Source organism: Microcebus murinus, chromosome 6, assembly GCF_040939455.1.
Source record: "Microcebus murinus isolate Inina chromosome 6, M.murinus_Inina_mat1.0, whole genome shotgun sequence".
In the NCBI taxonomy this organism is placed as follows: Eukaryota; Metazoa; Chordata; class Mammalia; order Primates; family Cheirogaleidae; genus Microcebus; species Microcebus murinus.
Genome location: NC_134109.1, coordinates 50,597,564 through 50,741,742, shown reverse-complemented (window position 1 = coordinate 50,741,742; position 144,179 = coordinate 50,597,564).

The following is a 144,179-nucleotide window of genomic DNA, read 5'->3' as shown; positions in this document are numbered from 1 at the left end:
GGTTAAATTTATTCTGAAGCATTTTGTTTTTTGCAGCTATTGTGAATTAATTGCTTTTTTCATTGATTTTTTTCAGATACTTCATTGTTAATGTATAGGAAGGCTACTTTTATTTTTACTTATTTTGCAACATAACTGAATTTATTTATGAATTCTAATAGTTTTCAGTAGAGTCTTTAGGGTTTTCTAAATATAACATATGTCATTTGCAAACATGGACAATTTAACTGCTTCCTTTCCTATGTGAATACTTTTTATTTCTTTTTCTTGCCTAATTGCTCTAAGACTTTCAGTATGATTTTGAATGAAAGTGATGAGAGTGGGCATCCTTGTTTTGTTCTGGTCCTTAGAGGAAAAGCTGTCAATGTTCCTCCATTTAGTATGATGTTAGCTGTAGGCTTGTTATATATTTACTTTATTGTGTTGATGTATATTTCTTCTGAACCTGATTTGTTGAGGGTTTTTATCATGATAGAATCTTCAATTTTGTCATCTACTTTTTCTGCGTCTATTGAGATGATCATATGGTTTTTGCCTTTCATTGTGTTTATGTAGTATGTCTCCTTTATAGATTTGTATATGTTGAACCATCATGGTGTCGAAGGAAAAAAGGTGAATGATCCCTTAATGTGCTATTGAATTCAGTTTGCTAGTATTTCTTTTTAATTTTAGCGTATTATGGGGGTACAAGTGTTAAGGTTACGTATATTGCCCATGTCCACCCCTCCCCCCTCGAGTCAGAGCTTCAAGCGTGTCCATCCCCCAAACATTGCACAAGTTTGCTAGTATTTTTAATGATTATTTTTGCATTTGTTCATCAGGAATAATGATCTATAAATTTTTTTTATAGTCTACTGTCTAGCTTTGGCATGAGGGTAATTCTGACCTTGTAAGATGAGTTTTACATTGTTTATTACACATTAAATCTTTGGAATAGTTTGAGAAGAATTGGTTGGTATTAAGTCCTGTTTAAATGTTTGGTAGAATTCTTCAGTGAAGCTATTGAGTCTTGGTCTTTTTTTAATGAAAGTTTTGTGGTTTTTGACTGGTTCAATATCCTTACTCTTTATTAGTCTGTTCATGTTATTTATTTCTTCATGATTCAGTGTTGGTATGGTGTATGTGTGTAGAAATTTTTCCATTTCTTATAGGTTATCCAATTAACTGGTATATAATTACTCATAGCTACTTCCTGCAATCATTTGTATTTCTGTGGTATCAGTTGTCCTATCTCCTCTTTCATTTCTGATTTTATTTATTTGAGCCTTCTTCTTTTTTTCCTTAGTTTAGTTAAAGATTTGTCAATTTTGTTTATCTTTTTATATAACCAACTCTTAGTTTTATTGATATTTTGATTGCTTTTTCTAGTGTCTATTCCATTTATTTCTGCTCTGATCTTTTTTTTTTTTCATTTTGTTAACTTTGAGCTTAGTTTTTCTAGTTTCTTTTGGGGTAATGTTTTATTGTTTGTTTGAAATCTTTTTTGTTTTTTGATATGGGTGTTCATTGTTTTAAATTTTCCTATTTACCACGTCCTATAAAATTTATATGTTATTTTGCATTTTTATTTGTCTCAAGATATTTAAAAAATCTTTTTTAAATTATTTTCTTTGACTCGTTGGTTGTTAAGAAACATGTTGTTTAATTCTATGCATTTGTGAATTTTCCAAAATTCCTGCTGTTATTGATTTCTACTTTAATACCATTGTGTTTAGAAGAGACACTTAGTATGATTTCAATCTTCTTAAATTTGTTGACTTGTTTAACATATGATCTATCCTGAAGAATGTTTCATGTGTGCTTGAGAAGAATGTATATTTTGTTGCTAATGGATGGAATGTTCTATATCTATTAGGTCCATTTGGTCTAAAGCAGTTTTCCTCAACTTTTTTGGCCCTAGGGACCATTTTCATGGAAGATAATTTTTCCATGGACTAGAGAGGGGGGAGATGATTTGGGGATAACTCAAGCATATTACATTCATTGTGCACTTTATTTCTATTATTATTACATTTTAATATATAATGAAATTACTATAGAACTCACATAGGTTGGAGCCCCCTGCTGTAAAGTGTAGTATAAGTCTGATGTTTCCTCAGATGATTTACCCATGGTTGAAAGTGAGGTGTTGAAATCCCCTTTGATAATTATATTAAGTTTATTTCTTCATTCATTTCTAAAAATATTTGCTTTATATATTTACATGCATTGGGTGCATATATATTTATTGTTATATCCTCTTAATAAATTGACACCTTTATCATTAAATACTGTCCTTCTTTGTCTCATTTTACAATTTTCAATCTAAATTCTATTTTATCTGATATAAGTATAGCTACTTCTGTACATTTATGGTTTCCATTCACATGGAATATCTTTTTCTATCCCTTCACTTTTTGCCTATGAATCCTTACAGGTGAAGTAAGTATCTTACAGGCAGCATATAGTTGGGTCTTGTTTTCTTTTCTTATCCATTTTTAATACATATACTCTATATTTTTTGATATGAGAATTTATTACATTTAAGGTAATTATTGATAGGTAAGGACTTACTAGTGCCATTTTTTTAACTGTGTTCTGGTTGTTTTGTCAATCTTTTGTTTTTTACTTCCTCCCTTTCTGTCTTCCTTCTTAATTAGTGATTTTTTCTATTGATCCGGTTTGATCTTTGCTTTTTAATCTCTTTTGTATCTTCTATAGGTTTTTTCTTAGTGGTTAACAAGAGACTTCCAAAATATTATATAGTTATAATAGGCTGAAAGTTTTTTAATCTAACTCATGGCTGCTTTATATCTATTTACATGGGATTTAATTATGTTTTTAAAATTGTATTCAAATAATTTTTTAATAATTATTTTCAAAATTATAATTCAACAGCTGGAAGAAGGAAAATTACCACTAGCTAGGAGAATGGGATTCCTGGAATCTTCTCATTTGAAGGCCATAAAACAAAATGCATCCTCACATTTTGGGAAAAAAAGATATGTTAAGACAGTGCCAATAGGGAAAATATTATATGCCTTACTTGGAAGAACTGGGAAGTCTGGAGTCAGAAAGACTCAGACATTAGCTTTCTAGCAGCCCACATTTCTAAGCTGGTGACCCTCTGGGCAAGCTATTCTGCATATATTCTGTACATAATTATCAGTTATCCAAAACTATTAATTACCTGTATTTCTTAAGACAGTTTGGAGTTTAGTTTTCTGTTACTTGTAAAAAAATTTATTCTAACTCTTATGAAACCATGTTAAATCTTCAATATAACTTTGTAAACAGACATCTTCTGGACCATTACTATTATTTCTGGGCATAGATTATGTCATGTCAAGTAGGATTTTCATGAAAAGATCTTATTCAATTTCCCTATAGTTAATTAAATAATTTGTTTTATACAAAACTGACTTTTATTTTCTTGGCAATGGGTCTAAATAATGTGGCAAGTGAGAAAATAAACCCTATGGCTTCTATAAACATCTTCATTATCAATGTCTCTAAATTTATTAATGTAGGTGACCTATTCATTGAAATTACATTAAAAGTGGATAATATGGATATACTACAATGCATAAAATACTTTGAAGGAAATATAATATTGTGCTGAGAGAAAATGATGTGAGGATAAGAAAAATAGAAATGTGATCTTGTTCAAATACCCATAAATGTACAGCAAAAAAAAAAACTTCACTTGAATACTGGAGTAGTTTAAGATTCTCACTGAATAAATATAATGAGTTGGAGGAACATTTTTAAGTTGAAATTCTAATATTTAGGCTATTTGGTTGATAGTTTAAAAAATTTATTTTTTGATCTGAACTTATTCTAGACCTTTTGATAATTTTTGCTTTCTGTCTTTTAAGTCAGAGATTAGAAGAAAGACTAAAACCATATTAAAGGCAAAGGAAATTGGCATAGAGAAAAATATTTTTTTAAAGTAAAAGGTAGATTGAATATACAAAGGATAATTATTCCCAGGATTGAATTTTAAGTGCTTACTATCTTGGTCATACAAGAAGGAGTCTGTGATATTAAGGACCAAAGCTGTTTTCAGTGGATTATTAGCAAGATGACCTTGCTGGTATTATAACACAAAGAAGCATGACATACACAAGGTTTCATAAGCTTCAATTCCTGTGTTAAAAGGAAATTAAATGGTCTGTTCATGTTTTGCAATGGATTAGACTATTATGTCCTAACAGTGTTCCCTTGCTATTTTGAATGTTTACTTCTTATAAATGGGAACATACTTTAATTTTTAAAAATTCTATGACTTTATATTTCCACTTAGTTCAATAGAGTTGCTATTTTTCTCTTCTAAATGTTGACTTTTCTTATACTTTCAATTATAAACTCAATAAAAGAAATGTGTTTAGTAGTAAACTAAAATTAGCAAGAGAATATACGTAAAACAGAGAAGTAATAAAAATGCACATTCTGAATAATAAAAGTATAATTTAATTTTTTAACTCATAACATATACATTTTTTAAAACCAGAAACATAAAGTAAAAATACTAAATGGTCTCAATATTTAACTTAGTAGAACACTGTATATTTCAAGGAAAATGTCACAGTTTAAAAGATGCATAAACTAGCAAATTCTTATTTGTAGAGAAAATTGTAGAAAAAGTCAGGTCATTTTTAAAAGATGAAATACATGGATTACAGGATATCTCATTCTTTATTGGCTATACTAATGATTGGTGCAGACCACCAGTATGCTAGTGTACTGAAGAGTAATGAGTGAAAACAGTAGAAATCAGTACACTGCCTGGCTTCAATTTTTTAAACATGGCTTTGGTGACAATTTAAAATTTATCTTTTGACTGTAACTACATATTGTAAACAATGTGTACTTTAGAAGCAGAGAAAAATTAACTTTTAAAAAATTAATAGACACTACCATATGTTATAGCAATCCTACTTCTGGATTCAAAGGAACTGAAATCAGGATCTCAAAGAGAAATCTGGACCTCCATATTAATTGTAGCATTATTCCCAATAGTCAAGACAGATAAAAGAGTAAATAAAATGTGGTATGTACATGCAATGGAATATTATTCAGCCTTTAAAAAGAAGGAAACCCCGGCATTTGCAACAACATGGATGAACGTGGTGGGCACCATTGCTATGTGAAATAAGCCAGTCACAGAAAGACACTTATATGCGGAATCTAAAGTAGTCATGAAAGCAGAGACTATAGCGGTAGTTTCCAGGGACTGGAGGAGGGGCGAAAGGAGAAATACGATTTGAAGGGAGCAAAGTTTTAGTTATGTAAGATGAGTAAGTCCCAGGAATTAATGGCACAGCATAGTGCCTGTAGTTAACAATACTGTGCTGTAGACTTAAAAATTTGCAAAGAGAGTAGATCTTATGTTAAGTGTTCTTATCATGCACAAAAAAGTTAATGAATCGTTTAAAGCAAAAACAATAACAATATATGTATATGTATAACAATCATGGAATTAGAATATCTGATAACAATACCACAACCGGTAGGAGTGTGAATTGGAATCATAATATTTTAAGTTTCTTTAACTACACGTTAAATAGTATAATATTACATGAAGGTATACCATAATCTAAACATATATTTTTCATACATTCTATAAATGTTTTAAACCTTGGCATTATTAGTGTTTTGGGTTGGATAATTTTTTGGTGTGGGAGGGATTGTAATTTGTAGTATTTTTAGCAGCATCCCTCGACACACACGTACGTCATGTGCTACATAACCAAGTTTCATAAATATTTTTCACTAATATTAATTTTAAAATGTATATACTTAGGTGCTGCCCTTTAGAAACAAAATATTTTATATAATAAAGCCAGAATAAAATAAATTGCCTAAAAGTCTTTAATTTTAGAATTTTAAGGTTGGCTAGTATAAACTGCTTAAACTTCCTCCAGGTACTACTATCTGTACTTACCTTCACATCCTTTCCTACAATCTCTATGTTTGATCTGATCCCTTCCCCAAATCTGCTGGGTCTTAGCAGAGCAATTTTTTTTCTTTAGTTTCTATATTTCTATTATCCTGTTTTTTTTTCCTTGACTAAAATATGTTCAAATTTCTCCTATTACAATAAAAACAAATACAAAAATAAAAACAAAACTTTCCATCAACCGTCTACCTGTTTCTAGATAACTTTACATTCCTTCTCTTTAGAGACAAGATCTCAAAATATGTCTCCTATACTTATATTCATTTTATCATATTTAATTCATTCTCACTTCGGCACGGTCAGGTTTTCGGCTCCACCAAAAAGGCTCCAGCAAAGTTACCCATGACCAACTAACTGCTAAATTTGTATGTCTTTGGGGCTCTCATCTCACTCAACTCTCTTGTAACTTTGATACCATAAATCACTTCCTTCATTAAATTGTCTTCCTAACTTGCCAAATTATGGAAGGCTGTTTGTATTATCTACTAGAACAGTTCTTGGGCCTACAAATGATATCTTTTGTTCAATATATTTAAAAAATCACTATCTTTCCCTCTAACATGACCCTCCTTTCTCATTTCCTATCTGGATGATTGCAAATATCATTCAATCACTCAAGCTAAAAACTTGGGTGCCATGGTAGATATTTTCTTCTCCTAAGAATCCTACCCCATTCCCCCTTGGTGACTAAGCTGCATTTCCATTTCCTGGATATCTCTAATTTCTATCTTTTATTCCTCTCACAGCTTTTATTCATGTCTTTCTTCTCGATCATTTCATTAGAACCCTACTCTGATCCAGTCTTCCCTCTGCATTGCTGCCAGAAATAGCTGATTCTATCATTATTCTGCTTAAGATGCTTCAATGACTTGTGATTCTCCGCAGCAGGAGGTGAAACATCTTAGTATAACACACATGAGTTTTTACAATCAGTGTCCTTCCTGATTTTGTACAATCAGTGAAACAGCTCAATACTGTATTTAATGTCACCTCTCAGCTGCCACTTTGACTTCGTTCTCTAGTCCATAGAGTTATAATCTCCACTCCTGCTATGAGGATTTACCACACTCAGTGAGACTACTTCAGATTCTGATGTTCAAGCTACTCTGTATGATTATGATATAGCATCCTACTTTTTATCTGAATAGGTGAATACCTATTCTGCTTGCAAGTTTTAGTCTTTATTTGAAATCTCTCTATCTTTGTACTAGGTAGAATTACCCTTATCTTCTTTTTGCCACCACTATAGGTCATTGATATATCTAGTTAATCACTTGTAATACTCTTTTAAACCTATTGTGTATATGTTTGTGTTGATCTATTTCTATTTCACCACTGTGTCTTCTTACTTATATTTTTATCTCCAGTGCCTGGCTTTGTACCTGCTGCTTAAAACAAGATTGATACAAGTTTAGTGTTCTACAGAAAAAGCAAAATTTTTTGGTATAGTCTAACACAATTCACACTGGTACTTCACTTTTGGTCATACCAAGCAATCTCCAATTCTGAGTGGAGACCACCTGAGTGTCCTAAAATTTAACTCAATTATGATGCCATTCTGGAAATAGTGTCAGATTGGACAGGTTCATGACTCAGTCTCACAAGATGCTCCACCATTTCAGATGCCAATCACAAGTCCAGGTTATCACTGTGCTTCTGACTAACTGACTGTAAATCGAACCATCTCCTTGGATTTGATTACTTGCTAGGAAAGCCCACAGAACTCAGGGAAACACATTTAATGGTTTATTTTAAAGGAATTGTAAAGGACAAAGATGAACAGCCCAGTTAAAGAGGTACGTAGGATAAGGTATGTAGGATTGGTCCTGGTGTTTCCATACCTTCTTTAAGCACATCACCTTCCTAGTACCTCCATATATTCAGCAACCTGGAATCTCTTCAGACCCCATCTTGTTGGGTTTCTATGGAGGCTTCATTATGTAGGTATAAATGATAAAACCACTGGCCACTGGTGATCAACTCAACCTTCAGCCCCTCATCCCTTCAGGAGGAGGTCAGCAATTAGGGCTGATGGTTCTAACCCTTTAATCATGTGGTTGGTTTCCCTGGAAACCAGCCCTGATCTGGAGGCTATCCAGTAGCTCAGAGCCACTGATCTCATTAGCTTATGAAAATAAATTCTATCATTTGGAAATTACAAGAATTTCAGAAGCTGTGTGCTAGGAAATGGAGTGGGAGACATACCTAATATATATTTCTTAGTATGGCACAAATACATAAAAACAATGTAATCAAAGAAGAAATTTTCTTAACTTTAATACTTTTCTATTTGATAATATTAAAAAATATAACCTTAAAAGAAATTGAGATCATCAAATTATCTAAAAAGGAAGGCCATGTTAAAGTAGCTTATATAATTCAGAGAAAAATACTATCATGTAAGGAGCATACATACCACACAAATGTAACAAATATCTAAAGAATAGTCAGTAAATGAAATTAAGGGTACGAAATAAAAATAATAGTCTAAGTCTCCTTGACAGACTGAATGGACCAACCTCCTTCACCAATGAGACCCTAGGAAACTTTAAAAATTAAGTTTCCTAGCAATGACAAGATGGGAGGTTAGCTATGCCTCAATACACTTCCTTCCTTACAAATGGATACCAGATTTCTTTCCTAGGAGTTAAATAGAACCTAGCTGTGGAAAAACAAAGAATGGAAGACTCACTCCTCTGTTGACTTCAGTCAGCCACGTAACAACTATAACCAGACTGCCCTCCTGTTTTACAGTTTGGACTTGACAGCTGATGAGCTTCACAGTGCATTCCTTCCTGATAAATGACTACTGACCACAGACCGGTTCTGGCTGGTTTACTGAGGCTGTGCACAAAGCACTTTCATGTCCTCTGCTTCACTATTTGAGGTACAGAGACTAATTTTACTGCATTTCAATGTTAAGTCTCTACCCTTAAGTGAATATGGGATGTATACAGCATAAATGTTTGCTTACCACGCAGTCATATAACTTCCTTCATGAATATTCATCACTCTTCCTATAATCTGCTAAACAAGTATGTCTAGCCAACCCATTTGTCCCACCCTTCCTCCTTCCACATGTCTGCTTTCAGCCTTGGCTAGAGGCTCCACTTCCCTGCCTGCAGGTTGAAACCCTTCATAAGAAATAAATCTCTCCTTTCCAAATGTATTAATCTCATAATTTTTAAGTTGACAGGGATATAATAAGATGGTAGAAAATACCAACAGAGGAGCCATGTTGTAGAAATGAATGAACAAATAGTGCTGAATAAGAGGGAGATGTGTGTGGTTAATTCTATTATGTCGTGAAATTGACTACAAAAAGTCAAAATGCAGACTGTTTTGTCATCTGCATAAAATTTACTCTAGACTACATGCTGAGACCTTTTCTCTGTAGGTTGAGACAGATGGCATCAGTTATGTCCTGCCTCGTATCTGAGTCAGTGTCACAGTGTACAGATCAAATGTAGCAGTTCTACATTTTCAACATATCATGAGAAAATCTGATCTGTCACTTTTTGGACAAATCTTGCTTAATCACATATAATTTAAAATATTAAGTGACGAGTCAGGAGAATTGACTTTTGTCAACATCTGACAGTGTGCTATAAAATGGCTAAGGTCAGTGTAATTTTGATATCTTAAAAATATGATTTGAGATTAACCTTGTTCTCATTGTTTCTTTTATACTACTGAATTTATAAAATAAATACTTTTAAAAACTTATAGATTTCGATTAAGTTAGGAAGGGTAAAAGTTCATATTTAGGAGAAAGTCCACATTAGAATATTTTTAAATGTACTTTTGTTACATTTTTGCTATATCTAAATTAAGCTTATAGCCAGTAATATATTTAAGATAAATACCAGAACCTCTCTAATGATGATATTAAACCAACTATTTATCATCATTATGTTATTTTATTCATAAATATAAAATAGCCATATTATAAGCATTATAAAATTGCTATTAAAATTATTCTCTTGTTTCTATCTCTACCCTGCTGACTCCACAATCTGACATGCAATGGTGACTTCCTAAACCATGTTTTTAAAGGTAAATGTAAATGCTAGTCTATCTGTTTTCTAATTATTCCTGATAATGAAGCAAGTCCATGATTAATGAATATGTGTGTAACACAGAGGAAAGAGGAATCATTGGGTGAGAGGGTCACATAATGACATCATATGGCTTTAATTTTCAGTGATCTTTGTGCTAAGTAGTTATTAGTCATATGAACTAATATGATGAACCAAGATCAAGATATCTATTGATTGGTATAAAATATTTTTCTAAGATATGACTCATTGCTTTACCTCAAGGGTCTTAAAGGACATTCAAATCAGGCATTTATTTACAAAGTCTAATGCTGGCAGTACTAAATTTCATAATGAAAACTGTAAGACAAAGGTCACACATTATCTTTAGGACAGAAAAATGTTTTGTAGCCTAGGGCAATGGGAAAATATTGTTTCATTTGGAAACAATGGCTACCAACAATGTTAACTCCCTTTATATGAAGCTGTGGATGCCTTATCTAATAATAATATATACAACAGCATTTTTGTTAAGTGCCAACTAATGTTTTGTTGTAGCAAGTAAAAAGAAAATGAATTTTTAAGTTTCATGAACTCCCCTGTGATATTCTTTTGCACACTTAAATAAATCATGTTTCTGTAGTTATGTAAATGGTGTTAACTTCCTTCTGTTCTTCTTTCTAAGGCTAAGGTTACTAAAAATATGTAGTGATAGACCATGGAGAATTAGATCTGATAGCATATGCTGGTGGAGCCAGGAATTATTAAAACAGACACAGTACGTGGTGTGTTGAGAGACAAAAGCAGCTTAATTATTTAGTTATGCTGTTTCAACCTTCACAGTTGACTTTTCAGGACTAATGCATTAAAGAGGCCATGCCAAAGAATAGAATCATCCTTTTTGCCTATTGTGGTTTAAGTGGGATCCTGCTTGAAAGCAGAAATATGAATGAGATAACCAAAATGAATTAATTAAACTGGCTAGTGTTCTATCCTTGCCTTGACCAGTGATTCTCAAACTTGGCTGCATATCAAATTCACCTGAATGGCTTTAACTACCATTGAAGGATGGGTTCCATGCCCAGATATTCTGATTTTATTAGTCTGGAAGGTGTCCTTGGCTTCCTGATTCTAATGTGCAGCCAGGACCAAGAACCACACTGACCAAGTCAGAAAACATATCAGTATGGAACATGGATTTTGGAGAGTCAAAATAGATCTGGTTAGAACCTCAGCCATAGTATGACTTAGGAAAGTCAATGATATAGGAGCCTTTGAAACAGGGATGCTGAGGGAGCAAAATACTGTCCTTCATGTAAAAATTGGTGGCATGGTATTTGTTATGTAACAGGTATTAATAAATATTATTTTCCTATTCTGTCCCTCTGCCTTACCCCTCACTATCCTGACCCTTTAAGGAATAGGAGACTCAGTATGGAAACTGCAGTTTGCTGCCTGTGTGATGTTTCTACGTTGTTTATATTCTAGTCCTGGTTTGAAGAACACTGTTAGGTAATGTGGGAGATAAAGAAGTTAAATAACATATTCTTATACCTCCCCCGCATCCTGATTTCTAATTGTTTGCTTCCATTCCTCCATTCGAATGTTATGTTCTCCGGGAAGCCTTCCCTAACTGCTGCTCCTATCTCAACCTAGGCTGGAGTCCACTGCGTCTCGCCTCCATGATGTTTGTAGTGAATTTATGGAGTTTACTGCTGTATCCCTCATGGCACATTGTGCCCACTTCATAATTTAAAAGTGAGTGAATAAATGACAGAATTTAAAATAAAATAATATTATAAGTAGCACAAGGCAACACTCAGCTGAGTGTCAAATAGATGGTTGTAATATTAACATAATTTTTACGAGCATATAAACTGCTTTTACATGAGTAATTGTGTTTAATTGTTTATTATTTTATTTCCTTTTGTTTTCTCAAAACATATTTTTAACTGGCCACTGTTTTATGACAGGCATTGTTCTATAATAGATACTACAGATCTAGAAGCGAACAAGAGACTGGATATTGGATATACAAAAGTGAATAGTATGTTGGTTCTCTTTGAGCTTGCATTCTAGTCAGTGTAGCTAGGAAAAAATAAATGAGTAAATAAATGAGTAAAAAATAAATGAGTAAACAGCATACTATTATGTCAGTAGTAGTAAATGCTCCAAAATAAATGATATGAGAGAAAATGGTTGTGGTGGGTGTGTTAGGAATGTTGCTTGAGGAGGGCTGTTCTGAAAAAGTAACACTAGAGCTGATACCTAAAATACAAAAATGAGCCAGCCATGTGAATATCTTGTAACCACGGGACCAGCCCAAACTGGCCCACTCTATTGATAACAAAATGTTGAGTTACCTTGTAGGTATAACAGAGCCAAAACTTCAGGTTATTTAGCTTGGACATGCACAATAGAAAAATCTTTGACCTCTAACAACACCCAGAACCATGATTCCTCCTCTTGGAACCAAGAAGACCAGGGTAAGACCAGAGCCTGAATTCTAGAATTCTTTCCAGAAGCAAGGAGTTTGTTGGCCTGGAAGATCTGGGGTTACAATCAGCCTCAACATACCTTACCATAAATGGCTACATTTGAAGCCCTCCTATCAGACCTTGCCAAAGCAGCTTTCCTAAATCCTTTTCCTTGCCCTCCAATCCATTACCTTGCTCCAGACCCCAAAATGAGGAAACATACTGGAGCCCACCTCCTGTCTCCTTGCTAGTCATCCTTGCAATAAGCCTTTTCTTTCTCAAAAGCCAGCACCACATTGTATTGACTTCTGTATGCATTGAGCAGTGAACCCATTTGCTCAGTAACAATCTGAGGGTAGAAAATTATAGGTCCATGGGACTGAAGGTGCAAATCCCCCAAGGTGAGTCTGAATTGCCATAGTCTATGAACAGTAAAAGGCTCATGTAACAACAACATAGAGAACAAGGATAGAAGGGTGGAAAATAAAATTAGAGACTAGTCAGGGACCAGTTTATGTATGGCTTTATAGGCCATGGTAAGAGGTTCATTTTTTATTCTGAATATGTTGGGAAATCCTTGGGGTATTAAAGTTTCTAGAAGCTGGGAATTTTATATGTAAACCTATGAGATTTATATTTTTAAGAAACAACTTGGCTGACATGTGGAGAATGGATTTTGGGGGATGGCAGGGGAGAGAAATGGGGAATATGTGAGTGGAGTGCCAGAGTCGAAGCAAGGAAACTTGTAGCAGCTGTCCATGCAAGAGATGGTGGCAAATCATCCTAAGGGGCAGCAGCAAAGGTGAAAAAGAGGATGGAAAGAATACATTTTGGAGTCAGAGCAGGCAAGACTTGCTGATGGAGTGCATGCTGGTGGTGGTGGAGAAGGGGAGATTAGTTGAATGCATAAACAGGCCAGACCCACCTCTTTTGATGTGGGCTTGATGTTTGGGTGTATGTGTAGGTCTGGCTCTTCCATTCCTGAGGACTTCCAAAGCACAGGGTTCAGGCAGTGATTTTTAGTCACTGCTCCTGAGTACAGCCTTGGCTGTGGTTGTCAGGAAAAACTTTGCTGAGGATTAAAGATCTCAGCAGTTCTTTAAAGGATGATTAGAGTTTGAAAGGTTGTGTGACAAAACATGAAGATAGAGAAGAAAACAACTTGGAAAAGTTCGAGAGGCAGTAAGTAAATTAGTTTGTGTGGATCAAGGATTAAGGGAATAGTGAAAAATACACATGGAGAGGAACCCTGGGTTCATTTTGTGGAGAGCATTGAATGTCATGCTATAAATCCTATTTTATGGCTGGGTGCGGTGGCTCACGCCTGTAATCCTAGAACTCTGGGAGGCAGAGGTAGGAGGATCGCTCAAGGTCAGGAGTTCGGAACCAGCCTGAGCAAGAGTGAGACCCGTCTCTACTAAAAATAGAAAGAAATTAATTGGCCAACTAAAAATATATAGAAAAAATTGGCCGGACATGGTTGCACATGCCTGTAGTCCCAGCTACTTGGGAGGCTGAGGCAGAAGGATCACTTGAGCCCAGGAGTTTGAGGTTGCTGTGAGTTAGGCTGACACCACAGCACTCTAGCCTGGGCAACAGAGTGAGACTGTCTCAAAAAAAAAAAAAAATCATATTTTATGGCTCTATAGAACTACAGAAGTTTTTTTAAGAAAACCTAATGTGAAATTATATCAAGGGGATAGACCTAGCAGTGTTCATATAGTGGCTTGGAGGTAGGGAAAAGCCTGAAAGCCAGGATACTATGTAAATACTTTACAAGAGGGATTATTCATCCACTAATCTGTTCACTTATTCAGTTAAAAAGCACTCACTGAATATCTGCTCTATGCTAAAAACCCATGGTCACCAGGACTTTATTCTTATCTAAAAGCTATATATAGATAGATACCCCAAGAGGGGTTAAAATATACAAATCTCTTAAATCACAAAAGAAAATGTCTGAAAAAGCAGCTTGCTTTTACTATTCTAATTTGGGGACATTATGATTTGTAAGTCTAGGGTGTGTTTGTGCACATGTGGTTAATTGATCGTTTCCTAGAGGTAGATTTTTAAATGCCTTTAATGATGCCCTGTAAATTAATCGTATATTTTATATATTCACAAATAAGTGTTTTGCTGGCCACCTGAGTGATTGCCATTTTAAAAAGTCAGACAATATAATTTAAAGAAAACTATTATTTTATTTTATAATATTAGTATACTATATTCCTTGTGCATAATAGATGTATTTTACCTGTAGGCAAATTAGGTGTAAAACTAAAATATGTCCTTTACCATTAGATGATTGCACTGAACTAGTCCTTTTTAATTAATATATGGGGAAAACTATTAAAATGCAAATCTTTTCCTTATTACATGACATCTGGTGTGAATTTTTGTGAGATGGAACTTCTAACAGTAATGTATGAAGTCCCAGCTAATTGCGTCAACACTATAGTCCTTGACAAAAGGAGAAATATAAGAAACATAATAAATATTAAGAATATGTTCTAGGAATTTGAAAACAGGGTAAATATCTGATTTTCTGGCCTGAACAGAAGAATTGTGGCTAAATATTGAAGGAAAATTTATAAAATTCTTTTTAAAAAAGCATACCAATAAAGGGGAATAAAAGCTATAGTACTGTGGGTATGTGATAATGATCAGGATGTTGTGAGTCTGACTCTACCTTCCCATTTCCTTCTAAAATGTTTCAATTTTGTGATTAGGGAACTCTTTCTCTCAGCACATGCTTAATTTTATAAAAATGTCAATGCAAAAAAGAAGGTACTTGAAAATCATTTAGAAATCATATTTTCAGGAATTTTAGGTAGTGAATTTTACCTATATGCAAATGTAATTCTACTCTAGGCTAGAATGTCCTCCCATATTATAAGAAAGAAAATTTTAAATATTCCTGATAAAATTATATATCAATCTTCATATAGGCGGTGGAGAATTTGCCAGTTAACTCCTAATTGTTGATTATTTTGCTATGAATTTTACTCAGAGTCTCTGTCTGTGGTTATTTTTATACCTTTGCTTTGAATCTATTATAGCCACACAATAGTTACATTGTTCTTTATTCTATCCTAGAAAGCAAAGCATAACTCTGGGTTTTAATTATTCACATGAGATAAGTAAATTTTTCAAAGATGAAAACCATTTAATAAATTCATCATATGGACTTTAGCAGAATTACATCTATAATAAATGCTTGGAAGTTTACACTCAAACTTCTTCTTGCAGCGTTTTTGAAAACTACATTCTGTTTTCAAGGTCATACTCAGGAAATATGCTGATAACATCATATTTTCTTCTAGAGAACTTTGGAAATCTTCTAGAAAACATGAAAAATAATTGTAAGTAATTTAATAATATTTCAAGTCAATCATTGAATAAAACTTCAGATTGCAATAAAACGGATAAAATAGCCTTGTGTTTTATGCAAAATTCTTTATTTAGGAGCATATTGCTTAATGGGCAATGTTACAAAAGGGAAAGAAGAGAACGATTAATCAAGATGTACCATTGCTCTCAAGCTCATTTAGCAAGCAATTACTTCTGATTCACTGAAAACCAGCAGGCTGTGTCTTAAGTCAATTTTCAGGTTAGGCAAAGCCACTCATGTCTTGCTATGTGTTTTAAAACAGACTAAGTTAACCAAAATCAACACAATTCATGACTATAAAACTATAAGTTTTTAAGCTACTTAAATTACTTTTCAGTAAACTTAAAAAAAGATCTTGAGTCATACTCAATGGTCAATTAATAAAGCATAATTTATTCGTACTTCTTTAACAAGAAAGAATATTAGAATATAAATTTGTATTTTTTTACACGATTCTTAAGGTTTTCAGTTTCTCAACTGAGAATTTTGAGCAAATGTCTTCACCATATAGAATATCATAACACCTAAAATTGCCCATATGACAAAACTCTGTGTAAAAATGAATTAATAGACAACATTCTGTTTCTTGTGATCCTATTTCCTCTGTTTTTATAAAACAATGATGAATGATGGAGTAATAGTGTTAGTTCAGAGAGATTAGAGACCTTATGTAACAGGTGAGACTAATATCTTTTGGGCAGCAATTGAATAAATGAACCCACAGGTGAATAGCTGAAACTGTTTTTATAGTCTTTGACTCCTAATGGCATCTTACTTTTTTCCTTTGATTTTATTGGTTAATAAAAATTAATCAGTATACTTCTTGATTAATCAGTATACTTTCTGTAACTATTAAAAATAGCTTTATGATGTTGAAGGTAGATGATTTAATGACACAAGCAGACACTCAGAGAAAATAGCATCCACCTCTACCTGAAGGGATCAGGAGGCTTCACAAATGAAGTGATAGCTGAACAAGATCTTGACTTTCACACTTAAAATAGTAGGTGGGAAACACAAAATCTCATTGTTCTGAGCTTTTAAATTCTATCAACTATTTAAAGACAAATTAAAATTATTTTTAGTAAGTCTATCTTATTAGTTTTGCAGTTAAGCAAGTCAAATACGTAGTAAACTTTTTACAGAGAACATTTTTGTGAGAGCCATTAATCATGTTATGAAATGCTTCCTTTTTTTTAATCCCTCTCCCTTTTTTAATGCAATTCCCAAGCAACCTACCATGTACATAGCACTCTAGAAAGCACTGGGACTATATGATATGAATTAGATATGTTGATTCACTCTTTATTCATTCATTGAAAAAATACATATCAAGAACCTGCTATTTGCCTGAAAGTATGCTTGGGAAAATGATGGGAAGGAAAAAAAATAATTCCAGTAAATACAAAAATGCAATTGCAACAAGTGCTATAACGGAGAGATATATGGAGCTATGAGAGAATATAAAAGCCAGATCTGATCTCATTGAAGATGTTAAGAAGGTCTTTTCAGAGCATATGGCACAAAAGCAAAAATACAAAGGATACTCACTAATTGACTAGGTATGTAAGGAATGAGGAAGAGCATTCCAGGCAAGGGGAATATCATGTGCAAAGGTGAAGACTTTTAGGGCAGAGCAAGTAAGATGAGTGAAAGAAGGCCAGCATGCTTGGAAAGGAGTGAGTTAGACTTTTTTTAAATTATAGGATAAATAATGATGTTTTTATTTAATTTTTTATATAATCTTATTTATAATTGATGCATAATTGTATGGATTTATTTATAGAGTACACTGTGATATTTCAGTACATATACACATAGTCTAATGATCAAATTGGGCTAACTACCACATCCAACACTTTAAACATTTATCTTTTTTTTTTCCTGTGGTAAGAACTTTCAAAATCTTCTAGCTTTCTTGAAATATACATTATATAGCCATTTGCTATAGTTACCCTTCTATGTAATAAAACACCAAAACTTATTCTTCCCGTCTAGCTTTTGATCTTGACAAACCTCTCTTGGTCCCCTTTCTCTAGCCCTACGCCCTCTCCTCCCCAACCTCTGGTAACCACTATTCTACTCTCTACTTCTATGAACTCAACATTTTTAGATTCCACCTATGAGTAAGATCATGTGGTGTGGATGTTTTTGTACCCAGATTATTTCACTTAAGTGCTTTACAGATTCATCCATGTTGCCATAGATGAAAAGTTTTCATTCTGTTTTATGGCTGAATAGTAGTCTTCGGCAAATATATATACACACACACATTTTTTTTTTTTTTCCCATTCATCTATAGATGAGCATTTAGGTTAATTCCATATCTTGGCAATTGTGAATACCACTGCAGTAAACATGGATGTACGTGCATGATTTAATTTTTTTGAGAAATGGGAAAAGCTGTTTAAATGTTTTAAGCAAAGAGGTGAATTAATTAGATTTGTGCTTTGAAAAGCTAATCCTAACCACAAGATAATTCTGGAGAACTTATTAACAGGCAAGAGTAGATGTGGGCACAAAAGTTAAGTAATAAATCCCAAGGAAAGAAAATGTTTTTTTTTTTTCTTTTAGGAAGTAAAATCAAATAGAATTTGGTGATGGATACATATGAGGGTAAAATATGATCCCAAAGTGTGTGGTTTATTTAACTAGCAGAAACAAAATGCCATTAATTAAAATAGTAAACACTGGGAGAGGATTAGGTATAGGAAAGTTTTCTAAAATTTATTTATTTATTATTTCAAAATATTATGGGGTCCAAATGTTTTTGGTTAGATGGATTGCTCTTGTTATGCTTGAGTCAGGGTTGTGAGTGTGCCCATCATCCAGATAGTGTTCATTGTATCCATTAGGTAGGTTTTCACACATTCTTCCTCTCTCCTCTCCCTGCTTGATTTCCACTGAGTTTTACTTCCCTCTGTGCACATGTGTGCTCATCAGTTAGTTCCAGTTTAAAAGTGAGAACATGTAGTGCTTCTTTTCCCATTCCTTAGATATTTCACTTAGAATAATGGTCTCCAGTTCCATCCAAATTGTTTTAAAAGGCCTTAATTCATCCTTTTTCATAACTGAATAGTATTCTATAGTATGCATATACATTTGAGGATTGTTCGTGAATTCAGTTTTGGAGAAGTTAGGTTTAAGACATATCTCAGAGGAGATATAAAGTAGCATCCCAGAGGAGAGGTTTACTTCTTGGTTAGATATGTGGGTCTAGTATTTATAAGGAAGTCTAAGTTATAAATATAGAATTGTGAGTCATCTGCATATAGAAGATAATTGAAGCCATAAGCATAGAGGATCTTATCTCAGAAGAGAATAGAAAGAAAAGAAAGAGAACAGGATAGGGAACTGATTCTTAATTTACTCAAAATTTTAATGGCCTCAAACAGCTCATATTTTAGAAAGAGAGAAAAAAATACGGATACATACTCAGCATTAAACTATACTTTGTTTAATGACCATAAGTGTCTGATTTCCTTCTTCGTGGTCCAAGACCAGAAGGCTGGTGTTGCCAAGGAGTTCTGATCAGTGAAATGGAAGAATATACAAACATCCAAGAACAACTATACAAGGAAGGGTGAGATCATGGAAATATCATCTCTGTGGAAATATCATCTCATCTCAAATGAAGGGGAGTTTGAGGCTTCCTATGTTAGGGATAGAGCACAAGGCAAGGATAGACGGAAGGTAATCAGGGAAGGGTAGATGATACTAAATGCTTCGGGACACACGTACAGAGAGTGATCAGAGGATAGTGGAAATATGCGTGCACACGGTGGTTTGGGAATACAGAGGACATGGCTTCTAACTCCCTTTAATGGAATCACAGGGTCTTCATAGATTCTGTAGCACTTGTTAAATAGTAGTTTTCCATGTGAACAAGGGAGAGAAGATTGTGGTTTTTTTTTAATTAGAAAATATTTTTAATTTAAATTATTTTAGGAAAGAAATGCAAACTATTTGTCTCCTCACTAGTCATGAAATGAAATATGACAAGACTGAGAGAACAAATTGAACAAATTTCACTGGAAGAAAAAGTGCAGGACAGGGAATGACAGGTAAAGAGGGGACTACTACAAAATAAAGGATCGACTTTATAAAAAATTTGCTCTAAAACTTTCTGTGACATCAAAGGAAGGAAGGATGGGTTCTGATCAGAAATGAATTGTGGAGAACTGGGAGGGACTGAAGGGCACTTATGTCTCATTGTAAAGAAGTAGACTTTCCCCCACCCCAACATACACACACATACGCACACTCAAAACACAAATGAATACATTCACACAAGCATACACTTCCCTCTTAAAATCTTAACGGATAATGTATGCTTTTAATGAAGTTTTCAAGGATTAGTGCGGGAGAAGGTTATACTACCTTTTGCACTTTAGAGCTTCATAAAAATCCTCTTTAAATGACAGACTTTCAACCAAATTCCTTTTATACCACAGCTGCTATAGCTATTTTTCTGGTCTCTCTCTAATTTCTTTTTTTTTAAGACCTTGTCTCTAGCCTCTCCTTCTCTCCTTCCTTTCCTAGTTATAGTTATGACAGCTCATGTTTCTTACACAACCAAAACTTTTTGGATGGTTCTATTCTCCCTTGTTTTCCTATACTCTCTCATTGGCAGTTTATCTACCAAAAGGCCTAGTCAATAAAACTAAGTTTCCTCAAGATCTGCTGTGAGGTGGAGGAAATAATCTAATACTTGTTTTTCTGTCATTGAATTTTTGAGACACTATATGGTAACAATTAAACTTAATATATTTGAATGCTTATAACGTGTTTTATTCTAGAAACAACTAGAAATAATGTAGTTTTTCCCTAAATCCTAACACTGGATTGTATTTATAAATTATGCTCCAAAATAAAGGATATGAGAGAAAATGGCTGTGTTTCAGTTCGAAACTGAAATGAAATAATGAAACCACATTTTCAGGCTATTCTGAACTGAGATACAGAGCTAAATGTGCTAGAGAAATCGGAGAATTTTTGCACAGATGGTCTGCCACACAACTTGCCAAATTCAGCCAACCCACAGGAGCTCTGGGAAAGGTTTTTCTGCCAACAGGCAAATATAGTGCCTTTGAGATTTGTATTGCCAAACTCAAAATCTGGGGACATCCTATTGTGATATTGCTTATCTCTGATGAGAATCATAAAATAACAAGAACATTATATAGTTAGGATAAAAACTGTGATACAAATTAATGGACTAAAAATTTAGCCCTATAGTGTCCTCCTTGCAGCCATTCTTGTCCCCCTCCAATCTCTTCTCAGCACTAAAGCCAATGTGATTTGTTTAAAATGCAAATCTCATCTTGTCACAGTTCTGCATAAAATTGTTCAATGGCTTCCCTTTGTTCTGGGGATATAACCCAAATACTTGACATGCTGCAGGTCCTGCAGGATATGACCTTGCCTCTCTTCAGTCTGATTATGGAGTAGCTCTCTCTGACCCAGACCTGTCACCCATGAGGTCTGACCCATGGATATTTGCCATTTCCTATCTATAGAACTAGACCACTATCTATCTATCTTCTGAGACCATTCACCAACTTACCTTGGCCCTTACCAAGTTAACTGAAGGTCATTTCAAACTTGTTTTCAAGAAATCTTTCTTTGCCAATCTTCACTCACACACATACACATGCGCGCGCGCACACACACACACACACACACACATGCACGCACACACACTAGATCTGGTTGCTCTGTTTATGGAATCTCATAACATCTTATATTTTCCTTTAAATAAATTAGCAGAGTTTGACAAAGTGCCTGTAGTATATGTGTCAAATTATTATTTTTAGAATAGTGAATGAATATAACTAAATTGTTTTTAAACATAAGTTGGAAAATAAAAGTAAAAGGACATTGATATTAAAAATGTTTGTGGCATATATTTCAATCTGAAGGGAAGTAGAAATCAGTGTAGAAATTGTATTTCCATACATTTTTTCATGGAAGATTTTTAAAGGCAAAACAGTAGCTTACTACTTTACTGATTTATTGCTCAAAATGCAACATTCTACTGGTCATAGTTGCACAAAGCTCTGAATACACTAAAAAACCTCTGAATTGTACACTTTAAAAGGGATAACTTTATCGTATGTGAAGTATATCTCAATAAAACTGCATTTAAATGCAATGTCCTTGTGTAAAATTAGAGCTTAAAGAGAAAGATAAATAGCACCCACTAGCAATAGTTTATTCTTTAAATTTTTGATGCTATCAAAAAAATAAAAAAAGAAATGCAGACTTGGGCAAGGAGAGACTTTATTCTAAAAGACTACTGCAGTAGAAGGAAGAGTCTATTGCAAGCAGGAGTCCTCTCCTACCCAGAAGATTTTTAAGTGTCTCAAAGATCAGGCAGAAAGGGCTTTGCTTTTATAGGGAAGAATAAAAAAGGCTGGATATAACCAGGTATTAGGGAGTGGGATGAGTAACTGGCATAATTGGACAGGTGAGCTGGAAATGTCTTTCTTTGTGGTAGCTGATTCCCAGAAGGGACAGTTAAAAGAGAGTTATTAAGCATCCCAGTGTTTGCTTAAACGCAAAGATGGGTCAAAGTTTAGGGACCTTAGGGTAGCAGAGAAGCATGACTAAACTTCAGGCAGTTCAAATTAGCAAGTATTTTGTCTAGATTGGTCAGGGGGGGCAAGCAGTTCATTTATGAGACAAAGAATAAAAAATTGAAGAGTCTGTGTCTGGCCTTGCCATAAATAAAGCAGGAGGAAATCCTCAAGTCTTATCTAAGTCATCTGGGGAAGAGTGATTCTCTGCAGTAAACTGTTTCCTAGAACACAGAAATTTGGTGGGATTTCTTAACCTTAACTGTTTTCTGTGAGGATGGGGCTCAGGTGAAGTTCAATGTCGTCAGTACTCTCTGTTGAAAAGAACTCTTCCAAAAGACGTTTTGGTTACATTAATTAATACAGTGGTCAGTGCAGATTGTCAAGTGGAACAGATCCCAGAAAACATTAAACCAGTGAATTCTCTGCACTCCATACATAATGAATTGTGGATATCTGCAGCAGATGGGTAGGCTGAGGAGGAGGTTCAGGTTTGTGGCAAGAAAATTTTCTGTGTTTGAAATATTGTCACTTCATTGTAAAATATCAAAGTTCACAAATTTATTATTGCTTTGGGAAGCATTTCTGTGGGCATCCTGATAGAGAGGGTTAGAACATAGTTTTGGCAATAATTGTAGGCTGTATTAAATATTTTATGAGAAATACATTAGTGTAAATCACCATTTTAAAAAGTGAAACATGAATCACTACCCAAAGAATTGGACTTCAGTGCAAGAAATCCTGATTTATCTTCACTGTTGATACTGTGTATGTAAATGCCATTTCTCAGAAGCATAAAACTCTGAGTATAATATATTGGTTAGTGTAAGCGGTATAATATATATTTTTCAGGCTGTGCTAGTTTCATTAATCATATATTTTAAGAATTTTAAGCTTATTTTTATGAGGCATTGCATTACATGTGGCATTGATATGCATGTGTAATTTATTACTTGGCAAGTGAATTATCCAAGACTATTTTATGTGCTTGATATATTGATTTTCAGTTGTGATAGATCATTTTAAGATTGCACGACTTTACTCATGGTGATTTATCCACAGAATCACAGAGACTGTGGGGCAAGCTGATGCAGCCCTTTGAACATTTTCTATCAGCTATAAATAGAGTTGTTAACTGGAATTCTTAACCCCAGTAGGGAAACATATTTAGCAAGTTTAAAGAAAGAACTTTCATCCAAGATTTAATTAGTTGTTGAATAAAGGCCCATAAAAATAGTTTCAATATGTCTTTTTCTTTCATAATAACCTTGTTAACCCTCTCTTCTTTATCAATAGGCAACGAGGTATACTGTCAGAGAAAGAGAAAGATGTCATCAAATTACTTAAAAGGTCTATCTTGTATGACTGCTGATTGTCTTTTAATCTTTATCAGCTCAAACACATACATATGCATGGATTTGAGTTATTATTATCCCTTTTTCTTGTAGAAAACTCCCTTTGAACAGAGTTCCACAAGGAAAACTATGCAGTGCCTAAACACTAAATGTGTCATGGCCACTGGTAAATATATTGCAAGGATAAGTGGAAGGGAGTATTTTTTTTAAAATTCATGCAGTTTTTTTTTAAGTACTTACTAGAATTCCCAATAAAAATATCCAGGTCACCCTAAAAAATATGTCATTTTGTCACTAGTCCCAAGAGACTGAAATCACAGGAGCATTTGAAGAAATATCCCTGCATGTAGAACGTTTATTGGCACATACTAAGCACTTGATAAACATTGGTGAATAAATTCAGGAAAGAATGAATAAGTGACTGAAACTGGATTTGAAACCACATGTACACTGTAACATAGTCATGACAAATTGGGCCCTAGGGTCAGGCAATTCTTCAGCACTTCTAGCTGTTTGGCCTTAGACTAGTTGCCTAATTTTCTAAGCCTCATTGTTCTCATCCAAAAGTGCAAATAAAAACAGCATCTTCTGTCAAAGAGATTTTGTGAAAATTAAATTGAGATAGGTAAATCACTTATCATATTTACCTGATAGATAATATGCCTACAATATGTATGAGTTGTTGTTTTTATCCTCCTCCTTTATGTTCATTACCTTCTACTCTTCCATGAAGCCCTTCCATGCATTTACTTTTTTTTAAGCAAATGTCTTTATTAACTTAAAAATAAGATCTATAAATAGTGAAGATATGACTTTTCTTTATTTGTTTAAATAGAACAGCTTGCACCCAAAATGAAACATAAGATTTCAGTTTTAATATGGAACCTTTAAAATAATTTTCAATACATTCAAATATGGAAAAAACACTGATTTTATGAGATGATAAATATCATGATTCTGTGCTGTGTATTTAGAAGGGAAGTATTTGAAGAAAATAATCAAATGGAAAAGTCTGCTTGGGAAAACATTATACATTCTTTTGAAATATGGGGCTTAGCTACCATATGGTCAAAGTTGTAGAAAAGGACAATGTGACTCTGGTGTCTCATGGATCTATAATTGCAGTAATGATTTAAAAAAAAAAAAAGGAGAGGAACTTGTGAATAAGCAGTCCAAACTTGTGCAGAATTGCATTAAAAGCAAAGCAAATGGAATAATGGTTAGAACTCTCAGCTGTTGTTGCAAAAGCTGCCACTAGATGTCATGTAGTTCTTATTCTGTCTCCTCACAGAAAGTCTAGATTTTGTTAAAGAATACTGTGTCCTTCAGGCTCTTAATGAGCATAGATAATAAGATATTGAGGTGTACATTAGAATTTGATAAAATTAACTGTCACTAAGATTCTATCTACCTATAGAACTGAGCAGGTATTTTGATCATATTGCTTTCATCAAACTTAGATTTAATTAATTTGATAAGTCTACTTTATGGACTTGACAAATATTGCCAGGCTTTTATCCAATTTTTTCTATAAATATAGATTTAAAATACATGTATAGTCCATGTTGTTTTATGTATTTATTCAATTTAGCCTCTTAGTAGTATTTTTGCATTAGTGTCATAGAAAGTCAAGTTATATTGGGTCTATGCTGTGACTTTAGCAGAGCTTATTTTAGAAGCAGAACCATTTTGGACTTAAGAATTTTATTGATGGAAAAATAAGAAAAATCTTAAATATATTCACAAATCAGAGAGAATGCTTTTTCATTTTTAAAATAATTTTTAAAGAGTTAGTTTACATACTGAGATTCAAAATAGAATATCTAAACTTTTATTTCGAAGTTGCTGTACATTTCTTCATCAATAATGTTTGGAGAAATTAATGCAGCTAAAAAATGCAGGACCTGAAAGAAGATTTACATTAGTGACATTATTTAGCTTTCACTTGTACCTTTCTAAGTGTGCCATAAATAGCATTGCCATTTATTCAATCTGAATTTAATTTTCTAATATATAATTAGTGTACACGAGAATCACTTGCAATAGTATGTGTTAAAAGCTTTGTAAGTATTATATTAGTACAGACTTAGAAAGTTCTGGCCATTCCTGTAATTTTCATGTCAGTGGGGTAGCAGGAGGTCCTGTAATCTTTCCTAATCTCTCCAGGGATGATTGAGGGTCAGGGATTATGGTTGCATGAGGGAGTGAAGGACAGAGGACAGACTGATATATCTCCTAACCACCTTTTTTCCTAGCCCTATTGTTTTGGATTTACATTTGTGGAACTTCTTTATCTTGTGATAAAAGTCAGCCCAATTTTTTATAATATTTTTAAAATATCGCCAACCATTAGGGTCGTGTTTGTCACAGAGTTTTCCTGATCTAGATATTGTTGGTACAGCATCTCAACCTTAAAATTGAATATTAAACTTGTTGTGTATTGGGTACCCCACTACTGGCATTTTCTCCCTGGCAATGTTTATCTGTAGGCTTCTGTCCCTGTTCTCCCATCCTCAATTCCCTATTTCTATCTCAGACCTCCAACCTATCTTCTTTTATGAGCACTATGCACTCCTTGCATACTGTTATGTAGAATCATAGATTTCTACATAACATAACTCTACATAACAGTAGAATTTAGATTCACTGTTTCTTTCCTTGTCAGCTTCTTGAGATATACAGGCCTCACTTAAAGTGGTCTATCAAGATATTTCCTAAATAAAAATGGTTCTTACCCTGGCTGGAACTCTTGATACCAGCTGTAAAAATTACATTATATTCCTTTTAAAATTCACATGGTATATACTGTTTTTTATTGTACTAAAGCAATAAAATCTGTAGACCCAGTGTAGATAGGTCTTATAGTATGAGAAATAAAGACTTCATATTTTCGTATTACAGATACTATTTTCTAATATTTTAAATTAAATTAATTAATTTAATTAACTTAATTAATTTAATTTAACAAAATTAAATTAAATTCTACTCTATTTCATGAAATGCTATTATATTGGTCTGTGCAAGTCCCCTTATTTGTTCTTATTATTATTTTCACTTAGTTTCATATTACCACTACCATGTTTTTCCTAGTCTCATGAATGTAATGGATATTTATTAAATTTTCCTTTCATATATACAAATATGTGTTTATATATACATATTTATATATATACACATTTACATATACACATTTATATATACACATTTATGTGTTTAAATATATACATTTAAACACAAGATTAAAAATATATATGCTATTCTATGTGTGTGTTTAAAATGAATAAAAATGGCTTGACCCTATAATCTCATTATTTTCCTGTTTTCAAATATCTTATTTATTTTGAGATACATCCTATATGTAGATCTAGCACCAAGTGGTATATAATTTTGAAGCACCTTTTCTTTTCCTGTGTCAGTATGAAATTATACTAAAATGAAGCTTATTTCTTATCTGTAAGAATAAGTGCATTTAAATCATACATAATATTTACATGAAAAGTGCTTAATCAATGGTAGTTAATTACATGAGACTAATCTGAACATAACACATCTAAACTTTAATTCTAACATCCATGGTTACATATGTAAATGCCATGTTTTCTGTTTCTTATGGAACCAAAATATTACATTTTATAATATGATGTGTAATACAATACAAGGAGACAGAAAATTTTCTGAGAAATTCCCTATGCTGTAGGCTAGAGGTATTCTGATTTGGATATATGTCAGACATACCTGGAGACCTTATAAAAAAAAATACTGATTTTTCAACCACCTTATCTGTTTTGATCAGAATCACTGAAAATGGCCTTCTAGAGACTGTATATGTATGTATCTGGTGTGTATATATGTGTGTGTATGTATGTATGTATATACATTAATAAATGCAGATATTCCAAGGCAATTCTGAGGTAGCCAGCTCTGAATCCCACAGCTTGGAACACATGGTATTTCTGAAATTAATCAAAAATGGATAGCCAGATCTTCTACAATTGTTCTATCATAGAAAGGGATTGAATTCAATGGTATTAATGTTGTCATACATTGTTTTGAGACTGGAGATGTTATTTGTTAGCATTTAAAATCCATAAAAAGTAATAATATAGTAGCTATTGCATAGAGCCTTAGATTAATGATTTTCATTGTTAATATTAGCTAAAATTAAAAAATTAAAACACTTTGAATTTATTCTTCAGCTAATAATTTCTACATCTGAACATTTTGGTTTTTCTCTGCATCAGTATTGATAGATAAAAGCATTTTTCACTATTATTTCTGATCAATCAGCTTAGTAGTAGCTCATTCCAGAGCACGTACATTAATATGTGAGATTTCTAATTCTTTATCTACTTATTGTAAATTTTTATCTGTGCATGTGGATATTTCTTGGTAAAAGTAAATACTATAAGAGTATGGATGAAGCTTGCTGTACTAGACTTTACATGATATTTTAAAACTCATAAATATGCTCAAAACTCTTCTCAATACTTGTTCACTCACAGGATGAGTGTTTGGTCAATTCAGATACATCCAAAACAAACTCTGGAGTACATGTGTACTTACTGGTTGTAAAGGAGAAAATGGCTCATGAGTTTGCAAATCACTTGTGATTAAACATGCTGGCCTCAGCTATTTGGAAGGAAATGATTACTAGACATTTTATTTGCCACTCAGAATTGTACCACAACCATTTTTGGAGCCAAATCTGATGAGGCCCTATGAATACATAGACTCTGATCTGGCCAGAACTGATTATAATGAATTCATGCCAGAATTTTTTTTAAACCAGTAGCTGGATGATTTCTAAAACGAAGAACAACAACAACAAAATACTTTCTAAACACAAGTTGTTCAGATATTATATACATATTGTTTCACTGAGAAAAAAAAAACACCGGTGTTAATTATTAACAAATGGTATCTTACATTCTTTAAGAAGAGACTTCATTTATTAAATGGAGACAGAAGTGATTATGGAAAGTATTACACTGAGGTTGTATTCCCTGAAGATGTGGTGGTAGTTTTATTCATTTATTTTTTCTTTTCCATTAAGCTATCAGGAACTCGAGGCTTTTTAAACCCTGAAGCTTTGATAAGAGCAATTGAAAAGCTATGAACAAAGTTTTAACACTACTCCATTTTAGCAAAGAGGGATTAATTAAACTCAATTCATAAATCTTCAACTGCTTGTGTCAAGACTGCAGTGGTCTAAGATTGCAAAGAGAGGAAAAGTATGTGACAACAAAAAAAATTTGTGTTTTTCTACAAATGGAAGAGAGTGGAAATGAAAGATGAACAAGCAAAAGACAATCACATATGGTCTATGACTGACTGGCTACACGGTAACCCAGACAGAGGATTGAATGTAATAAAATGTTGCTTACTTATTGATTTAGGGGGCATCCTTATTTAGCCTTATGTAAATGTTATTTTCCTTGAGCTTAAGGACTACTAAGCATCACAGAATGGCTCCAAAGCTAGATAAATAGAAAAACAGAAATCTGGAGAAAAAAACACAACTACTTATAAAAAACGTCAGATTTTGGCCAAACATGGCCCAATTAAGTATTGGAATGACTAAAAGAATCTGTTAAATCACAGAAGTGAAAGATTCTGTTCATTAATTATTGAATAAAATTCTGAATGCATAAAGTTTCAAGCAAGTCTCATTCATGGATTTTTATTTATAATAATTTTTTATCAAACCAAAGGTTCATATTAAAAGCATAAAAAGACAACTCAATCAGGCAGTTTTCTATATAGAATCTTTTCTAAAGGGCTTCATTTTTACAGCTTTTAACTTTCTGTATTTTATTCTGGTACTCAAGATCCATGAGTACTGTATGATGGCATTTGCAATGCAATTTTCTCAGGAAAGACAAATATGTTAATAATAATAATTGGAGCACCAACAAAAGTAACATTTAAAAAAGCATTTTACTTTTAATTTTTTAAATGAGAGAAAAGGAGGCATAGGAAAATATAATTATAGAAAACATGAACATCATAAGCTTTATTAATCTGAAGACAAAATAATTATATGATCATAATATATGTATTAATATATTCACATCTATGGATTAAATTTTAGCATAAGTCGGGATGTTGCCTATAGAAGAGGAAAATATACCAATAACTAGAATTGTAAAAGAAGTCTTAATATCAGTAGAAAATCAGGAAATATCTTTTAAGTATTATTTGTATAAATTGAATTTTTCATTTTCTTCACTGGAAATAAATGAATTTCTTACTATTGCATGCTAATTAATTTTATATATTTTATTCCTATTTATTTTTATTGGTCTCATGCAATAATGTCTGATGAGAACTCTTTCTCAAACATTCCCAAGGGAAATACTGATGAAATTCGCTTTTAGCATTCAGGTATAATTTGCTAGTAATAATGGCCCATTAATGTTTTTCTCAAAGAAAAATTATTTTTTAACTAGCCATATTATTTTATCCCTACTAATTTTTCTAAATCAAAATATTTCAATCAAATGATATAATTTCTCAATAGCAACATAGACTCTTGCAAAGTGTCACTGATAACTGGGAAAAACATATGGTACAGTCTTTGGTATCAAAACAAACAGTGGCAAAATCCCAGCTCTGCCATTCAAAGGATAAATGATCTTGGAAAATTGCTTAGCACCCCCTGAACCTCAATTTCATTATTTCAAAATTAGGGGATCTTTATGTTACAGAGTTGATAAGATTAGATGGAGCAACACATGTAACATCTTTACTTTAGTTCCTTAATAATATTAGCTATTATTATTATTACTACTACTATTAAAATTCTTTAACCCATTGCTTATGACTAAAACAGCTTTCATATCTCCATCAGATTGACTAAACTTTGTACAGCCTTCTTCCTCCTGACTCTAGGCCCTGACCTAACATTTCTTAGAACATTTAATTTAAAAACAAAACAACAACAAAAAACTCTTGCAATTTTATGTTCTTTCTTTGCCCCTTTGAAATGTAAATCTTATTTTAAAAAGTTTCTTGCCAGTTGTATAAGCCAGGACTATTTGCTCAAGGGCCCCAGGTCCATTCCTTTGAAATATAATCATTCAGAATGATAGCCTCCAGATTTCCCAGTTTCTGTAGAAAGTAGTAGTCTAACTTTAATGGGTTATCTTGTTTCAAGTTGTATAACTACCTCCTGTCATGAAGATAAGAGAAAGTTTACTTTCTTTTTTGGTAAAGCCAATTAACAAGCACAGATAGACTATGATCCCATACCCAAGCTCTTAAAAACTCTCCCTTTCTTTATTTCAACAGATCCTACCTTCCAGGTTTGGTCTGTGCCCTCTCCTCTATTGCTGGCAATAGTATTAGAATAAAATCAACTTCTATTTGTTCATCTGGTCCAACTTGATTTTTTTTTGTTTAATACCTAATGTATAGTATATACTCCATATATGTCAGTTGATATTGTTTTTTAATATTTTTAGAATAGTGAGATAAAGCATCACTTTTTCTCTTTATTTTCCCCTCAGCATTATTCTATTATGATCCATAATAAAAAATTAAAATAAATACAAAAATTGAGTGAAAAAATGCAACATACAGATAATGGCAATTTATTTGGGAAAAGAATCAGCCTATGTTGGAGGGAAGGATGTATTCAAAAAGAAAAGAAAATAATAGCCAATTATTGGGCCATGATTTAGAAACTAATGAGGTTGGCTTAATGTCTGTTGTTGATTAGCTAGTGAGGACATTTTAAGTGGGAAATGAAATGACAGATAATAGAAAAGGATGCATTGTGAAATTAAGTTATCCATATACTTATGGGCTATTAGGGTGAATGGTAGTTTTTGATCCAAATTGACTAAGAATTATAGTAGATTTAAAAGTTATATAAATACCTTGATATTGAAGATGTGTCATTCAAAGTGAAGTTTAGATATAGAAAATATTCTGTATGTGCTAAGATTTTGCTTTTATGTCCCTTCATGGAGAAGAAAATTTTGAGAGAATCAAAGAAATAAACATTCCACTCTATGAAGTAACTTTATTGTATATATTAAGAAATACTGTTGTATAACTTTATTCCAAGACATGGATAATAAGTAGATAAAAGTACTGTTACAAAATTAATACTCATTTGTAATATAGTTGCAATCAGTAAAAAAAGAAAAAAATTCATTACCCAATATATAAATGGTGTCCACAGGTGAATGTAGGAGGATACTAAGGACTTTGAGTCAGCACCTTCTGATTTGTGTTTACCAGCTGCTGATGGTTTGCCAACCTAGATTTCAATTACAACTATAGGGACATAAGGACAAAGGAGGAAGATGTCTAATCTGTCTAATAAAAGATGAAACTGACAGGGTAGGACTCCCTGTTTTTAAACCAGGCCGGAGTTAAAAAGCAGAAACTCTCCCTGTTTCTCAGCCTCAAAATGGCTAGCTAGACCCTGCCTGCACCCACAAAAGACCCTCTTCTCATGCTTTGTTGGGAGTTCTTGGCTTGTTAGCATACATAGCAGCCTTGGGAGGAGACAGGGACAGAAAGAGAACAGAGCTAAGCGATGACACAGGAGAAAATGATGTCATGGGCACAAGGGACAGAAAGGTTTTGGATCAAATTTTGAAAACAAAAGAATAATATTGCTTCTCCTGTGACTCTAGTAAATTTTCTCTGAGGTAGTTACAAAAATGTTTTAAGAAGTGGCGGTACAAATGAATCATGTGCTGTCTGCTCTAGGCCATTTTTTATGGCTTTTTCTTAGAATGCTCCTCCTCCTCCTCTGGTTTGGCTGGCTACTCTGAAGTGTGCTGTAGCTCTAAGCTTTAGGACTCATTTTCATTGGGAAGCCTCCCTGTAGCTAGAAGACAAGGTTGAAGCTCTCCTATGTATCTGCCTAGTTCCTTTGGTTAACACACAACACCGTAATTCCCTGCTCAGAAAGTTTATTCAGGCAGGCTGTCAGGATCAACAGAAGCAGGGGAGAGGAAGGATGCCAGACAGGGCAGGACAGTGGTACAGTCATCACAATGGGCCCTTCAGAGATGTCCTCAGTTGAGGCGAGGGTACCGGCCTTCTATACACCTATATGGATGGGTTATTGGATGTGGGTTGATTTGAGAAGTGAGAACGATTTTGGGCCAGGTGGCTGTTCAAAGGCCATTACCAAAAAAGTATGACAGCTGGTAGCTATCACCAGCCAACAACTTTCCCAGCTCCTGGGAGAGTAATTTCCTTTGCCTTGAAAGGGAATCTGATTGACACAGTACAACATCCAGGACATTTATCCTAGATCAACTTTGGATTTTCCACACTCCAACTCGAACTCAGTAATGCTGAACTACAGATAAGCTGTTAATGTATATTTGTTAGGTAAAGCCTTCCAGTTAAGTGCTTTCTCATTATGTTTAGCAGAAATGTTACAGAGGGTTTAGTTCAGCCTCAAATTTTATCTACTCCAATGCCTTTTCAATTTGGAAAGTTTAATGTTAAGATACAATAAAAACAGGATAAAAAGAAAAACAATGAGGAAAAAAAGTAAAGACCAAAGAGGAGAAAAAAGAGAGAAACCTAAGCCTCAAGGCTTGTTGATAGTATAAGTAAAGCTACTTCATTGATACCCAAGAGCAAATATGCCTTGCAAAGTAAAAGCTCAAGAATAGAGAACTTTCTGTTTCACATGTAACAGATCAAGCAAGTTTGTTTTTTAATGTCTGTTCTGATACTTCAGGGAAAGCTGCAGTAAGAAAGGAAGGCAGCACAGCGGGCTGCTTCTGTATCCCTCAGGATAGGCATGGTCAGAGATACAAATAAACCTTTTGGTTTAAGGACAAATTTACATTCTGGAAATTTATTAATGGCCTCAAAGAGCTTTTGCTTGTATAGGTTTTATCTATTGCTATTTACCATATTAGGAATTGCAGCTGAGAAATTAAAAGAAATGATTATTAGGTTACTTAAAAATAACAGTAACAAATCCATTACATGTTAACATAAACAAGCTATTTAAAAAATACCATATTTACCAAAGCAAAAAAAAATGTTTAAAAGAGTGGCATTGTTTTATATTTTTTGGAAATCTGTTTAATGTCTAGCTTAATAGATGACAACTAGACTCTAGCCTCTGGTTTTCTTTCAATTTTCTGAAATATCTTGTTTATGTTGATAAACATGAAGAAAATCCCCACTCACACAAATCTATAATTTTACAGAATTTGGAAAGGAGAATTTTATGGAACCCCCTAAAGGATTTGGGGGAACCCCTTAGGGTCACACTATACTTTGAGAACATCTGAGCTAGGTTATTGTAGAGTCCCCAAATCTCAGTGGTTTACAACAAACACCACCTAAGTCTCAGAGTTTTACCACAACAAAGATTTACTTTTTGCTCATAGTGCATTTCATGTGGATCACTAGGGATTTTGCTCCGCAGTGTCCTCAGTCAGGGACACGGGCTATCTGAGTAGCCACTGTCTGGGCCTTGCCCGGCACTGGAGAAGGGCACAAGGATCATGGTGATAGGTGCGCTGGTTCTGAAAGCTTGTGCTGGGAAGTGACTTATCTCCCTTCTGTTCCTGCTTTCTTAGCCAGAGCACCTACTTCAAAGAGGTGACAAGTATAATCTTCCTTCAGGAAGGAGTGCTGCAATTGGTGAATAGAATTCAATTAGCCACACATGTACCTACAGAGGACCAACAGATGCTTGTGAAGATGTACTCCAGACTATCTTTTGATGAAACTGTTACATATAAAAGAAAATAATTGTTAAATAGTTATAGCATCATATTAAGTTAAGGTGTGGTTTTGTTTTGTGTTTTTCTGCTTTATCAATGTATATATATACTTAAGAAAGTTTACAGCAGGCAAGCATTTATATTTTTAGCATATAATATAACTAATGATTTCCTTTTAAAATTAAGCATGAGTTCTTTATCAGAAATGTGGTCCTCTGAGAAAAGAAAACATTACATAACTGAAGCTAATAATATTATATTAAAAATGACAACATTCACAGCCATTTACTATGTACCAATTGTGTATTCCTATATAATGTTAGGAGTTTTTCCACATTACCTGGATGGATTCTTGGATGGATTCCTGTATGTGCTCATGTGTAGAAATTATGATATATAACATAGTAAACACAAATAAATATTTCAGAGACAGTTAAAATGATTTGGATAAAAGAAGTGTTGATCATAATCATGCATTCAACTAAAAAATGCTATTACAGGTGCTAATGATTTTAAAAGAAAATCATTTTGCTTTTCTTGGAAAATATTAGTCATTTCATGTAATGATTTATTTTATTATATCAATATATTAGTTTCCTAGTGTTGCTGAGGGGAAACAAAGAGGGGAAAAAAGAGAGAAACCTAAGCCTCATGGCTTGTTGATAGTATAAGTAAAGCTACTTCATTGATACCCAAGAGCAAATATGCCTTGCAAAGTAAAAGCTCAAGAATAGAGAACTTTCTGTTTCACATGTAACAGATCAAGCAAGTTTGTTTTTTAATGTCTGTTCTGATACTTCAGGGAAAGCTGCAGTAAGAAAGGAAGGCAGCACAGCGGGCTGCTTCTGTATCCCTCAGGATAGGCATGGTCAGAGATACAAATAAACCTTTTGGTTTAAGGACAAATTTACATTCTGGAATTTATTAATGGCCTCAAAGAGCTTTTGCTTGCGTAGGTTTTATCTATTGCTATTTACCATATTAGGAATTGCAGCTGAGAAATTAAAAGAAATGATTATTAGGTTACTTAAAAATAACAGTAACAAATCCATTACATGTTAACATAAACAAGCTATTTAAAAAATACCATATTTACCAAAGCAAAAAAAAATGTTTTAAAAGAGTAGCATTGTTTTATATTACCACAAATTACCACAAAGAGACTTAAAATAACATACATGTATTATTTTTTAGTTCTCGATGTCAGAAGTCCAAAATGATCTTATAGGCTAAAACTAAGGTATCAGCAGAGCTGCATTCCCTTTGGAGGCTCTGTGAGGGACTCCATTCCTTTTGTTTTTCCAGATTCAAGAGGCTGCCTGCATTCCTTGGCTCTTGGCCCCTTCCTCTATCTTCACAGCACCTCACTCCAACCTCTGCTTCCCACATCATATCTCTCTGTCTCTGACACTTCTGCCTCCTGCTTGTGAAGACTCTTGTGATCACAATGGGCTCATCCAAATAATCCAGGATAAGCTTCCCATTTCAAGAGACTTAATTTAATCACATCTTCAAAGTCTTATTTGCCATGGAAGGTAACATATTCACAGTTCTTCAGATTAGAACATGGGAATCTTTAGGGCGGATGTTCATTACTTTGTCTACTATCTTTTACTATTAAAAGATTTAGGGAGATGTATAAGGGTTTCCAACTACTTATGCAGTATAGGGGCTGCATATTTAGAAACTGAAAAATGTATTCTTTTATACTAACAAAAATTGCTGAGTACTACCAGACACCCTTCCTTACTCCTAGCTGCAGATCACTCTATCTGTGAAGATTGATAACTATTGCAGCTTTGTCTTATGGACTTCAGGTGCTGTTTTTATTCACATAAAAAGCCTATTCGTCTCTTCAGTTTCCCTAAATTATTTTTATAGATAGCTGAGCAATGCAAGCATGCTCTAGAATGAACGATAGGGATATCTAAAACATAGCAAAGCAAAGCAAAAAACACCATGTGACTACCTAGACTTTTTTTCCAGTCAAGTAATTGTTAAATAGGACTCCATCAATATTACCCATCTGTCTGGAGGACATCTTTCTGTTTGTCACTCTGTGCAGCACGTCATATTGTTACCTCAAGTAGATCTCTTAGATCACTCTGACAGAGAAAGTGAAACCTAAGGTAACTGCACGGCTGCCCACAAAGGTTGTCAGAATTGCTACCTCTCTTAATTTCTTTAGAAGAAAACAAGATTCAATATATAGTACTACTCTTAAGACAAAGACCTTGTTACTTTATAAGCTTTTTTGTTTTTACTAAATGTTTTATTTTACTACATTTTTTGTTTTTATTAATACTGAGCTTTGTTTTTTTTTTTTATTTTGAAACAATATTGGTAGCATCTATGGAATTCCTACATTTGCCAGGCTACATGTTCACCCCCCCACACTATTCTCATATAATACTCTAATGAAGCATATATAATTGACACTGATGCATGTGTAATTAAGATGTATCTTGTCTTCTCATCCTCTACCACTTACAGCATTCAGTTTTGCTTGCAGTTAACGTGCATATAGAATCAAGATTTCTTTAAGTTACCACTGCAAATCTAACAAAATCTAGACCAAACCAAATGAACAATAAAAACCAGTAGCTAATTAGACTTTTACTAAAGGTTTTATAATGCAGATATAAGAAGGGTTTACATCCTGCATATATCTGTGCTGTTCAAAGTGTGGTCCACAGACTGATGCCTGTACATAAACTATTCATCACCTGATCATTGACAAAATAAATGCAAGAATTTTATGTCCTGAGAATGAGAGATTGCCATAATTGTGTCCACGTAATACTCTTAGTATCTGTACTTATTTTGTCACGGATTGATATCAAATAGTCCATGGACTGGCACTGGTTGGAGGGTACATTTGAAGAGTACTACTTTATAGCTCAGTAAATAATAGAATAACTAATTTGAAACCTATTTTTCCCAAATACCTTACAAACCATGCATCCACTTGAAGTTTTACCATATGCAATTTTCCCTACTCAGGATCCAAATTTTTATAACTGTCATGGCCCCTATAATTCAAAGTGCTTATCTTTAATTTTTTGATCAGTTTCTTGAAATTATAATGTTCTATCATAAGCAACTTATCAAACACTATAATGGAGTGTTATCCTCAAAAGAAATTTATTTTTCTTAAAATGTGATCACAAGAAACTCATAAACTCATACATAAAATAACACAACCAGAATGTAAAGCAGATATGTCTGAGTCTAAAGTTTGTGAGCAAGAACCCTCTTTACAAAGATATTTTATAATATAATTTTATAGTATTATAAAATTTTATAGAATAAAATTTATAAAATACATTTAATGCATTTTAGGGAGTTGGAGTTTTGTTGTTGGTTTTTTGTTTATTTGTTTTACTTTCCTTATGTTTTAATATACAATCTGTAAATCTTGACAAATCAGGTAAAAGCACTATCTGAAAGTAAGGTTGAAAATATCATGTTTGGTCAGTAATTAATACCAATTGATACCATTTCCTCTTTGGAAAAAATAACTTTGTATGGAATAATAAAGAGAGGCCTGAAATTGCTAATAACTACTAGAAGAAACAAATCCAGGCAGTGATTTAGTGGTGGGATTGTAACTATAGGCTACTGGTAAACTTGAAGACCCCAAATTAAACCTTGTGAGAAAGTGACCCTATTAATATTTTTAATGTAAATATACCTTCTGGATGTATGACTGATGTATGATCTTGTTTATGATTCTAGCATACCAAGTCCCAAATGCTAATTCCACCACCTATTCACAAGGTTTTTATCAATCTGCTACAAATTGAGAAAAATAAGGATTGTCAAGTAGAGTTTTCATAAAATAAAAATAATACAAAGGACATATTTTTATTCTTAAATTTCCAAAATAAATCTTTTAAAATTATGCCATTCTTTAAACCTTTATGAAATGTTTACTTGTCTGTGAAATTTAGAAGTTGGAACACTGCAAATCTAGTGCAAAGAGGACAAGCAAAGGCATCTGAGATCCTAGTTCATAGTCTATAGTCATGTTCTATATGTAGCTTCAGACATAAGTATCTCCTCCTGATATAAATGTTATAGGTATTAATGCTAATTAAGCTATTCAGTGCATAGATGCGCATGAAAAAGAGTAATCATCATTCAGTGTTATTGAAACATCTTAGTAAAAACCATGGTCAAATACACTTAACAATTTGAATCACATGAAGAATGTGAGAGTTGCGTGATTATGCCACAAGGCTATAGCAGATTATTCAAGTTTGAAAAGAAGAATTAATTTTTTCTATTAATCTGTTACTTATATCTAATTAAACTAGATTTTAGTTACCACTTAGTGCTGTCATGAGTAAAGGAAATGCCTACATTGTTTTTCCTAAGAGCACATGTCCATTCAGCTCCCCTCAAAAGGCAATGTGGTTTGCTAGTGATATGCAGATTTTTTTCCCTTGTTTTTTTGCTTTCAAGATAAGATACAGGGAACTGAAGAAAACGATATGGCAGAAAAGTCTCTCAAAATAAAATAATTAACTCTGTATTCTAATACCTTCTATATGAGGGTATAGAAGGGGATAGTAGATGTTCTCACAATAAGAACATTACTATAGCTCCTCACTGATGCATAAACATCTATAAATAGAAGGGATGCATTTCATTTATATATAAAAATTCTCTGAGATAAAGAGCCACTTGTGTTGGGAAAATAGGTTTAGTTCTTGGTATGGAAACTGAATCCCAAGGGCTTGTTTATTGTCTTGAAACAGTTTCATAAAGGAAGAAGGAAGCCTCTTGGATTAACAGAAAGAGAATCTGAAGCTCCAGAGGACAATTCGAAGAGAGAAGAAGAGAAGGACAACAAAGCAATATCAGAATATTTTATGCTATGGAATATAAATCCTTACCAGAATACCTACAGGTCTTTAATTAAAAAGTAAAAATCTGAAGAACCAAAAATTATGAGGAGATAGAGAAATTCAGTCTAAGTTTTCTTTAATGTTTGAGATGTATGGCGGTCACTGTTGAAATATTCTTTATATGAAGGTGGATTTTCTGTTATCCTCTTCATTGTTTTCCTGCTGCTGAGGATTAAGTATTTTATATTAAATTGTGTGATGATAAGTGGTTCATTTTATATTTCATCAGTTAAGATTACATTTAGATGTAAATAACATAAAACCCAAGAAAACACAGTTTAAACAAGAAAAAATGATTTACCTAATAGCCATATAGCAATATGAAGAGAGTTTGAAAGACAGACTCTCTGAGGACCCAGGCATTTCTGCTCTCCCACCTTTAGCATGTAGTCTTTTTTTTTTTTTTTTTAGGGCTACTAGAAGTCTAGAAGGAAATGCAAGAAACTTGTTCACTTCTTGCTCAATTTGAATCAACCGAGTTTCAGATCAGGGCCAGCAAACTGTTTGACTCTTACTGCTCACGGCAGCTGAGCAATGTCCCAGAGCAGGAGTAAGGCAGAGCCCAGAGGGAAAGGAGAGACCAGCAGAATAGACAAAGGCAGTTGGTGGAGAGAAGGAGGGAAGCAGAAAAAAAAGGAGGGAGAAAAAGGCAAAGTTTGAGATTAATATAATATCTCACAAGAATAACTTTTTGCATCATATTTCCACATAGATATTTACAATTTAAATTTAGATTCCCACCATATTCTTTCTTTTAAGTTATTATTTTTATATCAGCATATTGCAGGGGTACAAATGTTTAGGTTACATATATTTTCTTTGCCCCACCTGAGTCAGAGCTTCATGCATGTCCCTCTCTCAGAAGGTGCACACTGCACCCAGTAGGTCTGTATATACCCATCCCCTCCTCTGCACTCCCACCTCCCAGACACCCAATGAATGTTACTACTAAATGTGCACATAAGTGTTGATCAGTTAATACTAGCTTGATGGTGAGTACATGTGGTGCTTGTTTTTCCATTCTTGGGATATTTCACTTAGTAAATGGGCTCCAGATCTATCCAGGATAATAAAAAAGGTGCTAGATCACCATTGTTTTTTGTGGCTGAGTAGAACTCCATAGTAGAACTATACCACCTTTCATTATTCACTCATGCATTGATGGGCACTTGGGTTGTTTCCACATCTTTGCAATTGTGAATTGTACTGCTATAAACATTCAAGTGCAGATGTCTTTTTTATAGAATGTCTTTTTTTTTGGGTAGATGCCCAGTAGTGGGATTGCTGGATCAAATGGTAGTTTTACTTGTATCTCTTTGAGGTATCTCCATATTGTTTTCCATAGAGGTTGCACTAATTTGCAGTCCCACCAGCAGTGCATGAGTATTCCTATCTCTCTGCATCCACGCCAACATTTATTATTTTGGGACTTTTTGATAAAAGCCATTCTCACTGGAGTTACATGATATCTCATTGTCATTTTGATTTGCATTTCCCTGATGACTAAAGATATTGAATGTTTTTTCATATGTTTGTTGGCTATTAGTCTGTCTTCTTTTTAAAAGTTTCTGTTCGTGTCCTTTGCCCACTTTTTAATGTGGTTGTTTGATTTTTTTTCTTGCTGATTTTCTTGCTGATTTTCCTGAGTTCTATTTGCTGAAACTAGATTCTAGTTTCAGCCTTTTATCGGATGTGTAGCATGTAAATATATTCTCCCATTCTGTAGGTTGTCTGTTTGCTCTCATGATAGTTTCCTTGGCTGTGCAGAAGCTTTTTAATTTGATCAGATTGCATTTCTTTATTTTTGTTGTTACTGTGATTGCCTTTGGAGTCTTCTTCATAAAGTCTTTGCCTAGGCCGATGTCTATAAAGAGTTTTTCCAACATTTTCTTCTAGAATTCTTATAGTTTCATGCCTTAGGTTTAAAGTCTATTTATTATCCATTGTGAGTTGATTTTTGTGAGAGATGAGAGGTGAGGATCCTGTTTCAGTCTTCTACATGTGGCTATCCAATTTTCATAGCACTCTTTATTGAATAATGATTATTTTCTCCAGTGTATGTTTTTGTCTGCTTTGTCAAAGATTAGATGGCTAAATGAAGATGTTTTTATATCTGGGTTTTCAGTTCTGTTCCATTGGTCTATGTCTCTGTCCTTGTTCCCATACCATGCTGTTTTAGTTACTATAACCTTGTAATATAGCTTGAAGTCTGGTAAATTGATGCCTCTGAGTTTGTTCTTTTTGCTTAAGATTGCTTTTGCAAAGTCGCAAGTTACAATATCAATGTACAGAAATCAGTAGCATTCTTATACACCAACAACAGTTAAACTGAGAACCAAATCAATGACACAGTACCCTTCACAATAGCAATGAAGAATATAAAATACTTACGAACATATTTAACTAACGAGGTGAAAGATCTCTACAGAGAGAACTATGGAACACTGAAGAAGGAAATAGCAGAGGATATAAAGAGGTGGAAGACCATACCATGCTCATGGTTGGCAGAATCACCATTGTTAAAATGTCTATATTACCCGAAGTTATCTACAGATTCAGTGCAATCCCTATTGAAATATCAACATCATTTTTTCACAGACCTGGAAAAAATAATTCTGGCTTCATAAGGAACCAGAGAAGACCCGGTATAGTGCCCTCTGTCACCACTTCTATTCAACATAGTGCTGGTAGTCCTAGCCAGAGCAATGAGGCAAGAGAAGAAAATCAAGAGTATCCAAATAAGGACAGAAGTCAAATTGTTGCTCTTTGCTGATGATATGATTTTATATCTAGAAAACTCCAAAGATTCTGCCATGAGACTGCTGGAATTGATAAACAAATTCAGCAAAGTCTCAGGTAGCATGTAGTTTTTACCCTAATGTTTGTCAGCACTGTTGCAAAATGGCTGCTAAACCTGTAGGCATCATGTCCACAGCTGGACAGGGAAAGGAAAGTGGGGAAGGGAGGGGAAGACAGGGGGAAAGGGTAGGGAGGGAGAAGACTTGCCAGCAAGCCCAGGTTGTCACTTTTTAAAAAACTTTCTTTGTAAGCACCACCCCTTAATTTCTGTTCATGTTTCATTGGCAGAGCTGGGTTATCTGGCCAGACCTAATTGGGAGTTTGCTAGGGAGAACAGAAGACCAGCATATCAAGAATGTCTGTCACAAGTTTCTTCAAATTAATTTATAATACCTTTTGAAGATATTGATATTGTTCAGTTTAAATCAATGTAATTATTATAGTTACATTGATGACAAATGTGAATTGATTAGAAAACATTAAGCTATTTAACAGATTCTTGATGTCTTAACTAGAATGTTTTTAAAAGTATTAAATGTCCTATATAGTAATTTATTATTTCTAATGAATTAACAAAGACATTAATAAAAGTTATTAGAACAACTATGCAGTTAGGACTAGAATAATTAAAACAAAGTTAATGACTTGTCCAGATTATGAAAAAATACAGTCAATTTCCAATATTGATATTATCATGTTCTATACATTATATCATTATAATAGGAATTATCATCATATTTATGTTAAATTTTACCTATGAATCCACATGGAATTGTTAATGGAAGGAGAGACTGATCATTCTAGGTGACTCAAATCATGTTTTTAAGGGTTTCCACTCTACCAAGGAAATTATTACACATCTGACTGCCAAAATACACATATTACTGGAAGGGTAACATATTTAACCTCTAATTTCTTTGTATTAAGGGGTTAATTAGAAGCCTAATTTAATGACAAAAGGGACTAGTGACTTGGGCTGACATCCAAGATTTTAGAGTATAGAAGCATAAATTAGGAGGGCACTGAATAAAGGGAGGAGTTGAGAATGTCCTTATTATGTGATTTTGACTAAAAGTGAGGCAAGGAGGAACCTAAATAGTTAAATATTTAATGGTATCTGTTACAACCTCTTCTAGAATTATTTAGAGGTTAGCAGTATAAAATCTTTATGGTAGCCCTCTCTGAAAATCTATTCCTGCTAGTAGAATTTTAAAACATATATCTTTTGCTTCTCAATTATTTTTGTAGGAGATTTTCATATTCAACTTAGTAAGAACATCCAAATGCAATGAGATAAATGATTTCCTCTCTAGTTGGCAACATGTTGAGATTTTTCATCTCTAATTCTGTTATCCTATGGTTATCATCTCCTCTGAATTATGTATATATACTGTCAATTAAATTAAAAACCTTTCAATAAATTATGCTTAGGACTGTGGAAACAGTGAATCTATTCTGAGTTAATGTGATATTCTCTCTTCATTATCCTTTATTGGTTTAAGAAAAAAAAGTGGCCTCTCAACCTTTTGCTAAGAGTGCATATGGCATATGATTATGAGAGACTACTGGCTTGAAATGAGAAATTATCTCTACCTATAAAAATTTTACATATGAGCAATGAGAAAACTAGTCCAGACACCTCAGGATTAATAACTGGTTATTAATCTACTTTAATCAATTATTCTTAAAAATGATACAGAAAAAAATCTTCACCAGGGCATGTCTTTTTGTCTTGAAATTCTACTGGCAAAATAACCACATACAGTCTTTGTACTCTAATATCCAGATAAGGGGCACCTACTCTGTAGTCTGCAAAAGGAAAGAGAAAAATATAGCAAGGAGAATGTGAGTTGCACTATTTTTTTGTTCTTTTTAGTTTGAAGTAATTTCAAACTTACAGAAAAAGTTGCAAGACTATTTCCAAGAACTTTCTCTCCTAAACTATTTGAGAGTCTATTGCCAGCGTGATCCTCCATTATCCTCAAATACTTGGGTTAATATTTCCTACAAAAAAGAGAGAATTTCCCATAGAAACACAATACAACCATCAAAGTGAGGAAATTAATATCTATACATTACTACAGTACAAACTACAGACCCAGTCAATTTTTGCCAATTGTCCCAATAATACCCTTTAGAGCAAAATAACCCAGTCAAGGCTCACATATTGCATTTAATTGTGATGTTTTTTAGCCTCCTGCAATCTGGAACAGTTTTCTAGTCTTTTCTTGATTTTTAAGACCTTGTTACTTTTTTTTATTAATCATCTTTGATGTATTTATAATAGTTTACATTTTATAATCATATCAGAAATCTGGGTGATTCGTTTCTTTTTTTATTTTAAAATATTATTGGGGTACAAATATTTTTGTTACCTGGGTACCTTTAATAATGCTTAAGTTGGGGCATTCAGTGTTCCCATCACTCGAATAGTGTTCATTGTACACGATAGGTAGGTTTTTACCCCTCTTCTCCTCTTCACTCTCCCTTTCTTGATTTCCTATGTCCTTTCCATACCTTTATGCCAAAGTGTACCCATCAATTAGCTTCCAATTATTAGAGAGTACATGTAATATTTCTTTTTCCTTTCTTGAGATATTTGACTTAGGATAATGGTCCATCCAAGTTGCTGCAAAAAACATTATTTCATTCCTTTTTATGGCTAAGAAGTACTCAATGGTGTGGTGTGTGTGTGTGTGTGTGTGTGTGTGTGTAGAAAACATTTTCTTTATCCACTCAATGATCTTGTTACTTTTGAAGGTTACAGGTCGATTATTTTGAAGAATGCCCCTCAGTTTGCATTTGTCAAATGCTTTCTCATAACTAGATTCAGGTTCTGCATCTTTGGCAGAGGTATAACAGGAGGAATGTTGTGTCTACTCATTGTGTCCTATTAGGTGGCAAGTGATTTTGATTTGTTCCATTACTGATGATAATTTTGATCACTTGATTAAAGTGGTATTGCAAAATTTTTTCTATTGTAAAGTTATTCTATCACCTGCCCTTTTTAGCATGTATTTTGTGGGGAGGTAATTTGAGAAAATGTAAATACTCAATTTCCTATCTAAATTTCACTTAATAGTTTTAACTATTCATTTTTTTTGGCTAAATTACTTTTTTGCTCTGATAATTGTCAAATAATAATATTCTAATTTTATGGTGACTTCTATATTAGTTGACATTTTTCTGTAAGGAATATCTTTCTTCTTTCTTTAATCAGTGTGGCCTAATGGATATCTATTTTGCTTAATGAGTTATAACTTGTTAATATCATCATTCATTTTTTCTTGCTCAAATTGGTCAGTTTGAACCACTCAGATTGGCTTCTAAGTTATTTTTTGTTTGTTTTGTTGTTTCTGTTCTTGTTTTGCTGTGTCCCCATCATTCTTTAAGCAATTCTTTATTTTCTGGCACAGCAAGATGTTCTGGTTCTTTCCCTGCTGTAGGCTTAGAGTCTGACATTTCTTCAAGGAGCTCTGATTCCTTTTAGTTAAAAATGTGATTTAGGAACCAAGATCTGTGATAGTTGATGTAGTCATTGCTGCTCAGGTGTTTCTCTTCTCAGGCCATGCTAGTTGGTTGATAAAGCTAAGAAATGCACATCGAGTGTACACACACACACACACACACACACACACACACTCACTCATATACCCTTCCTTTTGTGTCCATATTGATTTCCATAGTCTTATAGATTTAAAACCATAATTTCATGCTAATACCTCCAATTCTAGTGCCTCTCCATACTAGTGCCTCTCCATACATTTTAAAAATCATGAATTCCCAGTAATGCCTCCTATTCATACCAATGCCTTAAACTCCTATTCCAATCCAACATCACAAAGTGCATTTTGTAATAGTCTTCTCCTTTTCTATATTTGGAACTCCTTCCTCAAATAATAAGAATCATATAGTTCCATTTACTCACAAAATATTTGCTATTGAATTGATGTCCTCTTGGTATAACCAATCTCTCATTGTCATTGTTACCATCCTCTTTGCACATGTACCTCCTTACCCTACTTGGGCTCTGACCACCTACCAGGATGCCCTCTTACCACCTCCCTCCTTCCCCTTGGAGACTTGCTCATTCTGCTTAGGCTCTGAGACCCCACACTGAGCTGCTTCCCATGTTCTCCTTACACATGAAATCTCTAATAACACATGCAGAGTTTCTGATACACTGCCTTCCAGGTGTATTTCACTCCCTTTGGTTTTCAGCACTCAGATGTACCACTGCCCTATTCCCCCACAGATTCTTAATTTCCTCAGGCCATATAATAGTTTTTAGGCTGAGTGTTAGGAAAGAAGGAAGGAAGAGTGGGAGGGAAGGAGAGAGGAAGAAAACAAGAAGTACAAGAAGAAAGGAAGATAGAAAGCAAGCAGAAAGGAAGCTATGACATTATTTAAAAGTTCAGAGAATACCTGTTTTAAGAGTGGACACTTTCCCATATACAATTGGGGTGCTCATTATCTTAGCTTCCCAATAGCAAAATTTAACTGTAGGTTGCTTAAAACAGTAGTCGTGCCAAAAAGGTGATGGTTTTATAATAAAGTACAAGGTATGTGGAGCAAAATAATTTAAATTTGCTCAATGATCTCCAAGGTCATTTTTGTTTGTGTAATTACAGGAGTCTTGGAGGAGAAATAGATGGTTATAGGACTATGAAGAAGACTTTAGAGAATTTTGTATTGTCAGGGATTAATTATGTTGTTGTTATGTTTTTGTTTTTTGTTTTTCTTGTTTCCAGAAAACAAATACCAGGGAGGCAGAAAGAGGGTAGACAGTGCAGAATTATCATCATTCTAGTTTGGGTTTGTAGCTTGGTTATTATCTAATAACTTGATTACCTACAGCAGTGACTAGCCTTTGGTACAAAATAGAGAGTAACTCTTGAAATCAAATCCTAAATTTAGTCCATTGGCAATGATGACAAGTCATATCCATCAACTGCCTCCGAAGATCCTGGACTGAATGAGATTTTTGCATATTTTCAATTTTAAATTCTCATGTACTTGGATCAAAATCCTCATATTTTAGGCAAATATGGTCGATGTTCTTACATAGTCAATATTTATGATGCTAAGCCTGTGTTAAAATGACTCTAAATGATCATATTTGGCAAAATATTATATGTAACAAGCTCAAAATTAAGTACAAATATAATTACTGTGTTGAGGAAGAGAAAAGCATCCAAGAGTTATTTGTTTATGCTTTTCAGAAAATACACATATATAGACACACACACACCCCTCACAATGACAGGCAGCAACTGACGACTTAAAATTTGGAAAACATTTTTAAAAAAAATAAATCTATATTTTCCTAGCATGATTTTTATATCTCTGTCTACAAAGAGGGTTATTTCCACATGTATTAACAAAATCTTTACTTTGTTTAATCAACGTAAGTTTAGTTGAACAATATCTTCAGATAGATTTGATATATTTCAGTTTGTGAACTTTGAAATTCTTTTGACTTTAAACTTGGATAATAACACATGACATCTCATAATGCAGAAGAGAAATTCAAAGTCAGCTTGATTTTTCAGTTTAGGTCATCTGCAAGTGGGCTGTATTCACTATCTGGTCCAGTATAAGATTTTTGTGCTTATGCTAGGAATTCAATAATGTTGCTAGGTTCTATGTTGTTTGTTAAAATTTTAAGTAAATTAAGTTTGTTTGGTTGTATGAAAATCCTTTGGGTGTGCATATTCAATTTTTCTTTCATTTCAGATATGTTTTACTTTTCATAATATTAAAATTCTAAAATATCTTATTAATAAAATATAAAATGTTTTTATTTCTGTTTCATTTATTGTTTTCATTTATCATTTTGATGTTGATCTCTGTGTCAATCATTTTCTTTTTAATACCTCCATAGGTATTTTAATACCATTCTAATATCTCATTAGCTCCATTTTCATCAATTGTTCCATTTACTTTGCATTATATGTGATTTTCTCAATTGTCTTCTTCACATTCCTACCTTGAATTTCTAAATTGTTAAGCCTATTCTTTATTGCTTCTCACAGCACTCATATAGCTAATTCCTCTATCTGTCTTCCTGTTCTCAGACATTCATCAGTTCCCAGTTTTATTCTTTATTTGTACTTTGCATGCTATGTGTACAATTTTCTAGCATTACAGAATATTTGCATAATTCCTGCATTGATTTCAATGGAACAATTTCTATCCAATTCTCCTATATGCCAAAAAAAGTTTTGGAGTGGACTTTTCCCCATCCTCCCTATTTGCTAGGATATACTTCAAATCCTCTAGTTAGGAATTATATTGAAATGCTGTAAGTTGATCCAGGGTTACTTTTGCATAGCTTAGCAAATATCCCTTACTTTTGATGCCCTGAAAATCTGGATGCCCTTCAGATTTTGTACTATACTTTCATGTTGTGGTGAGCTCAGGTATTTTCATAAAAGGTGAAGTTGAAGCGAAGCATTATAAATTGAAAGATTTTAGTTAAGTTGTTGCTGGTTTTTCTCCCTGTAGTCTCATTTCTACGCTCCTCTTTCCTGAGGAAATCCATTACTCCCTTTAGTCATTCAACAATTTCTTAGTACCTGCTTTGTGTTAGATACTGTTTTAGGCACTTGAGACATAGCATTATAGAAAAAAAAAATTCCCTCATAAAAGCTTACAGTGTAATCAGCAGAGATAGGCAATGAATAAATTATATCTGTGTGTGTGTGTGTGTGTGTGTGTATATATATTAAATATATAATAGTTAAGAAGGTATATATAAGCAGAACATGGTAGGTGTGGTGGAAGACATGAAGGAATCAAATATGAGCCCTGCCTTTTTTTTTTTTTTGTATGTCTTTTTCAATGTCCTCTCTTCTTCACATTTGTCTTTTGGTAATAATAATGAGGTATTTCTGATATCATAACATTTTCACTAAATTGCTGCATCAAATGAACAAATAAATAATGGATTTAAGAGCTGGTAAATGAATGAATATGTCAAGGCATAGCCAGATCTGTGCTTGCCCTAGAATGCTTTCCATCTGTATAGGAAATTGGACTACATAGGAAAAAAATCCCATTTTCCCAATTGTTTGCTACCTTCTTAGCAAATTTCTAAGTATATAATAGGTATTGTTAACTATAAATACTATGCTATAACTAGATCTGTAGGACTTACTTATCTTGCATAATGGAAACTTTTTATCCTTTGAGTAATATTTCCCCAGTTTTCCCTCTCCTTAGACCTTGAAAACTACCATTTCATTCTCTTCTTCCATGAATTTGACTACTATGGATTCCTCATATAAATATTATCATGTACTATTTGTCCTTCTGTCTCTGGCTTGTCTCGCTTCACATAATATCCACTAGGTTCATACATATTGTCACAAATGGCAGCATTTCCTCCTTTTTTATGGCTGATAATATTCCATTGTATACATATACCACAATTTCTTTATCCATTCATCTGTTAATGGATATGGGTTGCTTCCATATCTTGGCTATTATGAATAATGCTGCCATGAACATGGAGGTATACATATCTCTTTGAGATCCTGATTTCAATTCTTTGGGGTATATAGCGAGAAGTGGAACAGATAGATTACATGGTAGTTCTATTTTTAATGTTTTGAGGAACCTCCATACTGTTTTCCATAGTGGCTGCACCAGTTGATACACCAACAATGTACAAGGGTCCTCTTTTGTCTCCATCCTTGCCAACACTTGTTATCTTACTTTATATTAACCATCCTAACGGGTGTGAGGTGATATCTCATCACAGTTTGGATTTGCATTTTGCTGATGATTAATGATATTGAGCATCTTCCTTGGGGGTTGCTCAAATAATTTGTCTCCTACTAAATTAAATTATGGACATTCTTATTTTGGAGGGAAATATCCCTGGATAATGTTTTTGGACATAGTTTATTAGTTGTCAAAATTACTGACCAGTAAAATTTCTAACTAATGTCAAAAATATTTTGAAAGAAATATAAACTAGGAAACATATGTACTTTTTTTGTTCATAATTTGTTGACATTTGTATGATAATTTTATTACTTAAAAAAAGAATTAGTATCTGACCTTTAAATATACTTTCAGGGAACACTGTTAGTCTGGGATAATGCAAAAACAAAATGCTGGAAAATCCTGTCCAATTCAGATGTAATTGAAAAATATTGAGGATAAGGAAAATTCCAGGAAATAATATATTCATGATCTTGAATTAAAGAGGATTTAATATGGGAGAAAGCTACAGTAATACTATATTTATTTATTTATTTTCTTAAAAACAGAGGTAACCAAAAGATCTGAAAGACATTCAGGATTTTGAGAAGCTATGAAGTAATAAGGTTCTTCCTGGTCTTTGCCAAGAGTCTCAGATTATAATCCTTACTTAGCTGAAAAAACCAGAAGGTCTACTGCATGCAAACAGAAACCATTTTGAAAAAACCAGAAGGTCTACTGCATGCAAACAGAAACCAACTTGACTTTCTCACCTCCTGTCTCCCTTGATAGGTTTACTTTCTTCTGCCCTTAGGGGAAATGTCTGACAGATAACTATTCCCCTTTCTCTAACTCTTAAATAGTAAATACTCTAGTAATTTCTAGACAAAATAACCATAGTATTTTGTCAGTAATTTAAAATGAGTGGTCCTGAGTAATGGCCAATATCCTTAATCTCATTGAAGTGTAAATGAATGTCTCATCTCCTAGCTCAGTCCTGCTGCAAGCTTGGAAGCCTATGAAGTGGTAGAGGAAAAACATAAACTTTTCTTCTAATTTTCCTACTTTTATTTTCTGCTCCTCTCCATTAGCAGTGTGTGTTTTCTAATCTTTATGTTTGGGCTGGCAGAGAGGAGAGGTGAGGCAAGATATTACTTGAGTGACGTCATCTTCCAGCATCAGTGTTTTCTGTGCTTGGCAAATGGAGTTAGTCTCTGGGTGTGAGGTAGTTAGCTGTTGACAGCTGATCCTTTCTCTTAGAGAAAGAGGACTTTGGTAGACTCCTTTGGATTTGTTACCTTGAGTCCCTTCAATTCAGATAATGTCTCCTTTGCTTATAGCTTTGCTCCTCTTCTGTTATGATCCTTTCCACACATATGCATTGTCAGAGTTCCATGGCTCCTGCAGACATCTGTGTTGGGAAAAATCTCTTTACAATCCCTCCTAAGCCAACTCTTTCTGCCTTCATGGTCTCCAACAAGCTGTGGGAGGACAGACTGTTCCTAGCATTACCATTTCATTCTTCTCTATTGTCAGAAAAGTTAGCCAGCCATAGTTTCCCATTTCGTCCTTGCTATGATCTTTGTACCCACATACTTCTGGGGCCATAAGTCATGTTTTCTAGTTTCCTTGAATCCCCTCTTCTCTACCATGTGAGAATAGAGGATGGGGCGGGGGGAGGAACGTGCCAAAGAACCTTACCATCTTTTCCCAAACAAATTATTTCCATGTTTTTGGTTAATACCATTTAATTTCTTTTATACTTTTGAAGTGCTTATTGGACCAAGGATTGTCAAATATTTTAGATCCATGTATAATTTTACATAGGTGATCTGGCACCTTACCTTGGAATATGAAAGAACTTCCCTGCTTTAAACAGAAGGTGTCATGATTTAACATCTTATTATTTATAAAATTAGGGCCTTATGTCTGAAAGAATAGGAGTAGCTAAGGTTAAATCTTTCGAGCTCTCATAGTAAAAAAAATCCCAGAAGTAGTGATGATTTTTAAATCCTGATACTAAAGACAAAGTACAAGTATTAATATTTTTAAAAATCTGCCACTGACTATCAGGGAAAAATTTGCAGTTTGTCTTGCAATTTCAGGAAAAGATTGTGTATAAAAATACCTAGAAGCATAAATTCTGTGTATTGTAAATTGAGGTAAAATTCACAGATCAACACAATACTCTTAGCTTCTATTCTGTCCAGAACATTCTATTTTATAAATCTTGTTCAAATTCTATCTTACATCAGTGTTTTAAAAATAAGTTTTTTTATTGTTTAACTCATAATACTCTGGCTTTTTAATGTTACAAAATACAGAGTAGTGTCCTAATTTCTATTTATCTTAATTAGATCTATCTAAAATGACTTATTGATCTTAAAATTGTTTCAAGGAAGATAATGGTTTATTGTCAGATAGTTACATCATACTTCAAAATATCTCAACTAGTTTAATTGTATTCTATCTATCTAATATATCTATCTAATCATCCATCCTTTCTAATTTTCTTCTAATGGTTGCTAAATCCTGTGAACTATGCTCTGAATCTCTTTATTGGCTTTGAATGCTCTTATGTAGTGATTTATATATTTCAGGCAGGACAGAGGCTTATTTGAAGAAGCATGGGAGGCCACTGGTTTCTCCCCTGGTTTTCACTGATGATATTGCTGGAGGTACAAAAATGTGGGGAATTGATCTGAGAGAATGAGTAATGTAGGCGATGAGAGTTGACTAACTCAAGTGTCATGTCTTCAAAGAAACTCTTTCTTACCATTCTCTTCCATCTTGGTTTCTCCCCTCGGTGAACTCTTGATAACTTTATGACTCATAATACTTTTAAGGTATTTAAGTATGTGCTATCTTTTCTGAATCTTTTCATATGTGTGTATATACACACACACATATATATGAAATCCAGAATATATATATGTATACATAAACTTTTCAACTGGGTTTTCAGTTTCTTAAACTATTTTTCTTATATTCTTTGTATTCTGTACAACAAAATAAATGCACATAATAAATACTAAATAAATATTTGCAAATCAGTGAGTAAATTTATTTCTACTGTAGAAATTTAGTCACAGGTTAGTGGTTGGGCCATAGAACTTCAGAACTACCCCCTGGGCGCTCCATGGATTCTTAACTATAAAGATAGCTAAGTAAACATGGGACTACAAAGGTGTAGGGGACAAAAGTACAATCAACTACATGTCACCAATACATATTTCTCTCTTTTATACACATACTTGTATATATACACACTCATATTTAGAAAGTGCATTGGTAACAAAGATTGTGAGGTTAACATTTGGTCCCTGTCTTATTTCTGCATGTTTTTCCCTTGTTAACAGCATAAGAATAAAAGAGACTCCATGTGAAAAAATGCAATTAATTTTTTATTACTTTAGTCAATAATAAGTACTTTTGAAAAAGTTTCATTAGGCAGTATTTATTCTGGTAGTTTTGAATTGAAAAGCTTAGGTATTCTAAAAATAGATCTTTCTGAATAATTTGGAATCTAATCAAAGCAATGTGTTGTCATATTTTATGCCTGTTGAGGAAATATGATTAAGAAAAAGCACTTCTGAATATGACATATTTAAATGACTTTCTATGATTGGCTCATGTGTTAGAAAATGATCCTAAGATTTAATAGTTTTTTACTATTTATTATGTGTAAGAATATTTCAATGAGGAGCTCTAGTAGGAAAGCACTAAGCTATTTGTCTTTTTCAATCTATGTGCCAGGGCCAGGAAATGATAAATCAGTATGATTTCACAGGACAGAGTTTTGATTAAATGATACCCATAAGTCACCCTTTTTGTTTCCTTAGAGTTCTTTGTGAAAATCTGTTCAATTTGTTTTTATGCTTAAATGTAGGAATATATTCACTGTAACTCTAAATTACTTCACAATTCTCACCTTAATTTTTTCCTACTTATTGTAAAACACCACTTTTAGCAGTTCCAGAGTCTTTTATTAGGTGCTTTATTACCCAGATACAGTCCACTTTACAAGTTCTAAATGTTTACAAATAGGAAAAATCAACTTTTATTTTTATTTCGGCATATTATGGGGGTACAGATTTTAAGGTTTCAATAAATGCCCTTTCTCCCCCCCCCCACAAGTCTGAATTTCCAGCATGACCATCCCCCAGATGGTGCACATCTCACTCATTATGTATGTATATACCCACCCCCCTCCCACCTGCCCAATACCCTATTACTGTAGTACCTCTATGTCCACTTAGGTGCTGCTCAATTAATACCAGTTTGCTGGTGAGTATATGTGGTGCTTGTTTTTCCATTCTTCGGATACTTCACTTAGTCAACAGACATGCAAACTCAAAAATGAAACTTAACTAGAGATTTACAGGATTTGTAGACAATTTTACTGCTGTGTTGTGAGAATGTCTTTTAAACCTCAATTTCAGGAGAGGTTCAGATGCCTTTGAATATATACTACTTACTTGCCTGGATAGCCCTGAAAACAATCCTGTAATCAATTAGCTCTGAAATTAATAATAAAAGGACTTCAGTAATCTTCCCATTTACAAACAAACAAAAAAAATGGTCAATAGTTGAAGAGTTATAGAAAAGAATTAAATGTATAATTTCTGAACACCTAAATGCTATGTATTATTCAATATTAAGAATTTTAGTCTTCATGACAGCCCCACTATATATCCTTTGGGAATATTGAAACTGAAAGGATTATGTGTCTTGACTAGAGGTATATAGTGAAGGGTGGGACTAAGTCTAGGTTTTCTGATTTCACAGTTAGCCCCTCACACCTCCAATATATTGTACTACTTATGTTTCTATGAGAATATTCCAGCTAACAAATTTTAAAGTTTTGAGTACGATCTAGAAATAAATATAGGCTCAAATACTTATGATAGTAATGAAATAAGGTTCTTTATTATTCTTGCAATTCCTTCATTATAGTCAGTGTTAAAAACATTTTTTGTTTGTTTATTTGTTTGCAAGGAGTCAAGGGGATCTGAATAGTTAAATAATTGTAGGCTAAGGGTAAAAATGAAGTTAGGATATAATCTCTAGAATGAAGGGTCAGAGGAAAAGTAGCATAAAGTATCAACCACTCTGAAATCATGGGAGTAGCTGAGCAGATTATTAGTTTATAAGCTACATAAAAAGGAATGAACCAGAGGAAAAAACTTACTTTCATCAGAGTTTGCATTTCTGCTTGCCTTATTCTCATTCTCATTATCATTCTCAGATTTGACTTATTTTACTGGCTAGAACAAAGTTTGGTTAACTTATCTATAAAGAGCCACATAGTAAATATTTTTGCCTTTCTGGGCATTACAGCACTTGTTACTATGGGAACAAGTATGGAACAGCACTTGTTACTATGGGGATAACTATGCCATGAACAAGATGAAACTAAATGGGAATGGTTGGATTTGGCCTAGACCATAGTTTTCAGATTTCTTTCCATTTTTTTTCCTCTTTACTTAATTTTAAAGAATTTCTATTGCTGTATCTTCAAATTCTCTAATCTTTTCTTCTGTAATATTTAACCTATCACTGATATCCAAGTACTAACCAGCCCTGACCCTGCTTAGCTTCTGAGATCAGATGAGATCGGGTACATTCAGGTTGGTATGGCCATAGACTCTAACCTATCACTAATCCCACTCAGTGTGTTTTTTATCTCTGACATTTTGTTTTTATATCTAGATGTTTGGTTTGGGTTTTTTTAAAAAAACATCTCTATTTATCATGTTGATTCTTTATCTTCTTGAATATCGAGAATTCAATCATCATAACTATTTTGATGTCTTTGTATCCTAATTCTGTCATCTGTTTCATTTTATGAGTCAGTTTTAATGGGTTGATTTTTTTTCTCTTTATTTAGGGTTGTATTTTCCTACTTCGTATTCCTAGTAGTTTTTTAATTAGATGCTAGGCATTGTGAATTTTGTATTCTTATGTATAGGACATACATAATAAGAATTTATTTTGTTATAAATATTCTTGAGATTTTTCTGGCACAAATTAAATTACTTGACAAGACTTTGTTCATTTGGGTCTTGCTTTTTAGTCAGCAGAACTAGAGCTGTGTTTAGACTAGGATTAATCTTTGCCCACTAATAAGGCAAGATTCTTCTTAATACTCTAACTTTGTGGTCCCCAACCCCTGGGGCCACAGACCAGTCATGAACTGGGCCACATGGCAGGAGGTGAGCATCAGTGAACTAGGGAAGCTTCATCTGCATTTACTGCCACTCTCCATCCCTGGCATCACCTCATAAGTAAGCTCTACCTCCTGTCAGATCAGCAGGGGCATTAGATTCTCATAGGAATGCAAACCCTACTGTAAACCATGCATGTGAGGGATCTAGGTTGTGCACTGTTTATGAGAATCTAATGCCTGAGGATCTGAGGTGGAGCTGAGGCGGTGATGCTAGCACTGGGGAGCGGCTGCAAATATAGGTTATCATTAGCAGAGATATTTGGCTGCACAATAAATGCAATGTGCTCAATCACCCCGAAACGGTCTTCCTCCCCTACCACCCTGGTCTGTGGGAAAAAATCGTCTTCCATGAAACCTGTCCCTGTGCCAAAAAGATTGGGGACTGCTGCTCTAACTGATGCCCTATTAATTGTAAGTTTTTCTACACTCAGGTTAGTGAGAACAGTAATTTTTCTGAGCCTCATGTGACCTCTGTTCTCTGTTCCTTATAATCATTTCAGGTGATTCTTTCCATGATCTCAATTTCCTCTCATGAATGCACAATTAGTATTTAACAGAAGAGAGAAGAGGATCCTCTTCAGATCGGTGGTGTTCTCTATAGGGGCAGCTCTCTCCTCTCCAGTGCTCTGTCTTATTAAATTGTCCTATGGAGCTGTCTTGGCTTCCTTAAATTCCAGCTCCATCTCTTTAACCCAGAGAGACTACTGTACTTTACCTAGTTTTCTCCTCTCTATACTACTCCCCAGAAACTTTCCCCAGGATGTGACTCGGAACAATTATATGGCTCACTTCATTTCATTGCAGTCACTCAGGCACCATGAACGCCATTGTCCAGTGTCCAGTATTTTGAGTGCCATTATGTCATACATATTTTCACAGTTGTTCAGATAAATCTGATCTCCCTTACTCCATCTTGACTAGAAGTTGGAGTCCCTATTTATTTTTTATTTTTATATATCATAGATTTTAGACTTTGGCTTGTGATATATTTTACAAACAATTTCTTCTAATTTTTGTTTATATTTGACTTTGCTTGAGGTGTTTTAGCAATGCAAAAATGTATACTTTTTAATTTGTGCGTAGTCAAATTTATCAATCTACTCATTTATTTCTTCTGTATTTTGCTTAATATACCTATTCCTATATCATTCCATTACCTATACATTCAGGTAATAGAGGCATTCATGACATTTTCTCTTAGAACTTGTATAGGCATATGTTATCTTACAGGATCTTATTTCATGTTTTTTTAAAAAATGGCTACTCAATTGTTCCAACACCATTTAAAAAATGTCTATCTTGTACTAGTTATTTGAAGTAATTATAATATGCTCCCATTTACCTAATGTTTCAAAATGATGCTAAGTTTAATATTAACAGTAATCTCAAACCTGACAATCTGGAGATGAGTTATTTTATCACAAAAGGTTTTAGGGGAGAAAGGCAGAGTTCTCCTTGGCCCTCTGAAGCTTCACTGAAAAATTAACCCACAAAAGAAAGATAAGGCCGGGCGCGGTGGCTCACGCCTATAGTCCTAGCACTCTGGGAGGCCGAGGCGGGCAGATTGCTCGAGGTCAGGAGTTCGAAACCAGCCTGAGCAAGAGCGAGACACCATCTCTACTATAAATAGAACGAAATTAATTGGCCAACTAATATATATAGAAAAAATTAGCCGGGCATGGTGGCACATGCCTGTAGTCCCAGCTACTCAGGAGGCTGAGGCAGGAGGATCACTTGAGCCCAGGAGTTTGAGGTTGCTGTGAGCTAGGCTGACGTCATGGCACTCACTCTAGCCTGGGCAACAAAGCGAGACTCTGTCTCAAAAAAAAAAAAAAAGGTTTATTCAACATGTATACACAGAAGACTTCAGAAGGAAGACCCAAAGATACAGGGGAAATTGTCCATTTTTATGCTTAGGTTCAACAAAGTATAGGCATTTATGTAGAATTATGATTGGACAAAAAGAGTGTGATCTAATGCTAATAGACTGCGTGGGAAAGTCCAGCAAGGCCTGTCTGTCTAGGTTCTTATTGGCTTCTCTGAGCATGCATTTCTTCCTTTTGGTTAGGGGGGAAGACCTTCTATGGAATGGGGGTTTCATGATCTACAGTCAAACAGTGTAGGTCAGATAATTTCTTTATGGCCAGTTTTTACACAGAACATTTTTAGTTTTTATGGCTGGCTTTTGACAAAAGGAATTTTGGTTTCTATGAGCCTCCTTGGGGAAGAGAGATTCTAGTTTCTATGGCTAACCTCAGGGAAGAATGGGACTAAGAAACAGGAGTCTGGGAGAAGATAAGAGAAAAACTTTTGCTTTAGACTGCTGTGGAGGCCTTCATTTTAGAATATTATTTTATGAGCCCCAACAAGGGCAAGTAGAATCAAAGGAAGTAATAAAATATTTGGGTTAATAATAAAATAAGAAACCCAGAACCATTGGGTTTCTTAGGACTTTGGTGTTTATTATCTCTTCAGTATTTATATATTGATTAAATTAGAAAACTATAGGCCAAATTTGACTATTAGTTTTTTTGTAATAAATTAGTAATTTGACTGTTAGTTATGAACTAACTTATTTACTTCTACTCAGAATATGTAAAAAATTTCCCGTATCACAAAATAGAAAGCTTGCTTTTTCATTCATGTAGCACAGAGTCATAAGATGTTAAGTTTAGCAAGATCTTCCATGTATTTTTTGAAATATTTGATTTGACTTTTTATTGTTTTTAGGAGTCTAAGAAAGAAATAATAGATTTGTCTATGTCCTAATACCTCCAGTGCCAGTAATATTCATACTTCCATAAGACATTTTTATGCTTTTGGATATATTCATTTTAATATTTTGTATTTACCTGAAATTTATCTCACTTTATCAATTCATTTTTAAAAATTGAGTCGCTTTTTACATAATAACCTTTCTAAAATTGAATGTTAATTATTGTGGGTCTCTTGAGATTTTCTTTCTCTAGGATATTTAACCTAGAAAGAAATATCTAGGATATTTAACCCATAAAGAAAATGTTCTTAACTTTTCTTTATATCACATAGTTTCAGAGCCATTTAACCATCTTAACTCCTCTATTTTCAGTAGATATCAGTTTGTCTTTTAAAACATTGCCCAGCATTGTATTAATATACAATCCTCTAGGAGTCATGTAAACCCCACAGGGTAGAACCAGATGCCTTCAGATCTACCAGATCTGCACTAACTTGTCTCTACTACAAAGTAGTTTCTAAATTTCTTTTTTTATTTCAAAGTATTACAGGAGTACAGATATTAATATTTTTGATTACATGGATCACTTATATAATGCTTGAGTCATGCTTATAAGGGTTCCCATCACCCAGATGGTGTTCATTGTACCCATTAGGTAGGTCCATTCTTTCTCCTCCCCTTCCCTGCTTGATTTCCCTTAAGTTTTACTTCCTTCTATGAACATGTGTGTTCATGTGTTAATTCCAATTTAATAGTGAATACATGTGGTGCTTCACAAAGTATTTTCTAAATAGTGCCGAATAAATTGTAGTCTTGTGAGTACACTATGATATCAAATTTTATGAAAATAATTTCGTTTCTTAAACTCATTTTATATGCCTTATAAAAATGCTATGTTGTACTTTTTGATGGATATGTACTCAATTAAATACTTAGTAAAGTGAAGGACCATTTAAAAATCTGCATATCTTATTATTATTTCTTGCACAGTTTTCTATGTCATCTCCCCCCAAAATATGTTTCACACAATCGTCTTGAGAGATATTCTACTGAACAATAGGTCTATGATCAAAAATATTTAGGAGATGCTGGAAAATCTTCCTCTTGATATACTATAATGTGCATTAATATGTTACAGGCTCTGAGAGGTCCAGCAGTCAAATAACTGCTAAATTTTACTTAGCCAAGCATTTAAGACTAGGAATTATTCATTAAATTGGAAAAAATGGATTAGTATTATATAACTTGTTTGATGCTAGCAATGTATAATGTGTTGAGCCATGAACACTGCAGGTGAAATGAATATGGCATTTAATAACATCAGCTGAATGTCAGAATGCCCTAAAATTACCATATGCAAATGATAATTATTCACATGCATCAAGAGTGAAAGTTCATTCCATTATTTGTAGATAGTTGAGTGCAGAAACAAGGGAGAATTCCATTTACCTGATTAAGAGTATAGAGATTCAGAGAGCCTCAGAAATTAGAAAATTATTTTAAAAAGAGAGTTTATGAAAATATCACTATTCTTCAAAGATAAAAGTGGTTTGTATATATTTACTTAAAAGTAATTTTGTTGATTCAATAATTATGTAAATGCACCCAGGCTATGTATGTGATGCTATAAAGTATGCAATGGAAAGAACACACTGATGAAATAATGACTACACTACATTTGGTGTAATCCAAACAAACATCTCCAAATGTTGGTGCATGCTTAGCATAAGTCAAAAAGGAAAGAAACTGTAGCATGTCTTTTACCCATTTTGTTTTGTGTATTTTTATGGTCCTTAAATCTAATATATTTGTAAATGATCTGCTTCTTTAATTGATTCCTAGAGTAGTGTTGTCATATTTTAGTGCCAAATATTAGATAGGCAAATATAACATTCAAATGAATAAGATTGAATTGAATATTTAATTACATGGTATTATTAATAGCTATGTTATATGTTCCAATATTTTCTTTATATTTTATGATATTTTAGCTTTAATATATACACACATAATTTAACAGGTGGCAAATAGAGAACACAATTATATTGCTTAATATTTAAAGACTAAATTAGATGCTAAAACGACAATATTGTTAAACAACCTAAGATAAGAGATAGATTACTTTTAAGCTGTACCTTTAGAAAACACACATACCATGTTCACTGGCTCTGCTTATACATGTTATGCACATGTGCCATTAGTAAATGAAGATCTTAAACCTGTGAATAGGAGAACTTTCTTCTACTTTAGTATTTTTTCTTCTTTAAATATGTACCTATTTCTTCAAATAAAATTAATTTTATTTTATAATAGTTTGTATTTGCTTTTATATAAATATATCTATGAATAAATGTATAAAGTATTTATATATATACAGGCAGACATCTCTTAGTATCCATGCAGATTAGTTCTAAGACCTCCTGCAGATACAAAAGTCCACAGATTTTTCAAGTCCCGGCTATAAAATGGTGTAATGTTTGTATATAACCTATGCACATCCTCCTAAATACTTTAAATCATCTCTAGATTACATATAATACCTAATGCAGTGTAAATGCCACATAAATAGTTGCTATAATGTATTATTTAAGGAATAATGACTAGAAATAAAAGTCTTTACATGTTCAGTACAGACTTTTTTCTCCAAATTTTTAGATTCACAGTTAGTTGAATCCATGGATGCAGAACCCATGGATATGGAGGACCAACTGTATATGAAAATGAGAGAAAAATATTATAACATGATGAGAAAAGTCAATTTTAAAGATAAGATATAAGTAGTTTAAGAAAGAAAAAGATTTGGGAAAAAAGAGATAAAACATCACTTAAATTAAAAATAAAATTCTGCCCCAACAGTAGCATAGAAAAGTACAAGGTATCGTCATGATCAGAATAGAGAAATCACATAGACAAGGCAATTGTTTTGTTTTTCTTTCATTGCTGAATAAGCATTATGCTAAAGGAATGGCATTTCTAATCTCAGTTAAATTACTATTTTATATTCTGAAGTAGAAAGAATACAAAATAAAATCAATGAATAAATTATCTCTGAAAAACAACTTCACATGTCAACTTAGAGGTGGCCATAAATTTAGGAGAGATTCATTTATAATACCTCATTCAACTAAAATTTAATAATTTCTTGTCAAGTGAATAATGGTCTTTAAAATATTATGTGTTACTTGCTGAGGTAAAATGATGGGAAGTTTGATGAAATGATCTTCCAATTTAATATTATTTCTAAATGAATTTTCAAATATATCGCTTATTTGACCATCAATATAGGTTTTCTTGTGTATGGTGTTTATTTTCCCAGTTCTTTTATAAGTTTTGCTAAAATTTATTCATAGTACGTGCTAAAGTAAATTTTCTAGACTAGAGTTAGGAGTATTTTTAAAGGCAATTATGCAAAGTGAGAGAAATTTCAGATGCGTGTTTTAAGCTATAAATGTTTCTTGCATTTATTGTAGCCTGTTTTTGCCCTTAGACTTACTGTAGTAGTATATTCTTTGGTGAGGTCTGAAGATATGTAAGGTTATTCTGAAATTTACTCAGTGTTGAGAAACATTCAATATTCTAGATTCTTACGATTCCAAATGTGGTCCACAGACCAGCAGTATCAACATCATCTTGGGACTTGTTAGAAATGACAAATCTTGGGCCCCACTTCATAATACTACAACAGAATCTATAATATTAACAAGATCCCAAAGGAATCACATACACACTAGGTTTTAACAAGCACCTATCTAGGTCCTAACTCACAACCAACCCCATTAACATTACTCTGTAGGACTTTCAAAACCATGTACTAAAAACAGTGACTTACTCAATATTGCACAATAATGAACATTAAAGTTAATTCAAATCTAGATGCTATTAATTGCCTGTTTCTCTTCTTTGGTACTAGTGATTTTAGAATGTTTTGCTAGCTACATAGTAGGCACACAATTTGTCGTCAGATGAATGTAAATGCTTTGAGTGAGACAACTGGTATGTAGATACTAGTATGTTTTGAGATAGATATAAATAAGGAAAGAGTGCAAAACAATTTCAGAATAAAGTTTTCAGAACCAATTGCACCTCTGATAACCATTTCACTGTAGGTGGCTTCTGAATCATTCAATCTTTGAATTGGTAGTAAATCTGTTTGTTAGGGGCCAATCTCATTACCCAGGGTTATTTATTGTTCCAGAGGGGATAATGCTGATCAGGGAGCTTCTGTCTCTCTGCTTCTTGCTGTCCTTTCAGAATCTGATCAGCTGTTGCTATCTGAGACTTGATAGCTGTGTATGTGAGAAATATCTATCAGTTGTTTTGCTGCCTAACAGATTCTCAGAATGATTATTAATGAACCATGCATACTTGCCATCATTTTAGAACTTATTAGCTTCCATTTATTTATGAATCCAATGGGATTGCTAATAATCTTGATACTCTCTGGCTCTTTCCACATCATTCTGTCTTCTAGTGATTGAACTATCTATAGATATCTCTGTTTCAAGAACTTCTCAAAGTTTTTCTGGAGTAATAAAGTCTTATTTCTCTAGATCAATAAAATTTTATGAAAAAGGGTTCTCAACTTATCTGACATGAAATATGGGAAAGTATTTGTCCACTCTGATATAAAAGAATTTTTTTTACCCAAGATTAGAGCCAATTGTTTTTGTTTTTTAAGTGGAGCACAAGTTGGTATGGATGTAATCTTTCTGTTATGCTACCAAAAGCAATGGCTGATCATGGCCCAAGCATGGGGAAACGAGATTTACCAGTTGTGGTGGCAGCCATTTCATGTTCAGCTCATCACTTTGGCCACTATTGGCCCCCGTTTCAGACCAGAGTTATGCTTAGCTCAAGCCCAACTCCATTTCATCAACACACTCATGAATTAAAATAAAATTGAAGTGAATGTATCTTCTAAGTTACAGAATGAAATTCTATACTTCATTACTATATTATTGCTTTATTTTTGCTAAGTAAATCTAGTTCTGAACTAGAAACTAATATGACCAAGGAAATGACAACCAACTCCCCCCAAAAAAGCAAAAACAGAAATGAAAACAGTAAAATGACTTGGAAGATAGCAACATTTATTATAAATTTATAATAGTTTAGATAGATGCTTTTTGACTCAGGGATTGATAAATAGACCAAAGAAAAACTAGAAGATATAGAAGCAAAGTCATAGGTAATCAGGCATTGATTTATGAGAGAGGAGCACAAAAACACTGTAGGAAAGAATACCCCCTTTCATTTAGTTGTGCTGAAACAAGAGTCAAACCATATATGGAGAAAAATGTAATCTGACTTCAACCTCACACCATTCAAAATGTAGATTATTAGACCTGAAAAACAAAACTCTAAATTAAAAAAAAATTACAGAAGAATTTTGATTACATTTTGGCAAGGACATTTCTTTTTAAGTAAAAAATACTGATAGGAAATTTAAAAATTGGTAAATGTAGCCATTAGAAAATTAAAAGCTATTCATCAATAGATTAGATATTACTATGAAAGTGATAAAACAAATCACAAAATCACAAAAGGCATTTGTAAAATACATAGTGATAAAGAATTTGTATCTAAAACATTTGAAAAAAAAATTCCTAAATACCTAATAAGAAAGTGAACAAAATAATAGAATATTTACCACCAAAGGGGAAAAATCCAAATGGTGAATAAATTTTGAAATAATATTCTACTTTATTAGTAATTATGACATTCAAATAAAAAATATGACATACAACAATATGCCCATTATATTGGAAAAAATTAATAAGTATGACAATAGGAAGCTTTGCTGAGCATATGAAACAATGGAAATGTCCATACACTTGTGGGAGTGAAAACTGTTGTACCATTTTTAAAACAGTTTAGTATCATATAGTAAAATTGAATAGGCATATTTTCTCTGATCCACTAACTTTCTTATTGCATCATCTCAAGAAACTTATATATAAGAAAAATTAGTCTGTAAGTGAGTGTTTAAAATAGCATTGTTTGTAAAAGTTCCAATTGGAAATAGTCCAGCATTTATTATTAGTCAAATAGATAATTAAATTGCAATATAGTCATGGCATGGAAGACTACATAATAATACTTATTTTTATTGCTATTTATTTTTTATTGTGTAATGATGTTCTATTGTACCAGTTCCTTCATCCATTTACTGACTGAAAGATATGTGGGTTGTTTCCAATTCTCAGAGTCTGTAAAGTAGCTTTCAAGATTCTCATACATGTTTTTTTGTGTGAATTTAAGTTTTCCTTTCTCCTGAGTAAATATCAAGGAATGGGATTGCTGGCTATGGTAAGTGTTTGATTAACTGCATTAAAAAAAGGGCCAAACTGTTTTTGAAATTGGTTGGTTCAGTTTGTATCTAAGAATGTATGAGTTTCAGTGTTTTCAGCACTTGGTCTTCATAGTTTATTTTAATTGTTTTGTTTTTTTAGCCATTCTAAACATTTAGTGTGTAGTGATACTTCATATTTTAGTTTGCATTTTTCTAACAGTCAATGAAATTGAGCACATTTTCAAATCGTTTTTTGGCATCATACATCTTCTTTTATAGTTTCTACATTTATATCTTTTCAATTTTTAATTTATTTAATTTCTTATTTTTGAGTTGTGGGAATTTCTTATAAATTCTGGATATAAGTCATGTATCAGAGACATGTGTGCTTTATAAGTATTTTTGTCCAGTCTGTACCTATGTATTCATTCTTTTAACAATGGCTTTCCCAGACAGAAATATAATTTATATCTTCATTTATGAGTCATGCTATCAGTATCTAAAATCTCTTTCTTTCCAAACCCGCCACCACCAAGTTTTTCTATTATAATTTTTAGGCGTTTTATAATTTTATGGTTTACATTTAAGGCTATAAAACATTTTAAATTGATTTTTGCATGAAGTAGATCACATGTATGAAAGCACATAATTTTGTATGTGGATGTCCAAATTTTCAAGCAGGATTTCTTGAAGAGACAATCCTTTATTCATTGACTTGCCTTCGCACCTTTAAAAAACAATCAGCTAACAGGGTCGATTCTGGGCTCTCTATTTTGCTCTATTGATTGATGTGTTTATCTTTAAACCAATATCACATTGTTTTGGTTTATGCTCTTTTCTTTATTATTGTTGATTTTTTGCTTTATTTGGGTTTAATTTGTTCTTATTTAGTTTCTTTTTTTTTTTTTTTTTATTTTGGCATATTATGGGGGTACAGATTTTAAGGTTTAGTTTCTTATTGTGGAAGCATAGATTACTGATTTGAGACTTTTGTTCTTTTCTAATATAAGCATTTAATGCTATACAGTTTCCTTTGAGCATTCCTTTAGTTTAATCTTAAAAGTTTTAATATGTTGTATTTTCATTTCTACTCAGTTAAACATAGTTTAATTTATTTTAATACTTCCTATTTAATTCTTGAGTTATTTAGAAGCATGTTTACCTTCTGGTTATTCAGGGAATTGTCCAATAGCTTTTTGTAATTGACATCTAGCTTAAGTAAGTTAGTGCAAAACACTGTATATACTTTCTGTTCTTTTAAATTTGGTAAGATTTTTTTTTTGTTCCAGAATTTAATCTATCTTGCTGACTGTTTCATCTGAACTTGAAAAAAAAATGTGTATCTGCTATTGTTGGGTACAGTGTTCTTTATATGTCAAATAGATCAAGTAATTAGATAAAAATTTTAGTGGTTGCCATATGGTCAACAATATACATCCTTAATTAATCACTCTGCTTTCAAATAATATAACACTTCACATATAGTGTAAAAACCTTACAAAATATATTCCTAATTCCTCCCTCCTAGTCTTTGTACTAATATTAAAGTTTGCATACACTTTACTTTTACATATGCTATAAATGTACAACTCTTTTGTACTATTTTTGATATACACAGCCAGTTATCTTTTAGAATGATTAAAAATAAGAAGAAAGTAAAGAAAATAATTTTTTAAACTTTTATTTATTCTGGTGTTCTTTTTACTGTGCAGATCTATATTGCTGTCTGATACCATATTTCTTCTCCCTGAAGAGCTTTGTTTAATTTTTTTTTTTAAGTAGATCTGCTGGAAATGAATTCTTTCCATTTTTGTCTGAGAAAGTCTTTATTTTTCCATTTTTTGAAAGACACTTTGTTTTCACTAGATACAGTGAAATGGGTAGGTATACTTTCTTTTTGCTGGGCCTTCAGTGCAGATGTTTGAATTACTATAGTCAAAAATTGGGCAGGGCCTGAGATTTGTTGTTACTATAGTTACCCTTGGTAGGTCACAGGCTTCAAATTTGTCTGGCAAAATTTTTGGTTTATGGTGAGGACTAGTTTGCTTGAGGGTTGATTAGGGTGGGGACCAATTTACCATTTCTCAGTGTCAGTTCCACCTTCAACTGTCAGTCTCCCTTTTGCATTGTTTTTCCATGAACACTGCCTTTGCATTCATTAGCTCAGTTATAAATAGATTGGTAGAAGTGTTTTCTGATAGTTTGTAATTATACCCATCTTAGGCAGTCCCTGTGCTCCTAAATCTTAGGATTGTGGCCTTCACAATTGCTCTTGCCCTCCTTCAGCTATAGTTTTAGGCTCAGGATGTTTTCTGGCACTCCCCTAAGCATTAGTGTTTTCTCTTTCTCTCTATTCAGTTGGTTTTTCCTAGTGCCCTAAAGTTTACAGTTTGTGTCTCCCCACTATGTATTAAGGAATTTTTTATAAAAGGAAATAAAGTATTTTTTATAAAAGGAATTTTTTATAAAAGGAAATAAAATATTTTTAAATGTCCTATAGCATATTATATCCTGTGATGATTTCCTTGATTAAAGCCACAGAATATGGAAACTAGCACTATACCTTTCCCAAGGTTTAAAAATGACCTGCCCACCAGAGTTGGCTGCTGCTTTCCATCCTTCAGGGTCTTCAAAGAATTGCTTTTTTGCATTATGTCCAGGTTTTACAGCTGTTTTCTGCAGGAGGAGACACCACTTACAGTCTTCCTACATTGACCCCTTGCATATATTTTTCTATGTGCTTCTGTTGCTCTTGTCAATCTTATCTCATGGCTTTCAGGAATTATTGACAATTTCTAGATCCATAAATTTACCTCTCTTTATTCCAATGTGAAAATGATTTTATTCTAAACCTGAATATAAACATAACTACAGACACAAATACCAATACAGGTGTGTAATTAAGAATAAATATATTAAAACAAATTTAAATATAACTACCTATTTCATGCAAGAGCCAAACTATAACTCTGTTCAGTATACCTTGAGAAGACTCTTTCATTTCTTCCCCAAACATAATATTTTCTCATTTAAAATGAAAAATGATATTATATCTCATCCCATAATCTAAGATGTTTACAATTTATTGCCCATTTCCCCAAAGCCTTTTAATTTCTCCAAACAGCTTTTATTTTCTAGGAAATATTCCTAGTTTTAAAATTCTACTTTATGAATAATTTCTATATTTCCCTTTTGGGCAAACTGCTGCTTATCTGGCAAGGTCTAAAAGCTATTTTCAAAAAGACTTCAAAAGGTCCAGTAATTAGCATTTCTTAGCTTTTGAAACATTCTATTTGGATTTTGTTCCACATCAAGAATACTTTATAAGATATTTCAGAGGAAATTTATCTATCCCTCTTTTAAAAGTGGACTTAAGGCCATGTGATGTAATATCTATGATTGGGTTTACTTGAACTCAATGAATTCAGAGATTTTATCTGTGAACAACTAAGGTAACCATGACACATGCCATGTATTTAATGCCCATGCTATTAAATACTATAAATTAATTTATCTAGGATGTTAATTTTGAAGTTATATGTTAGATGTTTCTAAACAACCAGGTATGTACTTTTAAAAATAGCTTATTCACATTCTTTCTTTATACTAAAATATCTTTATTGCTTTGCACATCTAAAATATTTTGATAATTCACTTCATTGGTACAGTAAGAATTTGTGATATTAATCCTTGGGATCTATTTAAAGTTATTCTATCCTTATACACCATTCACATAACCATGTTCTTGTTGCAATGCCCTGTCTATACCTAAAATAGTGAATGATGAATAGTGAATGATGAACATTGGTAGGGCATAGAAGAACATTGTAACATTTCATTAGCCCCATACTCAGAAAAGGAGAAGGAAGAAGAAAATCATTCCACCTTATCTTATGGCAGTGCAGGTCATCTATTATGTGTTTCCTCAAACACAAAAGTTCCACTCACATGGACTGATATTTTCTAATCAATTGCAGTGATTCATTGTAAACATTTCTTTGAACGAATCACGATGGGGAGTATTATAGATAACGATATATTTTAACATATTTAAACTTAACATTAGCTGGGATCTATTAGAGATAATGTTTAAAGAACCTATGTTTCTTGTATAAATTTGCCACTAGTACCTTACATAATTTTCAAACATTCAGAAGGAATCAATTGGATTTAAGGTATTTATAATTAGGTAGCCTTAGTAGAATGGGCTCCAGTTCTATCCAAGATAATACAGGAGGTTCTAGATCACCATTGTTTTTTGTGGCTGAGTAGAACTCCACGGTATATATATACCAAATTTTATTAATCCATTAATATATTGATGGGCACTTGGTTTGTTTCCACATCTTTGCAATTGTGATGGGTATATTCACACCTAATGGTTGTGATGCTCACCATCTGCAGAATGGACATACTTGAAGCTCTGACTCAGATGGGGCAAACACAATATATGTAACCTAAACATTTGCACCCCTGTAATATGCTGAAATAGAAATCAATCAATAAATAATAATAATTAGGTAGTTTTTAATGTCTACTGAAACAGGAATCGAACTGGATTGCCTAGATAATAAAACCATACCTAAAGTATAAGTCTTCTCCTGCCTCAAGGCCTCTGGTACTCAGACTTTGCCTAGGATCTACACCATTAGCTCTTATATCTTCAAACTACACCACTGGCTTTCCTGGAACAATCTCTTATAATAAATCATATTATGTATATACATGTGTATGTAAGATTTATTTCCCAGCACCACTATATATATGTCATATGTGTGTATATATATCTCATATATATCTTATGTATATATGAGAGAAATATATAACTATATAGATATACAGATTGTAACACTTGACTTTAATAATGATGTTGAAATAGGTCATATAAGCATGGTATTAGCTACATGTCTCAGATGATGATATCCTAGATAAGTTTTCTTAAAGAATAGACAAGTAAACAACATATTTCTAAAGACAAAAGAAAAATATGACTCATCTAGTTAGTCATTCAACTGGAATAACATCATCATACAAAATATTGCAACAAGAACCTGGATATTTTGGTTTTGGTTTTTGTGGTTTTTTTGTTTGAAGGATATTTTGTATTTTGCTTAAAGGATATGTGACTGTATTCTTTCATCTTTATTATATAGAATCATCAAAATGTTCTTGACATGGCTCATAAGTGGTCTAAGGCTGATAGAAGATATTGGAAAAAGATGTTAGATAGTTTATTTTATTAGAAACCCCTGAGTGGTATTAATACCCTTATAGAGGAGACCCTGGGGCACTCCCTTGCCCCCTGGGCCACGAAGGACACAGTGGGAAGATGGCCGTCAGTGAGTCAGGCAACAAGCCCTCACAGACACTGAAATTGCTGGCTCCTTGATCTTTAACATTTCAGCCTCCAGAACTATGAAAACTAAATTTTTGTTGTTTTTAATCCACTTACTTTGTTAGTCTGTTTTAGCAAGTCCAAATGGACTAAGACATAGACTTAGAGATTCTGGTAAAAATAACAGGAATGGTTTCAAATTGTTAGTTTGAAATAGCCTTGATTTTTGGACAATATTTATCTTTGGAAAAAACATGTCAACGATCTATGTCAAAAGCTCATAATAAATTTTTCTATTAACTTTTTCTTACATTTTAAGAAGAGATTTTTGATCTCATAACTTTTGGCTGGTAGTCATACACTGCTCCTTTGGGCTATAGTATCTTTGACAGAATGAAATCTATATTTTAGTCTCCATTGTAAAAATGTTTATGGACAAAATTGAAATAAGCTTGATTAGACACTGAAAACATTAATTCTGAGCCAAACACATAAATTTATAAATGAATGAGCTATTTATAAATATATTAATCTTGTTTATCCACTGCTTACAGGAATAATAAATACAAATACACTTAGATTCATTCTTATAATGAAAATCACAATTTATTATATAGCATTAAATGTTGGAGAATGTTTAAAAAATATCAGAAAAGCTCAGAATTATTGAATTAACTGCATTTCTGGAAATGTTAGTAGTTTATAAGTGTTCCATAAAGACAAGGATATAAATAATCCTGTATGCAAATATTGCAGCTCAGAAACTATATTGAATTAACCACTCAATTTGAGAGACCTTGAACAATGCTTGGGAAACTATTTATCTGGATATTGCAGTGTTACTTATATATCCATGGTAGCAATAGAAATGGGCACAGGTGGATGAATAAGAAATATATTTTTGAGATAAGTCTGAATAGGACTTGCTGATGAATTTGGTGTGAAAGCTTAGTGAAACAGAAAATAATGAATACTCGGATTTTGGTTGAGCATTTGGTGTGGTTAGTGGTAAGACTTACTGATAAGAAATACTGAGATAGAAATAAGCTTTCATGGGGCATAAGATTCACTACTGGGCATGATAGATATGAACTGCCTCTTAAATATTAAAATGAAGATAACAAGTTGAGAGAGAGAGAGGAATAAAAAAAACTGATTTAAGAGAGAGGTTAAGGAGGAGGATAATGTGAAGCAATTGGCTGACATGTTCCCCTCTGCTTGGCTAAACTTAGGATAGGCTTCTTCCTGACTCTAGGCTCCTTGCCTACCTTTTCCTAGAATATTTACTTTAGGAAGCTTGTAATAGTAAATTCTCTTTAAAATGTAAATCAGTTTAAAAAGCATTGACAGTTTTACAACCCAAGATTGACTTTCTCAAGGACCTGGGAACCATCCCTTTGAAATTTAATTATCAAGAAGATAATGCCCCCATCTTTGGAAGAGAGTAGGACTCTAACTTCAATGAATGCCCATTAGCAAACACAAATGACATAAGGGAGAAACATATTTACAGACTCAGAAATAACTCAAAGTGCTCAGCATCTTCATTCGTCAGCCTCCCCCATAACTTCTATTAAAATAATAAACTATGAAATCTAGGCCTTTGCTGCTATGAACCCAGGATCAGAAGCACTAGCCTTCCTGGGACATTGTTAGAAATGAAAAATGCTCAGACCTCACCCCCAACCTACTAAACCAGAAGCTGCATTTTTAATAAAATTTCTCAATAGGAATGGGGTAGGTAGAGGATAAAAAAAGTAAATTAAGTGTGTAAAGTTGAAATGTTATTAGGAAATATTTATTCAAAAGGTTGTGAACTGTGGAATAAATTAGATGGCAGGATCGGGGTGCATAGTCAAAAAGAATGATGCTAAATATATGGTAAATACAAAGTGAGGTGGTGGGGTTATTGATGATGGCATGGTCAAATTTACAGTCATGGGTAGGGCTGGCTGACAGCAATTCAGGTGCTGGTCTCCTGGGTAAGGGGCAGGGGGAGAGTGAATGGCAGATTTGTAAGGGCAATGGCTATCAAAAGGAGTGTATGGTGCGATGGCATGAACTTGAGATGTTTTGTATTATTAAAAAGCAGAAGGAGGAAACATGATTTAGAGGTGGTAATAGTACCCCTTTGTTGTCTCTAATTGTGAGATAATACAAAGGAAAGAAAAAGCAGCCTTGACTTCAGAGGGCTAGGTAGAACCTGTGGTCTCAGTAAAGGACCAGATTCAGATAGGGCCAGGAATTGGTAAACTTTTTCTGTAAAGATCCAGGTAACACATATTTCTGTCTTTGTAAGCCATATGTTCTCTGTCACAACTACTCAGATCTGCTCTTGAAGTGGAAAAGCAGCCACAGACATTATGTAAATGAATGAATGTTTCAATAAAACTTTATTTACAATATAGTTTGAGATTCCTGAACTAAGGAGATGATATAGGATAGAATGGGGATAATTGACCATGGGTTCCAAAGGAATTATTGGAAAGCTGTGGAATGTGTCAAGTTAGGAGAAGTGAAGAGAGTGTGGCACGTACTGTGAGTGATCAGGATTTCTGCTGGTAAGTTAAGTAATCAGTAACATGACAAATGGAGAACTAGTCTTGATATTTTTAAAAATTTTGATTTCATTAACCACTTATTTCATAATATTTCATAAATATGAGAATATATTTTAAACTATATGTATAGAATGAACTCTCTCTCTCTATATATATATAGCTTCTATATATAGAAGCTATAAAAAATAAAATGAAACTTATGTGCCCAACTTAAGAAATAGGATGTCACCAATATTGTGAAGCCCTCTGTGCATCCCTTCTCTCCAAAGATAAGCCCTTCTGTAAATGTTTTGTTTATTATTTCCTAGTTTTCATATACCTGAATCTAAGTTAAAGGACAAGCATAGGAGAGAAATGACCAAATAGATAATTAGAGACCTCAGGAGAGACTGAAAAATTTCTCTCTCAGAGAAATATAAAAGTAGAGGTGTGTGTTTATAGTTCAAAGGCAGATAAAATCTGATGCCTGCCATCCATTTACATTCCAAAGGATTCAAAGTTAAGAAATTTTCTTTTCCCTGAGAAGAGAAGACTTTTTTACATGAGGAGATAAAGACCCCCCCACCCCCCCCACCCCCGTCTCTGGAGGAGAGTGTGGTCCCTAGGCAGTTTGTATCCCGTATAAGCTCCCAGAATCATAATTTTGGAATTCCTCTCCTTTGGTGCAGGAAACCTCTTTTGTGCACTTGCAGGCCTAATCATGTAGTTCTCATTGCATCACCTTGAAGGGGGAAAATAGGGTCTGAGAAACCAGTGTGATTACTGTAGTAATAATAGTCTTCCCTTGATCCAGAAGCCTCATATTTGTTTTCAGGACAAAATAAATAAATATAGATATCAAAAACTAACCACCACTAGCAACAGAATACATATTCTTTTCCAGTGTGCTCTGGGCTCTGAGGTTTTAGAAGTCTTATTTCCCAAAAGTGCAACCAGGTTCACCATGGACACAGCAAGCACTTCATTGAACTACAAATTATGTATCCGTGTAGAAGTCTGGGCTCCCCCAGTTTGGAGACCAGCAGCTGAGGCGAGGAGTCATCATCCTGGCAGGGGTTATCAAGAGAAGATAGGGCTGCTGTTATATTAATTCAAGAGGAAAGAATACATGTGGCACTTTGTTCATCTACCTGGGCACTTCTTGATAATCTCTTATATAATTTTAATGGTAAATGGATAAGTGTAGCAGCCACTCAGCCTCCTGAGAGGAAACAATATCCAAGACTCAGACTCCAGAAAGAGGGACTGTGTCACACTACCAAGTAAGCCGTGGAGATCCATAGAGGTGCTGAGGGAGAGAAGAATCTAAAATGGATGATAGGAGACAGAGCTGACGAGTGTCAGTTATGATGATCCTGACAGCAGCTGCAGTGATAATGACTGTCATTTGTCCCATCCTTTTATAAGTTTCCTTTAGGAACAGTAGCCTGCCATAATCATGTAGGAGCCACTCCCAGAATGTATTACATAAGGAGACCCAAACAGCACAAGGAGTAGACTGTAGTGGATTCTCTGCTGCTCTGCTCAGATCCTCTTATAGGACTGAATGACTTATTTTATTAGCTTCTAGTAGTGCTACTACTGTCAGCTAGCCCTCAGTTCTTACCTCACACAAAGTAACATTCTCATCCCAGGGCAGCTACATCTAATGACTGTTCAATGCAGGAGTATAAAGGCCCAACCCCTTTGCACCCACTGGCAGAGGCCATGGGATTGACTGAGGCCTCCTTTGTTGAGACTGCATCACCTTCTCCCCCTGCCCATTCCTACTTTGCTTTCCTTTTTCACACCTGTTGATCCCAAGAATATTCCTTTACACCTTCCCAAATGCTAATTTTAGTCTCATGGTCTGCTTCTTGGAAACCCAACCAATAACACATATCAGTTAATGAATTACTTCAAAAATATGTGTCTGAATAATAATGTGTACCTTTCAGCAAAAAATGGTGAAAGTATCTATTTATAGAAGTTAAAAAGAAATATTTTTAAAATTAGAGTTATGATGTTTACACTCACCCAAGCTGAGCACCTGATATGGTACCTTCCCTTGAGGAGGAATAAACATTCATAGAGCAGTACTGTGGCACTTTTGCAACTCAAGTGAGTGACAATGACAGCAGCAGTCACCATACCCGGGAGACTTTGGGGCTATCAGTTTTCACCCAAGACCTACTGAGTCAGAGTCTGAAATTTTATAAGATCTTAAGATGATTCCTGTCCACTGATTTAGATTAACGATTCTCAACCCTGACTGCAGGATAGAATCACCTATGAGATTTGAAAAAAATACATATTCCTATACCCTACTTCGAATAAATTCCCTCAAAATTTCTGTGATATGATGTCTGAACATTGGTACATTATAAAAAGTTCCCAAGGCCTTTTCTAATGAGTAGCCAGGGTGAATAGTCACGGATACAGAAGGTTGCCAAGGTTCCTTTCCCCCTTTAATGTCTTAGGTCAATCACAAATGTGTATAAAATCCCTCAGGATTCCCATCAGTAAGTCTCCATTTTTCTCTTAGAATTTTTAGACCATTTATTTCATTTCCATTCTTTCAAGCTCAGAAAATGGAAAAGTGAACTGTACACTGATCAATTTGCTTATTGTCTGACTCCAGCCTCTGGAAGTTGCAATTTTCTGTCCTCCCTTCGCAAGGGACTATGGATAAGGTGAAACTAATAAATGGCCATAGAACTCAATTTCCAGGTTCAGAATCAATGCCATATTCACTCTGTTTCAAATGCTGTGTCAGTTTGGTTAGAAGAATTTTCAATTTCAATGTATTCTGGGGTTTCAATCAATGAGATTTGGCCCCAAGACAAATCATTCAATCCTTTGTTCTTCCCCAGTGCTTTAAGAAAGAGTACCAAAGTAAGGGATGAAAGTATATAAATAGCTGAAATAATATCTAATTCCCAGGCCATTTATTCCTGCCCAAGGAAGGAGAAAGACAGGAGAAAAAAAAAAAGTCCATCACTACGTTCTACCCAAAATGGGAAAATATAGGCTCATATAGGCTCATAAATATACGCCTGAATAAAGTAATATATTATTCGGTGTTAAAATGTACATGGATTACAGAATAATTTTTAGTATCCCTGGGGTATAGAGCATACTCTACATGTTTTGAAGACCTTCTGTTGACTAAAACAAATCAGTGAAATAAAGAAAATGGACATGACAGTGTAACATTTAAAAGCCATTTAATGGTAATAGAAGTTTAAAAAGCCTATAAGCTTGTTCAAATAGAAACTTATCTGCATGACTATTTCTTGTATGTTAAAGCCCATGTGAAAAAATATATATTTAAAACATATGTTAGAGCTAAAAATATTTTATTGCTGTCAAGGTAAAATGATTGAAAAAAGACAAATTTGCTCCTATAAGTGGAAAGTTTATCAAACTTGTTAAAATTTGGAATTTGGTAGTTTTGCCATCAGCATTATTATTATTATTACTTAGGAAGGTACAGAGGTGATAATACAGGAAGAATATCATACAGAAAAGATTCAACCAAAAGTCAAGTAAAGAAAGTTCTTCACAAATAATGACTCATGGTAGCCTACTTAAACATTTAGTAACTACAACTATGCATCTGTGTCCAGATGTTTCACACACTGAGGTTGCTGACAGGTGCCTGTATGCGTGGGTGACCAAATGCCTTACATAAGATGGTGAAAGGAAGACCTGCAGGAAAGGCTGCTTCATGTTCCCATGACATACCACATTACTTGGCTTTCTGTATCATCTCAAGATAATGATATCTCAAAGTACATTCAAGATTATTTCCACATTTAAGGAGTGGTAGTTTATCACACACTTTAGACCTTCAATTGGTTGAAGAATACTGACTTATTGGCTTTATTACATTTTCTCCCCTGCCCTCCCACCCACCCCAGTTTCAGTGATTATTTCCATCAGCTGTAGCCATCTAAAATTTCTCATAATTATACACCTATATATAGATATCCTACAGGCAATCATTTCCTTAATGCATTTGATTATGTTTTCCCATATTTTATAATTTCCTTGGCTGTAAGAAGCATGAGACCTAGAAATAATTTTGAAAATATTTCAGTAATATTATGACAATAATTTTGAATTGGATTATTTTATTTTCTGTTTTTAAATTCTGGAAATAATGGAACTGTCATTTTTCTGATTATATATATGCCTAAGGAGAAGAAAATTAGAGCTGCTTATAAGAATCACACTGGTTTACTAGCAGCAAGCATATCTTTTGTTGAGCGAACCATAAAGAGTTGAAGTTATATCACTATAAGTTAAGTGTTATATTTGTGTGTTCATTTTGTTTTATAGCTAATTGAAGACTGAATTCAATATGTGAATGCATGTGAAAATTCAACATGTGGAAAATAATAGAATATATAGTTTTTCAAAAAATTCACCAATGGGGTTATTTCACACTACAAGTTATACCAGACTCAACCCTTTACAGAATAAGAAGTGATACTTAGATTTTAGTTGTCAGGGAGGAGAAAGAATTTCGTAAACAATTGTGTTTAAACCTGAAAAATTAAGTATTTGTTAGTTTGTGGAATAAATTCTGTCCCCGTGTAATCTTGTAAAATATTTTTCCTTCAGAAAGTCAAGATAACTCTGTTCTGAAATATGAAAGGGATTTATAAGGAGGGAGGTTTGCTTTATATCATTGACAGGGTGTGAAACTTCAAGTATTGTATGTATGATTTAATTATTACAGACTTTCAAAGACCCTGTCAAACCTTCAGATATTTCTATCTGTGGTTTCTGCCTTCAAACAACATGTTAATTAATTAAAAGTTTTGACTACATGGGCTTTTGCTCACAGATGTTAAATGGTATTGTTTGTGTAGTTTTCAAGGCCACTGTTAGGAATCACAGAATCGCAGAATCATTGGTGGAGTCCCTCTAAGCCATGGTGTGATGACAGGTTTTGTGACAGCAGAGTTTAGGGGGAAATACTTCTCCAGACACATTCACCAATTAAAACACAAATCCTATAATCATTTTCTCCCTCTGCTTTTGCTCTCCTCAACTGCTAATTTTTCTTTTCAGTATACCAACAACAGCCTGGTAGCCTTAGTAGCTAGGTACTTTGGCCTCATGAGACAAGGAGTTCATTAAACTTCTCAAATTTGAAAACTCATTCAGTTATCAACAACCCAGTGACTGTCAAAAACAGTATATCCTATGACTCACCACAAAGAAATGAAAGAAGTCCTAGAGACAAGTGTTCCAAAGATGTTTTCTGCTTCACGCTTAATTAACTTGGATGATAAGTCTTCGATGCATAAACAAATGAACCTTTTCATGGGAACATATTGTCAACAACCCAGGAAAACATTTATGGTGCAATAAGCTTCAGAGATAATTCTTTGTCTTTTGTTAATACATTTTGAATTACAAACATTAAAATTAAACCCTTCCAAATATGTTGAAAAGGACATAATTCCTAGAGCAAAATTAAAATCAAAATTATTTTTGTCATTGTTTTTGTAATTAGGAGTTATTTCCTAGAAGATATCAAAAAATATTTATAAGCTTAAAAATCAATCTTTTTCTACTTCCGTAAACTATACTTTTAATCATATACTACTTATTGTAGAAAGTATTGGCAGAGATTGTATCACTTCAGATATCATAATTAAAAGTAAATTGAATTTTCACTGTAAATGAGCCTTCTATCAGCACCAGCCTACTTACATGGAAATACTTTTATGACTTGAAAATAAACAGTGTTAATGTTTCATTGTTTGTGTGTCCCAATATTATATTATTTGGTATATTGTAAAAAATTCAAAAATAGCAAGGCTAAAACAAAGAACAATAATGAAAACAAGTATAATTGAGAATTCAGAAACCTCACATGCAAATAGAAAACAGTATTAAAAGCAATAAAATACTTCTGTGCCTAGATTCAGAGCAGAAAAAAAAAAGCAATAAAAGCGGATAGTTTTCTCTTGGCTATATATTTTTTATACATTTTTTATATATTTTAAATACATGTTTGAAAAAAATATATATAAGACTTTGAACATAAATACACATAGGACTTTGGAATTTCCTAGTGCATTTTAACTTATAAATGGCATAATGAAATAGGGATTTTCGTAAACATGGGAATGTTTAGATTTTCAGTAGTTTCTAAAATGTGCTGATACAAAAGTTATTTATTGATGTTCTCTTTTAAATAACCAATTTAAGAGTAACCTAATGGTTATGAGGAAGTGGGGGATTCAATTTCAAAACTGTTATCTAATTTTAAAAGTACAATTCCATAAATTCAGTAATTCATTAAAGTTTTGCAAATATTTCAGTGACAATACTTTAAATTAGAAAAGTGTTGAAAGTAATATTTTCTTCTTTACATAATGACCCCCATGGAAAAAAGAACAAAATAATATCTTAAGAATAAAACGAACAAGTATATGCATAACTTGTTAGAGGATACCAAGGCTCATGTTTTTAATTCTTATAAAAATTGATACCTACGTTATTAAGATATCTTTGCAGATTTTCCTTAAGAAAAATCTTGTTGAAAATAATGGGAATATGCCTTTCAGTAGGGGGTGGGGGGAAGAAACTAAATTAGAAAACAAAAAAAATCAATTTCTGCTGAACCAATCATCAGACCGTGGAGTAGCCCCTTTCCCTAAAAGGTTGGTTTGGAACTTAAGGCAGCCTGCATGCTATCTGATAAAACCAGGAATCACTGAATTGACTTATTCAAGTCACAAACTCCCTATTTCAGAAGTTTCTAAACATAACATCTAGGAGACTTGATCAACACCCAAATTCCTTTTTGTAATGATGTAAGAAACTTGTAAGTTTCACTCAGGAATGTATTAGAAAATTAGTCAAATATGATGTTCTGGACACAGGTTTTTTAAAAAGTGTTTTAAAGTGAAGTGTTTGAGCAACTCCTGATAGATCAAGTAAGATGAAGATTGAGAGTTGGTAATTGTACTTAGCAGCACTGAATCATTAGTGACTGTCTTAGTCCATTGCTGTAAAGGAATACCTGAGGTTGGGCAATTTATAATGAAAAGAGGCTTATTTGGCGAAGTTCTGCAGGCTATATAAGAAGCATGGTGCCAACATCTGCTTCTGATGAGGAACTCAGGAAGCTTCCACTCATGGTGGAAGGTGATGGGGAGCAGGCACCACATGGGGAGAGAGGAAGAGAAAGAGAGAGAGAGAGAGAAGTGACAGGCTCTTTTCAACAACCAGTTTTGCAGGAACTAAGAGTGAGAACTCACTCACTCCTATAAGAATGATACCAAGCCATTCGTGAGGGATCTGCTCTTGTGATCCAAACACCTCCCACCAGACCCCACCTACAACACTAAGCATCAAATTTTAATATGAGATTTGGTGGAGCCAAATAAATCATATCTAAATCATAGCAATGACTTTGATAAGAAAATTTTGGTGGAGGGGTAGGAATAAAAGCATGATTAAAGAGCACTCGATAGTGTATTTGAGGGTAGAAATCACATCCAGCTTCATGTGCACACACTTGGGCTAGCATGTTGGAGGATTAAAGGGCATGTGAAACAGAGACGAGCCTCTATCCCACTCAAGAGCTGATCACAGACACAAGAGTAAACCAAGCCAAGACAAATTACGTTTTCCAAATTGGACCTAGCCCAAACTTCCAATCTGCTGAATTGTGAATTAAAATGTAAAAAAGAAACAGACAACCAAGAATGATATGAAAAAAGGAACTCTCAGAGAGCAAGAAAGAGTTCTTCAATTTAAACTAATAGAATACAAATCTATTCCAAGAAGTTCTAAAATGTAAAACAGAAAAAATCACTCAAAAGTGGAAGAAAAAAACAACAGTAATATGGAAAAAATAAATTACAGATGAGAAAATTAAAGAATTAAACCAAGAAGAGCCAAGAATTAAACCAAGAAGTTCAATATGAATACAGATGTAAATTCTGGAAAAAAGAAAACAAAATGGAGAACAGCAACTTATCAAAGACACGATTTTAAAAAGCATATCCTAGAACTGAAGAGGATGTGTTTCCATGTTATACAAGATCCTTGAACAAAAATACAGAGCACATGATAATTGAATTTTAGAATACTGGAGGTACACAAAAAGTCCTATATTAGTTCCTAGAGCTGCCATAACAAAGTACCACAATTTGAGTGGCCTAAACAACAGAAAATTTTTGTCTCACAGTTCTAGAGGACAGAAATACAAGATCAAAGTGCCACCAAGTTTGGTTCCTTTTGAGGAACGAGGAAAGAATCTAGTCTAGGTCTCTCTCCTGGCTTGTAGATGACCATTTTCTTTCTGTTTCTTCATATCGTCTTCTTTCTATATGTGTCTCCATGTCCTAATCTTCCCTTTTTTAGGGATACAATGTATTGTATTAGGGCCCCTTCCTAATTATTGAGTTAAGTATTAACTAAATACATCTGCAAGGACCCCATTTCCAAATATGGTTATATTCTGAGGTAGTGCTGGGGAGGACTTCAACATATGGCTTTTGAGAGGGCACAATTGAACCCATAGCAAGTCCTAACATTATCCAGAAAGAAAATGTATAATATATGAAACAGTTCACATAGAAGGAACTTGATTCAGAATGACACTGGACTTCTCAATCTTCGAAGTTCTGAGGGAAAATGATTTCAACCTAGAGTTCTATACATTCAGAACTAATAACTAAATGTAAAGGTGGGCTAAAGATACCTTTAGACATTCAAGGATTCAGTATTAACCTTCCCTGCTCCCCTTTTCAGGAAGGCACTGGTGAATATGTTTAAAACAAACAAACAAAGCAACAAAGGGTAGATTCACTGTGAAATTAATGAATCTTTAGCTTAAGAATTGTTCACTTGCATAGTTCCCTTTCAGTGGATGGAAGGGGCCCTAGCAATGTGTTAACATGATCAAATGGTTTTATAAACATTGAAGAGAACAACAGTTTAACCATTATTGGCTAAGACTGAAAAGATTCCTATTTGACAGAAGGTTTTGCACAAACCCAGCTTCCAGAGTTCTGCAAGTGTTCTTGACCCTGTCAGGGGCTTAAAACAGATCCAGTGATTGCAGCATTCTCACATAGCAACTACCACTTGCACTCTTAGGTCTATCTGGGTGAGATGGAATGCTTACACAAAACAGAAAAAGCAACTTCATTGCTCACAAGCAGCAAGAATCAACAGAAACCTAGGATTCATGGTTGAACGTCGTCTTCTCTGTTCATGCTCCACATTGCACTGAGGCTGAGAGACTCTGAAAGCAATCTGTTCTGGGTTTTATACACCAGGTCCAACTTGATCACTAAGCACAAACACTGCAGGACATCCTGTTCTAAGAGAGATAAGAATAGAGCATGTGCTGTTCTGAACGGTTTCTCTTTATCTCAGGATGTTACATTACTGGCACATTCTACAGTTATTCTCAGAACTACAAGCAAAAGGGGTATGATAAGAGCTTGGTTAGTCAATGTCATCTGGACACGTGTCCTCCTGCAAAGACAGTCAAATTTCCTTATACACGTGTGCCTGGAGCAATTGGCTACAGGCAATTTTTCAGTCTAGCTAACAAGAAGTATGTTGTAGATATAATATCTTATATTTAGTAGGTCATATTTTTAAAACTCATATCATTTCCACGTGTAATGAAATTTTTGCCAGCTTTCTCAGTGTAAGAATGGCTTCTAGTAATTTCCTCTCACCATTATGCCAATCTACCTGGCTTGGTGGCATCAAAGTTCAGAGCCAGAGATTTAGAATAGTAAGAATGTATCCTTCTTTAGCTAACACCAGAGGATGTGGCTAGGAAAAGAGACAAAGGATTTGAAATTCGCAGGACCAAAAATTAGTTGGTGGAAAATTGACCAATCATCATCTGTATACATTGTAAGCATTACATTTAGTTCTCATCACCCAGGAAAAAAAATAAATATTCTCTCTAGCCAGGAATGTTATGGATAATACAGGATACGTGGTCATAAACGTATAACACATTTTTCCTTGATGGAACATGTGCAAAAATAGAGTTTATTTGAATTCCTGTGTTTTGAGGGTGTACACTTTTAGCAGTGCCTCATGGGACACCTCAGTATAAAGTTGTGTGGATTATGTCTTAGCATTTTGTCCTGACAAATTTGGATGGTTCCAGATAAAAACTGTCCCCCAATGAAACAACCCCTGAGTGAAATAACCCAAAGAAAACTGCCTCAAATAGTAAAACTTTACCCATAATCTTGTATATGGCAATGTGTGTGTATGGTAAACATTTATGTATCTCAATTCAGGCTAGCAGCAATTTGTAAATGCATTTAAATTTATAGGATAGGAAATGAAAAGTAATGGACAATTATTATCTTCAAGAGAAACAAAACATTGTAAAAATTGTAACCATATTATACCACTTAGTTTCATTGTTAATATTTATCTAGTAAGAACTATGTAAATACTATGCATTTAGTTATTATGATATAACTACATTAGGAAATTATAGGTAGTATATTTGTGGGCTTATGTGCTTGTGGATCAATCTGCTAGGTGTGGTTGCTTTGCAAAAGAGGTAAATCTTGATCTTCCATTTGAGAAACAACTGTCTAAAATTAAAAATTGAAGAAATAGTACAAGAATGTTAAATATCTAAGGGAACAGCTAAGGGTTTATTAGGGTTGTTGCTGGGGTGTAAGATTAATGGAATGGAAGATAAGGTAGGAAATACTACATTTTGTTATAAACTTTTAATTATTATGTGTGTTTTAAATACATGTCTATACATTGTTTCATAAAAATAAAAATTAACTGAAAAATAGAGTCAGTTCTAATACACCTTTTAAAACTAGTTCTTGTATACTTTGTAATACCCTACCTTTCTAGATTACTAATAAAAGTAATTCACATTTTAGTTTTGCATATGTAATACTAGTGGGATTATACTTTCAAGATGAAAAAAATGAGTAAATGAAATTAATTCTTTCTCTAAAGAAAACCTAAATGGTTGATAAACCAAATGAGAATTGAGATGGAGCAGCCTGTTTGCATATCATTGCTTAGAGCCAATATTTTTTAAAGGAAAGTAGGATTTAAATATTTATGAAATTGAATTTTCTTTACTGTTTTAAAAAAGAAATTATTAAAATTTTACCACCTTTGTAGAATTGATTTTTTTATTCCCTTCTGTACTTGGTAGGAAAAAATTAGTTTTACATTAATAAATTAGAATACATGAAAAACTAATTGCTTACAAAATGCAATTGTATCAAACATATAGAAATAAAAGAGAATATTGTAGCTTAGCTTTCTATTTTTAAACTTATTATATAAAGTAAAATAAATATTATAAATGTATGCATTGAGGTTTCTGAAAGTAGACACCATACATTCCTTCAGACTGTGTTATGGAAGAATCATTGATTTTATTCTTACATCTACATTTTACAAAGAAAGTATCAGAGGAAAAAACTTGCCTCAAAAGCAAGGATGAAAGCTCAGTTTCATTTTATTTCTTATCTTAATAGCAGGGAGCTGTTGCACACTAAAAAATATATGCTTCAGGAAGATTGAACTTGCTACCTTTTGCAAGGCTGTTCATCTTTTCTAAAGGACAGTTAGTTTTCAACTAAGCAAAAAAGGAGGAAATAGCTACACTACTTGGCTTATGATATTATAAATCTATGACAACATAACTAGAAAAATCCAAGCATGAGATCTTAGAGTTTAAAAATTAAGAGGAAGGTGATAGAATGCTATTGTTGGGAGTGTAGTTTCTGAAGTAATACATGGAGTGGTAGGCATCCTCTAAAATGATCTCCAGTAATCCTTGCCTCCTGGTATTCAGGCTCTTTTGAAATCCCTTGTCCTTGAGTGTCTTTTGGACTTCTTATTGACTGCTTCTAAACAATAGATTGTGGTAGAAGTGACAGGATGTCACTTCCAAGACTAGGTTATAAAAGTCTTTGGCTTCTGTCTTAGTGCACTCTCTCACTCTCTTTTGGATGCCTCACTCTGAGAGAAACCAGTTGTCCTATTTTGAGGCAGTTTTGAGGAGAGTCACATTTTCATGAGCTTGGAAGCAAATCTTCTGAGCCAGGCCAGGAGCTACATGTGTGAGCTTGTAAGTGTTCCTTCTCCAGTCAAGACCTGAGATGACTGCAGTCTCAGCTGGCACTGATCTTTATTGTAGGCTCTTGAGAGGATCCAAACCAAAAACACCCATCTAAGCCCCTCATGGATTCATGACCCAATGAAAGTGTAAAATAATAAATTTTCATTTTTTCTGCTAATAAATTTTGAGATGATTTGTTATGGAGCAGTAAATAATTAATACACAGACTGTAATTCAAGCTCTGACCCCACTGTATCTCTCTATATCTTAATTTCTATATTGTTAAAATGAGTGAACACTGGTCTGTATTTTGTATGGTTGTTGTGAGGACTTAGTGTTATACTGCATATAAATAATTCTGCATATGTAACTACATATATATGGTTCTCAAATTAGGGAGCTATTATTTTTATTATCCATTTAATATGTGGGAAGATCTCTAGGGATCATTTAGTTCATTCTTCCACTTTCAGACAAAGGTTGGTACACCATAATTCAATATACAGTTTGCCTTTAATATTTATTCCATGCCAATGTTAATCCTCTCTGCCTTTCTACAACCAACAGTTCTTGTTTGAGGCCTCAAACTCAGTTCTCTTCCACCACTGAACTCACTCTGATCAAATTCATCCATGCATATATTAGGAGTCTCAGTCTCTAACCAGCTGAGTTTAAAATTAATATTAGAGTCATACTCCCAGGACAAGATTAAGTTTGAGGTTTGAGGAGTAATAGCTTTTTAAATTACAAAATTGTCTTAATATCTCATCAGCATTTTCCTGGACTGTGACTTCCCTGATTTGTATGATATGCCAAGATACCAGGCCTGGTGGCTCTACATCTAAATCTGACCCCCTAGGCCAACCGTGCTTTCTCCCTTATTCCTGAAATCCCAGGACTTCTGACTTTCTTTTCTTCCTTGGGTACAAATGAACTCTCAGTTGGCCTGTGTGGATTATACCAGCTATTTGTTAGATGGAATTTTGATAACTCCGTGATGGGGATGAGCTTTTATCATTTCCTCTGTTATCATTTCCTCAGAATAGTAAATAGTCCCAGATCTATCATTGTCTCTTTTTCTTCTCCTTCCATATATCCTGTTTATCAACACTGCTAGTATCACTATACCTTCATTCCATCTTTATCACAATAAGATCGAAAACACTACATTTTCACAAAGGCAGTAATTTACTAACGCTTTATATGTGAGACAATGTGCATGGAAAACATTGTATAGCAATTAGGATAAAGTATACCTTCTCAGTAAAAGTGAATTTATGTCTCCAAAGATTGATTTCATGAAAGGATCTTTTATCCCCTCCACACATAAAATGTATGTAGTACAGCCAGTTTCTGATAACACTAACTCAAACTTGTATGCTAAAGAAAGTATACTTTTAAAAATAATGATGACTATTTATATCTATATGTAATGCTGGGGAATTGATATAAACTGTTATCTTCTTTCTAAAAAATATCTTCACCTTTAGAAAATGAAAGTTTTTTTCCCCCTAATTTAACTTAAGAATGAAAGGTTGATTTTACAATTCTTCAAGAGTAATAGACCCGAGGTTATAAATCCAGCAGATTGGGAGACGGTAGTGGTGATGGATTGTTGCCAACATAAAATAAGATATCGGGACAATTTCATGATAACAAATTGTATACAAAATCACAATCATTCTGGTGAAAATTTAAGGAAGTTAATCATTCCTAAAACTAGAAGGATGCTTATATAGTACTGACTTAATTTGTTTACATAAATATCTTCACTCAAGAGACCTAGCACATTTTAGGAATGAGTCAGAGTATGATAAAATCAGTAATTTGCACTGATAGACTCTACCCTTACCTCATATTTTCCAATTAGAATGGTGCTATAAATTACACATAGTGACAATGAGGTAAGATAAATTTGAATGTGTAAATCCTGGTATAAATATCTCTGTAAATATACTATGTTAGCAAATTTTACCTCCAAATCCAATTTCTAAGGTTTTCCATTAATACTATGATGGATCCTAACTCAAAAATAAACTTGAAAGTCATTTTAATTTCTAATATTTAAACTGTATATGAGTTATATGGAAGATTAGTTTGACCTTATTTAAACAGTGTTTATCTCCTCTTAAAATTATTTTCTTTTTATTTTCCATTCTATAATTGTTACTTTGTTGTTTCTTCAAAAAGCATCATCTGGGAAATATGCTCAGTAATAACTGAGCACAACTACCTAAACATGCTTTTTTTCTGAGACACACAACAGAGCATGGGGAAAGAGAGTGGAGGTATACACACAGCAGCAGTGGTATTTCTATACCTACACACTATGGGTAATTGAGAATTTGCTGAAAAAATTTTTTTAAATATCTATGAATCCTACTATATGCGTAATGGTCCTCTTACAAATTACATCAATTACAGAGAGGCAATAAACCCCAGTCAACTTTTCCAAACTCAAAGACAAGAAGTGTTTTGTGGGGAAAAACATTTAAAAAATCCTACATAGAGCATACCCTTGTTAAGAGTTCATAATTCATATTAGCAAATTACTCTGTGGAAAATATAATTTAGAAACATTTAACTCAGTATAACCTAATGTTTTCTAAATTTAATTAAGACTCCTCTTCTGTTTTGTTCCCCCTGCACACTCATCATCTTCTCAAAATGTTTTGTGCAGGGAAGATTAAAACCCATGTGGCAAGAATTATCATCTTCATTTTACAGAGAAGGTAATTAAGTTAAAATAATAAAAGGTCCGCCCAAAGACAGTTAATAGTACTGCAATCTTAATATATATCAACTGAATTACCATTCAGTTTTCTTTTTGTAATCCAAATTTGTCCTACAAAAGTTGTCTCAAATATATACATATGTGTGTAAGCATACATGTGTGTATATGTATGTTTATGCTTTTAAAAACATCCTAAATGTTAAAGTATTTTTTAAGAAAAATTAAATGTTAGATTTTAATCCTAATTAACGTTACCACTGATTGCTGTGTAACTCTGTGAGAACTTCTGGGGTTGAAGATGTAAAGATTGAAAGAGACTTCCAGGTGAGATTGTAGGAAAGAATGTGAGTGTTATTATAACCCTAGCCCTCAAATGCAATTTTTTTTTAAATGGAGTGAATAGGTATGACTATAAAATAGTTTCTTATTTGGTGGAAAAATACTGCTTGAAAGACTGAACACAGGCAGTGGATTATAGTGAAAAGGCTTTTGAAATCAGAGGACCTGAGATCTAGTCCTGGATCCATTGCCTATATGCTGGGCAGATTTAAATTGCTACAGGGGTCCTCAAACGTTTTAAACAGGGGGCCAGTTCACTGTCCCTCAGACCGTTGGAGGGCTGTTGGAGAGTGTGGCGCACATTCCACACATGCGCACTGTGGGCACGGGATAAGTCGGCTGCTAATGCACTCATAAGTGATTGGTAAACCATTAAGTGCATTGCAAAGGATATTAGAAATAGTAAATAAACATTTATAAATTATTGGTGTGAATTAATAGAATTGACTACAGTATCATGGGTTGTACATCCTATATCAGATATTTTACCTTATAGGGTAAATATGACACATTTTATGGTATTTACTAGTCCATGTGACAAGGCATATGAATTGTTACTAAAAAATTTAATTCATATAATCTTTACCATTTATACTAATTATTGAAATGATGCAACCCTTTCTCTTTCTCTTCACAGGTTATCAAAGAGAAATGAACAAGAGGCTCTATCCTGGTCAGCATTATATGGAAGGTAATTAACAAAGCTAGGATTAAATATCAAGTCTTCTCAATGATAAGCTTTTCTTTTTACACTCTGTGTGTTTCATATAAAATAATGTCCAAATGGTGGCATGTGTTCCATTGTATTTGGTAGGTCTGCCTTCATTTATAGTCCTGATATTTTGAGGCATGCTAAGAAAGATGGTATGTATTATAATGTTTCTTGGTCAATTGTTTGAGCAGAACTAGTAGGCATTTTTGGCCATTTGGCATGTGACGGACGTATTTACTCCATCTGTGAACTTATAGATATAGAAATCCAAATTGGGATGTGGGAGGACATATCTATTCTAAAGAGATAATTTATGCAAATGTAATGAGCAAAGAGAAGGGCTATTCTTTAGTTTTATGGCTTTATTTTGTTATGAAAAATCAGAGCATACTAATTAGGAGTAAAGAAAACCTACTGTTACTACCCCCAAATGAGAAGGAAAGGTTATAATTGAATTTCAGCACTGTCAGTCATTTTGTTTATAAAAGATGAAAGTTGGTCACCTCTAGGTGAAAAAGCAGTGATCAGATGGTATCTGTAGATAAGTATCTTCTGTCTCTTACTAAAACTGGGGTAAGATCGAATTGAATGTCTACTGAAAGTTTTAGAGATAATTTAGAAAGAATTCTTATGTCTAAGAACCCATGTAGATAATATATAATTATCACTTCTGATTAGAAAGTAAAATAGGGTCATTGAAAACCTTTGTCTGATTTATGTCTATTTCTTAGAGTTCATACATTCCTTCATTTCACAAATATTTATTGAGATTCTTTTATGTCCCATATATTCCTCTGGACTTTAAGAATATATCAGAATATATTCAAATATATTTGAATAATTTCAAAATAGAAATTATTTCCCTCCACAGCTCACTTTCTACTAAATATTTCATTCTGACTTGTCAAAAAAGAACCAATTAATTGATTTGTGAATGATTAAATAGATGAGTTTCATCTGATCTTTTGTTTAAAATTTCCCTAAAACAATAGCTATGTGTAAACATTTGGTTTAATACTGTTGTTTTTCTCTAAACGTGAATTATAACCTATGATTGTGGCAAAACGATTCAGACTTTTAGTTACATATATAGAGATTGTGTGTTGACAGAGATACAACAGCTATATAAGAAGTAACCCACATACAGAATTTTGCCTATATTTATATCTATGTCTATATCTACATCTTTGTCTATATCTTCATAGATATATAGACAGATATAGATTAGATTTAGATATAGGTAAAGACAAAAATATCAGTATGTACATAGATATATCAATTTACTTGCCAGAAAAGATGATAAAACTACTATTATAATCTATTTTATGCAATAGACCTTTATCTGTCCCCCAATATATAAAAGGCATTGGTCAAGGTACTGTGATTATTTAGTTAAATAAGACTATTCTGACCTCAAGAGATGAAAATCTAGTAGATGAGATTAGGTTTATATACCAATGCGGGGAGGAGGCAGGGCATAATACAATAAACGCCATATAAATTCTATAGTTGAGATGATCCCAGTAGATGAAGGGATTATTGATTCTGGTTTAAGGAAGTGGGCAAGGCTTAATAACTGAGCAAGCTATTTATTCAGCTTAAAATATCCAAACACTTCAATCTAACACTATTTTATCAGATCTTTACCTGAAGTATCTAAAGTCCTTGAAAGAACTTAGCTTTAATTAAATATACTCAAATCCAGTTTCAGCTTCTTTTACTGGGTCTTGTTGAAAGCGAGTATTCAGTTGAAGGTAACTTTCTGTTCACCTTCTGAAGCCAGCACAAAAAAATAAGTTTCTGTCTTATGTGTAGTGACTTCTCTTTCTGTCTCTGAGACACCTAAAGGCTATAGACAATCAGCAGTCCTACAGAGGTTTTTTTTTTATTATTATTAATGAATCTGAGTAATCTTGAAAAAAAACTAGGATAATTTTAAGAAGGATGCAAGGAAAGAAAAGTATTCATATATATCTAAACCTGCAAAATATTTTTTATTGTATTGTTTCCATTGTAATTTGATGTGAGAGGAGAGGAGTGCTTACCTTTATCCTTTCCAGGGTAGAGTGCTGACCAGCCAAGTTTAGGGACCCATTCATGTGCATGGCATCACCAAACTGGTTGTGCATAGTTTCAGTTTTCTAGATACAAATAAAAGTGGCACACATCTATTAAGCCATACTGCTCTCCATCATTTCCTTTTTTTCTAGAGCAGATGTCCCTTTTTTAGGCTTATCTCATCTGATATTTTTAGATGTTTTGATTGATGAATTCATGATTGTTTAGAATGTTTATACATTTTTGGCCATAGTATCACAGAAGAGATGTGTCCTTTTCTGTGTATTGTATCTGGGGTACAAAATGTCACATGTCATTATAACTGGAGATGTTTACTTTGATCACTTGGTTGATGTTTGTGTATACCAAGTTTATCCACTGTAAAGTTACTGGTTTTGCAACTTTGTGTTAATAAGTATCTTGAGGAAGATACTCTGATGCTATATAAATATCCTACAACCTATCTCTACTCAAAAGTTCGCATAAAAATTTTGGCATGAAATCTTGCCACTAATAAATATTACTGGACTATTATAATGGAAATTTTCTATTGTCTTCACTTCTTCTACATTTATTATTTGTATTTATTTTATAAGGTGGAGATATCCCTTCTCCCACATTTATTTACTTATACCATTATACATTTATATTAGTTGGACACATGGATATTTATGTTATTCTGTGGGATATATTCTAGTACTACATTATTTATTTTGTTGCTTACATTGCTCTAGATTGGTTATTGGAACTGTTTTACACAGTATCTTGTGCCCCTTTAATGTGCCCCCATCCTTTTATGATCATTTCCTTACTTTTCAATGGATAAGATGCTCTGGACTCATTTTGTATTTTCTGTATATGTGACCTGGAATCAACCACTTTTCCAAGGATCTCAAGTTTCTTTGTACTGGGGAACGCTATTCAGACACTAAGATCTGAATGACCAGTGCGCTCATTGCTACTAGGGTATTATTATTTCTAGGACTTCTCAGCAGACTAAACTTAGATTAAGCACACATGCATAAAACACATTTATTTTTATTTCTGTACCTGAGTATTTGTATAAATAATAAAAAACAATGTGTTCATAATGATACACCTATAATCCAACAACCACAGATTTCATTCTAGCCTTTCCACTTACGTATCTGTAATATTTTTCTGTTTCATTGAGAAACCAGACTCTCCTTATGTGCAATGTAGTTACTTATTTGTTCAACTCTATTATATACACAAATTAGTTTTAGATTTCCTAACCCATATGCATTTGAGGAACAAATTTGCTAACTAGAGTGCACTATTTATTTACGGTTCTTTGTGATGCTGTAACAGAACACCTAAAACTGGATAAATTATAAAGAACAGAAATTTATTTTCTCACACTTCTGGACCCTGAGACTTCCAAGATCAAGGCCCCCGGCATCTTGTGAGGGCTTTTTTGTTGTGTACTCCTGAAGGAAGGGACACTGTGTCCTAACATGGCAGAAGGCAAAAGACGAAGAAGAAAAAACGGGGGCCTGAATGATGTTAATTCTAATGCATTCTAATAATGTTAATCTGACCCATGAGGGTGGAGCCCTTGTAGCCCTATCACCTCCCAAAGGTCCCACCTTCTAACACTGCTACCAGATTTCAACATGAGCTTTGGAGGGGACAAGCATTCAAATCATCGCTGTTCTTTTGGTTTAGTCTTAGGATATCTAGTCTATATCTGTTTTCCAAAGTAACTAAAGTTATTTTTTTTTCTTTTTCACTTATTTGTATATGGTTATATTATTCATTTGTGATACACTTAGGTTCACAGGTCACTATTTGTATTTGATTTGGGGTCCACGCCCCGCCACATGCTGGCTATTCGTTTTTACTTTACAGACAGCAAATCAATTATACTACTCTTTGTAGTATATGACCTTATGAGTTTTGACAAATGTATGAAGTCACGCATTCACTAACATAGTTATAATACAAAACAGCCCCATCACACCAAAATTCCCTTGTAGTTGATCGCTCCGTTTTTCCTGAATCTGACAAATACTGCCCTGTTTTAAGTCTCTTTGGGTTTGCCTTTTCCAGAATGTCACATAAATAAAAATATACAGTATTAGACTACTGGTTCTTATGAGGGACAGTTTTGCTTCCAAGGGGACATTTGGTAATATCTGGAGACATGTTTTAATTGGTAACACTGCAGTAGGTGTTGCTCGTGGCCTCTAGTGGATAGAGGTTAGGGATGCTGCTAAAAATCCTACAATACACAGGACAACGTCCAGCAACAAAGAATTGCCTGGCCCAAAATGTCAACAGTGCCCATGTTGAGAATCCCTGATGTAGAATTTTGGGTCTGGCTTCTTTCACCTAGTAAAATGAGTTAAAGATTCATCCATATTGTTGTCAAATCAATAGTTGTTGTGAGGTTTTTATTCTTTTAAATTTGTTAGTGGTTTGTTTAATGATCCTTGTAGACCAGAAAGAATGTAGTACCTTGGTAAGTGTGTACTCAAAGGGAAATGCGTACTCTATTGTGATTAGATGGACTGCTCTATAAGTGCAAATTAGGTCAAGTTGGTTGATTGTATTATTCTTCAGGGATTCTTTTATATAACCTTACAATTTTCTGCTCACTTATTCTATCAATTACTAGGGGAGAACTGTTGAAATCTTCAACTACAAATGTAGATTTGTATTTATTTATTATTATTATCTCTTTCTGTTCTATAAATATTTGCTTAATGTGTTTTGAAGCTCTGTGGATAGCTGTACATATGTTTGGATTGCTATATATTCTTGGAGAATTGACCATTTTATCATTAGTATGTCCCTTGTTATTCCTTATTATTGTACAATATCTGTCCTGACTCTCCCTGTAGATGCCTATTTCTCTCCAGATATTAGGTTAGCTGGTTGCCTTGTGATGTTCTCTTTCTGAAGATTTTAAGAAAAATTATGGATTTGGAGTTTTTGTAGATTTTTCTTATTGTAAATGTAGGAACAACATTTTTTTCCAGCATTTTATACCACTGAGTGAAAAGTAGAAACCTCTTTACATTTTAAATTTTTAGTGACTACATTGTTAAGTTATGGAGTATTTCTATTCTTTTTCTTATATACTTGTGTATTTTAAGCATTGTATAACATTTTAAATATTGTTATATTTTTACTATGATCCTAATCATCAGTTTTTATATTTGTTGACCTTTTCACGTGAGTACCTGGTCAGTTGGTAGTTTGTCATCTTGTGTGATCTATAATTTTGAGCATGCCATCTTCAGGGTTTTTTTCTTTTCTTTCTTTCTTTTTTCCCACATCTGTACCCTGGACTGTAGTGCCCTGGATTGTGGCAATTACCTGCTATGCAATTTTCTGTTTGCACCTGAAAGAGCTTTGACTATGGAGTTGGGCACCATTCTTGCATTTAGTGTTACAAACAATTTTTTTTTCTCTTTCTTTCTTTTCTTTCTTTTCTTTCATCACAGCCCAGTCTTCTTAGTTTTCCTCAGTAAGTTAGCAATTTTTCCTGGCCAATTTTCACTGACAAAAATCTTTTCAAAGACCCAATTTTATAGACGATTTGAACACCCTCTTCTCATAGGTTCTAGGTTACAACTCCTCTCTTTGCTTAAGAAATAAACTCTCAGCACTCAAACTCCTAGCCCCTAGATACTATAGAATAATCTGATACACTTAAGTTGTCTGGCATACATTTATACTTGCCATGTTGGCTTGTCAGAAATTACACCATACTCAGTTTATGTACCTCTCAAAATTCGGTTCACTATAGTTCTCTGCTCAACTGTAATGATGACTTTCAATGAAAGTTATTTCACAAGATGTCACAAGAGGGACACTGTTGCTGGTGATATGTGTGCCAGCATTATAATTACTAAGTTTTACCTGTGACTAATTGGGAAATTAATGGGTATAGCACTTGATCAGTATGGGAGAAAATGTCCATTATAAGCATTATGATGAAGGGTTGCTATTTTATTCCCTAGGGAAAACAGACTAAGGGTTTTTGTGTATTTTATTGTGTGTCCAGCATTTATAAGTGTTTCTATCAGGCAAGGCAAACCTTTTCATAGCAGCTCAGTCTACCATATAAATTAATTCTCCAAGAACTCACAGATTATCTGTGTGATCATTAAATCAGCATTTGCCTGAGATCAGTGCCAAACTCACTGCTCTAAATACTTTTTTGGAATTGACCTTTTGAAAATGGGAAGAGAAGTTGCTGGATGACTTTGGCTCTGAACTCAAGTTTCCTGGGCTTGGATCCTACCGCTATTGCTCAAAAGTTGTAAGAACTTTAATAATATAAACCTTGCTCTGCTAGTTTTTTCCCTCTGTTGAGAGGATTGAATGAAATAATCCAGATAAAATATCAATTAATATTGGCTTTGCTATTGTTTTAACCCTCTCCAATGTCATTCTTCCTCTTTTTCTTTATAGGTGTATAGAGTGTGCTTATGTATGTGTGCTATGTATTAATATGTGTGTATATGTATATATGTATTAATATGTTATTATATAGTATAATATATTTTATATTTTGTTATTATATCTATATATAGCATTAACATCACCAATATCAGTTCTATGACCTCACTCACAAATACCATCATTACCCTTCATAAGACTTTTGAGCTCCTATAAAATAACAAGGAGGATTTTACCACCTCATCATCAATCTTGGGCTCCAATTTATTATTAGCAATGTTCGTTTGCCTTTCTAGGTTGACTGTCATTTTCTTTGATAGAAAAACTGATACAAAATATCTGAAGAGTTTTCACATTTACGATGTTGTCTATTTACATTGCTGACATCAACCTTCTTCTGCCTTCTCCAAACGTTCTTTATTATGATGGAGTTTTGGACCAATTCTGTTTTTGACTGACTTCCAACTATTTACTTGAGAAATAATAATTGAATTATGCATATTTCTGTGTACTAGAGGTAAAAGGATAAATAAGAAAAATGAGACACATTTTGTCAGTTTGGGGCATTTAAATGCTTTTTCATCCATTATTTCTCTGATAACTTACTCTTAACTTTATTGTCTCTTCTTTTACCTACTTTCCCTACTCCACTACTTTTTTTTCTTTTTAAATATATATTTATTGGTAGAAGATACTTATTTAGCTCTCTTGGAATCCGTGATTTTGGCAAGAAAGAATCAGATTCTTGTCAATACTACCAAGTTAATTTCTCCAGGAATCAAACGCTTGATCTTTGGTATTCTCTAGTTTTAAAGTGCAGGAACACATAGTTGACTTTTCTTCACAGACTTCTATATCAATATAAGGCATATATTAAAGATGTTGTCCATGCCAACAAATCAGTATTCCACATAGAAACAGGTAGAAACTCAGGTGATTCAATATATTTCTATTCAATGTATATATTTATTTAAAGAATAAAGGTGTCTTTTCAAGATGTTTTGCTTTGTTTCTCCTTAAAAGTGGAGTGAATATATTTTCTTAATATTATATATGTAAATAGTTTTCCATCCTCTTTCAATTTTAGTCTTCCCATCTCGCAACAATTCGTATGTCAAAGCAAGCATGAATGGAGATCTTAATAGGAGAGATTGAAGAAGCAACCTGCATCCCTAGTTTTGCCTTAGAGGTCTCTTTCTATATTTCTCTTGTAAACACTCAGCACCTAATGGCACATAACACCTACCTACCATGCTGAATCATTTCCAGATAGACCCAAATTGTATGCATCAGCTTTTAGTTCACTATGTCCTCCTCTATGCATAGGATCAAACAGCAGATATAAGCCAACTAATGAGCATGTTTCTAAGAATGTCCATGAAAATTTCAACATGAGAGGAACTAAAGGAAGAAGAAATCCATGATCAAATAAGTTTGGGAAATAGTGTATCCTAAAATCCCCATTTCCAAATTCATAATGCATATTAGTATTTTAAAAACTTAAGGATATCCATATTACACTTTTATTTCAACATTTACCAAAGGTATTTAACTATATAACTTGTGTGTCTAGATGTGTGTAAATGTGTGTCTGTGTAAAATATCAGTTAATATCTTGGTGATCTGATGTTCTATAGAACAAAGTTTAGTAAATACTAATGTCAATAGTTTATACTAGCGGAAGTAAAGTGATGGCATAACATGCAGAGGGAGAGAGATTTTGGAGTATGATTGCTGCTATGTTTATCAAGTAAAAATGCTTTTAAATGAGGGCTGTGCCATTGCATGAATTGCAGGATGAAATCTGTGCCTAAACTTAGATCATATGGGGAAAAATACTAACAAGAGATGTTCATTTATTCAATAAATATTCACTGAGCACCTACCATGAGTCTGGCCTTGTTCAAGGCATTTGGGATGAATTATAAAACAAGGCTGAGAAAGCTTTCTCACCCTAGGCAGTTTATTTTGAAAGAGAAAAACAGACAAAATTCAATATAACTAATATGCAAATGGCATAGAATGTTAGAGGGTGACAACTGCTGTGGGAATAAAAGTAAGGAAAGAGAGGGATGCCTGGGCTGGGGAGAGGAAAGAGATAAGAATTTTATATAGGGTAGTCACTATAAATTTCAGTGAGAAGGTGACATTTGAGGAAACATTAAAGGAAATGATGGAAAGGCTTTCCAGGCAAAAAGAACAGCCAATGTAAAGATCTTACTATAGAAATGTGCCTGGAATTTTGAAGGAAGTACAAATAATCAATGTGGCTAGGAGAGATTGAATTTGGGGAAGAGTATAGGAGAGAAAATTAGAGTTATAAAGGGAGTCTAATCATGTAGAGTTTTGTAGTCCAAGGTAAAGCTTTTATTTTACTGAAATGAGGAAGCCATAAAGATTTTTGATATGACATCATAACTTATGATTTTGAAGGGTCACCCTGGCAAAGGTGCTTATATATACTGGTCTTGTTTGATCTATACCCAGTGTGCCAGGTTAGCCATTAGTTGTGTTTCCTTTAACTCTCAAAAGTGTTCCAGTTTGGGACCGAGCGCGGTGGTTCACGCCTGTAATCCTAGCACTCTGGAAGCCTGAGGCGGGTGGATCGTTTGAGCTCAGGAGTTCGAGACCAGCCTAAGCAAGAGCGAGACCTCATCTCTACTAAAAATAGAAAGAAATTACTTGGACAGCTAAAAATATATAGAAAAATTTAGCCGGTCATGGTGGTGCATGCCTGTAGTCCCAGCTACTCCGAAGGCTGAGGCAGGAGAATCGCTTGAGCCCAGGACTTTGAGGTTGCTGTGAGCTAGGCTGATGCCACGGCACTCTAGCTTGGTCAACAAAGTGATACTCTGTCTCAAAAAAAAAAAAAAAAAAAAAGTGTTCCAGTTTGGCTGATTAATTCTGTGGTCATCCTAACTCTTGCTATTGTGTTTTGAATTGACTTTAAGGAGGATTCAGATCTTCAGCACTTAGAATAGAATATACAAAAAGAACACCCATAATTACAATGATTATACAAGTCTCTTTGGGTGACCAACTCGATTTTAAAACTGAAAAGTCTCATGTCTCAGAAACTCCTTCATTTCCAGGCAAAGTGAGATGATTAGTCACCCTAAAGTTGTTGACAAAAATAATTTTATAAATTAAATGAAGTTCAGATGTGAGGTCAGAAAATATAAACTTATATTTTTTTCTTTTAAAAATCTTAGGCAGATAAATGTTCCTGCCAATTAAGCGAACATTTATCAAAATGGGCAGTTAAGGTGACTTTGAAATTCCATTATAATAAGAGGACATAGTGGTTGAATATTTAATAGGTTCCTAAAGTTAGAATTGTAACTTTTGGTTTCTCTGCATTCATGTCATGTCTAGCAATGAATGATTATAGGACATTTCAGAGTGATAGAATATAGAAGTACTTAGAGAAGAATCCTAATCTTGAAGCTGGATGTCAAGGCCACTGACAAACAAGCATACTTTTTCATAAAAGAACATTGGGGAGCAAGATTTTCAGAGAAATACTGTGTTGCTAGAAATTTTTCTAATATTTTTATGAACAGTGTTTAGGATGTATGAAAGCAAATATTTAGTAAATTTCTTCTTATTTTTCTTAAAACATTAGAAGAAGAAATATTTTTTGTTAAAAAGTCACCTTTAGAAAAGACACCTTAGGAAAGACTTGTAAATATTCCCTAAAAGATTCTTTTGACTCAATTTAGGTAAGGAAATTGTATAGAAATGTCTTGGAACCAATATCTAAGATATTATTTCTAATCATCTAAAACTCTGCAGTAGAATGGTTTTCAACTAGAAAGACTGTTCATTAATTAGGGTTAGCCCACTATTCTGATCAAACAAAAATTTTACTTAATGGTGTGAGTCATATCCCAGCTACCATAAAACATGTTTACTGAGGAAAAAAAAGCAATATTTTTCCAACCTAAAACATAACAAATACACCTTTATTTTCTAAAATTTCATCATTTTCTCAATTGACATTTTTCTCAATAGATACAGATTAAGCCATGCTGCTAAGCTTTGGCCTTTGACTCACTCATAAATCTCTCTAAATGACTTTAGGATTTATTATCTTACCTAATTTCTACTATTGATTGATTTAAATGAGATATTTGCCATCTAATGAACAGATGTCACTGCAATAACAAGTTTCCCTACTTCTAGCTCCTTCTGCAGTTTATCCCACTAAGTGATAAGCCAACTCTTGCTGACATACTATTTTCATTTTATCATGCAATGTCTGAAAAACTTGTATAGATTTTTTCTTCCTTTTCTGCAAATAGGACTCTTCCTAACCTTCACCATAATTCTCATTACTCTTCAACACAAGATCTCCAATCAAGTAAGATTGGTCTCCATATTCTTCCTAATTGTTTTTGTTTAATTCCCTCTACTTTCAAACTTTTATTCTTGTCTACAAAATGCAAATATTTTAATGTACTGTTCAAACTTTAAGATATTCTCCCCATCTATATTTACCTTTAATAGATTTCTCTCTTCACTTAGTACTTATAATTGGGCTCAGAGACACCTAATTAATATTCTCTCCAGTTGTTTAATGTATGTAATCTAGTCCCCCAAATTAGCATTTACATGCTTTAAATACAAAAAAGCTGGGCCTTATTTTTTGGTCACAATTGGCATACCTAGAACACTGGACATATAATCAAGTCAGTCGTATACTTACTGATTTATTGGCTGAAATCTGAAACTATTTCTAATCCATAGGTAAGAGTAGGAAGTTCACGGCAAACATAACTCTTCTGATAGAGCCACTAAAATGAGATGAAGGACAAGATTTAGAGATAAGATGCTAAATGTTCACACATATTTATCAATCACCACTCAAGATCTTTAAGATGAATTTTGTTTGTTTCCTAGATTTTCATATGTTGCATTCCTTTCTGTGACTTCAGAGTCACTTCATAAGATCTGTCTTCTAAGTTTACAAATGCAAGTCATAGTTTTTAAATACAGAGCTATAAGGAGTCTTAGATATCAAACAGTATAAGCCTAACATGGTATGTGTTTAGTATTCCCAAATAGAAAAGAAGATAAAATTGTGTAAATAATTATTTTAAAACTAAGTCAGAAACAAATTTAAAAATATTTTAGAAACCAAAGGACAAACTTAAATGAAAAAACACATTCACCACACATATAAAATATGTGAAGTTATCTTATAATTAATTTTAAAATAGAACATTAGTCAAAGAATTAGACAGGTATGTCATCAAAAAGAAATATAAGTAGCTTATAAACACTTAAAAATATGCATAACCTCACCTGTTATTAAAACAATGAAATGTTATCTTTTATCTGAAAAATAAAAAAGATTTACACATTTAATAATATAATTACTGTCAGAGCTTTGGGAAAATACTCTCTCCCACGTCACTGGTGGGAAGAGTGATCAGAACAACTTTTTCAGAAGCCAACTTAGAGATGGCTTTCAAATTTCTAAATATGCATCTTTTCATTCACAATTCCCCTTCTAAGAATTAATGCTAATGTTTTAAGCATGTATGCAAGTAGTATATATATATATATGTATATAAGAATATTGTTGTAGGGAAATGATAAGGCATAAAAATAAATCACAAAAAGTATAGTAAATCTATTTGTGCTGATATGGAAAACATATACCTTCATTTATTTATTTTGTGTATATATATAAACACACACAGATATATGAGTGTGTGCATATGTGTGATCATGTGTCCAAATAGAAGCTTTCTGGAGGACATGTCAGAAACTATTGTCCATAGTCTGCTCTGAGAATTAGAAACAGATGCCTGGAGTAGAAGGAAGATTAACTTTTCTGCATATATCCATTTGTAATCTTTGTAATTTTTAATCATATAAATGTATTATTTAATAATTATAAATTAATTGACTTTTTATGTACCTTATATTTATATTTATCATGTAATTTGTATTCTACATTGGATGTTATATATGTATAGTGTCAATATGTGTATGTGTATGTGTGTATGTACATATGTACATACACTCTGTATAAGTGCACATATATGTACATTTTGTGTTACAAAGATTACAAATACAAATATTCATATATATGCAGTTCTATATACATATATAGCATGATAAAATGAACAAAACACAGGATTTTTTTTTTAAAAAAGAGAAAATCTGGTCTATATAATCCTATGTCTAATTTAAGCAATAAAAGAGGATCGAAGAGATTTTGACTTGTCCATGTTCATTTTGATAGTTAATTAAAACTGGAATTGAGACTAGACTTTATAGGTCATAACTTAGTTTTAGGACTATTTACATATTTTTCTCTATAAATAAATTCCACTTTTTATTTATAAAAGTAAGTTTGCATTTTAATTCCTGCATTAACCTTTGTTGCTTCAAAAAGTTTTCCATTTACTGTTTTTTCTTAAATGTTTCCAATTATTGAATCGTATCTCTAATTAAATTTAGTTTTTTAGATTCTTATTTCTCATAAATTATCACCTTTACTTCTACAAAACTGAAATTTTAGGACATTTTTTTCTGTGGCCTGATTTTTGCATTGCTAAAGTTCTAAAGTCACAAGATAACTTTAGGTTTGCATTTTTATCACTTTCATCATTTTTTCCCCAAGTGTGTTTTCACTGTCATTGGCTTTTATTGGCACCAGTGTGGATTGTGACATTGAAAATTTCCATGGGAAATGTCAGAAATGCTATTTTCTAGGGTTCCCTCTGGAAAAATGTTAAAGATGGCACAGCCAATTTTTATATCAATTTACTTACATGGAAATTGCATCAGAGATTTCAATTGACTTAAAATCTAAAAAATTATTGAGGGAAGAAAGAAGGGATTTTATGAAAATAAATGAGAAAATGTTAAAATTTTGTAAGAATGTTTTGGTATGCTAACCTTAAATCATAAACATTTTAATCCTACTGAAGTAACTTTTTCAACTTTTAGGAGTGTATGTATAGGGATAGTACAGGGAAGATGGATATAAATTATTTGTTTTTCCTTTCATTAAGAGGAAAGAATTCCCTTTCTTGTATATCTAGAGTGGCCCTAGTCACTTATTTGACAAATAGAAGGCTGTGGATTTCCAAGGTTTGAAGACTTCCAGGGTTATGTCATTAGAATCTTACAGTTTCCATCCTGGCCTCTTGGAATGTTTGCTTGGAGTGGATAGGAGGGAAAATCAGCCACTAAGTCAGAAGCCTGTCTTAAGACCACTATCTTAAGACCATGGGCTGTCAAGAAGCCCATGCTATTAAGAAGCCCATGCTATTAAGAAGCCCAAGCTGCATATGTAAAGAGGCCACATGGAAACAGCTCCAGATGATCTAGCCAACAAGCCTAGGCATGGGACATTTGAATGTGGAAGCCATATTTAAAATTTCTTCCCCAAAAGATGTGCTATTCAGAGGTGGAATCCTTATATTTTTATTTATTTTTTTCAGCATATTATGGGGGTACAAATGTTAAGGTGGAATCTTTAAAGAGAGCAGCCCTCATGAGTGAAAGCCCTTGTAAAAGTAGCCTAAGGGAACTTGTCTGCCCCTTCTACCATGTGAAGACATAGCAAGAAGGCACCATCTATGAGAAGTGGGGCCCTTCCTGGGCACTAAATCTACTGGTGCCTTCATCTTGCACTTCCCAGCATGTAACACTGTGAGCTATACATTTAAGTTGTTTATAAATTACCCAGTCTATGGTGTTTTGTAATAACTGCCCTAATGGCCTACATTAATAATTAAGAACAAAAACTAAATGCCTTTGTTCAGAAGGCATGCAAAAATCTGAGACATTCATGGGGAACTGTCTCCCAACACTGGCACATGTGACTATATGGGTAACAATTTCATATATGTAATTGAAAAGGAAACAATGAAAATGAATGAGTATCAAATTAATAGATTTCATCAGACTGGAAGCAAATAGTAATTCACCCTATTGTCAAATACAATTTCTTTATGAACTTTGAAAAGCCATTAAAATTCTGTCATTTTCTATATGTGACTCCTGGTAAATCATCTGAGCTATTTCTAGAATGTATGCAAATGAAGTTTATCATAAAAGTGATCAAATTTTATCCCTTAATAATATCGTTGTTCTATTAGGGAGGAGAATAGCAAAACTTAAAATTTAAATAGTATTTATTTTAAAAATTCATTCATGGCATGAACAGATACCATGTCCCAGATTGCAGAGAAGCTAATTAAACCAGTAGTTCAGGACCAGTTTTCTTAGGGGGAAAAAAAGGAAAAGAAAAAAACACCAGGAATCTGGATATTAGCAAAAATTCTCTATTGGGTATGACTGCTGAGTATTTCATAATATTGAAAGCATTAATTTGAAAGAATAATTTCACTTGAAGATGGGGTGAGAAGTATTTCATTTTATACAGCTGAATTAAATTACTCTTAAGCAGAAGATGACTTAATTTGGTATATATTCATATATATAATGAAGAAGTGTTAAACACTTTGTTGCCGTCTGTAACATTGGAAAACAGGATACAAAATAATTTTTGTTGTCTTATTAAGTTATTAATTAATTTGTGAGCTGTGGTGTAGACTGTGAAAGGCTCAGAGTGCAGGGATGGGCACTTGTGAAGCACCCTGAGTTGTAAGTTATAAAGCATGGTGTTCCCTGTCAAAATGTGTTTACATTCGAATGCAACTATGCTCAACACCTTACTTCCTGAGAACTGATGGCAAGCAATGTACCTGTAACTTTGTTCAGAATGGATGAAATCTCTGAACATAGTAAAAATTATCAACTCATGGAAACTGATTATATGTCTTTTCAGGGTGCTGTGGGAAGAAATATGCAGTGACTTAAGTTTATTGGCTTTGTAGGGAAAAGATTCTCATATAATTTCTAAGAAAATTAATTTTAAAAAGTCACGACTATCTAATTTCAACTGACATACCAGTGGGTATCAGTGAGGCATTTGGTATTCAAAGAGTCTGAACTTATTTATTCAGGGCAAAATTATTAGACTTTGTCTTGTTATTACCATCAAAACGTCAAAAGATAACAAATGCTGGTGAGGATGTAGAGAAAGGAGAACTCTTACACACTGTTGGTGGGAATGTAAGTTAGTACAGCCACTATGAAAAACAGTATGGAGTTTCCTCAAAAATTTAAAAATAGAACTACCATATGATCCAACAATCCTACTATTTAGTAATACCCAAACTAAATGAAATCAGAATGTCAGAGAGATCTATGTACTTTAGTGTTTAATACAGCATTATTCATAATATTTAAAACATGAAATCAACTTGTGTCCATCAATGAATGAATTTATAAAGAAAAAGGGGTGTATACACACAGTGGAACTTAGAAGCACAGATTTAGATGTCAGGAAGTTGAATCTTTTTTTCCCAACCACGAGCTCTATGATCTTGGGCAAAACATTCTCATTTTCTCAGTACCTGGGTCTATCATGTGCAAAATAGAAATGGCAAGGATGGTTTGATAAAATTGCTATGAAAATCAAATGAATGCTCTATACAAAATACGTAGAATAATTCTTGACACACAAAAGAACTCAATAAATAGCATACATTTTCCATTGCACTATTATTATAGCAGGAGACTAGTTTGCTAAAGAGGGATTATAGAATGAGTACTTTCAGAGCATAAGAAATATTATGATTAAGTATTATAAGATTTCTCTCAGTTTAGGACAAGGGCACCTGATCCCAGTCCCGATGGGCATGAAGGAGCCTTATGAGTTGCATTTCAGTGGTCAGATCTAAGGATGAGAGCCTGTGATTGCCTCAGTATCTCCTGTGGTAAGTTTATGGTCTAGTAACCAGCCCGAGTTCTCAATTATGCTTTATGCTTGATTGTTTGCCTATTTTTCTTTCCAACCATTAGATAAAGAGGGCTTGTTATGTTCTATCTAGGATTTTTAATAACAAATAGGGACAGGCTTCTATCTTGAGGTAGTGCCACTACAATAGTGAATTGTCAAGAACAAATAGGTTAAGGAAAAAAAACCTGTAAATTGACTCAGCAGACCCTAATGTCCAAGTCAGTGCTTCATTTCCTGCTTTTACCAGTTCAAGTTATGGGTACAAATAGCATCAGGTTGTAGGGAAACCTACTTAATGGTATGGCGTACAACAGCAACTTGGAAGCTGTTCATTTTTTTTTTCCTTCCTCTTTAGGGACTAGATCCAAAACTGTAGGTTTCAGACAGTAAAGACCAGGAAATGATTCAAAAGCTGAAGATAGAGACAGAAGCATTCGTAAAGACCAGAGGTGAGAATTTTCAGTAGAGAAAGTATATGTAGTTCTTAGGTATCACAGATAGATAGGGGTTCTGTGTTTGAATCTTCATCAGCCTCAGGGTTGAAGAACACAAAGGTTTTTTTACACCCCTAAGGATAGCACTTGAGTGATAATGAGAAGGCTGGGAAATTTAAAGAGGCCTTTAGTATAGATGAGCAGATACAGAGTGCCCAGACCAACCCTGTAGCTCATCTCAGGGTCTTGGAGACAAACGGAACATCTTGGCAGATGCCAGTTGAGAGTGATGAGACAACAATGATCAGTGGATTAAAAATAAATGATGACACTTTCCTAGATGCCACTTTCTCTACACTGCATAGGGCCAAACAACCCAGGAAAAAGAATGAGACAATTTCCAAGAATTCATTAGTCAGGTTTAAACCTCAAATTGCTGAGTTTGCTTATAATTGACCAAGATTTTATTTTCTACCTTTTGGTGCAACAAAGTCTCTAAATAGAGACAGAACAAATATTACGTGAGCCCAACATGTGTGCCTGGCACTGTATAGTTGTTGGGAGCATGTCAGCGAACAAAACAAACAAGAAATTTTATATTCAGTGAAAGTAGTAAACTATGTAGAAATATTAATAATAAAGAATGTAGAGAGAAACTTAGAAATTTATATATTTAGAAAACTAGTCATTTTGGTTTTCATTGAAATATAAGGTAAATATAAAATTACATTTCTATGTCTATAAAATTATAATTATGAAAGCTTTCATTCTGTAATGAATACACTAAGTATTTAAAATGCATGTAAGTACTGACGTGATTTTGAATGCTATTGGATTACAGAGGGGAAGGCTCTTATGACAAAATACATCATGGTTAGAGCAGTGATCTGTGACCTGTATTCAAAGGGTAGGCAGGATTTAGGTAGGCAAAGAGGGATGAGTGGCATCTGTCCAGCATGGCAGACACATAGGGGCAGACACAAGAAGAGTTCAAAGCATGTAATTTCACTAGGGCAAAAGATTCATGAAGGGAATTAGCCTGAAAAAAAGAGGTTGAATGTCATTTGAAAGGACCTGAATGTGAATTGAATATGGGAGTCTGGATTTCCACTGTTTCCCACTAGTTTGGATATACCTATATTTCTTAGTGTCTCCTTTTGGAGAGATTTACTGAAAACTCTAATTAAGAGTACTATAGCATTGACATGATGTGTGGGTAAAATGTACTGATTTATTCTTCAATGTCTAGTATAATTTCATTAGCAAGCTGCATTAAAATCATTTTTATGCTATTTCTAAATGAACATAAATAATGTCTGATTATCACAGTTTTATACTACCTAAATTCTATAGGCAGATAATTTAGCAATTGTATACAGGCTAATTAAATAATACATTTCCATGTATTGAGGGTATGTGATGTACAACTTCAGTGTACAGTTTGTATAATAAAAACATTTTAACTATAAAACAAATATTAATGTCATTTAAACATACATGACAATTCATTTTAATAGACAAGTATGCAAATGGCACAGCTCGTGCTTCCAGAAGTACCATAAGAGTTTTAGGACCAAATCAACATGAGCTTCTTAATTTTTTAGCCCTTTTGAGTCTTATTTTCCTTATCTATAAAATGGGCATAATAATGTCTGACTTTTTGTTTTGTTTGAGATACTAGATATCAAATTACATTTTATTTTCCTAGTTCAGATACTTCCCTATTTGTGGCTTATATAATACTTAAATAATACTTTGATATCACAAACATTCAAGTTCAATTTTAAAAAGTTACTTGTGCTTGAGGCAGGAAGTCAATTTAAATGGCTTCTAGATCCTATGACTTTACTTTTAAAATATATTATAAAATAGGTACATTAAAATGTATGACTTCCATTTACTTCCATAATACTTTTTTTTTTTTTTGCCCTAAGGTAACTCAATAGACTATTATTCAAATATGAGGGGAATTCTAGGAAATACAGGAAAAATTTATAAAGTTGTTTTTCCACATTTAAAAGAAAACAGGAAGCAATAGTAGCCTTTTAAATATTTTTTTTAATTCTGGAATCTTACTCTTATGAAAATGGCTCTCTAGAAATTGTGCTATCACCTAAACAAGTAAGATTTATGTGTGTTTGATCTGTCTACAGAAAAGAAAATTAAAATCTAATAATTTTACTTAGAGTAATAACCACACACAGTTATTGAACTACAACTATGAAAAAGAAACTATTATTGGTTCTATTAGGGAAAGGAATGGAAGTGAAATGTTCTTTGTATTCCAAATGGTCATCCAAGTGTCTACATTTGCAGGAAAAAAATATTAAAACTAGAATTTTCGAACCCAGCAACTATTGTTCTGTTTACCTCACATTGCAATAATAGATATGAATATTTGGCAATTGGTGGATCAAATTGTTCAAACGTCTAAAACATAAGGAACCTCATAATTTATAAAGATACATTGAAACCTTCATTGCCTTCATTTGTATTTCTTACAAATACATAGATTTACTGAACTCAAAATGGGCTTTTTCCTGTCAATAATTGATAATAAAATGACAAATGGCTGATTTTATACATATCTTCAATTTTAAAAAGCGGCTGTCTTAATGACCTTAAAATGAATGGCATAATGGCATAATTATTATTAGAATGAAATCTATACGTTTTATCATGGATTCTCAAACCTGATATGATCTGCCCCTTACAGTCTTTTCAATCTCATCTCTTCACTTCTCTGCCTCACTAAGCTCTATGCTGATCTCTCTCTTTTTCCTTGAATTTCAGCCTTTGCACTTGACACTCTTTCTTCTCAGAATGCATCTCCCCCAGGTTTTGTTTTGTTTTGTTTTGTTTTACTGACTCTGTCTCATTATTTAGGTCCAGTTCAAATATCTCCTCAACCCAAATCCAAGGCAAAGCAGACTCCTCACCCCCCAGTCACTATTATGTCATCCAGTTTATTTTTGCTATGTACTAAACCTTGTCTTAAATTATCCAATTCATTTACTTGTTTACTTGTTTCCTACAAGGATGTGCATTTTATGAGAACAGGCACCATTTCAGTCTTGTTACCACTCTGCTCTCAATACCTAGAAAGGGCAGATAGTAGATTCTCAAGAAATAATGTGAATTACTAAATGGAAACCAATTGAGATTTATTCTTTCTCTTTAACCTGGACTTTAAGAAAGGACATGTGACTACAGGGACCATTTTGACAGGGAATCAAGTAAATGAAACCAATAGCTTTATTCATTTTTAATGTGATTTTCTTTAGGCTTCTTGGATGAATTCAATTGAAGTCATTAAATTAGTTGCATGTGTTTTCTCAGAGTGTTATGCTAAAAAAAGGAAAAATTAAACCAAGTCAGTAATGCCTAGCTTAGGTTTCCAAATCCATATCAAAAGAGAAGTGAACTCTTTAGGAAATCTTGCACATATACATTAACACACTCTTCTGGCTTCCCTGTGGTATGTGGTATTTTCCTTCTGTCTTGCTATGGTTCCCTGGATTGTGTTGTCCTCCAAGCAGCTCTGCAATTCCTCCTGCTGGTGCTGAAGCTGTCTTCTGTCACTGCTGCTGCCAAGTCACTGACTGTCAGCACTGCAGGCACAGACTGGTCTGTGCCAAGTCACAGTTGTATATGTCTAATGAGTCACTACCATGCTCTCTAGCACTCTATGTTGGCCAAAACATGCACCTTTCTCCATGGAGAATAGGAGAAAATGCTCACATCTTTCTTAGGGGAGGTAGCTCTGTTACCTAAGTTCCCAGGCAGAACTGCCTGGGCTCTCACCATCTCACAAGATTTTTTTCCATAAATGGGCTTGTTTTTAAAGTCATAATAGTGTGCATTTTAAAATTTGTTAACTCTTTTAGTTTTTGCTGATAGTCTTTCTGAAGGAGTCATACATAAATCCATGAGTGTTGTACCAGATGACACAATAACTTGAGATACTGTGTTATACTCAGAATCCTGTCTCCTATCTGTTCCTGGGACGTTGTTCTAAGCCAGGTTTGGTTGGTTGTTTTCATTCCTTTGAGCATCATCCAGTTAGACCCCAGGCAGTTTTACCTCCCCCAGTACTCTGACATCATTGGTTTCTTAGGCATAACAAGACAATTATGAATTCTGGGATAAAGGCTTCTTGTTTTCAAGTTGAGATTCCTGCTATATTCAAATAGCTTATTTAGTTAAAGCAGAAAGATTCTATATTTTTTGGTTCACTGGAATCTACTTAAATGCTTTCATTATTTGTTAACATTTATAAATATTCATTTAGACAAGGACCTGGCCCTTAGGGGTATTTGGAAACAAACATACAAATCAATAAACAAATTAGTAAAACAATCAAGATTGTATATATAGAATACATCATAGTTTCATTCTCTTTTAAATTGGATTATATTCTGGGAGTGGGGCTAGAGGAGTTCTTTTGCAGAATAAAAGTACTATGGGCTGTCTATGCAATGTTCTAGTCACAAGAACTTGAACAATATCCCTTAATTGCACTCATAACTAATATAATAAGATTTTTTTATATATCACAAGGCTGTTTTGAAACTCAAATAAAAAAGAGTTTTAAAAAATTTCTATTTTTAAAGAACAATGCAAATGTTAGTCATCCATCATTGTCTGTTGGATCCTAAATTACAAAGACTTTCCATTTTATACACATTTCTTAGAAGGTTCTGGTAAGGATTCTGAGTCTGAGATGGGACCAGTGGGAAAAAGTACCATTATTGATCAGTATTATCTGATACTGTTATAAAAGCAGCAAGGAAGAAAGGTCCTCGCAGTGCTAACAGTATGATGAGAGTAGAATATGCTCTTCACAGACAAAGCAGATTTCCTGCCATCACACAGTTTATAGTGTGTAGTTAATTGGAAATGTGTAATGTGTTGCAGCATCAGGTCAAGTCATGGCCCAATCCAAATTCAGAGTTCCCAATGTTTATTCATTGAACTATCCCAACTATCCAGTATCAGCAGGCTCTTCCAATCTTCTTATCAGTCCTTATAGTAAAAAGGGTAAAAGGAAAATATCAGTATTTTCCTGTACAAGGAATTTCCTTGCAATTGATGTTTGGATTAGATCTTAAGGAACTCTTTAGTGGTTCAACTATGAAACCTTCTGTGACCTATATTTTATCATTGGGAAAACATGGAACCACTGATTTGCTTTGAATTACTGTAAACTAGTTTGCACTTTTTAACATTTGCAATAAATGTGTACATACTCTTTTTTTGTATGGCTCATCATTATGCATCATTTTGAAATATATCTATATTGATGAGTTTATTAGTCATTGTTTCTTTTTTATTACTAAAAGATTTATATTGTGGAAATATTTGACATTTTATCTACCTGTTCTTTGACATTTGGATTTTTGCCAATTTTTCAATATTGTAAATAAAGCTTCTGTAAATATCTATGTCTGCCCACACATTTTGTGGACATATGATTTCATTTCTTTGGGGAAAATAACTAGGAATGGAATGACTACATCTTATGGCAGGTACATGGTTAACTTTTTAAGAAACTGCCAAACTTTTTCAAAGTTTTGTACCACTTCACAGCGTAAAGAGAGTACTAATTGTTCTACACCCTTAACAACATGTGGTACTTGTATTTTTCTTAAATTTAGCCATTCTAATATAATATGTAATAGTGTCATGTTATGGTCTTAATTTGCATTTCCCTGATGACTAATCACACTAAACATCTTTTCATTTCCTTAATCAATATTCAAATTTCTCCTTTCTTCTTCCTCGTTTTCTTCCTCTCCTTTTTTTCCTTTTATAATACTTCCTTCTTTTGTGACTCAAATCTGTTGTCCATTGTAAGAGTTTTTATAAATTATGGATAATAGTCCTTTCTAAGATGTGATATTATAAATATTTTCTCTGATTGTATGGCTTCCTTTTCATTTTCTTAATATTGTCTTTTCAAGAGAAATACTTTATATTTTAATAAAGGTCAATTTTTCAATATTTTATTTTATCAATCCTATCTATAAAGTCTTTGCCTACTCCCAAGTTTTGAAGATTTTCTCTTAAGTTTTCTTCTAGAACTGTTATAGTTTTAACTTTTATGCTTTATATTCTCCTTTTTGAGTAAATTTTATACATGTTGTAAGGTCAAGTTGATGTTCATTCTTTTGTACCAATAATTATTTCATCAAAATTTTTTGAAATAATTTTCTAAAAAGACTTGCTTTAAAAACTTGGTTGAAAATCTTTTGACTATATATTTTTACAACTATATCTGGCACCTATAGTCTTCAATTGCTCTATATATCCTTTGTTATGCTAGTACCACAGCTTTGATATTATAGGTTTATGCTATGATTTTTTTATTAGTTAGTGTAAGTTATCAAACTTTGTTTTTATTTTATAAAATTTTTTGGAGTTTCTGGGTCTTTTCCACCACAATATAAATGTTATAATAAGCAACTTCCAAAAATGCTTGCTGGAATTTTGATGCTGATTGCTTTGAATCTGTAGATTCATTTAGAGAATTAATATTTAAATAATATTAATTTTCTTCTTTGTGAACATGGTATATCTCTTCATTTATTTAGGTATTCTTTAATTTCTTTCAGCAATGTTTTATAGTTCTAAAGGTAGATGTCTTGTAAATATTTTATTTATTTTACACTATTATAAGTGAGATTTTTTAAAATTTTACTTTCCAATTATTTGCTGTTTGTATATAAAATACAGGTGATTTTTGTACCTTAGCAATGCTGCATTCACTTATTATTAATAGTTCTAGTAAGTTTTTATAACTCGGAGATTTTCCATGAAAACATTATATCATGTATAGACAGTTTTATTTTTTCCATTTTGATTCTTATTACTTTTATTTATTTATCTTGCCTTATAGCTAAATATTTTATACCCTGTTCACTAAAAGTTATTTCAGATCTTGTATGTACATGTGTGGAAAGTTCATATTTAGTATACCTCCACTAAATATGATGTAAACTTTAGAATTTTCTTAGATGCCTTTCATAATGTAGAAGTAGTTCCCTTCTATTTACATTTTGCTGATAACTTTTACCATAAATTAGTGATGAATTTATCAAATAATTTTTCTACCTCTATAGAAATTATTATGTGGTTATTCTCCTTTATTTTGTGAACTACATTGATTGAATTTCTTGGAAGACTCTTACTTGATTATAATGGATTATATTAAATATATAGGTGGATTTCATTTTAAAGATTGTTGCATCTATGTTTATAAAGGCTATTATTTGTAAGGTTTTTCATGATTTTACCATATTTTGTCTGTTTCAAGATTTTATACTTTGTTTGGTTTTCCACAGTTTAACTATGATGTGTCTAGGTAAGTTTTTCCTTTGTATTTCTTTTATTTGAAGTTCACTGAATTCTTTAAGCTGTAAATTATTCACCAAATTTGGGGAGATTTTGCTCATTATTTCTTTAAATATTTTTTCCTTTTGAGACTCCAATTTTACAAATTTTCAACTTTTTGATATTTTGCATCTTATGATTCTGGTCATTCATTATGAATGCATTTTTCTTTATTTCATTGATCATGTTTATGGTAGCTACTCCAAAGTTCTAGTCTTATAATTCCAATATCTGGGTCATTTTAGAGTTGACTTCTGCCCTTGAGAAAATATGAAATGCTTTTGGTTCTTTATAGGTGGAGTTATTTTAGATTTTGTCATGGCAATGTTGAATGTCCAATGTGGATTCTCTTTTGTTACATGACTCCAAAACGCAATGGCTATTTTTAACAGGTAATTAATTAACTTGGTTAGATTTACACTGTAAATGCTATGACACCTGCTTATAACTCATTTTGGCCTTGTTTGCAAACTTCTTTGAGTCTTGCAGTTTGCAAGAACTGCATATCCATTGTTCAGGCTGTAGTATATTATAAGAGATGAGTTGTGGCTATAAGATTAATGGTAGCCATAGGTCCACTCAAACAACTCACAGGGATAATACTACATGGCAGTTAATATGATGGAACCTGACCTAAGAATTTCCAACTCTAGTCTAGTGATTCCCAGGAGACAAAATCATCTGAGCACACATGCAGCTCTCATGATCCTTAAAATGAAGTTTATCCTTTTATGAGAGGAGTTATGAAACTCCTTTTATGAAAGAATCACCTGGTAACTGATTCAGACTCAAAACAGGTATGAGAAAGGAAGAAGAATCCCCTAAACTATGCGAATGGACAAAAACCCTCCCAGTCAGGCATCTGACCCCTGACTCTATCTGACCCATGCCACTGGCCTGCTCTTTCTATTCATCTTGCAATAAACTGCTTATGCATTGGATTACGTCTAAGACTCATCTTTGTTGTGAATTGAACCAAAAGGGAAAAGTTGCCCTTGGAAAAGCTGGTTAACTTGGACCACTCAAGAGCTCTGAACATGAAAAAGGGTCATCTAGCAACTTGGAGAGAGTTTACATGTAAAACGTAGGCTGCTCCTTCTTTGGCTCACTTCTTACCAAGATCCCTACCCCTTTCAATTTCCAGCAATTGTGGTTGCTTCAAACTCTGTTATCTGATTAATTATGCTAGAAATACGTATTTTATAATAAGTTCAGTCACCTTGCGTCATGCCACAATTATGGCCAATCCTCAGGCAGGTCCAAAAAAAAAATTGAAAACACAGTATGCTGTTCTTTTCTCCCATGTTTGGACCCTTCTCCAAAATCGGCTTTCTTTTTTTTTTTTTTTCTACCCTCTGGAGCTTCACATAGTTCTACTTTGTATTTTATTCTAAGGTATATTTGTTATCTGAAGTAGAGTTTTCTTGGGGACGTACTCTGTCATACAGGAAGCAAAAGTGCTAATGTTGCTTAGCATTTGAGTCTTCAAACTAATAATATGTTCCTGGAAAATAATGAAATGAAAATTACGAGGTTGGAAAACAGTCTCTTCTTCTCACTATTAAGAATTTAGGGGTCTCATTGTTAAAAATACCTTCCAAATCATGTATAATATAAGCTGTATGATCTTCCAAGATGCTTCTGAGATGAGGAGTTAAGTGGATTTGAATTAGATTTGGTAGTTCTAATTCAGTTGTATGTCATGGTATGCATGTAATGTGTTTGTCTATGTATGTGTTGGTTCAGATACTTGGAGAAAAATAAGGAATGAAATAGAGTCAGTTTAGTGGAGAGAGGAATATGTGGGAATATCGACTAAGGCTCCAAGGCTATATAGACAATTATGTCATGGGTCTAAGTGTATGCAAGAAGATAGTGATAATGATAGAAAAATAGCTATAATAATTATAGCTAATACTTGTTGTTCTTTTGTGTGTCAGACATTGTGTTAAATGGTTTGTACATTTTTTAGATAACCCTCACAATAATACTATTAGGGGAGAGCTATCGTTATTTCAGCCTTAGAAATGTGGAAATCTAAGTGTACAGAGATTAGCTAATTTGCCTAAGATCTTAAAACTGGTAGAAAGCAGGGATTTGAACCCAGTTTTGAGCTTTAACTATTTTTTATATGCTATAGACCAGATGATTGACTCAATATCTCCTTGTAGTGCTTACCCAACAAATCATTTTCAAAGTATTCCTATCAGTAGGATTTATCTAGGCTGAAATGCTATTAATGCCCACATTAATAGCGAGATACACTATAGATAGACCTGTTTAAAAAGAAATTTTAGTCATTCAGTCACGAACACTTATGATTTTTCAGAGTTATTTTCTGTGTAAGTCTCTGAAAAGTTGTCAATAAAAATAGTTTTTTTGAGTGTTAGCTCAAGTGCAAAATCTGTGTGCCAGGTGTTGGCCTTGTTAAATTGCTGGTGAAAACATGTTTTTGTCAGCTGCTAGAGGAAACTTCTGAGGTGGTACCTCTGGGTTGACAATTATTTTTAATATTATAAATTGGTGTGTGGAAGGAAAAGAGCAGCATGCCCACACAGGCTAACTTTTAAAAATATTGACTATGAAATAACTGAGTACCAGGGCTAACATAAACAAAAAGTGAATGAATGCTATAAATTAATTGATGTAATCCACTTTAAAACATCAGATTATTTAAAGACAAAGAAAATGTAACCTAAAGTACCACTGTTTTTAGATAAAGATTTGTTAGTATAACTAACTAGCTTTTGAATAAGCTTAGTTATGTTTCCTGATGTGCAAATCAGAGTTTAATTTGTCAACTTTACCTGAAGGTGACCTCTGAAACCATTTGCATGTGAAATTTTCTTCTCTTCTTTTCCCAATTGTACAGTCACCATTTTTTTCCCTTAGCCTGAAAAATGTATGTCCAACTTCCAAAAATTATATTGGATAATTAAAAAAAAAATTTTAAAGAAGAAATAAAGGAATAATATAGTGCAACTATCTTTTTTTATTCTTTTTGCTGGCTTTTGTTTATTTGAACAATGTCTACAATGTTTAGGATTTTTAGACTTTTTTCTCTGATAAAATAGGAGGGAGTTGAAAATGAAGCAGGCTTTCAGACAAACCAAAACCATACCCATATTCTCAACTCTTTTATTTGCCTATTAGTGGGGACATTATGTGTGATGGATTGGAAGAAGGGGAGATGAAAGTACCTAAAGGAGTTTTTGTTCCCATAGAGAAGTGCAAATGTATAGTTATAGATATGCAAGTAACAAGAAGAATACTCTCTAAAGGAAAACTTTAGCCTTTGTTTCTTTATGAACAACTTGCTTCAAGGATAAGGCTGAAAAGGAATTCTGTATGAAACATTCCAAAAAAGAAAAGACTAAGGTCATGACACTTTGATTGTGTTGTAATCAATGAATCCAGGGCCTGCTGCTAACTTTGTGACCTCAGTGTGTCTCAGCATCCCCATCTATACAGTGGGCCTGATAATAGTAATTATTCCATAGGGTAGGCGTGGGAATTAAGGAAGATAATTCATAAACTATTTAGAATACTGCCTAGCACTTTACAAGCAGTTAATAAATATTAATACTAGCTGTCATTAATAAATTCCACATGGCTCTGTTTTCAGACTGAAAGTATGAACTTCCCCAGTATGTGCAATATTTATCCCTGTTTGCTCAGTTCTTACTCACTGGACAAGAGGGGTCTTCTCGGGGGAACTGGTCCCCCCTTAAAGCAGTGAGTAAAAGTTGGAAACTTAGTTAGATAGGAGGAGCTAAGAGTTTGACAGGGTTTGATGAGAAGCTAGATCTATAAAGTTGCCAGCAAAAGACTACTCAATTAAGTCACTAAAATCTCCACAGCCAAACAACAAAATAAAAAATAAATAAATAAAAGGAAGGAAGGAAGGAAGGAAAGGAGAAAACGAAAGCTTTCTAGCAACGCCATGACTCCTGGAGCACTCCTAAAGGAGAGACTAGAGCTAGTGAGCATATATTTAGGCCTCTTAGTGAATGGTCAAATCAGTATTTCTACACATACTGTAGAACAAAAAATATTCATAGTACCATTGGAATAAAGGATCCAGTATTAAACTTTTGATAACAGTAGCTAGTAATTCCCTTCTTCTCAAAAATGCCTTTTCTCTAAATTTATATTATTAATATCAGCACTAGATATGTAATAGAATAGGCATCTCTTATTTTTGCAGTTTTTTAAAAGATTTCACATGAATCAGTCTGGAATGGGCTAGATATATTCTTCACATACAGACGTACAGATGCTAATGTTCTTTTTACTTCATAATTTAGAGAACAATAGAGAGGAGGATGGCAGTGCCAAAGCAAAAGTTCCAACAGGCTAGGTTAAACAGGCAAGCAAAACTTTATACAAGGCTGTTGTAATGGAAGAGACAGGCCAGGCTGCAGTTTGAACTCAAGGACTAAAGAGTTTTTAAGAGCTTGGGTGTGGGGGAACATAGGCCATCTGTGTTTGCCTATTGACCTTACCAAAAGAAACTTCCTCATGTCATCATGACAGGAAGTAGGTTCACAACTGGGAGAAGGGGGCTGTGAAGTCAGGCTCCTATTCTCACACAGAGACTGGGAGACAGGATCTTCCTCGATGATTATATTCCAAAGGGATGGCTCCAAGGTCCTTGAGAAAGACCATCCTGGGTTGTAAAAGTGACAAGAGGACTTTTAAAAATGATTTACATTTTAAAATGACACAGAAAGAATTTATAATTACAAGTTTTCTAAACTAAAAGCACTAAGAAGAGGAAAGGGAGAGACCTCTGTGGTTAAACTGTCTGGATTCTATAAGAATCTGTGTGAGAGGAAGGCCAGGGGCCTAGAGGCAAGAGTCAGCCTGTCTAAAGTTCAGTGATGCTGAAGGAAACGTTAAGGCCATCTTGGTAAGTGGAAAGAGATGTTTGGTGCTAGTAAATGTTAAAGGAATGCTTAACAGAATTTCTGTAGATTCCAGATTACCAAGCCCTTGGCATTTAGATGAATGACCTTAAAATATTCTGTCAAACATACTTTTTAAAAGTGTTAGACTTTTTTTACACATGGAATTCAAATTAATATAAACAGTGAATATTACAGGTTCTAGAGCATTAAGTTAATGGAATGAAAATAGAAATGGTTACTTAAAAATATTAAAGTATAGGCCGGGCGCTGTGGCTCACGCCTGTAATCCTAGCTCTTGGGAGGCCGAGGCGGGCGGATTGCTCAAGGTCAGGAGTTCAAAACCAGCCTGAGCAAGAGCGAGACCCCGTCTCTACTATAAATAGAAAGAAATTAATTGGCCAACTGATATATATATAAAAAATTAGCCGGGCATGGTGGCGCATGCCTGTAGTCCCAGCTACTCGGGAGGCTGAGGCAGAAGGATCACTCAAGCCCAGGAGTTTGAGGTTGCTGTGAGCTAGGCTGACGCCACGGCACTCACTCTAGCCTGGACAACAAAGTGAGACTCTGTCTCAAAAAAAAAAAAAAAAAAAAATATTAAAGTATTATATAACTGCTATGTGGAGAAAATGCCCTATTAATAGAGGAAATTGAAATAGGTTAATGTTTATAATAACTTGTGCATTTAATTAACTACAGGTAGTACTTTCCTATCTGTTAAAGACAGTTAAATATTATTATTAGACATATGTTTGTAATAACTGCTATCCAAATATATCACATTGCACTTCACTTTCACCCAATTGTTAGTGAGTCCCTTTTGATATCTTGGCTAGATTCCATGTCTTTGCTATTACTGTCTGTTATCAGAACTGTCTCACTTTGTTGTGGAGATTAAGTCTTGTTAATTTAAAAACTTGAAACCCAATCTCTTCTCTTCCTCTCTGCCTGTACTGTCTAGGTCCCTGTGGCTTTAAGGGTTTAGAGTAAAAAGGGAAAACAGGATTTTTACTCCTTTCCAGTCAAAGGCGTATTGTCAATGTAGTTGCAGAGGGGAAAGAAGAGTGAAATATGCAAAACATCCAACGGGCAAGTTTGTAACTCTTTTTTTTTTTTTTTTTTTGTTACTGGGCATATGCACTTTATGGTTATTCTTGTGACCATCAACTCAAAAGAGGGAAGTGACAGTTCTAACAAATTTCAGTGTGTCTGTTAGAGCATCACTCACTGCCCTGAGTCTCCCCTAGGCACATGCCATCTATCCCTCCACATCTTCCTGCTGACCCTCATCTAGTGACATTCACAGTTTCTCCCTCTGATATATGCTCTTTGTCCCAGTGCTATGGGTGCCCCACCAAAGCTGGAACCTCAAATTTATCCTCCTTGGCCAAGAATCCAGATTGCATTGACATTCACTAACTGTCTTCTGTACCGTTAGGAACCAAAACCTGAGTAGAAGAGATTATAGTTTTCTCTTTGCTTGGCAGTCCCACAGGAAATAATCCTCTATCCAGTTCCCTTTTCCTTTGATCAACAGGGACAAACCATCAAGCTGAGACCCTATGCAATAATTTCATCCTAATCTCTGCCTTTAAAACCAAATTTTCATCTAACCAAAAGTAACTTTCTCCATCATGATTTCTATAATTTCTGTCTTTCACAATTTTTTTCCTCCTAATCACTCCAGACAACCCCCCCTCCATATTATATGTGAAATTTCCTTTTATGTAATTCAAATAATTTAGCCGAATAATAAATTTTATCAGGTTTTAATATGGCACAAATCAAATTATTCTTTATTTTGACTCCTCGCTACAAGCAGCAAAAGCAAACTCTTGTAACCTCATGTTGGTCAATCATAGTAAGTCATTAATTAAGTGATTTCCCTTGGGGTACTCTTTTCCAATTTCCAAATCATATTGCCATATGCTTCTTCAAACCAATCTATATTAATCTTTGCTTTCATAAAGCCACCCTCCTGTCAAAATGGAGACTTTGATAGCTCCCTTTTGCAAAGTGCAAACTCCTTGATATATTAATAGTATTCATAGATTCCAATCTCTCTAAATCAGTCCTTGACTTTTCCCCATGAAACTCTGCTTCAGCTGAACTGGCCTATTCGCCATTTCCAAAATATAACTTGCTCATATCTACATAGAATATGTATTTCTTCTTCTTTGCTTAACTAAAGCCCACCTTTTCAATAACTACCTCAAGCTTTACATTTCCAGTGATACATTCTAGGCAACAGTATCCTCCAAATCCTTAGAGCAGCTTTTGCCTAAAGAATTTCTTTCTATTTAACATTGAAATTTGGGAGAGTTTATATGTTTTAAACCCATGTTATTTGTTTTTCATACATTATTTCATTTACTACTTCCAAACAACTTAGAGAATGGGTATTACACCACATGTTTCAGATAGAAACCTAAGCATAGAGCTGTTTCAAAATACAATCAAGTTTCTTTATATGGCCAGTCCAGGATTTAAACAATGGTATACTAATTGTGAAATTGTTTTATTTTTGTTACATCATATTGAGATATTTGAGAGATCAAAATTGATGGAGACAAAGAAAAGGACTTTTGATTTCATGATTTGAAACAATGTTTTAATGAAATAATGGAAACTGAATGCAGACTAAGAGTACTAAGGAGCAAAACAGGTACTAAAGAAATGAGGTAATGAGTCTACTTAATATTTTGATTCATTTTGTATCATTTTATATATGACATTTAAGAATTACCTAGATGAGCCCCATGCAGCTACCTAGCAATTTAAAGGAAAAATAAAATGAAAGGATAGAGAAGAAAAATAAATAGAAGGGCTTTCCAAATAAAATAAAACTATGTTGAGAAAATTTTTCTGTGGATAGCCATTTTTATGAAGGGCATTACATTGTTAAGGTATATTCTAGGTGCAGTAACATCAAACATTAGCCTGTAACAGATAATAAATGTCATATTATCACAAAAATTTGGAAACTATTTATATGCCCCCTTCCAATGACCTTTGCTTTATATTGTGTTTGCATGGAATCATTAATAAGTATGGTTAAAGGCAATTGAAATTCATGCAACTATGCCTGAATTATTCCTAGAAAAGTAAAAAGTACCACAGGCATAGAGTTTAAAATTAATGTGTTCATTTTTCTTATTAATAATTATGCCCATTTAAAGCAACCATTACTCCCATAATGTGAATTTAATGAGGAAAATATATGAGATATTATTAATTTTCTTTCTGTTAAATTAACAAGCCCTTTTGCTGACATCTAACATAAGTATCATTATGGGAAAAATCAATTTAAGTCAAACAAAGTTGATGAGGACTCAAAAATAACTTTAATACAGGTTTCTACACTAATGTAAGCATGTCGTGAATAATTAATGTGGTGAATGATATGGCATTCTACAAGTCTTATACATCTATTTTCTTACTATTTCCCATTAAGTCAACATAACATTGTGAGACTAGTGTTGACCAATATGTGAAAATTTTTTATTTTGAAATAATAGAACAGAAAGAACAAAAAACAATACAAATAATTAATGTATACCCTTTATCCTGATTCCCCAAGCATAAATAGCTAATTTTTTTTTAATTTTTAATTATTATGGGTACATAACAGTTATATATCTTTATATGGCATATGTGATGTTTTGATACAGGCATACAATATGAATTAATCAGATTAGGAATTGGAATGTTCTAACATCAAGCATTAATATTTTAATACACTTTATTATTATTCATATTCTTTCTTTTTATTTCTCTCTCTACACAAAAACATAGGAACGCACAAACACATACAAAATATCTTCTGAAATATATGAGTAAATTACATACATCATGCTCTTTACCTCTAAAAACTTTAGTGTGTATTTCCTAATAATGAGAATATTCTAATACATAACCAGAGTACAAGGTCAAAATCAGATTATTAACATCTATACTGTATTATTATTCAATATACATACCTATTGAAATTTTCCTTAGAAGTATTTTTAAAGTATGCCACACACACCTTCAAGGTATGCTGTATAGGCATACCTTATTTTATTGCATTGTTCTTTATTGTACTACACAGATATTGCATTTTTTAACAAATTTGAATATTTCTAGCAACCCTGTACAGAGCAAGTTTATTGGAACATTTCTCCAACAGCCTGGGTTCACTACATATCTCTGTGTCGCATTTTGGTAATTCTCATAGTATTTTGGCTTATACATTATTATTATATCTATTATGGTGATCTGTGATCAGTGATATTTGATGTTAATATTGTAATTGTTTTGCAAACTTAATAAATGTGTGTGTTTTGACTGCTTCACTGACCAGCCATTCCTTGGGCCTCCCTATTACTTGAGACACAGCAATATCACAATAAGGCCAATTAATAACCCCTAAAATGGCCTCTAAGTGTTCAAGTGAAAGGAAGGGTTACACATTTCTCACTTAAAATCAAAAACCAGAAACGATGAAACTTAGTGAGTAAGGCATGTCAAAAGACAAGACAGGCCAAAAGCTAGGCCTTTTGTGCACGATAGTTAGCCAAGTTGTGGATGCAAAGAACACTTTTGTTCTTGAAGGAAATTAAAAAGTGTTACTCCAATGAACACATGCACAATAAGAAAGCAAAACAGCCTTATTGCTGATATAGAGAAAGTTTTAGTGTCTGGATAGAGGATTAAACCAGTCACAACATTCCCTGAAGTCAAAGACTAATCCAGAGAAAATCCCTAATTCTCTTCAATTTTAGAAATGCTGTGTGAGCTGAGGAAGGTGTAAAAGAAAAGTTTGAAGCTAGCAGAGGTTGGTTATGAGGTTTAAGGAAAGAAGCTGTTTCCATAACTAAAATTACAAGGTGAAGCAGTAAGGGCTAATATAGAAGCTGCGGCAAGTTATCCAGAATATTTAGCTAAGATCATAGATGAAGGTGAGTACACTAAACGACAGATTTTCAATGTAGATGAAAACTGTCTTATGTTGAAAGAAGATGCCATCTAGGACTTTCGTCGCTAGAGAAGAGAAATCAGTGCTTGCCCCCAAAGCTTCAAAGGACAGGATAGACTAACTCTCTTGTTAGGGATTAAGGCAGCTGGTGATTTTAAGTTGGAGCTAATGATCATTTAACATTCCAGTTATCCAATGCCTTTAAGAATTATCCTAAATCTACTCTGCCTGTGATCTAGAAATAGAATAGCAAAGCCTGGATGACAACACATCTGTTGAAAGCATGGTTTATTGAATATTTTAAGCTCATTGTTGAGACCTACTGCTTAAGTAAAAAAGATTCTGTTCAAAATATCACTGCTCGTTGACAGTGCACTTAGTCACTTAAGTGCTCTGATGATGATTTGTATGAAGATACTAATGTTTTCATGCCTGCAAACACAACATCTATTCTGTAGCCCATGGATCAAGGAGTAATTTTGAGTTCCAAGTTTTATTATTTTAAGAAGTACATTTCATAAGGCTATAGCTACTGTAGATAGTGATTCCTTTAATGGATGTAGGCAGAATACATTGAAAATATTCTTGAAAGTATTCACTATTCTATATATTATTAAGAACATTTGTGATTCATGAGAGGAGGTCAAAATAACATTAACAGGGTTAGGAAAAGCTGATCCCAATCCTTATGAATGGCATTGAGGGGATCAAGACTTCAGTAGAGAAAGTAACTGCAGAAGTGGTAGAAATAGCAAGGGAACTAAAATTAGAAGTGGAGCCTGAAGATGTCACTGACTTATAGCAATCTCATGATCAAACTGGAACAGATGAGGAGTTGCTTTTTATAAGTGAGTATAGAAAGTGGTTTCTTGAGATGGAATCTATTCTTGGTGAAAATGTGAACATTGTTAAAATGACAACAAAGGATTTAGGATATTACATAAACTCAGTTGATAAAGCAGTGACATGGTTTGAGAAGATTGTCTCCAATTTTGATAGAAGTTCTACTGTGGATAAAATGCTAACAGACAGCATTGCATGCTACAGAGAAATCTTTCATGAAGGGAAGAGTGATTGATGCATACACTTAAAGACATACAAATGGCCATAAAAATATATGAAAAACTCAACATCACTAATCATCAGCGAAATGCAAATCAAAACTACAATGAGATACCATATTATCCCAATTAATGGCTTGTATTAAAAAGATAGACAATTAGAGATTCTGGCAAGGATGTGGAGAAAAGGGAACCCTCATACACTGTTCGTGGGAATGAAAATTAGTACAGCCACTATGGAGAATAGTATGCTGGTCCCTCAAAAAAACAAAAAATAAAATTACCATAGGGGGATCCTGCAATTCCACTACTGAGTATATTTACAAAAGGATGGAAATCAATGTATCAAAAAGATATCTGCACTCACTCCCATGTTTATTGCAACACCGTTCACAATAGCCAGACTACGGAATCAACCTAAGCGTTCATCAACAGATGAACTGATAAATAACGTAGTATATGTCACAGTGTAATATTCAGAAAATTCAGATATAAATGGGAAATAAAAAACTTACGTCACTGATTTCAAATCCAAACCTGTATCTACTCTAGAACCTACCACTTATAATGTGGTATCATCTATCTATTATCTATATCTCTCATTTCTTTCATATAAGATATATGTCAGTAATTTTGAAGCACATTTCTGGATAAATGTACACACTCATGCTGCTCAGGTTTAACTTTATTAGCTGTTAGTTAATGTGGATCAAAAGCAATTACTGTTTTAGTAAATTAAAAAATCAGCATGGTTTAGGTCAGGGGTTAGCCAATATATTATTAGTTCAGCCCTAACATTTGGCCCATTTCAAGAAAATTTGATTTGGTCTTATTGCAAAGTTCTCATTCACCCTCCCTTATTCCTGAGAGTGAGTTTTTAGTCCAATCAACTGAATGCCTGCATTGTTTTCCATTAGTAAGATTCTTGCCTGGATAACTTGTCCAATACCTCAGCCTGTGTGCCAGACACTTAGGTAATTATTTTCATATGTCATCTCAATGGATCCTCTAAACAACGTTAAGATCAATGTTATTAATTATTGATATTATTAATTAACCTCACTGATGAGTAACTGGTCAAAATCCTAGACAACAAAAATATATAGGGTTTAGAATTTGATCCCAAGTGTGTGGCACAAAGCAGAACCTAAGTTCTTCACCATTACTGCCTTTGTTCTCCTGTGAAGTTCCCATTACCATGGCTTCCCCTTCTCCTGTTAGGCTTCACTAAAAGGCTATCCCTCACTCCCCTTGTTCATCTCAAGAATCTCCTCCTTATTCATCTCAAGAATCTCTGACTGCAGCATTCCCTCTGCCTTCTCAGACTCATCACCTGATTGTACCCACTTAATCTATGAGTGACCAGTGTAGCAAATGTCACCAGTGTAGCAAATGTCAAATCTATGGGTGACCAGTGTAGCAAATGTTACTTAATCTATGGGTGACCAGTGTAGCAAATGTTGCTACACTGGTCACCCATAGATTATTCATGCATGGCACATAGTGAAATGTTTGGTCCAGAGGTTGCAGGGGGGAAACTTCCATAGCTAATCCCTTGTGCTGCTTTCTGTGCTGTTTCCTATTTCAGCCTGCTGCCTTCCATTTTAATCCATAAGAAATAAATTTGATTTGTATAAATCATAACCCCACGTGTAGTCACAAAAGCTAAAACTCAGAATCTTGACACCTCATTTATGAAAATTTATTGACTCTTTTCTTACTATTGCTTATTTTTCTAGAGATTAACCCTTTTGAAAATGCACAGACAAGAGAGTTCTAGAATAATTTATCATACTATAGACATGCAAACAATACTTTCATATCTAATTGCCTTAAAAGTTGAAGGGAAAAACCTTAATATAAACAGAGATGATCATATTATTGTATTTTTTATATAAAATCTTTGTAGCTAAGTGAAAGTACCTATTAAAGACTGAATTTTATTTTATTCTATTTTTTTTTCCTAAGAAGTTACTGGAGTAGCCCCTTAGAATAACTTTAATTTCCTTTTTGCCCTGACTTGATGGCTTGATTTATATAATTCATTATCCTAATTTATATGTAAGTCATTCACTTGATTTCTTCCCCAAATCCAGAGACCTTCCACATGCAAAGATGGTGGCAGTGAACATGCACATGTCGATACCCAAAAGCAAACAGGAATGAATAATGTACACATGCAAGGCATGTTTAATTTACAAAGTTAGACCTGCAGTTGTAAGGTTCTGTGCCTGCTGACATTCCCTCTACTAATTTTTAATGACAGAGTAAGAAGCCTGGAAACTGTACTAGATTTCTTAGAATAGAAATGCAAAAATAAGATGGGGTATGTTCAATTCAGAGTATTCTGTATTCTCAGAAGGCTTGCCCTGAAATACTATAGGAATGGAATACAGGATACATGTTAAAAAAAAGAAGAAAACTGAATACTAAAAGTGTTTCATAAGAGTAGATTTGAGTGAATTTTTTTAATAGAAAGCAAGGTATTTATAATACTGAGACTATGCAGTTACTAGAGCTTAATGTTTTAAAATATAGACAAACATAGAGTCTTAAATAAAGAGAAAATTGTTGTTATATTGTTCTTTTATAGTTTTGGGGTGACTTTCTATAAAAACTCCAGTTTGGAGAGCTGCTTAAAATAGACCTCTAAAATTAACAAGTAATAAAATTAAAAACTTTTTATATATTGTATGTTGAAAAAAATCACCTATATACACTCATTTAGGGGAACTCTTTTTAAAAAACATTCATTTTTTATTTAATATGTACTACAGAAACATATTTACCTAATTAAACGTGCACATAAAGTAAACAGTGAATACATACTGATACATACAATTTTACTTTAATATTAAACTATACAGAAATGATATAAAGAAGTTGTAAAATAAGACACTTCTTTTTTATAATTGCATTGAATTCTTTTTGTATGATTTACTGAATCAGGCTGGTAAATGGTCAAAACAATCTTAAATATATTAAAATGAAATATCTCAAATATTTTTATGTCTATGGTTATTAAAGCAACTTGAGGTCATTTTTTTTTCAAGTCAAAATCTGTATGTTACAATTCTCTCAATTTAGAACACTCTTGACATCCAAGAAGTGTTTTCTATCTCCTCTGAAGGAATCCATTTCTATATGTGTTTGCTGCTCTTGAATTCTTTAATGATTACCTCTTAAATATTAATAGAAGAAATAGTTTTGTGCTGAGACTTGGAAAGTGGAAGCAGTAGCTATTGCTGTCATACTCAAAAGGTTGGAACAGGTGCTTTTGTAGCTCTCACGCATCCTACTTATCTGCTGGCTCACTTGGTGTGGGTGGGACGGCTGCCAGGTCTGCAACTGCTCTGCCTCGACCTGGTTGGTGGATATTTGCAGACTTCTGCGTTTAGCATATGCTTAGCACTGCGATGGAGAGTGATGACTTTTCTTGCAGGACACCTAAGGGTTCCAGTCTGTCCTTAGGGTTTCAAGCTAGCTTATGCTCATGGATTCCAGATCATAATCATAGTTTTAAGTTCATCCTTGCTGCATCTTCTTTACAGTCATATTTCCTTCTCAATTGCCATCATGTGGACCTCAAGCAATAACAGTCAAATAGTGTTTATGCAACACGCATGATGGCTTAGTGGCCCTGCTTTTCTGGTTGAACCCTAACTGATACAACCATCATCATCATCAGAAAAATAATTTGTAGATCAGGAAAGCAATACTAAAATGAAATTTAACCTAACAACATAAGGAGAAATACAAATAATGTCTATAAAAATCTTGAAAATCTCTTAAATTTATAATAATCTTTATTCCTTTACATTCTTATTTAAAGAATCCAGATGACTAAAAGGTATGAGTAATTAAGCTATTGTTTCTTAGCTTCAAATCTACCCTTCTTTGTGATTCTGGAGACAGAGTTCTACAAATTCTATCTCCTTCTAGTTGGCTGGAATCCTACTGAGTTCTACAGAAAAGGAGCACCATAGAAAGGGATACTGCATGACAAGAAAAAGAGAAGGATTTGCTTGTTCCTCTTTCTTTGCCATTCTTGTTAGTGTTGGTAGCTCATTGCTCTGACAACAGCAGTTGGTTATAGTAGACAGCTTCTTTAGCTAATTCTAGACCCAGTTTACCCAAACCCACCAACCACCCCTGTCTATCCTCAGAAGTCTGAGCCCTTGTTCTATAGGGCCCCTCCTCTTATCTGCTGAGACTTTAAAAACAAACAAACAAACAAACAAACAAACAAACAAACAAGTTTCCCTCCTTAGAATTCTAAGTACCTACATTGTAAAGTCTCTCATCTATGCTTCTTTCTGTTCCCCACAAATTGTTTTATTTCTTTCCCCAAACCCAGGTATAGTAGTTACTTCTTATGTTAGCCCAGAGTTTTATTTTTTCAGTATTCTAACACTTGTTTAACAAGTTTCCTGTATTAAATTATGTCTGTTAAAAATTCTTGAAGATTTTTTTCCTGAATTAGGTCCTACTAAATATGACACAATTCCTTTCACTTTTTTGTATAGTAACTTCATTTAGTACTCTATAAAATTCTAAATTACAAGCTAAAACATTATCTGGATTTCATATGGAAATGCAGACAAATTGTGTGACCTTTAGTTAGTTGACAAAAAGACATATACTGGGTTGAAGTAAAGCAGATTATTTTTGCTATATGGTATATGACCATAAAATACTCAGCTTAATATTTTAATACTGATTTTCCTTTCTAGAATGCATTGTTCATACCCATATGTGTGTCGACTTTTGGTTCAGCATATGATTCATTTTTTTAATCTCTTGGTTGCCCTTTGTTCCATTAGCATTAATATATGTATGTTTACTTTTTCTGCACAATAATTGAATAATTATTCAATTGGAAAGGTTTCTTTGAGCTTATGCCTAAAGAAGTAAATTATCATATGAAGCATATTAAGTAGGAATTAGATTAAAATACTTGCCATTTTAGAAGAATTTTCTACTGAAACCATTATTCAAAGGCCCAGATAATTTTCATGATATTTTTAAAGTCTATCTTGGATGAATATTTACCTTGTTTGGCCAACTGCTATATTTGTACTTGTTATTTCTCACAGATTTTTTTCACATGAGCAGTTCCTATTTTAACACTTTATCAAGGCGTTATTTTATGGTTAGTTGCATCTGAACTTTGTATCAAATAACCTACTGGAACATCTAAGTGTGACATGCTATTTCTAGGATGTTTTCGAATCAGTTGATAACTGTATTATCCTCTCAATTTTATATATATTCATTGGGTATTGACTTTGCTGAAAAGAAATAGGAGTCCCTTCAGGGCATGTGTGTGTGTATGTTTATGTATGTGTGTATGTGTGTTTGTATAAGAAGGAAGCAAGCAAGATACAGAAGACTGTGGAAGTAAAACTTTGGCATTCAGAAGTGAAAGGAAAATGTCAGCTTACCTCAGGCCCTGAAAAACAATCTTTTAAAAGTTCAGCCATGCCCAAATTAAAAAGCAATGATCTTTAAATGTGTTAGACAATCAGTAATATATATATATATTATATATATATATTTTATATATACTTAATTCTAGTTTGATTTTTTTCCTGGTTATTAAATTTTAGGTTTTGGTAATAAATGGTCAAAAATTACACAAATCAAATATTTCCAATTATGAATCTTCCTAGTTTGTAAGTATGCCTAAAGAATTAAAGTATCTCAAAAGAAGTCTTGAACAAATGAGAGGTCAGTTTTTAAAGTAGCCTTCAAGGTGAAAAGTAACAGTTTTATGAGGGAATTTAGAAAGTAAGCACAGGTGTCTTTTTGATAAAATTACTTCTTTTCCTTGGGTAAATACCCAGTAGTGGGATTGCTGGATCAAATGGTAGGTCTAGTTTTAGTTCATGGAGAAATCTCCATACTGTTTTCCATAGAGGTTGTCCTAATTTGCAATCCCACCAACAGTGTATAAGCATTACTTTCTCTCTGAATTCACAACAACATTTATTGTTTTTGGACTTTTTAATAAGGGCCATTCTGATAGGGGGAAGGTAGTACTTTCTTGTGGTTTTAAGTTTCATTGCTTTTTCTCTGCATCCTTGTAACCAAAAACATTTGTACTCTATAATACTTTGAAATAAATTTAAAAAATAAAGGCACAGACCAGTTGTGCCCAGGGGCAACTGTGCCTAGAGTTAGTCCTTTCAAATGCTTAGCAATCCATTTACCCCAGATTAATTTTTTCCTAAATCTCTCTCTCTTTCTGTGTCTCTCCCTCTCCCCCTTCTTCCCCTTTTCCTCTCTCCCTCTCTCCCTTTCTCTCTCTCTCTCTCTCTCTCTCTCTCTCTCTTCAGTGTAAATGAAAGACAGAAAATACTGTCTACTGACAGCCCCAGCATTACATGGTCTTTACCCCTTATTATTCTACATTAAGGGAGGGATTTTTAGCTTAACTATTATATGTGAACTTTCATTGAGGGACTATGATTAGATATTTGAATCAAGTGATTTTTCTCTTGGAACAATCACTGTAAACTGGTGAAACAGGAATTTTCATTGGCTAAGTCTGTACTATGTATCTATCCTAAAGTCAAATTACATATAATCTCTCTATCCATATTACCCCTAACCCTGACTTTGCTGACAGTACTATAATGAGTACGATTTGTGTAATCCTGAGGTATAATAAGCAATACCTTCATATCACACTAAGAGTGGGAGGGAAAAATAATCAGAAATTATTGGCTTTTATAGTAATAAATGAAGTTATTTATTTCATGTAATTATCCAAATTCAATTGCTTTCCCCCTAAGTTTTTAGCTCTCATATAACAAAGTTACTAATCCTGTGAGTAAAGAACAATTTGGTTTAATGTTTCCATTTATACTAATGAAAATAATATTTTATAATTTTATAAAAAGTACATGAGCTGGTAGGGCATCTGACTTCTAATAGCTATTATTCCATCTTATGAGAGTTTATTGAAAATTTCTGTGCTGTGCCTTTCCAATAGCCAGCTGACACTGTAACACATGACTCAGAACTTCATATAATGTGGATTGTCTCCTTTGTAAATTAATCATCTGGAAATATTTCACATAAGGAAGAGTGAACTACTTCTAAATAATCTGTAAGAGGCAGTTGAAATCTAGACACTCCATGAAGATTTTCAACCATTGTTGTTAGAAAAAAATTGTTACCTGACTCTAAATTCCTTCAGCACATGTCATATAAAGCTGCAGTCCCCAACTGTTAGGCCACAGACTGGCACCAGTTCAGGGCCTGTTAGGAACCAGGCCGCCCAGCAGGAGGTGAGTGGCCAGCAAGCCAGAAAGTGAAGCTTCATCTGTATTTACAGCCTCTCCTCATCACTCACATCACCCCTTGAGCTCCGCCTCCTGTCAGATCAGCAGCAGAATTAGATTCTCACAGGAGTGCAAACCCTATTATAAACCCTGCATGTAAGAGATCTAGGTTGCCTGCTCCTTATGAAAATCTAGAGTCTGATAATCTGAAGTGGAGCTGAGGCAGTGATGCTAGTGCTGGGGAACAGCTGCAAATACAGATTATCCTTAGCACAGAGGTTTGACTGCACAGAGATCATAATAAATCAATTGCTTGCAGGCTAGTATCAAAACCCTATGGGTTGGCCGGGCGCTGTGGCTCACGCCTGTAATCCTAGCTCTTGGGAGGCCGAGGCGGGCGGATTGCTCAAGGTCAGGAGTTCAAAACCAGCCTGAGCAAGAGCGAGACCCCGTCTCTACTATAAATAGAAAGAAATTAATTGGCCAACTAATATATATAGAAAAAATTAGCCGGGCATGGTGGCGCATGCCTGTAGTCCCAGCTACCTGGGAGGCTGAGGCAGAAGGATCACTCCAGCCCAGGAGTTTGAGGTTGCTGTGAGCTAGGCTGATGCCACGGCACTCACTCTAGCCTGGGCAACAAAGTGAGACTCTGTCTCAAAAAAAAAAAAAAAAAAAAAAAAAAAAAAACCCTATGGGTAAGTGGCAAGTGACAATTAAGCTGCAATAATAGAAGTAAAGTATACAATAAATGCAATGACCTTGAATCCTCCCCAAACCATCCTCACTACTCCCCGTTCCATGGAAAAATTGTCTTCTATAAAACTGGTCCCTGGTGCCAAAAATGTTGGGGGTGGCTGAACCACTGATTCATTTCTTAACATTACTGATTTTATCATTCATTTCTATGGGGTTTTATTTAGTAGCCTGATTTGAACCGTAAAGTTTGTGAAAATGTGTTTGTTTATTAAACACTGATCATAGTAGGGACTTACATATGTTAGTCCAATACTGATGAATTCAACTGGCCCCTTATGCATGAAATATGCTGCAGATGAGCCACCTGCATAACTTCCTTTCACCATGCCTTTTGTACTCCACAATAAAATATTGTATATCAGCCCCTGGAAATGTTCAGGAAAGCTGTCTTATCTGTTTCCAAAGGACATTGATCCTGATTCCAAAGGAAATTGAAAGCTTATTTTAATAATTTTCATTAATAGAGAAACATAATTACAAAAGTACCTACTTTTGATAAGATGTCCCAAAGATGTACATGGAGAATACAGTTCACTAAACAGCCAATGAGTTTTCAGACAGGACACTTTGGAGTTCATCACTAAGGTTATATAATATTCATTTCATAATTTTAAGGCTTCTCAATTTTTTTCCAGACTATTTTCATATAAGAATGAGCTTAACATCAGGGTCCTTAGGTAGCAAGTACTTCATAGTTGGATAAATTGTGGGAAGGGACCTCTGTGTCCCAGAGACAGTTGCTACATCTGCCAACACCTTTCAAGAATTTCATTTTCCAATTCAGAACGGTACAAGCAGTTTTAGCATTCTAAATTTCTCTTCTCCAAAATTTTAAATACCATATTTCATAGATTTCATAGTTATAAAGTTCAATAATTGTCATTGTGACATTTGACTTTGTGATAGTTTTATGGAATCTGTGTCATATTTTATTGCAAATGTAAGGAAAGTTGAAACTTTCTCTCAAAAAGGCACATTTCCTTATTATGTTTATATTAGAATGTAATTCTGTATATATACCTAGAAAATACATTTATAAACTTCTTAACCTATAACTATTTTTATAAGGAATTAAAAATAATCCTATTCTAAATTGATGCTTTTATAAATTTGTTAACTTTCAAGAAATGTTCCTTTATATTTCAAATGGTGTTAGATTTAAGAAAGATAAATGACATATAACATTTAATCAGTTGCCTAAATACACAAAACACAATCAACTACTAGAAAATTGGTTATGTTCCTTTCTGCATTGCAGGGAAAACTGTCCTAAATCTGGCCCTTGATTCCATTGCCAGAGATTTACTCCAGATCAGTACATAGCAAAAGGATTTCTCTTTGCAAATGTTAAATCCCAACTCATTTTCTTCTGAATCTACCAGCCCCACAGCTTTTCCTCCCTCAACATCAGTGGCAGAGTTGTGAAAGCAAACAGCTGTCCCTCCATTTTTTTTTTTTTTTCCATTACGTGCTACAGACTGTCACTAGCTCTTATAAATTCAGATTGAAGTGAACAGACTGAAGAAGTTCAGTTCAGGGTCAAGCTCCCTGAAATAGCATGAAATTGTGCATTGCTGGAAATAGAGGGTTTAATCTTTGTACCAAGGGTTGTAAAACAGGATCATCTGGTCCTTCAACCATTACTTTTCTGTCACAGCTAGTTCCTGGACTATTTGTAACTTTCACTGATTGAAAGAAGAAACCATCAATTGGTTAAGAGAACAAGGGGAAAAATGCTATAACTTACCTATGACTTGGATTTGATTTACTAAAGTTCTGCTTCACTGACATGTTCAATAAATTGCAATTAGTTCTTGCAGACTTAATATTCAAAAACTCATGGTTACTGGAGTGTGCTTTGGAAAATTCAGTCATGCAAACCAGGGCAATATATTGATGCACATGTGGTACATATTTTAGTGACATTATTTCTGTTTGATTTGATGTTCTCTCCGCACAGCAATATTTTAGAAATTCTAAGAATGTCCTCCTTTGTAATTCATAACATAAAAATTCTTGTTTCAATATCAGGTAGGAAAGCGAGGAATTTATGCTTAAAGATAACTAAAAAGATATTACAAAACTAAATTATACTACAATAGTTTATTAAAGTCTTTTATGGATGGTGGCAATTAAAAAAGTATTCATTTAACCAGTATTTTTGAGGAGTGGTTATAACTTTCTGTATTCAAGAAAAATCATTCTCAATTATTTTATATTTTGGCATAACTGAGAGAAAACATACATTTCAGAAGGAAAGTAAGACACATAAAATTTGTTTAGGTCTAGGTGGGGATAACATTTTTTGTTATACTATATCATTTGACATTTTGTATGAATTCCCCTTATGTTAAAAGCTAGACTAGTATAGTGAAAGTCATCCTGTATTTTATAGTTTGGGGATCCTTTAGGATATATCTTTCAGAGAAATTATTATTTTGGAACTCATCCTTAATTTCAATAATTGAAGTTATATGTAGAACACATACACACACGCATGCATGCACAAAGAATGATAAAGTCTCACATGATTAGCCATTTGTTGTTCTTTTCTGGTTTGAACTGAACTTGTGTTTCTTTTTTAAAACTCATATAGTAGGAGTATTTATGACTTCTATGTATCTGATGTCCTATACTGAATTTTTTCTGGGTGTCTTATTTGCCTTTTGTAACTTGTTATTTTTTTCTTAATTATGCACAGAAAATAAACATAATCAGGCATGATTTCCCTTAAACATAGGAAAAATATAAGCCCCACCTTTTAAAAATTTCTCTCATAAATCAGTTAGAACCACTCCAGATTTTATCCTTTCTTCTCAGGTGTGAAAGTCACACCGGAGTCATCAAAGTTTTTACTAAAAATATAGCTAATTTGCCTCTAGAAACAGCATGTTTTCTAACAGACTGTGGCAACAAAACTGTTTTATTAAAGTTACAGGTGCACTAGACAAATTGAGGTAGTTAGATGGCCTTTGTATTTCATAATTTGCTTACACATGAATGTATTCACTCTTTAGAAAAATTTGTTTATTGGAAAAATTAAAGTCTATTCTTCAAATAATATTCAGAAGCTCAGTGATCTATAAGGAAAATAGAAACTGATAAGGTGAGAAGAAAGAATGAAACAGTCTTAGAGAACTGGATACTTGAAAATGAAAAATATCATTCTAATGAGAAAATGAGTTTAGTAAAGAGACTCCAAGTCATTAACATAATGTAATACAGTTGACCCTTGAAAACACGAGGGGTGGGTGTTAAGGGTGCCAATCTCCCATGCATTCAAAATCCATGTACAACTTTTGACTCCCCCAAAACTTACTCATAGCCTATTGTTGACTAGAAGCCTTACTGATAATATAACCAGTCAGTTAACACATAATTTATATGCTATGTATGATATACTGTATTCTTACAATGAACTAGAAAAAATAAAAAGTTATTAAGAAAACAATAAGACAGAGAAAACATACTATTTATTAAGTATTATTAAATTTACTATTTATTAAGTTGAAGTAGATCATCATAAAGGTCTTCTTTCTCATCATCTTCACATTGAGTAGGCTGAGGAGGAGGAAGAGGGAGGGATTGATCTTGCTGTCTCAGCGGTAGCAAGTGCAGAAGAAAATCTGCATATAAGTGGATCCATGCCGTTCAAATCTGTGTTGTAAGTGGTCAACTGGATTTACATTATTAATATAGCAATAATAATTATTATAATAGCATGCAGTCTTAACTTTATTATTGTTTGGCCTATATTTCTCACTAGCTATATGAATATAAAGAAGGTTAGAAGCGGCAATGGCCAAAAATATAGAAGCTATATATTTCCACTATAATAATAATGTTCTGTTGTTTTTACTAGTTTTCAGAGAAAAAAAACTCATATGGGAAGATAAAAAGAATGCCCTAAGGAGAAAACAGATTGGGTATGAGAAGTGGCAAATTTTTATCCACAACTTTGAATTTAGTTTTACTGAAACCCATTGTTTTAAAGGAATACTTTCAATAATTTTTAAAACTTTATGGAATTTTTAGTAACTATGTCAAGACAACAAGGACATTACACACACTGATTTTTAAAAGTGAACAACCAGTTAATTTATGAGTTCATATTTTTTCTGATTTCAACCTTTAGGTAAATCTGTAAGCAAACTTTTCACAAAATGTAAAAGAAATCTGCTGATTGTGGAAACACATTTTGAGTGTTGAAATATTTTCTTCTTAAATAAACATAAAAGGTATATACTACAGATATGGGTTGTCATCTACTGAAGTTCTAATTAAAAATGAATTCGTAGTTATGGTAATTATCTAATTAACTAAACCAATTATGTTACATTAATAGCCAAATGTTTCTTTGGTTTTTAAGCATACTAGTAATAATACAAATTATATATATATATATATATTGCCCATATAATTTTAAATTAATATTAAATGACAATTCTGTTTATCATATCTGTACCTAGTGCAGCAAATATCATACTATTTAAAAACTACATTAGTGCTAAATTAGCATGCTAAAATATAACTAAGTAATCTATAAAGTGTAAATTTTCATCCTCTTGTACGTAAAAGTAGACAGGTTTATCAGTCTTGCACATGCAATAAAATGTTCGCTAATTTATTTTACTTCAGTGATTCAACAACTGAACTATACCCCCCACTCCAAAAGTTCATTCACTAAATTAACATGAATGGGTGAAGTGGTAAAAATGCTTTCTCACTTTCAGTTTTGTCTTCGGGCATTTGTTGGAAAATGTGTCAGTAGCCTACTTTCTGTTAGCATGCCTTTTTAGATTAAATGACAGAATAGGTTCAGAGACAGAAAATGGATCCCCAGATTTTACCTGAAGTATAGGAATCCCTGGCTTCCTTGATCATAAATAAAATACCATAAAACACAGTAACCATTCAAATATAGAACATATCTATCATGTTCTGAGTAGATGAATAAAAAAATGCCAATTAGTGCAAGGGTAAAACCTGCATTTTTAGTGGTAGAATTTCCAGACTATAGAAATGAGGCAAACTTCTAAGATAATAATTCTTAAAATGCAGTTCACAGACCAGTGTTAGAAGCATCACTTGAGAACTTGTTAGAAATGAAAAATTTCCACCTTCATTCTAGATCTACAAAATCAAAAACTCTGAGGTTTGGGTCCAGTAATCTATGTTTTTAGCAAGTTCTCATGTCATTCTGATGCACCCTAAGAGGCACTGCTTTACCATGATGATAAGTGACTCACAGTCACCCTGAAATAAATAAAACCTAGTTGAGAAGAAAGGAAGGAAAGGGAAGGAAGAGTAACCCAAGTTCCTTAAAAATATACTACTTACATATTTAGTAAGTTATTAGCAGTTAGTATGGGGCTGGACTCTTTCCAGTTTAGGTATTTTCTGAGAGAGGTTGGGGAGGACAGATAAAATAAGGAAAATGCAGCTTTGTAGTCTTTAATTTGAAACATTTAAGGAAGTCTAACCCAGTTATTACATCTGAAAAAATAAGAAAATATTTTTATGTCTACATTTTGAGTTGGAAGAATGAAGAATAGCTTAAATAAATATCATAATTAAGAATGAAGAAAAATGAAATTGGAAAATAGTCTATAGGGGTTTCTTTGATACAACTTCTAATTTACTTCAGTTTCTTCTTTGAAAATCTTATAAACCAGGGAAAAATGAAATAACTATTCCATTGAACATTCAATTGTAGAGATAAAAGACAGACATGAAAGAAGTGATATTTAACTGGTGAATTGCTCACTGGGGTTGCCTGCACTTTGATCATTAATCTTAATTGGATGGGTCAGTGACCAAGATGGAAAGGCTATTTCAGAGCACAGTACATCTTTGTAATCTTGGTGAAGAAGCTTGTTACATATGCACTATAAACCACTATTCTTTCCATGATATCAACCAATGACTGGGATATTTGTTGAAGTTCTAGCTAAAATGAAGTTGCTATTAAAATGCACACATAAAGGAGCACATTTCAAAATCTGAAAAGTTACAGAGTCTAAGAGAATAGTGTTAGTGTAGTAAGGTTAAAGAGCAATTACACGTTTTAGGCTAAAGTTTTAAAATAGTGGTGGATTTTATATGTTAGCAAAGAATATTTTATTGTAACAAACTGTGGTTTGGACTATTTCTAAATAAAACAGAACATGCTATAAACTTTCTTAGGTGACAGAATCATATTTTGGACATCAGTTACTGTCAGATTCTATAATGGATAACTTACAGGCCTTTTAAAATATTCAAATGAATTATTTCTTGGACCAATTCTTAGTGCTCCTATTTTATCATCATGTGTACTTTCACATGCCTTTAGAGTAATGCATAAACAAAGCAATGTAACAAGAGGTATTATAGTCTAATGGTCAAGAGCTCAGGCCCTAGCATCACACTGCCTACTTTTGATTCTAAGGTTTTATAGCTATGATCCTTGGAAAGTTACTGATCCTCTGTGTCTTGGTTTTTGCTATGAATATAATAGCTATATTAATGGTATCTACCTCAAGGTATTATTCTGAGTATTATATTTATGTTATATTGTTAGAGTTATATAAATGTTGACTATTATTGAGTCTATGCCTTTTTCTGAATTTAGAAGTGATAAAAAGCATCTTTCTTGTAAATAAGTGTCTCTTGAGAGATCCATCTATTTACTTGGATTGTACACTCATTAGAAATATTAATTCTGATTGCTACATTATACATATTGGAGGTTATTTGGTGTTATTGAAGCATATGAATCCCCCATCTCTCTACCCTATTTGTATTTTATGAGATATGTTACACACATGCACAAAAAGTGGTGTCTCTTAAAGTAAACGACATTCTTTTGTAGACAATATGTCATGAAAAACTTTGATATGAGGACAGATGTCCTCCATTCTCAAGGCTGTTGTTGGAGGTCAGAAGAGTGAGGCTAAAAAAGAAAATTCATTAAAATACAGGCATCCTGGTCTTCCAGATAGTATGAAAAAGTTTTGATATATGTGTTGACTTGTGTGTGTAAAATAAAATAGCAGTGTGACCAAAGAGCAGTAACATGGGAGTCCAGACTTCCATTAATATTGCACTGACTTTTCTAGTCTTGTCCTAGTGGGAGAAACTTCTGTCTGACCAGTGACTGAGAAGACCACTTGTTGACTAAGTTGTTTTCCTTTAATGTGTAGGGGTTCACAAGGTATGGGATCATATTCTGCTGCTGAGTTGCCAGATTTTCATGGGAATATATATTCAGTTCTCTACAGGTAATCTGATAGTGGACAAGGAAGATGGTAATTAAGAGAATGAATTTTCTATAATTAGTAATTATTTTTCTTTCCTTTTTTTGCCATTCTCATATCAGATACAATTGACTTTATTTTTTTTTTATTATCTCAAGTTCTGTGTGTACAAATATTGTTAGGGTTACATATCTTGCCCCTGCCCCCCCTCCCCACCCCGCTATGCCAGAGTTTCAAGTGTATCCAGTCTCCAAGTGGTGCGCCCTGCACCCACCATGTAAGTGCGTACCCTTCCCCACCTCCCCCCTTCCACCTGTTCACCTCCCAATAACAGATTTTTTTTAAGACATTTTGGTTACAGTGTGTTTCTTTGCCTCTCCCTAAAAAGGGATAGAGGTAATCCTTTCCCCCCTACAATGCTCATCACATCCTTAAAATGTGGGTCTCCCCCCCCAAATCCCTGTTGAACACTATAATTTTTTGAGCACCATAGTTTTAGTCTGTCAGTACCAATTTGATGGCTATGGTACTAGCTATGTAGCCCATTTTCCAGGTCTTGTGTCGTCTCGCTTTGTATTACAGGCTTAAGCTTAATCCAGGATAGCATAAATGGTACTAGTTCACTATCATTTCTTAGGATTGAGTAATATTCCATTGTGAGTATATACCACATTTTAGTTATCCACTCATGAATTGACAGGCACTTGGGTAATTTCCATGACCGTGCAATAGTGAATTGTGCTGCCATAAACATTCGGGTACAGATGTCTTTATAATAGAGTGACTTATGTTCTTTTGGGTAGATGCCCAACAATGCTATTGCTGGGTCGAATGGTATTTCTATTTCTAGTTGTTTGAGGTATCTCCAAATTCTTTTCCACAAAGGTTGCACTAATTTGCAGTCCCACCAGCAATGTGAGAGTGTTCCTGTCTCTCCACATCCTCGCCAGCATTTGTTGTTTTGGGATTTCTTGATACAGGCCATTCTCACTGGGATTAGGTGGTATCTCATTGTGGTTTTACAAGCTTAGCTTAAAACAGAATACATTTATTAACTCATACTTTCTGTTAAGTAATAAATCTGGCACATCTAAACTGGGTTCTCTGTTCCAGTTGGTCTCATAAGGCTGAAATCAAAGGGGTAGTTTACTGAGCTCTTATTGAAAGCTCCAGGAAGAATTTCCTATCTCAAGTTATTGGAAAAACACAGTTCTCTGTGGTTGTAGAACTGAGGTCCCTATTTCTTGCTGGTTGTTAGCTTAGGGCTGCCTTTTTCTCCTAGCAGTCTCTCTCCCATTCTTGGATTGAGTCCCTTTATTTCATAGCCAGAAAATGTACATGAAATCCTCCTCCCACTTGGAATCTCTGACTGCTGCTGCTGCAACTCTCTTGCCTCCTCTTCCACCATATCTCTCTGACTGCAACTGGATAGAGTCCTCTGCTTCCAATAGCTCATGTTATTAGATTGGGTCCATCAAGATAATTCAGATCCATAATCGCAATTACATTTCCAAAATCCCTTTGAAATTTAAGGTAATATTCACAAATTTCAGAAATTAGAGCATGGATATCTTTGGAGAATCATTCTGCCACCATACCATGTTTTAATAGAAACTTGGGGAGAATGTTTTCTGGTTTCCTCTTTTATAGTCATTAGTAAACAGGAATGACTTTAAATAAGATTATAAGTACCTTGGAGAGTTCATAAGATTTACTCAATAAGCAAAAAAAAAAAAAAAAAAAATGGGGGCTCAGAATTATTCATTTTGATTACTATAAAAATATCATGACTTCGTTTTATAACCAAAGGAGAAACAAAACATATTGTCTACAAAGTATAACGGAAATGCTATGGAGCTGAGTTGAGTTTGCATGCTTTATAGCACAGGGTAGCATTTTCATATAATCCCAGACAATGATAGTGAAACAGACAATTAACATAGTAAGCCAAGAAGGGGTCCAGTTGTTGGGATTATAATGGAAACTGAAATGGAAAATTTTGAATTGATTTCTGGATGCTGCCAAGGGAGACAATTCATTCAGACACATCACTGAGGACTGAGTGAGTTCTAATCCATTTCATTTGCTTTTTAATGTAACAAGAGATTTATAAATTCAAAAAATGATGTTTGACCTTGTTAGGAAATTTTGTTAACAGAAGGAGCTACCTGGGAAAACATTGGTGTCATTAATTTTTTAAAAACAAAAATCTAAGTTTCTGAATTCTGATTCTAGTATGGCTGTGCAAGCTCCCATTGACCGTCTCAGAGATAGCAACACCAAACTCTGGACAAAAAACATAACCCAAACCAAAGCTAAAATTTATAATAAAATTCCCTGGCAGCACTGAAGAGTGAACAAAAGTACATAGATTCAGTAGGAAATCAGCACACACACACACAAAAGGAATAGCAAATGGTGAAACTCTAATTTGTATTGCTTTTTAGACTGCAGGAAGGTTGCAGCTGACACGGCAGTTTGTCTAAGACTCTGACAGAAGAACTAAAAAACAGAGCTTGGTGCATCCACAGCTGCTGGAAAGTAAGACAGTGAGGAGCACGGATTTGGGGTGACCATGAGTTTCTGGAAAAGAGACAGCCAGAGAGGGAGAGCCACATACTGTGCACATAAGCTATGTTCAAATATTTGGCTGGCCCCTGAACTATGCATGTATAAGGAAAACTCTAACCTGCTTAAATAAAAATTAGAGACATCATTTATAATTTGTATACAACCAAGTTATTTGCTTCCTAAAACACAAATTAATGACAGTATTTCTCAGGGAAATAAAATATAATCCAGAACCTCTACAACACAACATTCATAATGTCACAGATACAGTTCAGAATTACTGGCAATAATATAAACAGAAAAATGTTTTCTCAAGAGAAAAGGATATCGATAGAAAATTTTGATATAACCAAGTTGTTGGAATATTCAGACCAGGAGTTTAAAGCAGCTCTTATTAACTAGGTACAATGATATAAAGGAAAATGTTATCATAATAAATAAATAGGTAAAAAAAAATACCAACAGAAAAATGCAAATAATGAAAATTTTATGAAATGAGCTGAACAGAAGAATGGAGACAATATAGGGAGAAAGGCAGTGAAATTGAAGATGGATTGATAGAAATCATCCAATCTAAAGAACAGAGATAAAAAAGTATAAAATTTTTAAAAATCTTAAGAGAGATTATCATATGTTTAACTGGAGTCACAGAAGAAGGAAAAAATACAATGGGATAGAAAAAAAATATTCAAAAAAACTAATGTCTTAAAATTCCCCAAGTTTGGAAAAAATTACAATTAACAGATCCAAAATGTAAAACAAACACCAAGTAGAATAGCTACAAATAAAACTATGCCTAGACTCATAATCAAATTGTTGAAAATAAAACAATAAAAAGAAAATCTTGGACACAGGCAGAAAATGAGAACACATTATGTATAGGGAAACAATGGTTTGAATTAAACAAGTACTCATCAGGAACCATAGTGGCAAAAATCTGTGGAACAAATATCTCAAACAGCTAATTGGAGGAAAACAGAACAAAACAATTTAAAAAAACATGTACAACCAAACCTTTCTTTCTTGCAAAATATTTTTCAAATATGAAAGTGAAATAAAGACATTTTCAGATTAAAAAAAAACAAAGTAAATTTGTTACCAGCAAATTTACATTACAGAAATGTAAAAGGAAATTATTTGAGTTGAAGAAAAATGATACCAGTAAAAAGCCAGATATTCTGAAAGAAATAAATTGCTCCAGAAATGGAAAATAGATAAATAAGAAACTACTTTTCCTTTATTTTTTAAAAAAATACATATGATAGCATGAAGAACAATTTTAAATCATTGTCTTGTAAGGTTTTATACAATGTGCAGAAGTAATACACATTAAAACTATAGCCTAAAGTATAAAGCAAGAGTCATCATAGAATAGCCTACTTTAGTAAATTGTTTTTGATGGGAATGTAGCCAGGCCTATTCTTTCACATTTTGTCTACAGTTTCTTTTGAGCTACAATAGCAAACAGAGACTGGTTTGGCTAGAAAAATGTAACATAGGAGTAGATAAATGGGCCTTAGACAATTACAGTGTTATATTTTACAAGAAGTGATATGACATTAAGTCTAAGTAAAGTAAGGAAAAATTAAGAATGCACATTGTTATCACAGGAGCAATCATTTAAAACATATGAAGAATTGCTAAAAACTCAATACGTAAATTCTCATTTGAATTTTAACAAATGACCTTAATTATTCTAAAATAATATGGAAGAAGTAGAATAGAGGAACAAAAAGAGAGAGGAAAAACAGAAAACAATTAACAAAATGGTAGACAAAAAACCCAACATAAAGGTAATGGGCTAAAATTGTAATTAGAAGATAGAGATTATCAGAATAAATTTTTTAAAAAGATCCACCTTTATACTGTCTACAAAATACTTGCTTAAAACATAAAGAAACAAGGCCGGGCGCGGTGGCTCACGCCTGTAATCCTAGCACTCTGGGAGGCCGAGGCGGGCGGATTGCTCGAGGTCGGGAGTTCGAAACCAGCCTGAGCGAGACCCTGTCTCTACTAAAAATAGAAATAAATTAATTGACCAACTAAAAATATATATACAAAAAATTAGCCGGGCATGGTGGCGCATGCCTGTAGTCCCAGCTACTCGGGAGGCTGAGGCAGGAGGATCGCTTGAGCCCAGGAGATTGAGGTTGCTGTGAGCGAGGCTGACGCCACGGCACTCACTCTAGCCTGGGCAACAAAAGTGAGACTCTGTCTCAAAAAAAAAAAAAAAACATAAAGAAACTGAGAGGCTGGAAGTAAATGAAGTGAAAACAATATATATCCAATTAATAATCCTTATTTAAT